General features: G+C 44.7%; 1 non-coding gene across 3 annotated transcripts; it reads right to left on the bottom strand.

Moving 5' to 3' along the window:
• Positions 1-58,695: 58,695 nt before the first annotated feature.
• On the bottom strand, positions 58,696-122,537 carry LOC111092628. 3 transcript variants are annotated; one of them, XR_005379082.1, is made up of 5 exons: positions 122,300-122,537; positions 104,347-104,490; positions 62,192-62,292; positions 61,053-61,137; positions 58,696-60,315 (listed from the first exon to the last, which is right to left on the bottom strand). It is a non-coding gene; the product is annotated as a transmembrane protein 132B-like (transcript). The 3 variants fall into 3 exon arrangements; XR_005379081.1 differs by lacking the exon at positions 122,300-122,537 and adding an exon at positions 121,553-121,692; XR_005379083.1 differs by lacking the exons at positions 62,192-62,292; positions 122,300-122,537 and adding an exon at positions 121,553-121,691.
• Between the last annotated feature and the right edge of the window lie 21,642 nt (positions 122,538-144,179).

Here is a 144,179-nt window from a genome sequence, read left to right as displayed (position 1 = left end):
ATCCAACTGCACTAAATCATTTGTGACTGTAAGTGACATAAAGAATGGGCTTTTGCCTTTTTTTTTTTTATCATGTATCACATAATGTGACATTGTGCATGGCATATAGACGGTCCCCAGAAGTATTTGTTGTGTGAGTGGATGCATTTTGGTCTTAGAACTTTCAAAGACAGTAGGAAAAATACACTGCTGTGTATTTACACCGTTGAGCGTGCATGTTTAGAACACGTGTGTGGTCTCTTTAAAAAAGAACATGTGTGTGGTATGCTTATGCACGAATATTATGTAGACGGATAGGCGTATCTTCGATTCTAGATGTGCATATCCTGTGTGTGTGCACCTGCAGCAGTTACAATGCTTTTGGCCACTGTATTAGTGATACACTCAGTTTTGCTTTTCTTTGTCTGGGGGTTTACTCAGATTGAGCCAGGACTGTGGGAGGAAACCTGAGGACAAGGAAGTTCATAGCATTGAGAGCACTGATGATGGCAGGGTCCCTACTGGACAGTGAAATCCGTGCACAACTTTGAGGTGCAAAGTGGGGTGCTACACAACTGAGGGGGATGTGTGACCCCCAATGCCTGCAAAAGGGTGCATGTGAACTTCTGCTGTCCTAACAAAATCTACAAGCCAACTTATTACCAAGGGCACTTCGGACCATCAATAAAACCACAGCAGAAAAAAAATAGAATTAAATAAAATAGTGGAAAATTAGTTACTAACAAAAGCACTTCTCATCATTATTTGTAATTATCCCATGTGATCAACTCCTCCAATTTTGCATTAACTTCTTGGATTAGCTGCTACCTACCTTGCCTTTGTGCTATTGAGAGTTTCTAAATGTCATCTTTTTTTTTTTTTTTTTTTTTCAAGAACAGTAACTTTAGTCATAATGATGATTCTGGATCTGAATGTCAAAAATTTTATGTAGAATTATAATTTCCCCACTCAAAATTTCCAGAAGTGCTCTGCTTGAATTTACCTTTTTTTGTTAAAATGAAAATAAAATGCATACTCTTGGTTCATTAGGTCTCAAGTTGATAGTGGTTTTATTTCTTATTAGAACTTTTCCAGGTAGTACAAAAAAGACGATGGATACAGAACCATCAAACCATCTAAGTACTTATCCATCGGCAGCTTCATTAAAAGGCCATCATTAAGGAAGAGAAAGTGCAAGTAACAGAAAGGAGGTCATGGTTAAATTGATATAAGTTGCAGCCCCCTGCTTATCTTATTTCCAAGGGAAAGGATTTTGTATGTGCAATGAAGTACTTCCTCTGTGGGAAAGGAAATTTGCTGGGTGGTCTCAAGCATTTATTAAAATCCCAACTTGTCTGCTCAGCCCACATGACAGCTGATCAGCACACCAGCATCTGTGGCCACTTTGATAGAGGGAGGAATAGCGAGGCCACCTCAAATGACAACACATTCCCTGGGTTTAGAGGATCTGGAAAATCCATTGGGTAATCAATTATTGGCTTTTAAACAGACAGACATATTTCAAAAGTTGTGGACTGGCTTATAAGAATTACAGGATGGCTTGTAGAGTTGGGTTAGCTGTCAGTTACAGGGTTTAAATCTGGGTGTAGTTTCACTCAGGTAAGGAAGGAGGAGCAAGACATGTGCCAGACAGGCCATAAACATATAACCACTCTACAAATTGAGGCCTCGAACTCATCAGTGGTAAGTCAGAAAAATGTCAGCTGGTTTCATATTTCCCTATATTATATTTTACTTATATTGTACCTTTTTTCTAAGAGAGACATTATTTGTAAATGCTATTTGGAACCAAATTATTTAGAGATTGAGGGCTACCAGTGTTCCAAAAAAACATAGATGACCATTTACTTTTAGATTTACCACTACATGGGAAGATTATCTAATTATTCATAGATTTTTTTTCCTTTGAGGAGGTAGGATTTTTTAAAAATTTTAATATATTAATATATATTTAACATATATTTTAATATATTACTTTTAAGAATTTTTATTTTTAAGTATTCTCTACACCCAATGTGGGGTTCAAACTTACAACCCCAGAGATCAAGATCAAGAGTTGTATGCTCCACCAACTGAGCCAGCCAGGCACTCCCGGGGAGGTAGATTTTAATTATTAATTTTTTTCCTAGTCTTCATTGTCCGCGTTTTCCTATAATTTGTTATATAATTAAAATGCTTTTAAGTTTAAAATATTCAAAACTATGTTTTCTCAAGGTGAGAGAGGTGACTGGAATGGAGAAAGTATCAATCTGTCAAATAGCAATGAGATACTCACTAAGCGCCTTCATTTGTGTTGCATTTCGGTTGGATTTTGGATTGAAAATGACTGTTTTCACGGCTACAACTAGTTCCCAACAATTTATATTCACCTTTTGCTGGGGCTCAGACCTCACTCATCTTTTTACTTCCTTTCAGATAGCTAAAAAGATTTTGCTTTGACTATAATATGGAAAGCTGGAAAAAGCACTGCTCTCAACCTAGGGGTTAACATAGCTTATGTCTAACCAACCAGTGAGCTGAGATGACTGGACTGTTCCACATCCTGAAATCCATCCAGGGCCTAGGAGCCTCAATGGCACAGACACCTTGGTATGGAGAGCACCAGGGAAGGGATGATCACCCAAGTCTGGGTAAAACACATTTCCAGAAGCTGCTAACAGCTGGATGTGGGTAGTATGAGGCTGTAGAACCTCCAGCCATCCTGGATTTTAGGGGAAGTTGTGTGCACTGGCAGAGTCTTATCGGAGAACCCCCCACTTCTGCTCCTGAAAAAGATCGATGGCAGGAGGGACAACAGAGAAAGGCTGTCTTGGTGACACAGATGAGTGACAGCAGCTTTGGCAGGAAGAGCATGACACCCTATACCTGCTCACCTTTGCCATGCGGTCCATTCCTCCTATGAAGCAAAAGCCTGAGTCTCACTGCCTTGTCAGCACCATGTGTGGGTTTGCCCTGGGGTAAGACTTTGGGGCAGGGAGAGGGTTGTGTGTGGCAATCAACAGTGGAAGGCAAGCCAGGAAGGAGGCTGGGGTAGCTTCTCACTCCATAGCTTCCAGAATCCTTTGGTAGGATTCGCTAATGGTAACTCCGATCCCCGAGTTTGGGTTTGAGGTCTGAGAAGGGATCTGCATGGTTTGCCTCTCGTCTATATTCTGTATTACAACTATTTCCAAGAAGCAGTGTGCTCTGAACGCTCACACACTTTTGCCCCTAATAACGGTAATCACTTACATTTGACAGCACATGATGGCAAACCTTTACCTAACCAAGTGTGAAAGAGAAAATCATTATGTGTCTGCTCATTGTTGTCAGATACTATTTTATTTATCAACAAGACATTCTCCATGAATGATTTAATAGAGGGAGGCATAAAATATGCTTATGTTTGGAAATCCAATTATTCAGCTGAAAAGCTCTGTCTTATCATGGCTTCATTTTCTTGGCTGCTCTATGGTTTCCATTTGGATGTCCAGAAGGATGATTCTTGCACCTGACCAATAGGGAATGTGCTTTCTGAAGGTCATGCGTGTTGGTTGCTATGTCACTCTAAGCAAATGTGAGCTATTTGTTCAGGATCCAGTGGGAAATCTAGCCCAGGCTTATCATAAAATCAGGCTTAAATTGTGTTTAAAGATATGGTTAAAAGCTATTTAGAATACTTCAGCGATGCATTAAGTATTGAATTATGTTCCAGGCACCATGGGACTCAGTGATAAACACTCTGAACAAAGCCCAGCCTCCAATCAGCTTATGCCTGGGTGAGAAACACAGTGAAAAGACCACTGAATGGCAGGGTGATGAACATCCCAGTGGGAGGTACAAGAGATCCCAGGATGGTGTAGCAGGGGCGCAAATCAGATGCGAGGGCTTAGGAAAGGTTTCCTTAGAAATTTATGGCTGAAGAATGAGTGATGGAAGTAGCCCCAGGAAAGGAAGTCTTCAGTTAGACACAGTGGTGGGGTCCTGCCAACTACCAGCTACCCCTGTGGGCATGTCTGTGCTATATTCCTTCTTGCTAGCTGCCAAGAGTGACAAGGAGGCTACAGGGTGGAGGAAGTAATGGTCCCTCTCTACCAGAAGCCCAGAAGTCAATCATCATTTTTCCAACCCTTTTATCCTTGAATCTTGTGTGGCCTTGGGGCTTTTTGCAGTCTATGTGGCAGCGCGGCGACATGCTATTTCTGAGTCTAGCTTAGCATGCCTTGCCTGCTTCTGTTTTCCTTTTCGAATATTGCCTCCAGCATGAGAGTGAGCCTGAGCCAACCTGCTCAGGATGAGAGGTCATGTGGGGCTCAGCCAGTCTTCCCAGCTGAGTTCATCCAAAATTTGCCCACGGCCAACTGGAGGGAAAAAAAAAAAAACCCCAATCCCACAAAAACCCAGTAAGCTAAAACCAGTCAAAGTCAGCATAACTGCCTAGTGTTCACATAGTCCTCTTAACAATAATAAATAGTTATTGTTTGCAGTTGCTGAATTTGGGGTTACTTATTACACAGCATGGCAACAACTAACAGATACAAAACAGGTCATGATGTTAGGTGTTTGGAAAGTGAGTTCCTTATACGACGCACAGCCTTTGACCATCTTTCTGCTACCCACACTGTCACTCATGGCCATCTCCCTGGCCCTTCTGACTCCTAGCCAATAATCCTTTTATCCATTTATCCTTTAGCCAATAGGAAAAAAAAACATTTGGAGTTTCATATTTGACAACTGGTTTAAATACTAGATAACTGACAGTACCTTAAAGATATAAAAATACACTACAATTTAATTAATTCTGATTTCAGTTGGTCATCACAGAAGACTCTTCTGTATTCATTTAGTGAAATTCAACCTTTACTCAGTTGAAGAAAAAAACAGAAGTTCTGTTATCAATACTATAGAGAGTATGTTCTATAGACGTGGAAGAAGGCAGCATGAGTGTCTCACAAAATGTAGTATCTTAGCTCCCAAGATCCTTAGCTGTTAAAACCAAGTGTAGGTAGGCATCCTTCATTAGGAGAATGCTGTATATGGCCAAACTTCCTAAACTTCCTTCTCTACATGTGCTCAATATCCCAGACTTTCTTTGCTCCATTGGCTCAAATGAAGCCCTTTTGTCATTGAACTCTAGCCTTCAAATGCCTCCATTGTTCTTTCTGGTCACTCAGATGACAGCTCAGAGTAGGGATGCTTATCACCCATGGGGACACCTGGAGCAGCTGGAATTTGTGAGCAAGCGATGCTGACTCTACATTTGCACCTGTGCAGGGAAGATCTGAATCCAGACAGTGCAAAATCCCATTCCTTATTCCACTCCACTGCACCTTTTAAACTAGTAACATCAATCAAATTGAGGTCTCTGCCTGAACTGAGGTTTGGGTCTTATTTCCTCCTTTTGGTGTCTTTTCTAGGTGGAAGGAGAAACTCAGCCTCCCTTGGTTATAAACCATGGGTTCGCCAAAGTCACACCAAACACATGTATCCTTCCAATGGATCACACGTGACAAGTTTGCCCTATTTGATTTTCCCATCCACGTGATTCTGAAATATCTTCTCTGATGAAGAAAGAGGCTGGAGATGGCTTCAGCGTGGTCCCCTTGGAGAGGCCAGGAATAAGATAGGAACATGGTCTCAATGCTCACTGCTGCTCCTCACTGAGGGATGGAAAGGGCACCCTATGGAAGCCATTTTCTTTAATTTTGATTTCTCTCCTCTTTGATGATCTGCATACATTCCAGGGGAGGACAGACTAGTTGCCAACTCTATGAAAGAGCCAAAGAGAAATAATCATCCCCCTTCTCCTGTGATGACTCTGGCAGAAAATGAACCTATCAACTTAGATTATACATTATTCATCCCAGAATAAGAGTGTTTCATTTCAGGGGCACCTGGGTGGCTCAGTTGGTTAATTATCTCCCTTCAGGTTCCTGATCATGGGGTCCTGGGTTGGAGCCCTGCATCAGGCTTCCTGATCAATGGAGGGTCTGCTTGTTCCTCTCCCTTTGCCCCTTCCCATCCCTCCTGCTCTCTCTCTCTCTTTTTCAAATAAATAAAATCTTTAAACAATTATTTTTAAAAAGTGGTTCATTTCAAATCAGGTTTGCAGAATCCCTTTCAAGAGGATGAATCTGAGTTTGTCATTAAAGTCTATATTTTTTCCTTTCAACAAAATTTTATTTCTCTCTTACACACGAAGCTTTCCGCCGGACACTGGAGTGGGGGAGGGGGAGGAACGTGGTGCAGCGCCTGCTCTCAAAGATCTCCAAAGCTTGCAATATGTTCAATTTCTGATGTTAGCTTCCATTGGATTTTCTCACAATGCAGAAAAACCAAGTTTCTTTCAGAAAAAAGTAGACAATCTGTATGATTCTACATCCTTCATGCACATTTGGTACTTCTTGCACTGCTGCTGTGTATGGGAAGGTCAAATCCTTGCCTCCTGAACTCAGCTGTGACTTGTTTTGCCCAATGCAACGTGAGCATAAATGATAGCCATCACTTCCACAGAGAAGCTTTAGAAGTCAGCATGTGTTCTGACATGTTCTCTTTTCCCATTGGCACGATGACCAGCAACACTCCCGGGAGGTGATGCTCCATCAGCTGGGTCCCAGTAGGAAGAAGATGTGGGGAAAAGCCACAGTCCACTCCCAACGAATGTGCAGAAGGAGTAAGAATTAAACATCTTGACAGTTTATTCCTTGACAGGAATAGATGTTTTGACCATATCTGTTACTATGGCATAACCTAGTTTACCTCACTGATGTAAAAGATAAACAAAAAGAGGATGAGGGGCACCTGGGTGGCTCAGTGGTTGAGCGTCTGCCTTTGGCTCAGGTCGTGATCCAGGGGTCCTGGGATAGAGTCCCACATCGGGCTTCCTGCAAGGAGCCTGCTTCTCCCTCTGCCTATGTCTGTGCCTCTCTCTGTGTGTCTCTCATGAATAAATGAATAAAATCTTTTTAAAAAGAGGACGAGATCACCAAAACTCTACCCCCAGAAGACATCACAGTTTATGTTGTCTTTTATAGAGTTCTAAAGCTCTTCTTGCTCACTCAGCCCTTTGCATTTCTTTTCTCTGATATTACTTTGAAAACTACAGTTCTATGATTGTACACCTAGAGTCCTTTAAATGTAAATCTATGACAAATGGGTGTAGATTGAATGTAGCTCTGTGTGGGCCACAGGTGGGTCGGTAGAGAGATGAAAAGACGCACAGGAGTCAGGCAGGCTATGCTCACTCCTGTCCCTTGCGGTAGCACATGCGCATCTCACCCCATGGGCCACCAGTGAATTCTTACTGAATTTTCATAAGGAGAGCTACTTATGGATTCATGGGTGTGAGTTTGCTCCGGGGAAGGAAAACCTGTCATGTTCTTCCTTCCTGGCACCTGGCCTGCTGACCCTGGAAACTGGCTTGGGATAGATGAATATTTATGAAAACTGCCACTTTAATTAAAAGATAAATGCTCCAAGCAAAATTAATTGGGCTGAAGAAAAAAAAAAAAAGACTCACTTACGTTCCAGATAACAAATGAGGGCAGAGGCTGCCTTTGTTCGGAGCCACGGAAAAATAACTCCGACATTACAGATTGGGAAGGGACATACCCTGAAAGTGTTTCTCACCAATAGACTTTGAGAACACATTTGCCATCTTGATTCGCTGGCCTGAATCACCGGGGCCCAGGCTGGTGATGCCGCGTCTGCTAACGTAGGCCGCCGTGTCACCAAATGCCACGGAACCGCAGCCGCACGCACGCAGGGGGCTGCCTCTGCTTTCGTTCAGTGCCCAAAGCCTGGGGATGCACGCGGGCCTCCTGCTCTGCCCGCATATCACATCCCTGCAATCCCGCACGGAGCTCACGTGCAGGCCTTCCAGGCCCACGGTGACTCAGGAATCTCTTCCAACTCCCAGGGGTGGTGGGGAGACAGGCTGGTGAGCATCCAGGAGGAATCACCGACCAGGTCGTTTAAGAAAACTTGCTTTTCTTTGACCTATTGTCCCTGTTGTCTTTACTTGAAATGCGTTTTCATGTTGCACAGGACGAGTCCTGTAAGTGCATAACCTGGCGGGGACAGAAGCTGTCACATGTCACCGAGACACACGGGGTGTGATGCTCAGGCTGCCCGGTTCCTGCTTCACGGTACATAAAATCAGTTCCCGTTTAGGGCAAACCAGGGTGGGAAGCGGCCCCTGGGACAGAAGGCTCCCCACATGATGCACGCTGAGCCTCACGAGGCCCTCAGCCTTCTCCTTGCTCTGCTCTTCGTGGTTCCTGGACACGGGCTCTGGAGACTGTTCCCAAGTGCAGGGATGTCAGAGTCACAATAACTCTCCCAACTACCTGATGGTAAGCAACTAACTCGGTGTCTGTGTGAGAGACGCCACTTGGTTCTCAGTATGAGGCAAATAAAAAAAAAATACATAATCCTTAGGAAATGTCTTTAGGAGCTGCTGTAGAAGATACACAGGAATATCGTGCATGTACTTAACATTTGTTCTAAAATGCTGCTTCCGAAGATGCATGAATGTGTTAAGCCCCCAAGAGCTTTCTCCATACAGCATCACAAAGGCTATCTTGGTTGCTGTGAACCCTACATACCCACGCCCTGACTTGGGGAGAAGCCGATCTGCTGCTCCATGTTCTGGGAACCCCCCCCCATCCATACCTTGCTGGGTCCTATTTCCTAATCAGCCAGGTGGGGTCAGCTGATTGGAGAAGCAGCACTGCTGAGTCTGGAGTTAAAGTCTTCCGGGTTCCTTCTTGTCAACCAATCAGACTTAGGAAGATGGGAAACAGTCTGGAAATAACACCATAAAAATGATCACTGTACCTTCTCTTCCATGAAATTATTCAAAAGCAACAAAGAGAACAAGTAGCGAAAGTGTAATTTTAATTTTCTGTGCAAATTTCATAGCACATAAGGGGAGAAATGCCAGCCAAAACAATGCAGACTGAGCAGGTGAAATGCAGAAAGAAAAAAAAGAGAGAGAAAAGAACAATTGCAGGTCTATTAATCTAAGAAAGAGCCAGAGGAAGTAAAAGTTTTGAATTATCAAGTCACACCTGGCAAGGCAAACTACTCAAAGCTCTTTTTGTTAACCAACAGGAACAGGGTACATCAGGTGGTGATGGATTTCCCGGAAATGGTTTCATTCCAAAAGCAGAAGACACAGGACAGATGAAAAGTTTTTTCAAATAAGCCCCTATTGGCAAGTGGGGCTGCAGAGGGCACCAAAGGTCATAGAGAAGGTTGTCTACTACATCCCCACAGGATAGAAGACTCCTTTAGCAGAAGAAACGGTAGCATTAAATTATTTTCTTATTTTTTTAAAAAGATTTTATTTATTTACTTATTAGAGAGAGAGAGAGAGCTCAAGCAGAGGGAGCGTGGTGGGAGAAGAAGAAGCAGACTACCTGCTGAACAGGGAGCCCAATGCAGGACTAGATCCCAGGACCCCAGGATCATGACCTGAGCCAAAGGCAGATGCTTAACTGACCGAGCCACCCAGGTGCCCAAGGAAGGTATTTTCTTAGTGTAAAAGAAATATCAACAGTGGAAGAGCCAACGTGATGTCCAGCTGCTTGGCCTTGAGATAACGCACATGCTATCAGACTCACACAAGTCAGGATACGTGTGCTGTGTGAATCCGTTTCGGTATGACCCAGGAGTAAACTCCTCACCCATTTACTAGCTGTGTCCATACTAAACACCCCATGCCATTACTCCAAGTAAAGGAAAACACAGCAGAGCCAGAAAAACAAGGAGTGTGTTCTCGATTTATGAGTTTTGCAATTCATGGCTCTCCTGGGGACCAGAAGGTGCTCAAATATGACGATACAGAAGGTTTTATGACATATGGATGACATAAAGGCCATGATACCACTCACACATACACACACACACTTACAATCCACCCCAAAGGTAAAAGATGCTCTGTTAGGGTAGGTAGGATGGAAAAAAGGTATACATTAAAGATGTGCACCCCTAAAAAATGAGATCTTTCTTTGTATCATCCTTCTGTAGTTGCCCAACAGGAAAAACTGGCAATGCCAGATACATTTGGGGTATTTTAAAAGCACACAGTCAGAGCCCTTCTTTGCCTATTTGAGCCCAGGAAATAATACAACTCCAATTTAGAGTACAACTCACAATCTTGCTGGCAGCCAGGGGTGGGAGAGCCACACAGAGCCCTGCCCTGTCTGCAGCCCCGGGGAGAGGGATTGGAGGTGACGAGGGAGCAGGACTTGGAACCTTGCATCCAGGAGCAGGTAGGAGCTCTGCAGGGGTCCTGCATGCACTGTTGCAGTGCACCAGATGGCATGCTGGACCTGACATCTCTCCCAGGTCCTGCCCCAGCACCCAGGGAGTGACTAGCCCCTGCCCCAGAATTTAGAGAAGTGAACCAACCCCCAAGCATCTGAGATATCTAGCAAGGGGGCTTAGAAACAAAAACTGAGTTCATCTGTGGGAAATTACATGAGTGACCCTTTTGGGGCATTTTGAATTTATGACCTAAAAAATTGTACACATTTTCTATGCAGATCCATAAGGTTTGACCCATGCTTCCATCTCTACCTGTCCAAGTCTTTCCAAGCTCACACATGCACATGTGGGCAAATCTGTAAACCTGCAGGTGTAAATAAATAAGAGGGAAGGAGCAGGGACAAGAAGGCATCAGAGCTGGAAGTTTAACACCTGCTCCCTCTCCCACACCACTCTGGATTATAATCTCGAAAACCAAGAGCAGCCCACCGTCCGTGCAGGGTCAGCTTGGATGCACCTGGCCCCAGGATGCTGGAAACGATGAGGGAACGAACTCAGCAGGTGAGTCACCATGTCTGTCACCTGGAGCCCTGTCACTCTGTGTGTGTGTGACAGCACGAGACTTTCCCATCACTCTCCATATTAAACTTAATCATCAAGGAAAACAGGCAACACCTCCTTTCCCCCAGCTGGCAGGGGACAACAGTCGGCTGCTGTCTTCACGGGAGACCTCAGCCCACCACCCAACATTCCTGTAGACCTGGTGGCAGGTGAGTGTTTCCCACAGGTCAGTTTCCCAGGGAAGTGAAGCCTCGAGGGCAGCACTGTTCCTGATGGTCATCGCACAATGGGACTGATCACTTGGGGATCCCTCTCCTGGAAATTAAAGAACATGGAAGGGAACCTGTCTGAGTTGAGGAGAGGCAAAGAGAGCGATGGGGAAGACACACATTTGTATTGCCTTTTAGAGATGGGTCAGTCCAAGTCCCCGGGAGACGACACATGGGGAGATTCCACAGGGAGAAACCTAAGACATGGGGTAGGCTTTCCGGGGACCCACACCCGAAGTCAGGTCACATCTACAGTGTTGAGGTCACAAATAAACTCGGTGAAACCACAGGTTGCATGTTAATGATCACAGGCTGATGGCAGAAACAGCCTCCTGTCACAACACAGAGTCCATCATGAGCGCAAAGGGCATCTTGCCATCTAAGTTTCCTTGTTAAATGGCCAGTGAGTCCTTCTAGTCTCTACCTCCAGCTATAATTTCTAGCCAAGCTGGAGACCACAGTTGTTGATGCGCTGAGGACAAGGGCAGGAGAGGAGAGGGAGGTTGGAGGGAGGACGGAAAAGAGGTCGCTGGATTTTAAACATAGTGCCCTCTTTGAAATACAAATGGAAATGTTACTATTTCTTGTCACTGTCTGGTAAATATCAAATCAATCCAGTAGAAAAGAATGTTATAGAAAATTTCAGCTGGGTTCTCATTCCTGAGATACTCATTGCCTTTGTTAAATAGGGAGTTTAGAAAGTATTATAATAGGCCTTCACCAAATAAACCATCTGCTTCATGCATCCAGGGAGACTAAAGGGGGGGCTGTAATAGAGCATCTTTTCTTGCCATGTGGTTTAATGGAGAATCCACTTGCATTGCAGCAGAGGCCCACACCCTCCGCCAGGCACACCGGTGAGGTCTTACAGCTTCATTCATCACGTAGGGGAAGTGATTTATCTTAGATTTATGGAAGATGGGAACACATGGCATTAAATCTCCAAGCTTATGATCTTCTTGCTGTGCTTCATCATCTTTAAAAACACCAAGACATCTAGGAATTCTAGAAATCTTGGTATCCAGAATACTAACCCCGTGTGGAGCGTGCCCTGAAGCACATGCTAGGTGCTCAAGTAGTCAGTACATGTTAGTTTACAAAGCAGCTATCATACCTGCCATTCATTGTGGAATTTAAAACTGTATAGCCAATTAAAAAGCAACAGTAATGACTGAACCTAATTCTAAGGCAGAGCAAGAGCCCACAGTTCTATTCAAACTCAATAGAAATTCATCGGTTGCTGAGAGCAGTTCTCGTGTGCATCGATTCCTGGTTCTTGTTCACCAGGAAGATCCTGGCCCTCAGTTGGACTCATTCTCTCTGTAATAAAGCAGCACATGTTCTATTTTCTGAGTATGTTTATTGTGCCATCACACTGGCAGAGGAGAGTAGTACCTTGAGTTAAAGAAACACTGCAGAGCCTCCTCTCTGCTTATGGAAAAATCGATTGATCTGTAAGTCAAACTCCACTTTTGTTCTGCTGTATTGCAAAACACATTTCCGAGAGTTGATTTAGTGTTATGAGCCAGCACATGCAATATTAAAACCTGGCCAGACGGCGATCTTCAAGCCCAGAGCCCAGCCGGCCATTGGCATGTGTGATTCTTATTGGCTTCTCTTCACCCCACGGCAGCAAGGGAGCCCGCCTCCACTTAGGAGCCAGGTGGGAGAAAGAGTCATAGTGACATTTCCATTTGCATCAGTCTTAAATTCTTCCTGGAGCTGAGACATTAGTGGAGGTTGGAAAGACATCCATGGTCTTGTATGAGCAACGTCCTTTACGTTTGCAGATGTTGTGAGCACCGTGCCTCATGGTTGGTAGTGCCTGCCCATTCTTCCAGGCCGCTAGGTTTAGACATGAAGTCCTCTTCGTAAATATCACAGACAGGTCTTGTGGCCTCACAGGAGGTGGATTTCTGCACCTGCTCAGAAGCAAAGCCCCTGCTTCCCTTTGTGCAAAAAGAAAAAAGGTAATTCACCTGGAATAATTCAGTACAGATCAATTCCTAAGCCATACTCCAAATCTAGAGATTTAAACTGATAGCTACAGGTTGTATTTGCCCCTCAAATATGTTCCTCAATCCCTTTGCTTCTTGTAGCGTTGGTCTGCTCAATGTAAAAAAAAAAGTGTTGACTTAAGTTAATTGTCAATACTTAAAATGGGAGTTGGGGTGGGTATCAAATTCTAGGTTTCTGCTTTCTCTTGGGAAACAAAAAGAGAATATTTGTCCACAGTGGCACTACATCTCTGCATGGAAACTAATAAGAAAAGTATCTTGTACCTTTAGACAGGACTTAGGCTCCTCATAATCCCAGTGTTCACTGCTTCTAGAAATCTGGCCAATTTGATTGTCTTACCTGGCCCTGGCAGGAATGTAAGTTTTTTATACCCAATCTTAATAAAAATAAAATAAAATACCCAAATATATGTTTTTAATACATCCTCTGCATGGTTAAGTGTGATACTCAGGCTGCCTGAGTTTGAGCTCTGACCTTGACTGTCATCAGATGCATGACCTTGGCCAAGGCACAGACTTTGTGAGCCTCAGTGTCTTCAACTGTACCACAGAGATAATGATGAGACCTACAGCTACCCTATGACCCAGCAATTGCTCTACTGGGCATGTGTCCCATTTTATTACTGGGAGGTAAATGAGATACATAGGAGGTAAATGGGAAACACATCTCTAAGCTTGGCACAGAGAAGCTTCTCTGTCAGTCTATCTGCAGCAGCTAGCGTTGCTACCACCACTATCACCCCATTATCAGTAATTCTCTTATGAAACTATGGTTTCAGAATGAAGACTGTAATCCAACATTGTCCACGAGTAGCCTTCCCTTCTGCCTTCATTAAGCCAGAGATGAAGACAGTCTGAACTAACCACTCCTCATATTTGCCACCCTGATGTTCTCTCCTGTCACCTGGTCTGTTAACTGTATGGGCCCACACACCTGGTGAGAACAGTGGGTGATGAATTCTCCCCCAGGAAGCCAGGGCAGGCCTGGTGGGAGGAAAGAGTGACTCAGCAGCATAAAATGAAGCATTTAAAAAAAAGTTAAAAAAAAAAAAAAAAGCTTCCCAAGAATTAAAGCAGAAAAAAGGATAAGAGAGTCTTTATACACTATGGCCTCCTTTGGTACAATTTTCTTCTTTTGCATCTGCTAATAACTACTTTGCCCCGTGTCTACTGATTACTGCCATAATAGCACGAATGGAATAATTTATTTGCTCATTCATGCATGCATTTTTTTGATAACCTGCTTTGTTCCAGCATAATTTTAAAGATTTTATTTATTTATTTATCTGTTTATTTAGTTATTTATTTATTTGAGGGAGAGAGCAAGAGAGAGGGAGCATGAGCTGGGGGAGTGGCAGAGGGAGAGGGAAAGAGAGAATCTCAAGCATACTTCTCACTGGGCGTGGAGCCCAAAATGGGGCTCACTCTCACAACCTTCAGATCATGACCTGAGCTGAACATTTGAGTCTGACATATAACCAACTGAGCCACCGAGGCACCCCCAACCAGCACAGTTTTAGACACTGAGTTCATTGAGACAAATGAGGTAAATGTAGTGTCTACCCTCAAAAAAGTTGATTCTAGTGGTTTGGAGACTGCAAAAGGCAACTGATAATATCATCTCACATACTGAAAACTATTATTACAAATATAAAAATATAAATATGAATGTGGGACAGTAGTTGCAGCCATGGTTTCAGCCATGGGAAGACCTGGAAAAACATCTCTAGGCAGATGGTACAACAGGCACAAGGGCCATGAGGTTCTAACTGGGTATGTTCAGAGGTCAAACAGGTCTACACAGAGGGTGGTGAGCATGCACTACTCCACATAATTATTCTAGCAACTTGGTGAGATAGGAGTTATTTTTATCTCCATTATATGAATGGAGCAGCTGAAGCATGAATACACATTCTTCTTAGCCACCTGTGGACAATTCACCCAGATAAGCCACATTCTGGGCCATGAAATACATATGGACAAATTGGAAAGAATGGCAATTGTTACAATGTCTGCCCTGAGATCACAATGCAATTAAAGTAGAAATCAATGACAAAGATAATTGGCAAATCCCCAAATTAAAGAGATTAAACAACGTGCTTCCAAATAATACCTGGGTCAAAGAAGAAATCTCAGGAGAAATTAAAAACTATTTTGAACTTAATGAAAATAAAACCATCAACATGTGTGGGATAGAGCAAAAGCAGGAGCAGAGGGAATTTTATAGCATTGAATGTGTATATTAGGAAAGAGAAAAGATCTAAGAACAGTAATCTAAGTTCCCACCTTAGGAAATTAGGAAGAGAAGAGCAAATTAAATCCAAAGTGAGGAAAAGAAAAAGAAATAATGAGAATTAGAACAGAAATCAATGAGATAGAAACCAGGAAATCAATAGAGAAAATCATTAAAACCAAAAGTTGGTTCTTTGAAACAATCGATAAAATTGACCAGCCTCTAGCTGGACTATGAAAAAAAAAGAGAAAAGACACAAATTACCAATATCAGAGAATGAGATAACATCACTACAGACCCCATGGAAATGAAAAGGATGAGAAAGGAATGCTGTGAACAACTGTCTGCTAAGGAGTTTGTAACAGAGATGAAATGAACCAACTCCTAGAAAGACACAATTTGCCAAAACTCAAACAAGATGAAATAAACCATCTGAATAGTTGTATATCTATTAAAGAAATTGAATAAAAATTCATAGCCTTCCACTCTGATGACTGCCCATTCATCAGAGGGGAGAAAAACCATGAGAGACTCTTGGCTATAGGAAACAAACTGAGGGTTGCTGGAGGGAAGGTGGGTGGAGGGATGGGGCAACTGGGGGATGAGAATTAAGGAGGGCACATGGTGGAATGAGCTATGTGCAACTGATAAATTATTGAACACTACATCTGAAACTAATGATTAGTTTAATTAAAATATGTTGGCTAATTGAATTTTTAAAAAGATGTTAGTTGAAAAAAAATTCATAGCCTTCCAAAACAGAAAGCTCCATGCCCAGAAGCAACATGAATAAATAAGCTGTGGTCCACCCAGACAATGGAATATTATTCAGTGCAAAAAGTAAATGAGCTATCAAGCCAGGAAAAGATACAGAAAAATGGAAATTTACTGTGAAAAATGGAATATTACTAAGTGAAAGAAGACAATTTGGAAAGGCTTTAGAGGTGTGGTTCGAACCACATGGCATCCAGGAAAAGACAAAACTATGTAGACAGAAAAAGGCCAGGAGTTCCCAGGGTTCGAGGGAGAGAGGGTGAATGGGCAGAGAATTTTTAGAGCAGTGAAAATCCTCCGTATGATACCAAATAATGGATGCATGTCATTATACATTTGTCCAGACTCATAAAATGTGCAAACAAAGAGTGATCTCTAAAGCAAACCATGGATTTGAGGGGATGACAACATGTAGGTTTGTCAATTCTCACAGATGTCCCATCTGGTGGGGAATGTTGATACCAGACAAGGCTCTGCATGTGTGGGGGCAGAGCATATATGGGGCATCTCTGTACCTTCCCCTCAACTTTGCTATGAACCTAAAGTCCTGAAAAACTAAAGTTCTAAAAAATAAAGTCTTCATGAACAAAGAAGGAAACTGAGCCATGGAGAAGTTAATAACTCCCCCTATGGGGGGGGGAGTAGGAATTCTGTTTAGATTCTGGGTCTTCTTCCAGAACCTGGGAGCTCAATGACTTAGCTGTGCAGGTCACTCTCCATGTGGCCACACACTAATTTGCTTCTAGGCAAGTGTCCCTAGACAACTGACACATGGTCAGGGCAGCCCCTCCCTTGTCCACCTGAGAACGTCTTGCTCAATATCTGGCCACCCCGCGAAATTCACCAGTTATAAGCTCTATTAAAATAAGCTCAGACAGCCAAGCAGAATGGAGAATTGATTGATGGTAGGCACCAGAATTCAAAAGATGTGTCTCACATTTACTCAAGAAAATTCCAAGATGGTAAGCGGAGGCTAGGTCTGCTTTTCCGAGCCATATTTTATTATGTACCTGCCCAACTTTCATGCATGAAGACTGCAGAGAGCTTTGAACGTGACTAATGCACTGTATCGATACCTACTTCTTTCTCCCCTAAATGACAGGAAGGCTTAAGTGTAAAAAGATCTGTTAAATCTTTTATGATTCCCATGACTTTGAAAAGGAGTTCACACAATCCACTCTGGTTGTGTATAAATCATCCCTGCCTCTGCGTGCTTGTACTGTCTGGAGAAGAGAAAATTGGGTGCTCCCCACTAATCGCCCATTTACAAGCTCATATTAGTTGTGATACAAAGAACTCTTCGTAGATTAATGAAAAGTATCACTGAGTGAGCTGAAGGATCTCAGCTAATGACTTTGGAAAGGCACTCTGAACAATTAATGGTGATTAATGAAGCTAAATAGTGTAATAGATACTCTGCTGACATTTTGATAGGAAAAGTCATGAGCTGGAGCAGCCCCTGTCTTAGCATGTGGAGGCGGCACAGGGGGAGGGCCAGTGGCCGGGGCGGTACAGCAGCCTCATCCCTGGTACTTCTGCCTCCCCCCTCCCCCGACCCCAAGGATGCAGTCTCCGGGGTCCCCGTGTGAAGCGTGGGCTGTAGGCCAGCACACCGGGTGGGTTGGTCTCTAAATTCTAATCCTTGCCGCCAGTCCCACAAGGTTGAAAACAAGCCATGTTTTGCAGGATCGTCTTCCGGAGAAGAGGCCCCAGCAGCTGTGCTTCCCTTCCCTCCGGGAGCCTGGCCGGGCGTTCAGTACTGATGCCTTAGTTCTGTAGTTTTGCCTGCGTCTTTCAGTTATTCCTTTGTTGACGTTGTCCACCTGTTTCTAGCTGTCTTCAGTGAGAGCATGGGCTTTCCCAGAATCACAAGCACAGAGTCCCCGTTGGGTCTTTCACACAGCATCTCTTGATTTCTTATAAAGTTAGTAATTATCGGTATGCTTAGCAGCCTTAAGAGATAAACGCCTTTCCGATAAGTATATTTTTGAAAGTGCTATCAAGTGGGAGCTAATCAGTCCAGAGGTAGTTCCAACTCCTTCTGTACTTATTATTACCAAGAGGCAGTGCAAATACAAACACTTTATTTTGGCCATGACAGCGAGTAACGGTTGTGAAATACAAATTGGAGCTTGTTTTGGAAATTAAATGAATCATAAGACAATCAGCCAGCTTTTTGTTATAAACACTTCGCTCCTGGGTCCCCAGAGCTGCTGTCCATTTCCAAGGTGGACGGGCCAGCTCCTAGCAGAGTGGGAACTCCTCAGCAGCTGTGGAGCTCTGCCATAGGGAAGGTAATTAAAATCCACAGATCAAACACAGAGGAATAGAATGTTCTTCCAGCCTTATGTCAAATATTCTTCAAAGCATCATCAGAGAGTTTGTTTTCTTCAGAAAGCCACCTTCCCTTTATTTTTCCTACCCTTATGTCATGAAATATCACGAAGCAATAAAGACATTCAGACATTTTAGCACTGATGAAACTAGAATCGAATCCCATAGGCCCCATAATAAGGAGTGCTTTGAACAGATTTCTCTTTACCTATCTGACCCATTTTTTGTTTGCTTGCTTTTTTTTATTTTCCGCCTGTAAACAAGACATAACAGTATCAGTCTTGCTGCCGGGGGAGGTTGTTCTAAGTATCACAGGCACATTTTGCTAAAGAGATTTTGGCCAATGGTGGATACTCAAAATGTTAATATAATTCAATTTCTGTTGCTTAGTATATTTAATAAAGATCATTATGTTATGTGAATTTTGTTGTGGTTTCATAATTAATGGATTAGAGATATTTCCAAAAATATTACTTTTTCACGGCTGCTAGAACATTCAGTGCCCTCCCCACGTCTACATCTCTGTATGTGCTATTCCTTATCTCCAGGACACCCTTCCCTATCTTTAATTTTCAGAGCCTTTTGCATTTTTTCCCCAACATCACGGCACTCTTGTTGAAGATTCTAGACTAGTATTTCCATCCTTTGTGCTGTGGGATAATTCTGTATAGTCTTTTTTTAATAGTGACTCCTTTATCTTGATTATAATCATCTGCTTCCTCTCTCCCTAGATAGTAAACTCTTGAAAAATATAGGCATGGCTTTGTACCATTATTTACTAAGATGTGACATAATGAATTCCTGGCACATAATTTAAATATATGAGCAATTGAAATTAAGCAACAGATATGTATTTTAATGTGTATGAACACATGGGATGCACAATTTTATAGATCACATTGCTTATCAGGTGGCTAACTAGGTAGCAGATGGCAAAGCTCCTTACACTGTCTGATGGGTTAGAGGTATGGGATGCCATATGAATATTTCATACCTTAAAATATGCTTCCACTTTAGGAAATTACCAACTATGATTTAAAATGGATATTTGCTTGTCAGACCATACATGTGCATTCTGGTACTAATGTCCTGAGAGCAGAACTTGTTCTTTCTGGAGCTTCTATCTATCTATAAAATGGGCATATGTCACAACTCCAAGTGATATTTATAAATCACTATGTACTGTTTGCACGTATCTCTCAGTTTAATGCATCTTTCTGCTTCATTCATTCATTCATTCATTCATTTATGTCACTTCACTGAATGTAACCCCTAGAAAATCCCACAAATAATTTTTCATTTGTACTCGTGATCCATGCTACAAAATGGGGGTTGGGGGAGGGGGACACCAGGCCTTTGGAATAGCATGCTCTATAGCAGATGGATCTTTCTGGTGTCTTAGTTCCCACCCCTAATAATTCCTCCAAGGCAGGTTAGAGACATAAACAATGGACAGGACAGGCAGATGAGACATATCTTCCCACCATGCTTTACAGACTGAAGTAATTTCAAGCTCCATTAAATAATGATTCATCTTTGCTTGGTGATGTACATATTATTCTGGCTAAATACATTTGTTACTGTGGGGGGGTATGCTTCAAAAATCATGTGCACCAGGGCTAGTCAGAACCTTCCAGTTATTGTGAGGGTTTTAAAGTTGTTGAAAAATGTGTTGATGGCTAAGAGTGATGTAAATCCTGGTATTTTAAATCTAGGCAGGGTGCTGAGCCATTATCATATCTAATTATCTAGCTATTGTAAGGCACATGTTCCCAGATCTGACAGATTAGTTGACTTGACATTCAAACATTTATGCTGTATTTTTATAGAGTGACACCCTTTGGAGGAAGCCGGGACTCATGACATTCATCCTGCCCCCTGCCTGCCCTGAGTACCTCTATTAATGCACCTGGTACAGATATAAAGGGGACCTAGTTAAATGTTTCAGGAAGAGAAGATGCCTGCAGCTTTCAGAAGTATCTCAAGGTCAGGGGAAGAGATGCTTGACCCTTTAAAGAAATTAATTCCATTTTGAATGAATCAAATCATGGAAATATAGAATTATTTTATTGTTAGTATATTTCCTTAAGGTTGTCACTGTTTTTCAGCCAACATACACTCCTCAAGAGATATTCTCTAGGAGAATAAAGATGCAAGAACAATGGGACGCCTGGGTGGCTCAGCAGTTGAGCGCCTGCCTTCAGCCCAGGGTGTGATCCAGGAGTTCCGGGATCAAGTCCCACGTCGGGCTCCCTGCATGGAGCCTGCTTCTCCCTCTGCCTGTGTCTCTGTCTGTGTGTGTGTCTCATGAATAAATAAATAAAATCTTAAAAAAAAGAAAGATGCAAGAACAAGAGTCGTAACATGTAGCTTCATAAAGCCATATGCTCTCTTGGAGTTCATGGATAAATATCTCTTTTTTATACGCATAGTTACCACTGATTTGGCATCTTCTGTGGGCTAGGCACGATAGCAGGTACTTCCAGGTATTGTCCTACTTACTTCTCAACAGCTAACTGTTAGAGCTAACGCAGACAGAGGATGTGCCATGTGCCAGGCACGGCCCTATGAAATATACATGAGCCCTTTATTTAATTCTTACAACAATCCACGAGGCGGGTGGCACTCCTTTGAGTTTCCTATTGTTGCTGAAACAAATTACCACAAACAAGAAGCTTAAGACGACACAAATTTATTATCTCACAGTTTTGTACACAGATGTCACCTGACTATAATCAAGGTGTTGGCAGGGCTGAGTTCCTTGAAGCTCTGAGGATAAATCAGCTTTGAAGCTCACTTAGGCTGTTGGCAGAACCAAGTGTCTTGTGGCCATGAGGTCCCATGTCCTCAACTGCTGACTTTGGGGTGGGGGTCTTTCTGTGCTTCTAGAGGCTACCTGTATTCCTGGTATTGGATGGTGAGGGGGAAGATTTCCTTTCTCTCTTCTGGGGTCTATGACTGGTTTAATAATTAAATTGGCATGAGATAGATTAACAGGAGAAAAACATTTAATTTCATACATATGAGAGCTCCAAAGATATGAGGCTTAACAAAGTGCCCGAAGCAGGTAGCTTTTATGACTACTTTTTTTTTTTTTTTTTTTTTTTGCAAAAGCAACCATAAACTCGTGAAGAGTTAAGAGTTGATAAGGTTAAGAAGTTTGAGCTTAGGATAGTAAATTAGTGAATTCACAATGTTCATTTTTTCAGACTTCCAGGCCCTAAGTTCCCTGTTTCTGGTGATAAGAATGCCTTTACCTTCCTGGTAGAGGGCAGGTGCCTGGGAGATTTATTTCCTGCTCTCAGGAGGACAGAACATGGGGCATAGTGTCCTGTTTGCACCAGCTGTTTCTTATGTAACTTTAATTCAAAGTAATCAATATGCCAAGGTTGGCATATTTGGGGGGCATATTTTGTGCTCCTTTACTCGGTTTAGGGCATGGCCTTCTGCATTCCCAAGGGCAGCTCCAGACCTTCTCACACTCAGAATCTCTCTCCTTCCCTTACTGTTGCATCTCACCTCTGCATCTTGCTCCGCCACTATCGCATGGCTTCTACTCAGAGAAGGATCCCTGCTTTTAAGGGCTCACTGATTTATTGGTCATACCCAGATAATCCAAGATAGTGTCCCCATGTCAAGATCCAAAACCTTTGTCACATCTGCAAAAGCCCGTTTGCCATGTAACATAATGTATTCACAGGTTCTGGGAGTGAGCATGTGGATCTCTTAGGTGACTGATTCTGCCCACTGCACCACTGGCATCTCAGTGCAAAGATGATGAGCCCAAGCTCCGAGACGTTCATTTGTCCGAGAAGGAAGAGCTGAGTGATGGTAGCACCAGGACCAATGCAAACCCCTCTTCACCCCCACACCTATACACCTGAAAACTGCAACCACATGGTTTCATTCGTACCACACTTCTGCAAATTTATGTCCTATCCCAACCATATATGCCATTTCTAAAAAACTGTCAGTCATCCAGCACAAAGATCTCCTCTGTTCATCAGGAGAAGGCATTCAGGTATTTTGTAACATCAGCACAATATTATTTTCTGACCACTGTTTCTATCACTTTAATCCATCCATAGAACTTCTTTTCTAATTAGTGTTGGGCACATCTGTCCATTGAAAATGCTTAATCCAGCTCACAAGAGCAGGTGCTAAATGAGGGCGGCACAAACATTAACCTCACCAGATGTATTTGCTTAACTCATGTGTGAAAATATACCTCCAATTTCCATGGTTTTAATCTTCACACAGTGGAATTACTTTTCTGATAAAGTAAAACACTTCACTACCTGAAGCCATGGTGAGGATGGGTTGTACAAATCATAGACTACAAGAATAGGAACCACAGCCAGACTGCCTGGGTTCAAGTCCAGGTTCCATCACTTATGGGATAGGGCTTTGAGACGATGACCTTATCTCCCTTTACTTGAGTTTATCTATCCACATAATGGGCATGCTAAATAAAGCCATTTAGAGAATTAATCTAATTTCCACAGATAGCATTTGTGGCGATGCCTGCCACATGTTAAGTCCCACATAGGGGGGCCTTCAGATGGAGTGGGATTATGTTTATAATATTACTTCCCCCCCAACTCTAATCACACACCCTATTGATTATTACTTAACTTTCTAATCGTGACTTGATATAATCATGATAAACATGCCTTTTGATACTGTGAAGAAACATGGAGGCAAAAGTAGGGTTTATTGAGGTCAGTAGATACCTATTCTAATGATTAGAGGTGAAAACTGATGCTTTTTTTAGTTCTTATTTCTTCTGTGTGTGTTTGTAGATATTTGTTTTATTTTATAATCTCTATTAGCTATCATATCACTTATCTGTTCCTTAATCCAATTTCCTAATTTTCTTTCTTATCTGCATGGGTTTAGATATCAAATCACTAACCTCAAGGTATTAAATGCAAAGTAATTTCTGTGAGGCTCTGAGGGGCCCTTCCAGAGGAATAGAAATGGACTTTCCACACTTCAGTGGGTGTTTCTACTGCACGGAGTTCTATTTTTGTTTGTTCTCTGCTTTGGGGAGGTGTTCTCACACTCTGAAATTAAAGGGAGAGAGGAGATCTGGGAGGGTTTCCATCTAAATCTGCATATATGGGTCTTTCTACACTTAAGATGTGGTTACCTTCTGAAAATACTGAAAGTTGAAAATGCATTTACCACACTTAACCTAGCGAACACCATAATTTAGCCTGGACCACCCTAAATGGGCTCAGAGCACCGCTGTGAGCCTCTTGTTGGGCAAAATCATCTACCACACAGCCTATTTATAAGGAAGAGTTGATTATCCCATCTAATTTACTGAGGACTGCACAGACAGTGACAAACAGAAAGGCCGTGTTGGTGCAGGTGGAGGTCAGTGACCCTGGTGATCGCATGGCTGACATTGCGTGTGGCCACTGCCCAGCATCCTGGGAGAGGACAGAACCACAGATTGCGAGCCCAGGACAAGATGCAGATTCAAAATTTCAAGTATACTTTCCACTGATTGTGTGTCATTTTCACACCATCGTAAAGTAAAAAAAACTGCAAGTTGAGCCGTGGTGAGTCTGGACCATCTGTGCTGGAAGCAGTAACACCATCAACTGCTCTTGATGTGTTAACGCTCCCTTTGCAGCGTGCAATCATGATGTTGCCACACAGACACGCCAGCTCCTCAAGTCCATCTCCTCTGATCCCAACCCCCTGCCATAATTTGGAGAGTGTTAGGCAGCATTTACCAAGTTATAGCATATTCAGAGATCTCATTAACTTCATTGATTGCATTACAGGATGTCTGATTTATTGACATTTGTGTGAATTAACTAATTAGTCCATAGCCAGAGGCCAGGATCCAAACAGAAGAGAAGCTATTTCCAGATAACAGTCAGCATGGACTAAAATCTGTCTCAGAGACTCCCAAACAGAAGAATGTTAAATATCCAGGGGTTTGATAGTCTGGGTTTATCAACCTTACCATACTTGAATCCTTTGGAAGGACTCTGAATCAAGATGATAAATAAATTTTAAAAATTATGGAGAACTTTTTTCAGTGATTATGTCCTCCGTTCTAAAATTTCCATTTTAGGGATCCCTGGTGGTGCAGCGGTTTAGCGCCTGCCTTTGGCCCAGGGCGCGGTCCTGGAGACCCGGGATCGAATCCCACGTTGGGCTCCCGGTGCATGGAGCCTGCTTCTCCCTCTGCCTGTGTCTCTGCCTCTCTCTCTCTCTGTGTGTGTGACTATCATAAATAAATAAAAATTTAAAAAAATTTTAAATTTCCATCTTATTTTTTCTCTAAGATTCCATTTCCAGTACCATTTATCAAATATATTAATCACAATTCATGGGACGCTTGGGTAGCTTAGTTGGTTAAGCATCTGACTCTTGATCTCAGTTCAGGTCTTGATCTCAGGGTCATGTGGTGATTTCAAGTCCTGTGTTGGGTCCCATGCTGGGCATGAAGCCTGCTTTATATATATAACAATTCTTAAATCTATATCTAAAAACTAAAATGTTGCCATAACTCATGAGTCTGCTTCTCTTGATTTTTTTTTCCCTCTTGATCTAGTACATCAGAATTCTCAGGGGATTTTTAAATTTATCTTGTTAAGTGATAACCATTTATGTAAACCAGGTGAAGTTCTGGGTAATATCATATTCTCACACAGGGTTTTTTTTTTTAAGATTTTATTTATTTATTCATGAGACACACACACACACAGAGAGACAGAGAGACAGAGAGAGGCAGAGACACAGGCAGAGGGAGAAGCAGGCTGTAGGTAGCAAGGGAATTTAATTTTTCCTTTGATTTTGTTTCCCACATCAATAGCCATGTAGAACTACCAATGGAAAACGTGTGTTTTGTATAAAGGTCCAACTTCTTTGTAGGCTCCAGTGCTACCTTCTGATGATTTCCTGCCACATCAGAGCTCAGCTCCTCACCTCTTCCAGATAGCTTTCTTCTGTTCTTAGCATTCTCATGTGAGCAGTCTGAATGGCTGGCAAACACTACAGGCAAACAGAGCCTCCATTTTGGCTTATATCCTATCTTTTCTTCTGTATGGGATTACATTTATTTCAAGGGTTGGTTGTCTTGATAGCTCTGACCTCCAATTTTTGCCACCCATGCTTGTAAATCATCCAGAAGCTCTCCTTAGCTGCCACTTTGGGGTCAGTTTTCTGCTTGGCTCCTCAGAGTGCTGAAATCATGACCCGAGCCAAAGGCAGACACTTAACCAACTGAGCCACCCAGACATCCTGATCTAAAAATAATTTTACATCTTTGGTGAGGTTTATTCCTAGGTATCTTATGCTTTTGGGTGCAATTGTAAATGGGATTGACTCCTTAATTTATCTTTCTTCAGTCTCATTGTTAGTGTATAGAAATGCCACTGACTTCTGGGCATTGATTTTGTATCCTGCCACGCTACCGAATTGCTGTATGAGTTCTAGCAATCTTGGGGTGGAGACTTTTGGGTTTTCTATGTAGAGTATCATGTCATCGGCGAAGAGGGAGAGTTTGACTTCTTCTTTGCCAATTTGAATGCCTTTAATGTCTTTTTGTTGTCTGATTGCTGAGGCTAGGACTTCCAGTACTATGTTGAACAGCAGTGGTGAGAGTGGACATCCCTGTCTTGTTCCTGATCTTAGGGGAAAGGCTCCTAGTGCTTCCCCATTGAGAATGATATTTGCTGTGGGCTTTTCATAGATGGCTTTTAAGATGTCGAGGAATGTTCCCTCTATCCCTACACTCTGAAGAGTTTTGATCAGGAATGGATGCTGTATTTTGTCAAATGCTTTCTCTGCATCCAATGAGAGGATCATATGGTTCTTGGTTTTTCTCTTGCTGATATGATGAATCACATTGATTGTTTTAAGGGTGTTGAACCAGCCTTGTGTCCCAGGGATAAATCCTACTTGGTCATGGTGAATAATTTTCTTAATGTACTGTTGGATCCTATTGGCCAGTATCTTGTTGAGAATTTTTGCATCCATGTTCATCAGGGATATTGGTCTGTAATTCTCCTTTTTGGTGGGGTCTTTGTCTGGTTTTGGAATTAAGGTGATGCTGGCTTCATAGAACGAATTTGGAAGTACTCCATCTCTTTCTATCTTTCCAAACAGCTTTAGGAGAATAGGTATGGTTTCTTCTTTAAACGTTTGATAAAATTCCCCTGGGAAGCCATCTGGCCCTGGACTCTTGTGTCTTGGGAGGTTTTTGATGACTGCTTCAATTTCCTCCCTGGTAAAGATGAATTTAAACATAAAATAAATAATTAATATCAATTTGAGCTCCTGACACTTGAAGACCTTGTATTATATAAATTAACTTGGAAGTGGGTTAGTTTAGGTTGAAATTCTCACTAAAATTATACTTGTGCATTAGCTCTTTTCTGGAGTAGATATAACACTTGGACACTACCTCCTCACAGAGATGGCAGTTCCACTGGCCCATTCTAGCACTTTGACACCTTATTAACTACCCCAGAAAATGACCATGTTCCTCCATTTCACTGGTAGAAAGATCAATACCAATTTTCAAAAACATCTTATTAAAGCAATGTGATAAATTTAAATAGAGGATGATAGTAGAAATGGACAGAAAAATAAACACAGATTGGTTCGATGGCAAATTTACCAAAATGATGTGTGATTCAAAATTCTTGTTATCAGAATGCCTGAACTCTTCAGTTCTGTATGGATTTTCAGGGAAACACAGTTCCAGCCAGCTAGAGCTACCTATGCCTCGTAACGTCCCAGCTTATGAAGACTTCGGTTGTGCAGTGTTAACTCTGGAGAAAGTTCTATCATTTACTGTGTCCTCTTTGAACTTGACTGCAAAAGAGAAAGTGTGGGTTCTCCCCCTGGGTGGATTCTCAGCCTACACTTTGCAGCTGATAACTCAGGATTTCTGATGCTCAAGTGAGGCTTTATTGGGTACCTCCACCCAAGTGATGGATGAAATACACCGAGGCCCCAGCTCCCAACTGCCCCCACAGCTGTCCATTCACTTTCTATCTTATTTCTCTTATCTCGCACCCTGGAACTTCTGCATGGCTACTGAATGTGCATGTTTTTTCCATGGCAACAGCATCAGGAAATCAGGGTGGGGGACAAGGGATTCAGGGTCCATTGGTTTATGATGACTTTACACACATCATGGAAATGTGGAAATGCAAGTGTCTGAGTTTGCAACAACAACAAAAAATTCAATAGCTTTTCTTTCCATTAACAGGGGAACTAGACTGGCAAGCATCTGTTCAGTCTCAAGGCTCATTGAGTTAAATCTGAGGTAGAATATATGAAATGCCCAAATAAATTAAGTAATTTAAAGTTTTTAATATACTAGTATATTGTATTTATATACATGTATATAAATGTTGATGTAATTGTTGGAAAAGGCTCAACTAGCAATTACATGCACAGTGAAGAAAATCCTGTCCTCCCAAGGTAGCTACCCCTGGCCTTCCAGATGCACATTAACAGTTCACAAGAGGAGCAGGTGACTAACAGGCGTGGTGTGGGGTCATCCTGAATACAGCAGAGACATCTGTGGTCGGCCTTCCCCCTGCCCAGAAAATACTCTCCTGCTGCTTCCTTTCATTCAAGTCTCTGTTGAAATGTTGCTTCCATGAAAAAGACTTTCCTGCCCACCCTAACCAGCACCTAACCTTTCCTAGCCACCCCTCCAGCCACCTCTCATCTCTACCTTTCCTTGCTCTGTGTCCCTTCAGAGCAGGATCACTCCACCTGCACCGAGATCTGGAGACTACTCAACGGATCCTGAGCTGCTTTAGAAGGTGGGTGTGCTAGTAATGGTGCAGCAGTGCCTGTGACCCAGAGCCCAAATCCTCTCAATAGCACAGTGTGGGAACTTTCTTCATAGAATGAAAACCAAGGTCTGGAGCAGTGAAAGCTGAAACATAGACTGAGAGAAAAAAACAACAACAAAACCCAACAGAAACGTTGGCGGTTATGTTGTCTCCTAGGACACACAGGATGGGAGGGCTGAGTACTCGTAACAATGCAAATGCGTTGCGTGAGCACCTTAAATCGCTAGTTTATTGCTATGAAAATCATATCAAAAGGGTGCCTGGGTGGCTCAGTGGTTGAGCTTCTGCCTTTGACTCAGGTCATTATCCTGGGGTCCTGGGATCGAGTCCCACACTGGGCTCCCTGCATGGAGCCTGCTTCTCTTTCTGCCTGGGTCTCTGCCTCTCTCTCTGTGTCTCTCATGAATAAATAATTAAAATCTTTTAAAAAAATCGTATCAAAGATTTCAGGAAATCCATGTCCCCAATTTCCTCTCCTTGTCTGTCTCTGTGCCTCACTCTTCTCACTCCTGCCCCATTTCTCTCTCTCTGTTTCTGTCTGTCGCTTTTTGTCTCTGTCTCTGTCTCTGTCTCTGTCTCTCTCTCTCTCTCTCTCTCACACACACACACACACGCACAACACGCCCCCACCTCCACCTCCCTGTGCATTTTCATGTTGTCTAGTGTGGTGCAGTCATTGGCTTGAAGAGAGCGGTTCTGGAAACCATCTCGGCTTCCAGAGACACCACCCATCCATTATTGGAGAGGTTTATGAGCACCTGCAACCCCTTTCTCTGCCATATGCAAGGCACTTCTGAAAGGGCTGGGAAGGCACATAATAAATCACTGATCTTACAAAAATCCATTTGTTGACTCTTCCTAGTAACAGTAAAGTGGTCCTTGGGTTAGAACATTTGGTGAAGTCTTGCTGGTAAGGGAGAGTCTCTTTCCCTAGAGACCTTGCCAGACAGCTCAGAGGGGGCACGTTGGCTGAGAGTATCTAAGAAAATAAACAGGAACTGGGGAATCCTAAATCTCCAGGCTCAACCAAAATACCCTCATCAGTGAGCAAATGGGGCCTGACAAATCCTCGGTGGCTGAGAAAGCATGGGCTCTTCATCTGTCCACGGGGGAGACATCTGTGTGTCAGTAAAATGTGGAATAAACTTAGCCTGCTGACTCAGTTGCCTTTAGTTTACATTATTAACCGACATCTGAATAAGATCTTGTTCGGTTGTACTCCAGGGGCCTCTCGGTTTGCTAAACAGGAGAGCGGGGATGCCTGACTGTGTCTGTTTCTACAGAGCTCTGCCCAACTTCCCAGAACTGCCACTTAATCTCTGAGCTGCAGGACATGGGTTAGAACTAACAGGGAGGGGGAGTTTTAGCTCTCATTTGCCTTAAAATACTGTCTCTGATCCCCCAACACCTACTCTCCTGAATGTGCTTGGCAGTGGGAAGGAATGTGGCAGCTGGTGTGGCACTAGGGGCAGGGGTGTGGCACTGGGAACAGACTCAGGGAGACGTGGGTCCAGAAACTGGCACCCATTTCCAGCCCCACGACCACCCAGAGTTCTAACTGGCTCATGGATTGCGGATATTTTGGAAAGAGGGATGGTGGACAGAAAAGCGGCTGCAATTTTGCCGGCCACAGACTTGCAGGACACTAGCTGACACTCCATCCTCCTCCGAGCAAAAGCAACAGGCCTTTCCTTTTCAGACACGACCTTCACCCAGCTTGCCCACTGGTGACACAACCTTCGCCCAGCTTGCCCAGGACGATGGCTGTCTTCCCCTTTTCTATCTGCAAGAGGACACAGATGGGGGTGGTGGGCAGTTCAATCATTTATGTATTTTAAGAGTTCTTGCAACCAAAGCAAGCGTAGCACACACGAATCACACAGAAGATCACACGATGCTCCTTCTCTGCTTCTGTGTGGCTGGACTATAAGCGCACTCTGGGGCACCCCTTCCACCACGCACCCTGCCCTCCGCACAGCAAATGCCCGCTTCCCATCAGCCCACTCTCCTGAGCGAAGCACTGGCTCTAACGCAAAAAGGACTTCTATCAAAGAAACGGATGAGCTTCTTAACGATGGGGATGGAGATGGTGCCATAATGGGCTACTGTATCATAACTCAGTACAACTTACACGGTCAGCACGATTTACAATTTCACACGGCACCGGGCCCCATCACTATGTCCACGCAATTGCTTCATTCAGTGGACTTTTCAGTAAGGGGCTCTCACCATGGCCAGACCAATTCGGAAGATTCTGCTGTGCATGGAAGTTAGAGCCTGCCATAAACATTGGGGCACTGTGTGTTCTGAAACAAAATTGTGGCTCATAGCTTTAAACAATTTCTGGGGATGAGAAGCTCAGAGTTGAGAGAAGACACATAACGTTCTGGTCTGCCCATGTCATAACAGGATTGACATATTCCATTACACTCCCAGTAAACTTGTCAGGTCAGCATAAGCCTTCCCAGAGGAAGCACAGTCTTGCTGATAATCAGGAACTGTAAGCTCTATGAGCTTTGCAAATCCTTTGGACAGCTTTTTTAAAAAAAAATATTTTATTTATTTTTATTTATTCATGAAAGACACACACACACACAGAGAGGTAGAGACACAGGCAGAGGGAGAAGCAGGCTCCATACAGGGAGCCTGACGTGGGGCTCAATCCCGGGACTCCAGGATCACGTCCTGGGCTGAAGGCAGGCGCTAAACCGCTGAGCCACCCAGGGATCCCCTGGACAGCTTTTGATATAAGCATACAGTGCAGGTTCTATTAAGGACATTCAAAAGTATACTTCTGTATGGCATGGTCGCTACAGTTAAAAATAAGTACTGTGTTGCATATTTGAAAGTTGCTAAGAGAGAAGATCTTAAAAGTTCTCATCACAAGTAAAGAAAATGTGTAATTGTGCTGTTGATAGACTTACTTTGGTCATCATTTCCCAAGATAGATGTATACTGACTCATTATGTTGCTCACCTGAAGCTAATATAATGCTGTATGTCAATTATACCTCAATTTTAAAAGTAGACTTTCAAGGACTTTTACATATACATTAAGGAGATCTTAAAATTTAATATTTCTTAGTATTATCAAGTTTCTAGTAAACATCCAAAACTCCTCAAAATTTTTATTTGGGATAAATGAATAGTGCGTTTTTTCCTCCTAAAACAAACACATCAGGCTTTTATTCCAACTTGTTTCCATTAAACTCAACAAATCTTATCATTAGATTATTTTCCTTCAAACTGCCTATGGCCACTATTCTGATGGACGGAGCCTCGTTCTCTGTGGGAGGTAAGCTGGATAGAGACACAGACAAAGCAACACTTGGTTTTGTCTAAAAGCTTAGTTTGGTTACCAGCCCTCTGGAAAACCAAAGTTTTTAGTGAAGGAAGTAAAACCAGCTTTTGGCATCATTAAGAGTAAACGTTAAGCTTTCAGCTACTGTAACAAAGGTAAGAAAAGGAGGTTTTCACATGAGAGTCACCTGCCCAGGACATTCCAGGTCCAGAAGGCTCGGGTGACCTGGCCCTGGCCTGTCTGTGAAGGCCAGGATGAGGCGGTGGCCGCCTGGCCCCACCAGGGCCCCAGCCCATGCAGATGTGGGCATCCCTGCCGCAGAGGTTCCGGACCCTAGTCGGGGAGCAGAAGGGCCCCGAATCTGTGCCCCGAGAGACTTAGAGCCTCTTGGAATGTCCTGTCCCCGCTTTCTTTGCTGTGGAATCTGAGGCTGGGCGGGACTTACCAGGGGTCTCCCAGGAGCCATCCTTAATCAGAGACAGTCTGCAGCCCGACCAGAAGACAGGGACCCATCCCAATTGTTACACAATTGAAAACAAAAGGAGTCACTGGGAATCAGGCATCACTCACCCAAGGGAATCACTAGGAATTAGGTATTACAGCCAGAGACAGGGGTGTGTGTGCATGCGTGTGTGTGTGCCTGGGGTGGTATCTTTGAAGCGGGGGGCGGGGGGATAATGGAACTAGGAGGAATCTTCTAAAGGAATCATTAACAATCACCTTTACAGGAAGAACAGCCCACTAGCATCTGTGTACATCTTAAACACTCCATTCAGAGACTTGAAATTATTTTTAGGTCACCAATTTAGGTGTTTTATCCCTCTGGGTTGAGTGTCAGGCACTGCTCCAGGAGCAATTAGCATCCCCATTCTACAGACGAGCATACCGAGGTGCAGAGACACTGAGGTCCTGCCGGGGTCCCTGCAGCAGAGCTGGGATTCAGACCCGAGCAGTCTGGCTCTAGAGCCAGAACCTTCTGCTGCTCTGATCCAGAGTCCTCCTGCACTGTCCTGCACCCAGACGACCTGCAAAAGCCCCGTCTTTCCTCTGAACCTCAATTTGTTCTACTTATACTGCAGTAATATATTTAACTTCTGAGAGTCATGGAGATAGGAACTAGGCTTACAAGCTGTCGTACCTGGGCACTACGGGCTAATCACACTATCCTGTCCTGTGTGCCAGCCCCACCCGGACCACGGGGTCTCACCTGGGAGATCCTCCTGGCTCAGCCCTCTGCACCACGTACATCCTGTCCCTTCGTTCCTGCCACTTGTCCCTCTTGAAATGTTCCATCTGGGAATCCAGGGACAGTCTGCCCTTAACGAACACCATTAGTGTCATTGTATCTACAAGCCCCCTGGCTTCAAACTGCAATGGTGTAGACAGCCTACACTGTATAGTCTTGCCCTTGAGACCTGTGTACACTTTCTATATGCTTGTGTCTTGTCTTCCAACCAAGCTGCAAGCTCTCCAAGTGACAACCAGGAGACTTTTACAGTATCTAAGGCACCCAGCATGGAGTTGGGTTCTCAATAGGTAACAAATAATAGGCACGTAATTTTGATGTGACTGTGCCACTCACGAGCTTCCCAGCCACCTGGACTGCTGTTAGGAATGACTGTATTCCAAAGCCAATGTGGATAAAATATATGTTTTATTCTGTTACGAACTCACTATCCATGTAGCATTAGCTCCTCAGCCAGAGTGTTGTGGGAAACTTATTCTCCTGGCAGCAGGTAGAGTTTTGGGAGCCAGCCAAACAACTGTGTGGGTCCTGCATTTAGTAACTGATAAACATGTTTTTCTATGCACTAAATGCAAGCTTTCCTTGCAAAAATCTGTGACTCCTTGTTTGAAAGACTCTTACCTCATGTGAGATGAGAGCAGGCATCTGTGTCAGAAGGGAAATGGATGATGCATTGTGTGTCAAGTGCTCAGAGTGGTATAGTCTTTCCAAATTTCACTCTGCTCCTTCTCTCTCCAGATGTAAAATCTACCCTAGATTTGCTATTTTCCTACGCATTTAATTAATAATATAAAACAAACTTCAGTGAAGAATCACCTTGGAAAGATGTTTCACATGCCTGGTGCAATTGATTGAAGGCTTTCCCCCACAGCCTTAGGTCACTGAGAGACCTGATCATAGGTTCCAACTCCTTAGCTTATGAGAAATAAAGAGAAATAAAACGGTCCCTCACCCACAGCCAGTCATTTTGCAACTATGTCCACCAGGTGTGCCAAAGATGACAACAGACAACGAGAAAGCATTTCCACAACCAGAGAAAGAAAATCATAAATGATGAAGTCACCATGTCTACAGAGCAATGCTCAGTGTGGCCATTCAAAATTTAATTTTACTTTCCATTTCTGGAAAATCTCACATTCGTGCATCCATAACCCAGGGCCAGCAGAAAGTCCTCTTGAAAGTTTTTTCTTTTTCTTTTTAGTGTAACAGACCATGTTTCAATAACATTAGCAAAAAAAACAAAAAAACAAAACAAAACAAAAAAAGGATTTATGGATGAGCCAAGCGGGCCCTCCTGTACCTGAAAGGCTGGCCGAGATGGGAGATGACCCTCGATGCTGCAACAGGTTCTGGTTACATTTCTTTCCATTCTTGCACCACCTTGCTCAAGTTTTTGAGTTCCAGGGGAAGAAACCACAGTGATGGATTTTGGATAACATGCCTCTCCTTTGGTCTCTCCAGCCAAGATCATGTCCCACATGGGGAAAGTTTCATCTCTCAGAGGAGACCAGGTCCCTGCTAAGCAAAAGAAGAACAGACATCGGATACTCTAGGAGTCTATACATCACTAAGTGAGCAGAAGCCAGGAATAATGAAACAACAATCAGCATTTTTAGAGTTTCCTTTATGCCCACAATAAAAGTAGATAGTGACATTAATGATAATGGGTGAAGGTGGCCAAAGGGAAAACCTTCCCACCACAAGGTGAATAAGTCCTGGGCTGTAATCCAGGGCATGGGGACTATAGTGGACACCACTGTAGGTCTTGAGTATTTGAAAGTCACTAAGAGAGTGAATCTTAAATATTCTCCCCACAAGAAAAAACAATGGGTCACATATGCAAGCTGATAGATGGTAGCTAAACACTGTGGTGATCATTTTGCAACATTTTCACAGATCTATTCATTATGTTGTATCCCTCAAATTAATGCAACGCTATAGGTCAATTATACCTCAATTGTTTAAAAAATAATACATTTTTAAAAATAACGTAAAATGCTTGGAGTACATTGCACATACACACAAATAATAGTAACTAACAATTGTTAAGCATTTACTCCCTGTCATGTCTTTATAAGTGCTTTATTTATTTGTTTATGTTGAGAAAGAGAGAGAGAAAGCATGACTAGGCGTGGGAGGGGCAGAAAGAGAGGGAAAAGGAGAATCAAGCAGGCTCCACACTCCGTGTTGAGCCTGACGCAGGACTCTATCTCACAACCCCAATATTATGACCTGTGCCAAGATCGAGAGTTGGATGCTTAACCAACTGAGTCACCCAGGCCCCCCTGTTATAAGCTCTATAACATGTACAGACTCATTTCACTCCATAATCACACTATGTGGTAAATCTACTTTTAGCCCCATTTTAAAAATAAGGACAGGCAGAGGAGGCTCACAGGCTCAAGTAAGCATTGAAGCCAGAATAGAGTCCCAGGAATCTGGCTCAAAGTCCCTGTTCTCCACGATTCGTGACCTTGGGTGGCATTTTGAGACACAGAGGTTAGTCAAAGAGCTCCAACGTTGCACACATACACACGCACACACACAGCAACTTCAGAACTTTCTTAAAAGAAGATGTCCCTCAAAGATCACAGGCTGACTCCATCCTGGTAATGCTGAGAATTCCTTCCCTGGCTCCCCAGAAACCTATCTTTGACCAGGGGTGGGCTTGCCGCACCTGGTGGCAAAAGGAAGCTTTCTCTTTAATACAAGAGGTCCAACCCAGTGAAGCCCACCCTGCAGAATTCATGTTTGAGAAACCTGCGTGGCAGCACGAACGGGTCCTCCAAATTAACCCCAGACAGGTTGCGGGGGCACTGGTGCTGTGAGTCACCAGCAGGCAGTCAAGAGTCTCGGGATAGAATATTTACGTGAGCACGAGGGCTGCGTGATTTATTTAAACTAACAACGTTCTTAACCTGTTACTCCTCTGGCACTGTTGTGACATTTCCTGGGGAAAGAAATTATATTTTGCTTTCATGTTTCACTGATTTAGAGCCCTGAAAATGGGGGAAACATGAAAATAATGGAGAGCCCGACCACTCTTGCTTCATGTTTTCAATTGGAACAGAGGCTGAGCAAGAACTGGCTGCTTCATCACCTTAGATCATCCCACTCAGGGGACTTGAACTTGGCAGGCATAGAGTGAGTTTGTGCTCTGGGAAAATACAGGTGATGGCATTCAGAACAATGACAGCAACAAAGACACTGGAAGGCTTTTTTTTTTTTTTTTTTTTCCAGAAAACCCACTGGAGTAAAATTCATTCCCCCAAATTCTGCTTTTCTTTTTTTTTTTAAATAAATTTATTTTTTATTGGTGTTCAATTTACCAACATACAGAATAACACCCAGTGCTCATCCCATCAAGTGCCCCCCCCAGTGCCTGTCACCCAGTCACCCCCACCCCCCGCCCTCCTCCCCTTCCACCACCCCTAGTTCGTTTCCCAGAGTTAGGAGTCTTTATGTTTTGTCTCCCTTTCTGATATTTCCCACACATTTCTTCTCCCTTCCCTTCTATTCCCTTTCACTATTATTTATATTCCCCAATGAATGAGAACATACACTGTTTGTCCTTCTCCAATTGACTTACTTCACTCAGCATAATACCCTCCAGGTCCATCCACGTTGAAGCAAATGGTGGGTATTTGTCGTTTCTAATGGCTGAGGAACATTCCATTGTATACATAGACCACAGCTTCTTTATCCATTCATCTTTCAATGGACACCGAGGCTCCTTCCACAGTTTGGCTATTGTGGACATTGCTGCTAGAAACATCAGGGTGCAGGTGTCCCGCGTTTCACTGCATCTGAATCTTTGGGGTAAATCCCCAGGAGTACAACTGCTGGGTCGTAGGGCAGGTCTATTTTTAACTCTTTGAGGAACCTCCACACAGTTTCCCAGAGTGGCTGCACCAGTTCACATTCCCACCAACAGTGTAAGAGGGTTCCCTTTTCTCCGCATCCTCTCCAACATTTGTTGTTTCCTGCCTTGTTAATTTTCCCCATTCTCCCTGGTGTGAGGTGGGATCTCATTATGGTTTGGATTTGTATTTCCCTGATGGCAAGTGATGCGGAGCATTTCCTCATGTGCCTGTTGGCTATGTCTTCCTCTGTGAGATTTCTCTTCATGTCTTTTGCCCATTTCATGATTGGATTGTTTGTTTCTTTGGTGTTGAGTTTAAGAAGTTCTTTATAGATCTTGGAAACTAGCCCTTTATCTGATATGTCATTTGCAAATGTCTTCTCCCATTCTGTAGGTTGTCTTTGAGTTTTGTTGACTGTATCCTTTGCTGTGCAAAAGCTTCTTATCTTGATGAAGTCCCAATAGTTCATTTTTGCTTTTGTTTCTTTTGCCTTCGTGGATGTATCTTGCAAGAAGTTACTGTGGCCAAGTTCAAAAAGGGTGTTGTCTGTGTTCTCCTCTAGGATTTTGATGGAATCTTGTCTCACATTTAGATCTTTCATCCATTTTGAGTTTTTCTTTGTGTCTGGTGCAAGAGAGTGGTCTAGTTTCATTCATGTGGATGTCCAATTTTCGCAGCACCATTTATTGAAGAGACTGTCTTTCTTCCAGTGGATAGTCTTTCCTCCTTTATCCAATATTAGTTGACCATAAAGTTCAGGGTCCACCTCTGGGTTCTCTATTCTGTTCCACTGATCTATGTGTCTGTTTTTGTGCCAGTACCACACTGTCTTGATGACCACAGCTTTGTAGTACAACCTGAAATCTGGCATTGTGATGCCCCCAGATATGGTTTTCTTTTTTAAATTTCCCCTGGCTATTCAGGGTCTTTTCTGATTCCACACAAATCTTAAAATAATTTGTTCTAACTCTCTGAAGAAAGTCCATGGTATTTTGATAGAGATTGCATTAAACATGTAAATTGCCCAAATTCTGCTTTTCCCATAGTCTCCTGGCTGTTGCTTCCAGCTGACCTTTTACATTCCCTACTTAGAAATGTGGGGCTAAGGGGCTTTTGAGGGTTCAGGGGTTCGTGCTGTCACGGTCACTCTTCCACACTCCTGTTCTCTCCTGCATGTTGGCTCCTGGGACTCCGATGGCCTTGACCCACAGCAGCCGGAAGAAGCTCTGTCCAGCCCCGCACTCTGTCTTCGGCATCCCAGGCTCCGCCCTTGACCGCTAAGGAGTAGCCCATGCTGGGCTCGCCTTTACCTTGCTTCCCCTCCGTCCTGTGGACTCAGCTCCTCAATACCTGGTGGAGCAAGTGGCTCTACAGTGCTTTAAACAGACATCATTGATTTGGGTATTTTATCCACCTAATTTATTTGTTCTTAGTGGGAAGAACAAATAGTGGGAAGGGTGGTCTGCTCTAAGCTGGCCCATCATAGGCATTTTTATTTTTTTTTTTTTTTATTTTTTTTTTTTTATTTTTTATTTTTTATTTTTTATTGGTGTTCAATTTACTAACATACAGAATAACACCCAGTGCCCGTCACCCATTCACTCCCACCCCCCGCCCTCCTCCCCTTCTACCACCCCTAGTTCGTTTCCCAGAGTTAGCAGTCTTTATGTTCTGTCTCCCTTTCTGATATTTCCCACACATTTCTTCTCCCTTCCCTTATTTTCCCTTTCACTATTATTTATATTCCAAAATCTCCACAGGGCAGCCCCTGTGGCCCAGCGGTTTAGCGCCGCCTGCAGCCTGGGGTGTGATCCTGGAGACCCGGGATCGAGTCCCATGTCAGGCTCCCTGCGTGGGGCCTGCTTCTCCCTCTGCCTGTGTCTCTGCCTCTCTCTCTCTCTCTCTCTGTGTCTGCCATGAATAAATAAATAAAATCTTTAAAAAAAAAGAGTACACTTACCTTTAAAAAAATAATAAAATAAAATCTCCACAAATAGGGATGCCTGGGTGGCTCAGTGATTGAGCATCTGCCTTTGGCTCAGGTCATCATCCTGGGGTCCTGGGATCAAGTCCCACATTGGGCTCCCTGCAGAGAGTCTGTTTCTCCCTCTGCCTGTGTCTCTGCCTCTCTCTGTGTCTCTCATGAATAAATAAATAAAATATTAAAATTTTTTTAAAAACTCCACAAATAAAAATTAACCTCTTTGAAATCATCTGATCCCCTTCCCTCTCTCTCTCTCTCCCTCTCTCATCTTCTTTGTATTCAGTATTTGGGCTAGAAACAAGTACATTTAAAGAAAATTAATAAAAAAATAAAATAAAATAAGAAAATTAATTTAAACTTATTTGGGATTAGGCCAGAAAGCTGATCATCGAGAGGGAGAAAGGCCAGTATAAATGACAGTAAGAAGCATTCTTCATTCTCCCTTGGGAGGGAAAGCTCAGCCATATCATCCTTACTGTTCCGTGCCTCGTTCAAAAACTTATGCCCTGTCTTCCACGGGTGTAAGGATAAACAATCCATACAATGAGGTATTATTTAGGAAAAAGAAATGTACTATCAAGCCATGAAAAGACACAGAGGAAACTAAAATGCGTATTACTTAGTGAAAGAAGCCAATCGGAAAAGACCATATACTATATGATTCCCATAATAGAACATTCTGGAAAGGGCACAGATATGGACACTGGAAAAAGATCAATGGTTGCTGGGGCTCGGGGGTGGGAGGAAAGGATGAATACGTGGAGGACAGACTGTTTTTAGCGCAGTGACACTATCCTGTGCGACATATGGTGGATACCTGCATTATACATTTGTTGAAACCCATACAGTGGGCATCAGCAAGTGTGAGCCCCGATGTACGCTGTAGACTTCCGTGGGTACCACTTTCGTGGATGCCACTGTGTCGAACCTGGCTCATCAGTTGTTACAGAAGTGCCACACCGGTGCGAGATGCTAGCAACAGGGGACACTGTGTAGGAAAACTCTCTACTTCCTGCTCAATTTTTCTATAAACCCCAAACTGCTCTGAAAATAGTCTATTAATTAAAAAAGAAAAAAAAATGCTGAAAATAGTAAGTACTATATTCACAGTACTGCATTCTGGAATTAAATCTATACAATATAATTAAATCTTTTCAAGCATGGCATTTTAAAAAATCTTCTGGATTCATCTCTTAAGTTTGTATTATTCCATTCAAAGTATTTCTCTGATTTTCTACCACAGCATTAGCTAAGCCAATAGAATGAAGTGTCTCCTTGTATTTCAGGTAACAGAGCAGATTTGCATACATGAAGGACTCCTTGGGACTTTCACCAAATATCTCTGGAAATAACTTGGGTAGAAAGAGTGGAAGAAAATGTCTTTTCCTTACATTTTTAATTTTTTCAAGCTTTATTTGATCCTTGTTCTGATTGCTGGAATTACCTGGAGCGATTAATGGCTGTTGTTGACATAAATACCTTGCCTTCTTTGGCTCATTCTTGCTTTGAAACCCCCATCGTTTTTCACCGAGTGAGAAGCCAACTTGAAGTAATTGTTCTAAGATCTATTCCCAGTGAAGTATAATTTATCTGAAGCAGAGAGCTGACTTGAACTCTAGCAGGAAACCGTTTTGGAGAGTTGCAGGTCAGAAACAACCGAGTGCATCAATCAGGGAAAGTCATAGCCTCTGCTGGAAAGATGTAGTCCTTTCCTGCACAGAACAGTGTCCCTCACTCTGGCTCAGCCTCAAAATCATCTTGGAGAATTTCTTGAAATGTCAGTTTCTGGGGGCCTCTGCTTTGGTCCATGGAAATCAGCAAGGAGCTGACATCAACCAAATTTGGGAGCCACTGGACGGAGCCCCACAGCTCTCTGTCTGCCTTTATCACTTATTTGTTGGCATGCAATCAGAATTACACCAGCCAAAATACATGCTGAGGGATTCCCCCCGCCCAAATTGTATTTCCCAGGGCACCTGGGTGGCTCAGTGTTTGAGCGTCTGCCTTTGGCTCAGGTCATGATCCCTGGTTCCCTGCAGGGAGCCTGCTTCTCCCTCTGCCCCTGTATCTCTGCCTCTCTCTGTCTCTCATGAATAAATAAAACTGAATCTTAAAAAACAAAAAACAACAACAAAAAAAAAAAAACCACACACACACACCATATTTCCCCCAGGGAAGAGGAGGCATCTTATATCAGAGTTCTTAGTCTGAGTTCTCAGACGCTTGATTTTGAGTGACAACAACCTAAAATGATGTTTGAAGAAAATAGGTTCAACCTGAAATGATCGGCATCAGCGCTGGCCTTGGATGCTTACAGAGCATGGAGCAAGTGGCTGAACAGGAAGAGGAAGAGGAGAGGCAGGAGGATAACAGAAGTGGAGGGAGGGAGAGACACAGAGAGAGGTTGAGATTCTGTACATTTTGAGGCCATTTCTGGGCCATGATGTCACAGTTGCAAAATATTGCACGTGACTGCTCTCAGCAGCCTTTCTTGTTTTTCTTATATTTATTTACTTAAAAAAAAGATTTTATTTATTTATTCATGAGAGACACACAAAGAGAGATAGAGACACAGAGAGAAAAGCAGGTCCCATGGGGGGCCCGATGCGGGATTTGATCCCAGGACCCCAGGATCATGACCTGAGTTGCAGGCCACTCAACCACTGAGCCACCCAGGTATCTCTATTCACTTTTTTTTTTTTTTAACAGCCTTGAAAAAAGATCATCGAGAGAAAGAAATAATGTCACGATGCTTCCCAGGAGATAAAATGTGTGTTCTCATGTTATACAAATGTGTGTGCACAGCCTGGGACACTTCGTCCAGGGAAAACTCACACGCAGATTTCAAATGTTCTCCATTTCAAACATTGTAGTGAAATGTGCAAATGATCACCATCCCCAAAACCACCCTAGGCAAGTGTTTTGGACTGAGGGACCATGATGTCAAAGATATGGATGATTAATTTAAATAAAGAGCTACGGGAAAGATGGGTGGTGGAAAAGACAACATCCTTCAATGTGCTGATTTAAAACATGTACATACAATTCAGTCGCTACTTTAAACGTGGACTTTTTCATCTACATTTTTAAAGTTTATACCTTCACAGTTTTTTTTCTTATCTAAGAGGTGCTTTATATTGAGAATCTTCTTAGTTTGATTATATCATATGTAATAAATATATGCAGGTTTCTGGGAAGCCACAAGATGACTTTTTTTCTTTTTATTTAGGCTGAAATGTAGAATGCAAAGACCATTTCAGGGATGCAGAGCCCAGGTAGACATGCTCTGACATGCATTTCTATTTGCCCCTGCTCCCCCGGGACACAGCCTACTATTTCCTGGGAAATACAGGGGCAATTGCCTTCCCTATGACCCAGTGGATTTTTAAGACTGCCTTTGGCTGTCCAGAGCAAAGAGTTCATGCATTTTTAAACATATAGAATATTGATATGTTGATTATAGCTCCTTAAAGCCGTTAAAATAAATGAAAGAGAAAAAAACTGCTTTTCTTTATGCATCTGAATAGAAGAAGTAAATCTACCAGCAACATGTAGGAAGCTTATTTTTGTCGAGGACAACGAAATTGTCAAGACTAAACGGCCATACACACATTTCTAAGACCTTTCCATGGATTCGGCTCTGCTTAGTGATGTACGTTGTAACCAAACAGGGCAGAAGGCTCTCTGTGCACACACATGTAATATACTTACTTGCAGTGTGGAATGTTCTTGAGTCATCCCACAGAACTGCAAAATGGAGTATTTTGGGATTTTGCTGAGGCACACTTTTGTGTCGCCTGCTGGGGAGGCCAAGGGCAGGATTAAGTCCCGTGGCAGTGGTCCAGCCTGACCCTGCCCTCACCCACTGCCTTTCATGGCAGCTTCTCAGGACTCACAGGAAATGACTTTTGCCTTAAGCACACTAAAATAAACCACAATGTCTCTGTGCAAAATGCCATCAATTCAGGGGGAAAGACTCAGTTGCAAGTTAGAACGATCGTGACCTTAAGTGCCAGGATGTAGGCAGGAAGCATTCCGTTGAGAGGTCATTTGGAGTAGAGCCAAGAACCCGTGCATGTGTTTTCATATCTCCTGGAAAGGTCTTCTGGAATGTCAGCATGTGCTTATTAAGCACCTACTAGTGTCAGGACTCCTGCCAGATGGTGCAGATGCATGGAAGAATTAAGACGCTCTTTGCCATCTTGCTGCCCACTGCTAAACTGGGAGGGGGGCGATGTAAGAACAGTAAGATGAAGAATAGCTTCAAACAGAGGTGCCAGCAGAAGGAAGGAGGGTAAATTAATCTCGAAGGCCAGAAGACTCATTGGGGGACTGGGTGTGGAAATGTATTTTGGGAAATGAGCAATTTGAAAAATTCTACAGGCAGATGGAAGGGGAACAGGGAAGCCTGCTGAGTTAAGAACATAAGCAAAGGCAAAAGCAAAAGCCCATCCTATCCTGTTCCTAGGAAAACGGTCTAGTGTGTCCCAGAACACATTGCCTATCGGATTCCCTGATAAATTTGGGGTACACTGCCTGCTTCCGATAACCTACCGGTGCATCTCATTCCATCACTAGTAAATCAGGGATGAAAGTCAGTGGGGTCTGTGTCTCATTCCAACTTAGTTTTAATGACAAGATGATCTAAAGCTATTGTGCCATAAGCTCTAAAACACCCGCTAGGGGATTCTCCATTACTTGTCCTCCATTTCCCTCCCCATGCCCGCAAGGATTCACTTTGTTACTACTTTGAGCAAAGGGAAGTGGAAGATAGAAAAGTATCCGTTCAAATTAACCTCATAAGAGAAATTTCTATTTTGATGTAGAAAAAAAAAATTCTCCCTGGATGTATGAAGTCAAAATCATTTTGTATTTTATTTTTGCGAAATTCTTGAGAAAATCTAAAGGGACATTTCCAGCTTGTTCTGGACTCAGTTAAGGATGGAGGTAAGTATTCAAGTGGTTACTTGGCACATAAAATTCTCCCTAGCGGCCATCTCTGTACCCTCCACATTGTCCAGGCTCCCTGAACCAAAGGTGGAGACATGTGGCCCAGGGAAGACCCATCAGGTTCTATGCTCATGGAATCTCAAGATCAGAAGGAAGATGTCCAGGCATAAAAGGTGGGGGAAACCAAGTCACAATGACAGATGCATGATGGGGAAGGGGACCATGAGGTGCGGTCTCTGTTGATATTTAATGAAATTGACCACCTATGTTATAATATTCCATATTATTTTCATTGTTCATTGGATCTACTACTAAAATTTTCCAAATCCTTAAAACCAAGGCAGGTGACTTTGTTTCTTCTATGCATGCTCAGTTCATAAAAGAAGCACCTCTGCTGACTGTGCTAAGCCCTGGGCCTGGTCTGGACAAGGTGGTTTCTTTACAGACTTTCTCCAGGAGGGAATTTAACAGACAGATGCACAAATTATACCTCTTGACCCTGTTGAAGTTCCCAGTCTAAGTCCATGGGAGTCTCCTGGCTGCTTCATCCTAGACAGTAGGGATATGAGTCCCTCGGCCCCAAATGCTATCCAGATAGCCTTCAGATTGTCTTCTGTGAAAGAATTTGGTGATAGTGGTGAAGTGTAGAGGTGCTGTGTGAGGGTTGTGATCATTCAAAATAAATGTGCATGTTTCTCATGCATTACAATTAGCCGATGCTGCATTTGGTTGGGGTCGCTGGGGAGAGTGACTATATAAATATAGACCAAGCTGAGACAGCTTTCTTGTGCCTCCGAAGCTGGCACTTAACCTGAACTTTATGTGCATTCTCTTGCCTGAGCCTCACCTGGCTGGGGTTGGGGGATGCTATCAACCTCCTGTTTGTTTAGATGGTGGAAATGAGAACAGACAGTGATGGTGAGTCCATCCAGATAATGCTTGCGTGTCCAGTTTCCTTATATGGTACCTCATCAATATGAGAGCTTCCCCAATAATTAGCTGCTGATTTATAGAAAGCAGTGTGCCTGAGAAATCATTTTTCTTGGGGGTCAGGAGGAAGACAGTATCCCTTTTATGAAACCTGGCTCATGTTGAGATTTAACCCTTTTTTTTTTTTTTTTTTTTTTTTAGATTTTATTTATTTATTTGAGAAAGAGTGAGCACAAGCCAGGGAAGAGGCAGGGGGAGAGGGAGAAGCAGACTCCCCACTGAGCAGGGAGCTAGATATGGGGTTCAGTCCCAGTATGCTGAGATCATGACTGGGCCAACCAGGCACCCCGATTTAACCTATTTTTTTTTTTTAAGAAAAGCCATCTCAATTCTGTGTCAGGGGATATCTAGAGATTCTCATCCATCATTCCCTGGAAGACACTCTCCTGAGTCAACAAATGAGCATCCCAGGCAAAAGACATAGTGACACTTTGCTGATACCGTGTCCAGGATAAAGATTCTACATTGAACAAGAATAAATAACCACTTCCCCTGCCCAGGTGAAAAAATAGAGAAGTCCAGAAGTCTCTCACATCTCTCTGCCTTGAATTCCACCAGCGTGGCACAGCAGCCCGTCTCACACACGGCAGGAGGCTCGGGTGACGGAACATGATTCCTGCCTCTTCCCTCCAGGTTCACTTTGCTGTGGACAGGTGACCCTTTGTTTAAAAATCTCAAAGTAGCATGTTCATTTCTACCAACCTTCTGTAATAGAAAAAAAAAAAAAAGATATTGAAGCCCTGGGCAGAAAAACAGTTATTGTGTTCAATGTTCTTTATTTGCCATCTGATACCAGAAGGCAAGAATTGGGGGTGTGATGTGTCAATCCATTTTGCTCCATTCTTGCTATCAACGCTGCTCACCCACCAGCCTCCAGCTGAAGAGAATTCCATTCAGATGCCTTTTGCAGGGGTCTCAATTTTCAGAAAAAAAAGTGACCTCCAGGATCACGAATAGCAGAAAGAAAAGCTCAAAGCCATAGATGACAACTTGATTTTCCACTGGCCAGACAATGGGACTCAGTTTAATAGCTCGAGCTAGGATTTTATAAAGTCATAACTGGCTACAATAAATTCCCCAGGTTTCCTGAAGAGCAATATTGATAAATGTGATCCAGCCATTGTATTCATTAACCTCATTCCAGCAATGAAAAAAAAAAAAAAAGGTATTTTGATTTCAAATAACTTCCAACAGGAAGAACGCAAGATCACGAAAGTGAATCCTTGGTTCATGGATGTAATAAATTACAATGTGGGCATTTGGCTGCAGGACCAGAATTAAGACCTTTGCTTTCTGTATGACTCACTGGAACTGAATTGGTTTCTGGATGAGGCAATGAATCCTGGGGGTTTTTCTGAGTTTTGGAATACACCTTCATGAATTCTTTCAGACGTTCTCATCCAATACTCCAGTAGTTAATTACTTGCTTTGGCAACCGGAAAATAGGTTTATCTTATTTTTTAAATGACTTATCACGACCATGGTAGATCAATCTAACGGTTTAGTCAAATTGCGTCAAATTATTTATACACAGCCACAATACAATAGGGATATAAGTAATACAGCATCAGTATTATATCTTCTAAATAGACCAGATAGGGAAGAATGTTTGTGTAGAAGAAAAAAAAAAAAAAAGACATTTCGGGCTAAAAGTTTTGCTTTATTTTGTTTTGTTTTAAATAAATAACTACTACAGTTTAATTGTGGCCTCAGTTCAATGACACTCAAATACTTTCTTACAAAAATAAGAGCCTTCATAAGCTTTTTAAATGGATATAAAGATATATTCATTGTAGAAAATCTGGAAAAAAATAACTTGCAATAGCAATCATATACCCACCAAGAATAACTGTTTTTATTGTATATTCTTACATTTTTATAAATGTGTAAATTTTATTTTAATTTTTTAAAGATTTTATTTATTTATTCATGAGAGCACAGAGAGAGAGAGAGGCAGAAACACAGGCAGAAGGAGAAGCAGGCTCCACGCAGGGGGCCTGATGCAGGACTCCCAGAACCCTGGGATCATGTCCTGAGCCAAAGGCAGACACACTCAACTGCTGAGCCACCCAGGGGTCCCCATAAATTTTATTTTTCCTAATGAGTACATTTCTGTATCATGCTGTATGTGTAAAATTATAGTCTGCTCTTTCCACTTAACAGTATATCATGGATATGTTCAATGTATTAAGTATCTGTTTTAGTCCCTTCATCAAATTCCATCATAGATGGATTCTATTTTATGTATGTCATTTCCTAATATTGAAACTTTACACTGCTTCTTGTCTTCACTATTGGATGTTTCTTTGAGGATAACAATGTTCACAATATCTTTGAATGTGCGCCCAATTACACCATAGGATAATTTCTAGAAGTGGAATGATTGGGTTTTGCATGCATCATTCCTTCAAACATACTGTTAAGTGCATCTCTCCACACCCACTCATTTTACCCTGGAGAAGAGTCGCCCTCCAGAAATTGCCCCCAGGTTTATAGATTAACACCTACAAAAACACAGGCTCATGGCAAACAGAGAAACCTAAAGTCTCCATGCCGAGGAGCTCCCTGTCTTCCAGGATGGGCTCAAAGTTGTCTCTTCAGTTTGCAGGCAAGCAGATCCAGGGTTTCTGCTCTGCAGTGGAGACTCTCCAGGACACTCATGGACTAGGACATTGTTGGGAGGGAGAAAGCTCCCTGGGCTCTACCAAGCCAACAGGATCACACGTGTGCATGCAAAACATGGACTTCACAAATACACCAAGATGGCCCAAGGCAAACAAGCGAACAAACAAAAACAAAATTTAAGCAACAAATGCAATATTGAATTGAGGTCAAGTCAATTTACCTATAATCCTGTCGTGTTGAATGTGAAGGATACTCACAAGTGATCCCAGCTCCAGAAACAGCATTGGGACAGCTCCCTTCCTGCTGCCAAAGGAAGACACCCTTCCTGCCCCTCAAAGACACCCATTGTCTAGCAGCAGCAGGAACTGATGTGCCTATGCTTGCCCTTTATATAAATGGAATCATTGGGTATACCCCTTATTGTTTCTTTGACTTGTTAGCAATGGAGTGATGTCTAAAAGATTTACAGCTTATATTTTGTATGTGTGTATCTGGCCTATATTCTGTATATGTTGTGTGTGTGTATCTGGCTGCCTTTGCAAAGCACTGTGGGGCATGTAGTTACAGATAATTTATTCTAGGTGTTGTAGAGCACTCCTGAGTATGATTATACCACAGTTGGGTTATCCATTCTGTCCTTAGTGCTGTGGTCAGGCAGCTTTTTAGGTTCTCAGAATAGGATGCTGACCTGGACAGAATAAGCTTACATTTTATGGAGAAGACAGATATGAATGACCAATAACTCTGGGGAGAGATAGGTACTATGGGGATAGTAATGCAGGTGAGCATGAAGGATTTTGACGTGGTGGGTGGAAAATATGATATAGAGTGGGCCCTGTAGATAGCTCCAAAGAGGGGGTGTTTGTCCTGAGCTCCAGGTGGAGACCAAGTGTCAAGCAAAAGAAGGTGAAGGGGCAGATCCTTCCATAACAAGAGAATAATGAGCTCAGAGGCTCTGAGTTGGGAACAAAGCAGTCTGTTTAAGGCAGAAAGAGAAGCAGTGTGGCTAGAAGACAGGGGGTAAGGAGAAAAGGATGTGAGGTGGATTTAAGAGATTGGTGGGGCTAGACGATGCAGGCTCCCCAGAGCCATGAGAAAAGCAGGGGTTTGATTCTAAGGTTAGTGGGGGCCATCAGCTTGCTTTAGAGCAAAGGGGTGACATAATCCTTAGACACCATGGAATTCGAACTCGTTTTTTGGACTCTGCCATTGTAACCACTGGTTGCAAATAAATGACAGAATAAGTGGAAATGTAAAGAATACACAGATTTTATTGGGGAATGAGGATTGCAATTTCAGTAACACGAGCTCGTTTCAGGAATTCTCATTTCTAGCTAGCAGGGCGACTGAACACAAATTAAACTCACTCGGGGAAGTGGTAGGACAATGTACAAACCCCTGTCTCTCTCTGGAACATTCACTTCCCAAATGGGCCACTCCTTGTAGCTCACAGGAGGCTACATGAGTCCAACGTCAAACCTATTGTTACCGTATTTCTACTCTTGTTAAGCTATAAAATGCATTTCCATGAGATTAGAACAGACTTCTGAATTTCCTTTTGTTTTATAGGGATGGAGAAGATGAAGTGATTTGTTTAAAATAGAAACATCGCCATCAAACACTTTCTTTAAAGATGAGTTAAAGACACAGGTCTGCTAAGGAACAATTAGTTCCCTGCAGGCAGGGTAGACATATGTTTCCTTGTAGCAACATTCTGAGAATGCTGTTCCAGGTATTTTATCCTGTTTAACTGAGCATCCTCTCCTGTTAGCTGTGAATTTCTTCTATGATTGCATCTGGCCTTTGTTATTTTTCCCCAATTTTGTACTTTTCTGGCTTTATTGATATGCTATACTATAACCCATTATTTATTCTTTTTTTTAACATACTATAATTTATTTAGGACTAATTACTTTTTTCAGGATTCTGTTTTTTGAATCAATAGAGAGAATGTAGGAAAAGGAGGTATATTCCCCCCCAGATGAGTTGAAGACACTGCCTGAAGCTGGTTTATTAATGGCAGGTATCTCTGTTAATTCAGTTAATGTTTTCTAGGGATGCTTATGACTTATATGACTGGAGTCCACATGAATTTATTCATTTATTATCTATCCAAGCCAATATAATCAAGGCTTTTCATGGTCTCAACACTGACCCAGACAATAAGGTTATAGTGATAAATTAGAGAAACCCAATTCCTGCCCTTAGGAAACCTAGAAATGAAAGAAAACGAGATCACGCCGTTATTATAGGTATTACAAGCATTGCAGGAAGAAGCAGGGCTGCTGCAAGCCCACACAGTTACAGGGTTTGGTGTCCATGTAGAGCCCATGGTTCCCAGACAAGCCTCTTCGAAGGATGAAGAGGTAGACCAGAGGAAGAATGGTGGGCAGCCCAGCAAAGTTTATTGAGCAAGAGAATAAAGATCCTGGAGAGGGAGGGGGATCCAAGTGGGTTGTCTCTGGAGTTTCTTTTTTTTTTTTTTTTTTTTAATTTTTTTTTTTTTTTTTATTTAGTTATGATAGTCACAGAGAGAGAAAGAGAGGCAGAGACAGAGGCAGAGGGAGAAGCAGGCTCCATGCACTGGGAGCCCGATGTGGGATTCGATCCCGGGTCTCCAGGATCGCGCCCTGGGCCAAAGGCAGGCGCCAAACCGCTGCGCCACCCAGGGATCCCGTCTCTGGAGTTTCTAAGTTTAGGTGTTTTTAAGAGCTCTTTTGATGAACTCTCTTAGGCAATCAGGTTGTGTGGAGTCATGCCAATCAGGGTCACATCTCTACTCCTACTAGGTCAATGTCCACGTGTGGATGGTCCTCTTTTTTTTTTTTTTTTCTGATGTCTGGTGGCTTAGGTCCTAACTGGCCCTAGCCTGTGATACTGACAAATGCTTTTGTGATTAATTGTCTTATTTTAGGACATTTTGCAGAAGTCATTTCTGCAAAGGCTGCAAAGTAGAATGTCAGTGCAGTTTTGCCTAAGCTGAAAAATAGGATGTCAGTGCTGTTTGCTGTCCTGACTCCCTATGTCCTTGTTGGGCACCCTGGCCCTGACTGACCCAACTGTCCAACTAACTCCTAACACTACCAGTGTGTCCACCAGATGCCTTCCCTACAGTAGGAGACTCCCACTTGAAAAACCAAGTGTTCAGCAGCCCGGGTGGCTCAGCAGTTTAGTGCTGCCTTCAGCCCAGGGCCTGATCCTGAAGACCTGGGATCGAGTCCCACGTCGGGCTCCCTGCATGGAGCCTGCTTCTTTCTCCCTCTGCCTGTGTCTCTGCCTCTCTCTCTCTCTCATAAATAAATAAATAAAACTTAAAAAAAAAGAAAAGAAAAACCAAGTGTCTTTCTTCTAGAATGAATGTTTTAATGTGCCGTATTAAACATACTTTTAAATATTTTATTTTACACTAATTTTGCATAGCTAGTCCTCTTAATCCCAATGATTCAACATGTAGAAGGAATGTTAAATTTTCAAGGGGCGGATGCAATTTTCACCTTTCTAAAATGGTGCTGCCTAATATGCCAAGCGCGTTGCTTGTATGCTCGAAGTACGGAATGCATCTGGAAATAATAACCAGGAATCTTAGAAAAAAGTGTGTGCATGTGAGTGTGTATGAGTATGCATATGTGTATGCACATATGTGTGTATGTGTATGCACACGTGTGTGTGTGTGTGTTCTACAGTGTGTTTTTTATTTTTTTCTTTTACTTTTTACAAATAAAATGTATGTGGGAGCTTCCTCTGGAGGAAGTAATAAGGAATAGTTTGCATGAAAAAATAATTAAAATAATCGAACCCATACATGAAAACATTTAAAATACATGTTGGGGGCACCTGGGTGGCTCAGCTGGTTAAGCAACTCTTAATTTTGGCTCAGGTTGTGATCTCAGGATCATGAGATTGAACCCTGCCACGGGCTCTGTGCTCAGCAGGGAATCCGCTGGAGATTCTCTCCCTCCTTCTCCCTCTGCTGCTCCCCTATCATTCTCTAAAATAATAAAAAGTAAAATAAAACAGATTAGGTGTAGGCAACAAGGGTAGGGAAGGGTAATGTGGGACTTGATCCTAGGACCCCGGGATGATGACCTGAGCCAAAGGTAGACGCTCAACCACTGAGCCACCCAGGTGCCTCAGGATAGTCATTTCTGAGAGAAAGGGAATTAAAAGGGAAAGCCTTGAAATGGCCCCTGGACATTGCCCTTGGGAGCTCTAGGCGACAGGAGAGTGCTTGTGACAGCCTTGATTGAGGAAACAGAACTGAGTCCTGGGAATGAAGAACCAGGGCACACAGAGAGACCTCCGGAGAGGTGTGGGGAGGTCCCTGCAGGGGCTCAGCAGAAAATGGATTGGCACACACCTGTGGCAACAACAGATGGAGGCCAGGGAAAAACACACACGCACACACTCACACACTCGCACGCAAGGACTGGAGTGAACAGCACCATGAGAGCACACAGAAGCTTGAGATAATATCTGTCCCATCAGATAAACAGAAAAACTTAATTCAAAGAGAGATAGGGTCAAGCACTGAGGAAGGTTTTCACTCCCTCCTGTGGAGTAATTAAATGCTGCTCCAACTCTGCCTAGTAAAACCTAAAAGACTAACCCAAAAGGATTGAACTGTTCCCAAATGCTCTGTGTTCCACAGATGCTCTAAAGAATATCTATAGAATTTAAGAAAAAAAAAATCTAGCTCCTAGCAAGATAAATTTCATAATATCTTGCATCCAATCAAATATTAGCGGTCAGTGCAAAGAAGCAGGAAGACATGACACACAATGAGAAGAAATGTCAATTCATCAAAACTGACCTGAAACTGACAGAGGTATGAGGCTTTAGACAAGAAAGGCATTAAAAATTATTCAGTATGTTAAAAAAAATGTAGGAGAAAGGTTGAGAATGTTATATGACAATGAGAGAAATAGAAACAAGGATTATAGTTGAAATTGTATAGATGGGGGGCGGCACCTGGGTGGCTAGGTTGGTTGAGCATCTGACTCTTGGTTTCAGCTCAGGTCATGATCTCAGGATCATGAGAGGGAGCCTCACATCTGGCTCCATGCTCAGTACAGAGTCTGTTTAAGATTCTTTCTCTCCCTCTGTCCCCACCCCCTGTGCTCTCTCTAAGTAAATAAATAAATAAATACATACATACATACAACCTTTTTTAAAAAAAAAGATTTTATTTACTTATTCATGAGAGACACAGAGAGAAAGGCAGAGACACAGGCAGAGGGAGAAGCAGGCTTCCTGTGGGGAGCCCGATGTGGGACTTGATCCCAGGACTCCAAGATCATGCCCTGAGCTGAAGGCAGGTGCTCAACCACTGAGACATCCAGACACTTCAAATAAATACATTCTTAAGAAACATTGTAAAGATGGTATAGCTACAATGAGTGAGCTGAAACAAACATGCCCTGGCCCAGAATGACAGATTTGACAAGGCAGAGGAGACATTCAGCAAACTTGGTGACAAAGTATCCCCAGTATCCAAAGTAAACCACAGAGAAGGGGAAAAAACACAAATGCGCACTCGCACACTCACACACAAAAGCAAAACCAGAATACAGATTCATTATCTGTAGGAGATGTAGCCCAGTGAAGGTTTAAGGGGAGCTCCCGAAATAGGGGAGTAGGAACAAAAATGTTTGAATAAATTCTATGATGCAAGCATCAATCCACAAACCCAAGAAGCTCAATAAAATCCACTCACAGGAAGCGTGAAGCAAACCACACAAAAGAATATCATAGTTACATTACCCAAAACTAGCGACAAGGAAAAATATCTTAGAAAGAGTCAGAGTAAAAAAGAAATATTACATGGAAACAAGAATTCTAAGAATTACAACATAGTCTTTGTTAAAAAAATGCAAATGAGAAGACAGTGGGGTACCATTTTCAAACAACAGAAAGAAAAGATGTTAAATTACAATTTTATATACAGAAATGTGTGTTTTTTGGCTGAAGGAGAAATAAGGACATTTTCAGATTTACAGAAGCTTGAAAGGATTCATCACAAGACTTCACTGCAGGAAACGAGGAACTCCATCTGAGAGAAGATCTCATATTGGAAGAAGACAATGGATCTACATCAAGAAATAAAGAGGACTCAGAATGGGTACTATGTTGGTATATATTTGAGTTTTACTTTTATTATTTGGATCACTTCAAAAGAACATGTGCCAGCATTAATTCACACAACAAATACTTATTAACCACCACATAGGTCTTGGGCATGTCAAGTGGATCTTGGAAATACTGTAGTGCAGCTGCTGGGAAAAATGTAAATTCAGAGAGCAATGTATACAACTATGCTAGAATGTAAAACAATATGCAATTCATGGTCTTCACAATGGCTTGTTTTATTAGAAAGACAAATATCAACAGTCAAGGAAAACACAGTGAGTCAATAACAAGAACTAATTTATGACGGCTGTGCACTCCAAGAAACTCAATCCTCCACTTCCAAATCCTTGAAGAGATATGAATTAATGCCTATTGAGGGAATTAGCAAGGGCTTTTGATCAGTTATTGGTTTAATGAAATGTGGCATTTGGACTGATTTTTCCTTGCATATGCTAAGGATCCCCAGTCGCTGAAAATTGCAAAGTCATTTTTAGCTACTTGCAAAAATTCTATGCAGGTACTGGTTTAACTTTTGTATTGTTCAATAAATATTTTCTGGATCTATTATTCTTTCTCCAACCTGTCTATAAGGCAGGTTCCTTGTCTTAAAAGCCCCACATCCACCTGTCAAAGTGAATGCAAATGAATGGTCTGGATGGGAAGGTGCTCAACAAACAGGCAGCGTGTTCTGGGTATGAGGCATAGGCAGTGGGATCTGGGGAAACCATGTGTTATTTACTTCTCTGGCACTTTTCTTTTTAAAAGATTTTATATATTCATTTGAGAGAGTGAGAGAGAGTACGAGCAGGGGGGAATGGGCAGAGGGGGAGAGAGAAGCAGACTCCCCGCTGAGCAGGAAGCCCATTGCTGGACTCAATCCCAGGACCCTGAGATCACCACCTGAGCCAAGGCAGATGCTTAACCAACTAAGTCACTTACTAGTTTTATGACTGTATTAGTTCTCTTAGCTGCTGTAACAAAGTTTCAAATACCAGGAGACTTTAGACAACAGAAATGTATTCTCTCACAGATCTAGAAGCTGGAAGTCTGCAATCAGAACCAGGTTCCCTCCCACGACTCCAGGAGAAGGTGCTGCCTTTCCCCTTGGGTTTCTGGGAGCCTGGGGATTCCTTAGCTTGTGGCTGCATCACTGGCATCTCTGCCTTGGTCATCATGGGGTCATCTTCTCCCCCATCCCTCTGTGGGTCTCGACATCATCTTCCATCTGTGCATCTCTGATCAATGTTCAAATTCCCTCTTCTTATACGGACACCAGTCATAGTAGCGTAAGGTCCACCTTCATAACCTCACCCAAACTCAATTCTACCTTCAAAGACTGTTTTTAGGGAAGGCCACATTCACAAGTACTCAGGGTTAGGACTTGAATGGATCTTTTCAACCCACAGGAGTGACCATGAGCACAGTCTTGATTTCTCTAGGCCTCGGATTCTACATCCATGAAATGGAGACAGTATCAGCAACAATCCCTAGGTTATCCTAAGACCTAAACTAGATCGGGAGTTAACAGCATGGTTCTATAGTGGTGGCACTTTGGGAGGGGAGGAAATGAGGTGACATTAGGACAGCATCCTCCTTGTTCAGGGCTTCAAGGAGGAAGAAGGTGGTGGGGAAAGTGTTAGGGGCAGGAGGGGATGGGGGTGAGTTAGAAAATAGCCCATTTCACTTTTTAAGGCTCTACTGAAAATCTGTAATGAAACAGCAATTTAAAAATTGGTAAACTCTTTGGCCAACTAGGGCAACCGTAGCATATTAGGCCTTAGAAGAAATTGGAGAGCTGCTAAATTGGAGCAGAATATGAGAGAACATCATATGAAAATAGTCTGCATTATGCAGCATCAGTGAATGCTTTATGACTATGTGATCCCAGAAATTCTAAACAAAGTCTTACCTATTCATACAGTCACAACCCTAAGCAGATACAACTAAAATCTATGTTCATTTGCCAGAATGCACATATTTATTTTTCCTGAATCGGATTCCAAATTCTTACTTCATTTTCAGATGTATCTCCAGGTCCCTGATAACTTGGTTTTTGCTCAGGGAGAAATCACCTGGCTAAGGACCTCACTGTGGGAACACTTCCTTCTCCTTCAGAATCTGCTCCGAGTTCACCTTATGCAAGGCTTCCATGAAGTGAGATCGCCACGTGTCCTCAAGTCAGGCATCCAAACAGCCCCCAGCGGGTAATTCCACAGGATGGTTTAAGGAGACTGCTTAGCTATTAACTAATGCTTTGTTCTAACTACCCTTTTCCAAGTGCAAATTTGCCAGCAATCCATGGGTGTACCATGCACGAGTAAGTATAAATGTCTTTCGCGAACAATGCAAGACCCTGTTACTCTCATACAGTCAGTCCCAAGATGACCATTTGCGCACCTGTTAGAATTCCACATTCTTCCACTAGCAGCTTGAAAGCTCTTTAAGAAGTGCCCACCCACCCCACCTAGAGGAACATATGCAGGCAAGATCAACGGGAGGCAAGGTAAGGTGACAGAGATGCCAGCAACGTCGACGTAGCATAGCCTGATTATGATGTGTATACCTCCCTCATGGAAAGCCACAGTCCAAGGGGTTCACGTTTAAAGGGAAATAATCCTCTGGTTCTGACATGAGACAATCCCCCCAGATTGCAGGCCTGGGGCCAGGTGGTCCCAAAAGACTGTGCACTGTGGAAGTTTCAGGACATTTGGCAAAAGGTATGGATCTTTGAAACTCATTTGCACAACTAGCTTACTGAGGGATAGAGCTTTCTCTCTGAGTCTTTCCTCCACATCAAGATATCTCTGGGACTTAGAGTTTGTCACTGAGCCTTAGTGCCCCTGACCATTGCCGATCCTGTTTTGGGAACTCCTTGTAGCCCCACAGACACATCTGTGTGTGACAGATGATGCAGGAGCTGTGTAGTCAGGGCTACACCCACACACTTACATAAGTTACCTGACTCCTTTTTTCAGAGACACTCCCTTACTGGGACAGCAGAAAGGCAGCAAAAAAAAAACAAGCATTTCCCCCAAGCCATGTTAATATATCTTTCCTCATGAGGCTTTGTCGTGAGCCTGGTAACTGAGTACAGATCCACAGCTCCAGAAAGTAGCTCCCCGGTATTTCTTTCGTATCTGGGAGCATGCTTTGCCTGGCAGGCATGTTGCTGGCCTAGAGACTGGAGTGCATCCTGCATGCCCTCCCACCTGGGGCCCTGATTTTGTTCCTATGGTGCTGATCAGGGCATCTGTCTTCTTGGGACTTGAATCATTAAAATCCACATCTCGGGATCCCTGGGTGGCGCAGCGGTTTGGCTCCTGCCTTTGGCCCGGGGCGCGATCCTGGAGATCGAATCCCACGTCGGGCTCCCGGTGCATGGAGCCTGCTTCTCCCTCTGCCTGTGTCTCTGCCTCTCTCTCTCTCTCTCTCTGTGTGACTATCATAAATAAATAAAAATAATAACAATAAAAATAAAAATAATCCACATCTCTCACAGCTGTCCCCCACTGTCAGCAGCCTAAGAAGGGGTGCAGGAGGCAGAGATTAAAAAGAAACACACATCCTGACTTGAATTTAGGCCATATCGCTAACCTGTCTTCCAAATCTTTCAACACAGGCACCTGTTCACCAAGATCTAGCTTACAAGCCAGCCTCCACAGAACAGCCCAGTGATCTATTTGAAACATGCCAGGTATCGTCTCTCCCTGCTTCAAATCCTCCACAGATTTCCACTTTATGCTTATAGTAAAATTCATACACCTCTGTACAATCTACCAGGCCTCCTGGTGTGGCCTCCCTCTTGCTCCCCTATGCCATCACTCATCCTTCTTCATTCTTACACCCACTGGCTTCTCCACAGGCATCAACCACACCAAACCACTCCAGACCAGTTAGTTACCAAGATAAAACTCTCTAAGATGTCAACTATGCTCTCTCTTAGCGTGAAAGCTCTTTTGAGTAGGGACACATTTTATTGATCTCTTTTCTTCCACCATGTTTCATACACTTGCATAATCATGGGTCATGTCTTAAACAGGTGTATGGTTTCTCTAAGTTCAGAACACAAGTGGAAAACTCTCTGTAGAAAATGGATATTGAAAATCTCTTTAAATGCCTCTCAAGTATGCAGTTCACAGGTTTTGTTGTTTGTTTGTTTTTATTGCTGTATACCTAAGTGTTCTCCAACATAATTATGCCCATAAAGAATGATAGTCCCCAAGACACACAAAGGAAGAAACAAAAGACTATGAGCAGATGTGGGAACATCCAAACCACTCTTTTTCAAAGAGGACTATCAAATCCTTAGTTGTTGCAATGCCTCGGTGATTCAGTGGTTGAGTGTCTGCCTTTGGCTCAGGGCGTGATCCCAGGATCTGGGATCAAGTTCCATATTGGGCTCCTTGGAGGGACCCTGCCTCTCCCTCTGCCTATGTTTCTGTGTCTCTCATGAATAAATAAAAAGTATTTTTTAAAAAATCCTTAGTTGTCAATGAGACATGGTGTCACACCTGCCAGCATTCCAAGCCGCTTTAAGATTTCTTCCCTTTCTGTCTAAGGCTCAGCCTCTACAAACTTAGCATGTGTTCATAGATTTCTTTTGGAGAGGATTTCATGAGGACACAGGGTAAGATCTCACCCAAGGATTAAGTATTAATCCCAGCAAGTAGGTGCCCTTGTGATGCTGCACTTTTGTCTGTAGAAGATGCTCAACACGTGTCAAACAGGAAGCATGGACCAAAAGCCAGGATTTCCAAAATAGGGTAATAGACCAAAGTGCAGATTTTCAAAGAAATACCTGAAAAGGCATTCAATAATTCTTGAAGACTCTCAACTACTTCAAAAACACAAGAGGCAGAAGGGAGAATCTAGGGAGAGTGAGGACTTTGAAGGATTTCTGGGCTGATCAAGGAAAAATGGTGGCAAGATGGCAGTGGCACAGCCAAGTTTTATTTGGATGACACTGTAACAGCTTGCATTCTGCAAAGTCCCTCAGCACGAGACAGTCCAGAGGCAACTTCTGTCCTTCGGAGCTCCCTGGCCTGGAGACTCCCACCTCACCTGACTCATGAGCTTCTTCTCCTGGGGTAGCCTTGTTCTTCTCTTCTTCTGCAGGGTATGTGTGTTGGGGGGTAAATGGAGACTGTTTACCTCCATAGACGCTCGACAAGACATTCACACAACTCAGCACATACTCTTTTTTTTTTTTTAAGATTTTATTTATTTATTCATGAGAGACACACACACACACACACACAGAGAGAGAGGGATGCAGAGACACAGGCAGAGGGAGAAGCAGGCTCCATGCAGGAAGCCCGACGTGGGACTCGATCCGGGGTCTCCAGGATCACGCCCTGGGCTGAAGGCGGCACTAAACCGCTGAGCCACCGGGGCTGCCCTTAACACATACTCTTAATATAAAATGTGGGGAAAGTTAAAAAGGTGGATCCAGCTCTCCATATTAAAGCCAATAATTTGCAGAATAAGAGAATCCTAGAGAGATGCCCACTGAGATCGTGAACAAGGCAAGAATGTCCACCATTTCCTTTGTATTTAACAGTGTTCCTGAGACACTGGTCAAGGCAATTAGAGTAACGGAAACAATTAAAGGCATAAAAACAGGGAAGAAAAAATAAAACTCCATTTGCCGAGGACCTAATCATATACCTAGTGAGCCAATGATAAATCAACTCAAATTCTAGAAGGATCCAGCAACATAGCAACAAGAGATTAACATACAGAGATCAATAACAGTTATATAAAGATGTAATAACTAGGTAGAAGAGAAATGAATCCATAAACCTCATTCATAATAGTAACAAGGTAGATACATATTTAAGGATAAACATAAGCAGAAATGTTCAAAGCCAATACGCAAAAAACTGTAAAACACCCCTAAAGACAAAGCCTGCTTGAACAGATAGATGTGTTCTCTCTCGTTCTGGGTATGATATCAGGACACCATCAGTGTTTTAATTTTCTTCTCTAATGTGATCTCAATAAAAAATGTTTATGAATTTTTCTTGCAGTGACAAACTGACATTGGATTTTATATAGAAAATCAACACACAGAATAGTCAGGGAAATCCTGAAGAATTAAGACTGAAGAGGAGATTAGACCTAGCAGGTGGTTTTGTTTGTTTGTTTGTTTGTTTGTTTGTTTGTTTGTTTGCTTTAAAAGGAGCCCTGAGGGCTGGCACGTGAATAGTCAGATCAACGGATGGACTAGAAGTCCAGAATACCCCTAGCACAGATCATTTCCTAGTACCCGGCTAACGTATTTCAAAACATGCAGCAAAAATACCTCTTCATAAAAAAATGGTGTTGTAGGAAGTGAATAGTTCTTTGAAGAAAGAGATATAATTAGTTCCATTCTTCACACCATACCCAGGAAAAACTTCCAGTTGGATCAGAACTAAACGCGGAATAAACAGCATGAAGGAAAAAAATGGAACTAGAAGTCGATTGCTACGTAATCTGAGTCTCGGGAAAACCCTTCCAACTATGATTGAGGTTGCTGGTGGGACCCCCAGAGAGAGCAGCCCTCAGGGCAAGACCAGAGCCCTGCCCCCGACTCTCCAGATGAACTTGCTTACACCCAAGACCCCAGGAGCTCCCCAGAGAGTTGGCACAGAAGCTGGCTTTCAAGGATGGGAATTAGTCTGAGATGCCAGGGGAGGCACACAACCTTCACATGCTTATCTGCAGGTCAGCAAGACCTAGCATCGCCAGCACCCCAGCCAGACCAAGAGGAAATGTCATTCGACAGTAATCACTACATATATTTTCTTCTTTTTAAAAATTATTAGTTGATTTTCTTTTCTTTACCCTGAGACCTTCTGATCAGACCAAACTCGCTAAATTTCTTATAACCAAGAAAACAGGCAGGTTTTTTTTTTTTTTTTTCTCTCTCTCCACGAGCACCCTGTGTTACTTAGCATGGTTGTCTCTGTTAAATAAAAGACAGAAAAAGAGAGAGACACCTCTTACAAATTACCTTCTGTACCCATTTTGTCTCCAGGCACATGTATTCTGTATTCATATTTCAGTGGGTTCGCCCTGTCCTTTCATGAAATGTTAATGCTACCTTTGAAGACAATATTATTAAATCACCCTTCCATTAAGATAGAGAAATGGCCCTGGAGTCTTTATTTCTCTCAACTCATTTCCTGTTAAAACTGCCCTGAAAGTCCGGGCTGCATTTTAGAGGCCACGGTGACTATGATGCTCGTCGGTACGTTTCACAAATCTTCATGGGCGGATGGAGTCATCATCATCTCAGGGGGTTCAGAAGTTCCAGGTGCTGCTGGTCTTTTTCTGCAACACGCGGCACTAACGTGGCCCGCAGAGTCGTTCTCATCTTAGTGATGTCAGGGGAGTGTCGAGTTGTTTTAAAAGGAACAAAAGCGGCATTGGCACCAACTGTCAGGGAGTGTAAGATTTCAGTGGTGTCCCCAAGTGGTTGGGGTGGGGAAGCGGGTAGTTTTGTTGGATTATTTTCCAATTCCCCCATCTGTTTGATTTTTTTTTTTTTTTTTTCAGATTTTCATCCCTCCATGCTTCCTGTAACCAGAAATTCCCTTGTGGTCAGAAGCTCTTCTGTGCCCCTCTGCTTTGCTAAGTGCTCCTATTTGGGGTCCCCACGGTCACCCAGGCAGCCCCCACCATGGCCCCCTTCCACCATACCTGAATGAGACTTTGTGTCGTTCAGATTGCAGGCCTATTCGTGTTGTGCACGGTCCGTGTCACATAGCAGCCACTAACTCTATGTCTGAAATGAGAGAAGCAGAAAATTGGAGAAAATCTCTGCTATTTTATTGTACTTATGGGTAAAAGGCCATTATTTCTCATTTAAGATGTGTGAAATGTCAGGCTCTGGCTGCAGCTGTATTTACGGTTCAGCTACCATTGGTAGAAGTTTATAATGATTTATTAAATCTGCCTCTCCCACATGGACATGATTCATCACGCTTCACCCAGGAGCTCCCTGTGCCCCTCGGAACTGGGAGAAAAGCTGTCCTGGAAATGGGCCATGTCTTTCAGAGACTGGAGGGCTTTCCTTCTCTCACCTGGACACGGTGGCTGGATCAGAAATCCCATCTTCAGCACCCACTGTCTGCACGATGCTCATGTCTATGTTGGCTAGAATGAGTGCTCTGGTCTGCAGAGTGTTGGTGTCTGCCTCCTAAATCCATGTTGAAATCCTAACCATTATTGAGATGATTTTAGGAGCTGGGGCCTTTGGGAAGCAATTAGATCATGGACAGTCAGTGGGGAAGAGGGGTGTATCAAGAAAGCCCCCTTGCCACGTAAGAGACAGTGAGAAGACAACCATCAGTGAGGAAGGGGCCCCCACCAGGTGCCACATCTGCCAGGACCTTTATCTTGGACCTTCTAACCTCCAGAACTGTAAGCAGTGAATTTCTCTTGTTTATTAGCCACCTACTTTATGGCATTTTGTTATAGCAGCCCAAACAGACTAAGGCAATGGGCTTGTGAAAAGTCGTGGGGAAGAAGCCTTCTTTACTAGAGTAATAAATGTCACTTGCTGCAACTCATAAATTCTGGAGTCTTCTTGGCCTAAAACAGTAAGGTGTTGGTTCTCCTGGGAGTCCAGTGTGACAGGGCAGCTCTCTTCCACATCACAGCCAGGTCACTGTGGCCCTGGAGTGGGAATGAGAGAACCCCTGGCCCTTGGCCACCACCACCCCTGCCCAGGCATCCCTGGGGACTCACTGGAGGTCAAACCAAGCAGCAGGATATGTCGACCCTCGTTCAGCAGAAGGGGACCAAAGTCAATATTTATCCCTATGCAGTGTCCTTACCAAGAGGCCACGTCCTCCAGTTCCCACAGGTCTGGATCTGGCATCACCTGGCATCACCTGTGCTGCCCACCTGGCACCAGGGGCATTTGAATTCAGGATGCCTGGAATGTTAATGAAAAGTGTATGTTTTTCTGTCTTTATATATGTATTTGTGTGTGCTGATGTCCGATTCTTAGAATAACTTTTTTCCAGTCTGAAGATTGAATGTGAATATCTTGGAGAAAGAAGAGATAGAAGCAGAGGCACTGCTCACTGTGGTCCTTGCAGCACTGCTGGGAAGGCTAAAGCTCTGATGGTCCAGAGACACTGTGCTTTGGGCACGACTCTGCAGTCCAGCCAATTCTGAGTCCAAGGCTGACTTCTGGGGGGAAAGGTGATACTCTGGACTTTGACATTCTAGAACTGAAGCCCACCTTTCATCAAGGGTGGAAGTGGCCACAGGACATTAGGAAGGCCACAGCTATGGATCATTTGACACCAGGAAGGTGAATCTACTCTAAATACTGGTGTACATGATACAGGATTCTGACAGTGGCCATTTCGCTGGGGGCAGCACAAAGGATGAGCCATTTCAGAGGGAGGATGAGAGCTGGTGCAAAACCATGCCATTGACAGCCATCTCCTTGCAACCATATAGTATTTACAAATTCGTCTCAGTATGCAGTCAGATCATAAATGAAGGTTCCCAAGAACCGGCCTCAATGAGGGAAATTAGATTAGATTTAATTCTTTTGATAAATCCTTACTCTGCCCCTGGTTCTGGGAAGCAGAGGACTTGGGAAGGCCTGAGATAAAACTGGTAAGAGCTGGCATATTTAATTTAGTAATTATTATTAATATAAATGATTACTAATAAATGAGATTTTGGTAACTTTGTAATGATGTGGGAAACTTTTTTTTTTCTGTAGTGTGGACAATTAACCATGAAGAGAATAATTCTAGACCTCATAAATAAAAATCAAATTGAATAATCTTATATGCTTAGGGGAAGATGAAATGTTCTACTCATTAGTTTTCATAATTAAGAACAAGAAACAAAAGTGTTCAATAATATAATGGTAAATAATTTAATCTTTATTTTGAGTCTACATTATGGTAAATTAGAAAGAAAATGAGGTTAAAGGAGATATTTGCAGCATCAGGAAGGGTTTCCCGGCATAGCTGGGAGTCTGGAGACCTGAAGTCTAAGGACTCTGTGGTCTACTGAAAGAGATCGTTGTGGGTTGCTCCTGCTGCAAAGCCACAGTCTAAAGCTCTGGTCTGTTTGGTGTCATCTAGAGCTATCTGTGAATTGGAGTCAGAAGGAAAAGAAAGAAAGAGAGACAGAGACGGAGAGAGAAGGAGAAATACAGAGGAAGAGAGACAGTGAGGCTCCAGTAACTCTCTTCCGATAATGGGTACACAGAGAAAACATGTTCTTTTCAAGTACTCACAGAGCATTTACCAATATAGGCCATACTCTGGGTCATCGGGAAAGCTTCAAGTGATTTAAAAAGATTGAAATAATATGAATTCTATTCTCTGACCAAAACGGTGCTGAACTAGAAATCAAAAGATCTCTGAAAGATCTCTGATACGTTCCCAACTATTTGGAAATTAAATAACACAATTCTAAAGAATCACCCAGACCAGACATTAGAAAGAATTTTAAGCTGAATCAAATTGAAAAGCAAGATGTTGAAATCGGTTTGACATTGGGAAGATTATTATTTCAGGGCAAGTTGGTTGTGACAATGCCTATATTAGCAAAAAAGAAAGTTCTTGAATTAATGAGCTCAGTTTTCTCCTTGAGAAATGGAGACAAAAATTGAGGAAGAAAAATAAAATGAAATCCATAGCAAGCAGAATAAATGATAAAGATCAGAATATGAACCAATAAAATTGTGAAGGAAAAGCAGAGGAAAAAGATCAATGAAACAAAAGCTGGCTCTTTGAGAAGATAAACAAAATGGCAAGTCTTTAGTTAGATGGATGAGGAAGAAAGAGGGAAGACACGTGTTGCCAGTGTGAGCAAGTAGAGGGATGAGCTGACTGCAGGTTCCACAGATCGTGAGGGAATCTGCAGGAAGTGCTAACCTCAAGCCTGTACATTCAACAAAATGTAGTTGGAATAAGTTCCTTGAAAGACAGAGTATCAAAGCACAGTCAAAAAGAAACAGAGACACTAAATATCCCTGTGTTTACTGAAGAACTGGAATATGTGTTTAAAACCATCCCATGAAGTAAATTCCAGGTGCAGATAGCTTCATTGGTGAATTCTATAAATATTTAAGAAAGAAATAATAGCAATTCTATTCACCGTCTTCTAGAAGATCGAAGAGAATACTTCCTTTCCAACTCATGATATGAGGGCAGCATCATCCTTATACCAAACCTGCCACCCATTTCATAAAAACAAAGAACGTATACTAAGAGTTCATGAAAATAGAGGGAAAGGTTTAAACATATATAGCAAATCTAAGCCAACAATATGCATACACGGTAATTCGTCATCACCCCCTCAGGTTTATTCCAGGAATGCAAAATTGTCTTAGTTTTTCAACATTGATTAATGTTATCACCTTATTAATAGACTGAAAAATTAAAACCAACACCAGGGGGTATGTTTTCCATGTTGTGCTTGGGGGAAGGGTCAGAAAACTATTTAGAATGGTTTAAAATACAAAGTCACTGGGGCATCTGGGGGGCTCAGTCAGTTAAGTGTCTATCTTCAGCTCTGGTCATGATCCTGGAGTCCTGGGATTGAGCCCCACATCTAGCTCTCTGCTCAGTGGGGCATCTGCTTCTCCCCCTCCCTCTATCTCTGTGATCTCTCTCTCTCCCTCTCCCTCTCTTTCAAATAAATAAATAAAATTTAAAAAAATACAAAACCGTTTGTCACTGATATAATGAAATGTCCAGCAGTGGCTATCACAGGCTGGTTTAGTGGTCTCCAAAAGATGTTATCAGGAATGTAGGCTCCTCCCATTCTTTCTTCCTAATGTAGTCAACTTGCTATCGCCCCTCTCATGTTTGATGCCTCGTGGTCCCAAAACTGTTGCCTGAGAGCCAGACATCACATTTGCACAGCCCTCACACAAAGCAGTACCGGATATTAGATGGATGAAAAAGATCTCCTTGTGTATCTTTTTTTTTTTTTTCTTAAATCAGGCAGAGAATTCTTGCTCCAAGCTCACCACCAGTTCTGACTTCTTATTTCTCATCCTGAAACGAGTCATATGTGACCCGAGGCCAAAAACCAGGAGGACAACAGCATTACTGTAACTGGATTAGACCAGTCACCATTGATCCCTGGGGTCGGGAATGTGCTTAGCCCAACATCGTCAGGTCTGGTAAGGTGGGAGAAGACCAGAATGGCTGCTGGCTGTTGGCAGGAGACAGTCATTTTGAGTAATTTTAAAAACAGATTTCCAATCGGGGATGAGCTGAAGGAAGAAAGTTCGTGTGGGAGAGCTGACTATCCGAAGGGCTTATTAAGGAGCACCAATTAAAGTGACTAATTATTCATAGTCACTCTGCCCTCAGAGAAACAGCACAGGGGGAGGCTGGTTGCTTTCTTAATCGAAGGTTGCATTTCATAGATGCTCCCCTTCTGGTCATGTCTCACCCCCAAAATTGAGCTCCTTGTCCACATTAAACATGATCACCATAAAACCACATCTATCGCTTAGCGTCTGTCTTAGTGTGTTTGGGCTACTGCAATGGAATGGCATAGAGTGGCTCGCAAGCAGCAGACACTCATTTCTCATGGTGCTGGAGGCTGCAAGTCCAAAATTGGGTGCCCACAAATTCCGTGTTTGTTGAAGCTGCTTCCTGGCTCATGCATGCCTTCCTCTCCCTGTGTCCTCACGAGGCAGGAGTGAGGGAGCTCTCTAGGGTCTCCTTTACAAGGGCACTAATCCCACTCATGAGGCTCCACCCTCATGACCTCATCATCTCCCAAAGACCCCACCTCCTCACAACATCACCTCAGGCAATAGCACTTGCACTTGGGAACTTGGGGGTCACCAACAAGGTCATAGCAGCAGCCAAAGAGACATTTGGGGGAGTGAGGGGATAAGAATTCTTTAAATGAAGTTGGTTTGGAGTTGTGGACAGATAGAATTATTTCAAGATTCCCTGAGTGGAACACCTGGGTGGCTTAGTGGTTGAGCATCTGCTTTTGGCTCAGGTCTTGATTCCGGGGTCCTGGGATCGAGTTCCACATCGGGCTCCCTACAGAGAGCCTGCTTCTCCTTCTGCCTAGGTCTCTGCCTCTCTTGGTGTGTGTCTCATGAATAAATAAATAATAAAAATCTTTAAAAAAATTCCTTGATCAAATAAAAAACCTACAAAGCCCTTTTAGGCTCAAAGAGGGTTTTTTTTTTTTTATACTAGAGACAAATAAACAACCAAGCAGGCATGATTTAGAACTTTGTTATCACTCTTCTTGAATTTTCCAGATTAAACCCGATCATTTTGGGACAAATCACCTCCCTCCCAGTCATTGAAAGAGCTTGGGGTGGTTCACCATGAGCTGCAAACATGGCCATGATAATAAGTTTGATAACTCTGTCAAATACATCCTTAGCATGATATGGAAAATGCATGCATTGTGCTGCTACCAGTTTGGCAAAAATGCCATCTGCTTATCATGGAGGGCTCAGACATGGTGTGGGACTCACCCACGTGGAATTGAGCCTCCGTGAGCTTATTTTGGTCACGGTGACAGCTGACCCTCTGCAGAGACCTCAGGAAATAATAGTCACACTCATTCAGATGCTTCTGCTGTAGTTATGATTCCTCAACAACCATTCATGCGTCTGCTACTGGTAAGAGAACAAAACAAAGTGTGAGGTCAAGTGAGGCACGAGCTGGTGGGAGGGCTGTAGACGTTGACAGGAACGAGCCACTATCGTGGACGCGTGGACAACACTGTGTCCCACCAGCCTCCAATCCAGCAAGCGAGAAGCTGAAGATGTGAACACACCAGAGTGTCCAGACAGGCTCCAGTCTCCTCCTTGCAAACTGGCAACCCCTGTCCTTCTTCGAAAACCATTTTTACTTATTTTATTTTTAAATATAGCAAATACATCAGGTGCCTGGATGACTCACTTGGTTGGGCAGTTGCCTTCAGCTCAAGTCATGATCTCAAGGTCCTGGGATCGAGCCCCACATTGGGCTCCCTGCTCAGCGGAGAGTCTGGTTCTCCCTCTGCTCCTTCTCCCACTCGTGCTCTCTCTCTCCCCCTTGCTCATTCTCCCTCTCTCTCAAATAAATAAATAAAATCTTTAAAAAATAGTTAATACATCAATATGGATTTGCCTAGAAACAAAACTAGAAAGTACAGATTAAGGAAGAAAAGGAAAATCATGAAAGTCCTACCAGCCAGGGAGGAGGATGATTTATGTCAGTGATCTTTCCAGCACACTGTCCTCAGTTGCTCAACTCAGGGTATGTACACATGGCATTGTGAGCATAATGTCACAAATACGGAAAAACTAGAGGTACTTCCTCTGTTCCCCCACCGATGATGTGATAGCAGCAGTTTTACAGACTGACTCTGGGCTGGCGGCAGGACACCTGTCACACGTAAGCTTACTCACACCCTTGGAAGCCACCTTCGAGGGTAGGACTCCAGCAGCTTGGCCCCACTCGGCTCAGCTTTACAAGACACACTGTAATTAGTCACAGCAGCTCCTTACAAGTAGGTCCCCTGGACTGAAATCAATAATCCGTTCGCACAGTGGATTTTCCAGGCTCTCTACGTCTGGGTGATGTGTCATTGTTTAGATGGTGTCAGTTGGACACCTGTACACCCTGAAATCTGACCACTGCCAGGTGGCCCCTTGCTGCAGACACAGCGATGCAGGCTGGGCTAGTTTAGAGGTTCGGGACATTGGTTACAGCTCAAACAGCCCATGTGTCAATGACTTTTTTTTTCCCAAAGAAGCAGACTCCCCCAAATCCCCTCCTTTATAAACCGGTAAGCAGGTGGCTGCAATTTCTATCACCCTGATGTTTTAACTTTTTCTTCCTTTCTGGCAGCTTTTTAACAAAACTGCTAATGCACAAATATTTATGCCATTCGCTTTCCCGCACCCATTTTCTTCATTGTCTCCATCAGAGAAAGTTGTCATCAGAAATGTGAGCACTAGCTACCAGAAACCCAATAAGCAAAATAAGGAATGCGTTTTTTTTTTTAAGAAAAAAAATGTATATCTAAATAGATCACTTGTGGAAAATTATGAGCAAGGACAGATTATGATTTCACATTGTGGAATTGTGCAATTTTCTCCTGCCAGGCCCTGAGCTATCATTATAATCAGAATTCTTCTTCTTGAGGAACCGAGATGAAATTTCAAAGTTTCTAAATGGTGTAAGATGGAGGCAGATAAGCAGCTAATGAAACAAGTTAATGGGAACTCGGTGAGTGGAGAACAGTGAGTAATTACAAAAGGAGATGAGATCTTCCGTCACCCAGTAACTTTTCCACTTGCAGATACAGAGGGACCTGAGTTGGGGTTGGCAGAAATTGTTTCAAGAGGTAAATAGCATGAACTGCTCCATCTACACTCCTGTGCACACCAGGAATGAGCACCTCTCCAGCCCCCATGACATAGGATACACAGAGTCCTGCCCATGGCCACCCCACTCTGCACCCCTGTCTCAGCAGATCCCAGCAGTGGCCTGGCTGAGTCGTCCTGGCTACACCAACCAGATTCTCCTAGGCCACCCAGGGCTGGTGCTTCCCCCTCTCAACTGTGGGGCATGATTCTCCTCTTTAGCTGAGAGATCCCCACCCCCAGCAAGACTTCCCTGCCCTGGCCCCCTGATTCCAATACCTCCAAGGGACGACACAACCTTGAGTCACCTTCTCATGGCCACAGGTCAGATGACCAAGGGCATTCACATAGAATTTTCTCCTATTCTGTAGACTGCGATGGCATTGACACAGCTCATAGCATTTATATTATAGCTGATATTCCCAAATATGCATATTTTGAGAGGTTAATGAAGGATTTATTCTCTTAGGCTCATTGATAACCCTCACAGTAATATTCTCAATGTAATTGCATTTTTGTTCATATATGAAAGTCCTGCTCCTGGATAACTAATTGTAAAGCTAAACTTGTCAATCCAGCCCTAAGCTGAAAATTATTTGGGGGTGCCCAGGGGGTCACAGAGTGTTGGACTCCTGGTTTCTGTTCAAGTCGTGATCTCAGGGTTGTGAGATGGAGCCCCACATCAGGCTCCAAGCTCAGTGGGGAGTCTGCTGGAGAGTCTCTCCCTCTGCTCTCTCTAAAATAAGTAAATGTATCCTCTAAAAAACCCAGAAAATTATTTGATTGTTTTCTTTTAAGAAACAAACAGTTCATCAAAATTATTAATCTGATAAACTACAAAGTTACTTAGATTAAGCAAAGTGGTTACTTTTTAAAAATTTTAAACATGGTTACATATTTTTGTCTGGGAAGTAATTCCAATAAAGTGATTTGTTTTCATACTCATAAGATGCTACATAATCTTTTTAAATACCCTTTTCATCTCATGGATATTACTTAAATTTATAAAAATAAACTTCCATTTGTTACACAAATTAAAATTGTGCATTTATACTCAAAGGAGAAAAGGGCTATTGCATAGGAATGCACAACATTGACAGAAATGAATTTTTTTAAAGTAGGGTCCATGCCCAGTGTGGAGCCCAATGGGGAACTGAACCCACAACCCTAAGATCAAGACTCTAGCTGAAATTAAGCGTTGGACACTTAACCGACTGAGTGACTCAGACATCCCAGAAGTGGATTTTGGGGGTGTCTTTTTAGGATAGGAAAATTGATACAAGAGTCTGATATCTAAATATAAGTTCAGGAAGCACACATCTGGCCCATTTGTTCTCTCATACATCATCTTCCCTGTTTAGTTTTATGCATTCTTGCAATTTCCCAGCTTGAAAAAAAACACTCCTAATCACAAGGTTCAGTAGTACTCAGCTGGCTCCCTAGAGTCTATTACTTCTTGGATGGCAGAGTGCTGCTGTTGCAAGTGTAGGGAAATAACGGGGAATGCGGTCGTTCTGAAATGTTGTATCATAGTCACTCAGACTGAAGCTTCCTGACTTCCATCAGCCCTGATCTGGAAAACTCTAATCTCTGCCAACCACTGGATAGGTCTGAAAGAAATATTCTAGAAAATAGTAGTTTTCTCAGTATACATAAATTGACTTCCTCTGCAGTGAAATTCACTTTTGCAGAAATATAGCAGATGTCAGGAATCTTCATAGGTGATGTGAAGAGAGGTTTCTATTTGTTTAAGATCAGAGAATATCTGCCAGTATCAGGTAATACTGACCTTAACAAAATAATATTCATAATGGTTTATTTCATTCACTGTATACTTACCCCACCCTCAGCTATATCTGGGCTCCAGTGTGTAGTTGTGATGAGCTGCTAGCTGCCACCACGTACGTGCATTCTTAATCCTCTCTTTTTCACTAATAAAGCCCCCAATTTTAGCCGGCTGTGCAGAATAAACACTGAATTTCCCACCTCCCTTGCAACAATATGTGGTCTTGTGATTAAATTCTGGGCCGCAGGATATGGAAAACATGCATGCATCTTTGGGATCAAAATGTAAAAGGAGCAGACGTATCAGCCCCCCCCCCCCCCCCCGCCGCAGGCTGGAATAGGATGCAGAGATACATCATCCTGAACCATTTAAATAATGACGGTATCCAAGGGATGGGTGAGCAGGAAAACAGAAAGTGCCCTCACATGCCCATTTATTAAGGAATGCCTAATGTTTCCAGAAACCCAGATAAGTGGGTAATAACCATCAGTCTACAAGGCTGCGGAGTCTGGCAATCAGACAGATACACTGAGTTAGCTCTGGAAGTTAGATTTTCCAGCTAGGCCTCTCGATAGAGTGGTGACAGCGAGAGATAAGAATTTTAAAAGCTACAAAAGCAAATTTTCTGTGAAAGCCAGTATTTCATTTTAACCGGCAAAGGATTTAATGCAGGAGGTGGCGAGATGATCCATCAGGGCCGAAAAAAAGCTTTAAATTCCTGAGTAGCAAGTATAGATCTCCCACCCAAACAGTATTACTGGTCATAAAACACTTTCCCTCCTCACATTCCTCCTCAGAAGGCCTCTTGCGTGGCAGGCGGACTTACAGCTAATCCCTTGCAATTAGGGGTTTGATATCTAGATGTTGGAAGCATTTGGCCAAAGGCCCTAGGTGACAAAACGGAAGTAGAGAGAACCCAAAGCACTTATTTTCTGCTTTGTCCAAGGACACAAGGATGGCTTCAAGGCTCCCTACCGTGAAGTCCTTGCTTGTTCATGGCCAAGGACTAAGCTTTGATCCGCACACACCTGGCTCCAATCCAGCTGGAGTGCCGTCCACTACTCCAATGGAGGGGGGGAAATGGGTTTCCTTCCTGCAAGCATGAAGCTGAGAAAAACACCCACTGTCACGTTGTACTAATATGCACCCTGCATCATCCTGGCAGCTCAGACTCTTCATTAGACTTTATGTCTGCTATTGGTTGAATTATTACTTCTTTTTTTTTTTTGAAGTGAGCAAGAGAAAGATCTCTGGAGTGGTTAAGATCGGCAGATGCCCAGGCAGTTGGTCTCCTGTGTACACACAGAGAGTCTAATAGAAGAAAATCCCCTGTGCAGCCAGCAAACAAATCTCTAAACTTTATGGGCAGCTGTTCATACAGTTAAACTGTGGCATCCTGTGAAGTAGAGGAGGCACTGATGTAGGTGAGAATTCTGATAAGATTTGATTATTCATGATACCTGAGGCTCAGTGGTTGAGCATCTGCTTTGGGCTCAGGTTGTGATCCCAGGTCCTGGGATCGAGTCCTGAATTGGGCTCCCCTCACGGAGCCTGCTTCTCCCTCTGCCTGTGTCTCTGCCTCTCTCTGTGTCTCTCATGAATAAATAAATAAAACCTTAAAAAAAGATTTGATTATTCACCATGAGAGTTTTGTCTCCTGAAACTTTTTATTTGGAAAGATGCTTCTGCTGGCTTTTTATAAAATGAAATTGGCAAACATCTGTAACCCATGTCCAGCTCTAAGGGCCAAGAATATGGCTTAATTAAATACCAAGAGGAAATACCCAGAATAGCACAAATTTTCCTAAAAAGAGGTCTGCACTTTACATTTGAGCCCTAATACCCAACTCTAAAGTACAAGAGTATTTCTTTAACCAACTATTGTTAACATAATTATAGAATATAAAAGATAATCTCATATTATGTATTTTTACTATTAAGTGTGTATATGTATATGTCCATTTTGACCATACAAATCCAAATTGGAGATATGGTTAATGATACTCTTTTTTGAGTACAGTTTCAAAATAGTTGTACTCAATTCCTACCTTCAGTACTTTGTATGTAATTCATTCTCAAATCAACAGCTTCATTAAGACAGAGACCAAGATTCTGGGAATTCAGATATTCTTTAATTAGGATATGAAAGAGCTAAATTAAAATTTTATTCTAAGAGAACCACGCCATTTGGGATTTGAGTAGACATTTCTCTAATGAACATATACAAATAGCCCATAAGTACATGAAAAGATGCTTAATATTGTTGGTCACCAGGGAAATGCAAATCAAATCCACAATGAGATGCCGTCTTCCACCCAGCAGGATGGTTATGGACAGAAGGAGGCAATAACAAATGGCAGTGAGGATGTGGGATAATTGGCAGTAGGAAGAGAAAATGGTACAGGCATTTTGGGGGAAAAAAATTGCCAGTTTCTCAAAAAGTTAAATATGCAGTATCATATTATCCAGAAATCTCTCTCCTAGGTGTTTATTTGTCCAAGATAATTAGAAATACATGTCCACAAAAAGGATGGAGCAAATGTTTACGGCGCATCACTCATAATTGCCAAGAAGTAGGAACGACCAGTGTTCATTGACTGATGAATGGATAAGCAAAAGGCTGTCTATCCCTACGATGGAATCTTATTCAGTCATAAAAATGAATTAGTGATTCATAGAACATGGATGAACCTTGAAAATACTACGTTAAGTGAAAGTTGTCAGTCACAAAAAGCCACATGCTACATGGTTCCATGTCTATTTGTTTGTTTTTAAGATTTTATTTATTTATTCGTGAGATACACTAGAGAGAGGGAGAGAGAGAGAGAAGCAGAGACACAGGCAGAGGGAGAAGCAGGCTCCCGTGGGAGCCCAATGTGGGCCTCCATCCCTGGACCCGGGATCACGCCCTGAGCCAAAGGAAGGCGCTCAACTTTGAGTCACCCAGGTACCCCAGCATGGTTCCAGGTTCAGGAAATGAGCAGAACAGACAAATCCAGGGGTGCTTGAGTGGCTCAGTGGTTGAGCGTCTGCCTTCAGCTCAGGGTGTGATCCCAGATCCTGGGATCAAGTCCTGTATCCGGCTCCCTGCAGGGAGCCTGCTTCTCCCTCTGCCTTTGTCTCTGCCTCTCTCTCTCTCTTTCTCTCTGTATCTCACGAATAAATAAATAAAATCTTAAAAAACAAAAAAACAAAAAAACAAAAACAAACAAACAAAAAAAAAAACCACAGGCAAATCCAGAGAGACAGGAAGCCGGTCAGTAGTTTCCAGAAGTGCTGGGGAGGAGCAAGGAGGCTGCTAATGTGTACACAGTTTCTTTTTTGGGGTTGATAAAATTACCTGGCAGTGATGGCCGCACAGCCTTATGAATATACTAAAGACATTGAATTGTACACTTTAAAAGAGTGAATTTCCTAATATGCCGATTTTATTTCCATTAAAAGAAAATGATCAGCGTATCCTTTATTGGCTGCTTCCCTTCCCCTGCCCCATGCCCCTGTCTGTTCCAGTTTCCTGGAGGCATTTCCTACCTAAACTACTTGTATTTCACTAATTGTCTCAGGATTTGGTTTGGAAGGAATGCAGATTAAGACAAAATCCACTTCCAGCTTAAGGCAAAAGAGGGGAGCAGAGATCATGATGCCTCAACTCTCTCCAAAGAAACCCACTCTAGCATTCAGCCTCTGGGACACTTCATCTGTGCGTCCTCAAGATCTACAGACACCATCTTTGCAATGGTGCCGAACCCCACTTTGAGAAGCCAGAGTTCTAACCTCCCCACTGCTTTGCTGAACCCTGAAGCATCCCTTTACATTTCATTAGCCGTGTATCCAATTTGTAGGGTCGAAATATATACACTTAATAATATAAATACATAATATAAAATTACAGCTACATTATTTTTACATTTTTACGAATAATATTATTTACAGATACAAATTTTACAAATTTCCATAGTGACTTTAGGAACACAGTATTATAATACATGAGTCACTTATAAATACATGCGAGTCACATGTCTTGCACCCATTTTGAAATCTCCACATTCACAAAATCGGTGGTAGTCATTTTTAGTAGCCCTGTGGCATGAAAGCTTAAATACATCCTTCACAATTTAGTATAAAAGTATCCGTAAAGGAGAGATTTCAAATTTAGGCTTACAATGACCAGATCTCATGCATTTTTATTCTTTATAAAGAAACAATTTATTTCTTTATAATTTAATTCATTTGACCTAACAAATACTTATTCACAGGCTGTGCTGACAAATTCAGAAGGACTTCATAAATCATTCATCAAAAGGCAGTTTGTCACAGATTCACTCCAGCTTTAGAAACAAGCCTAAGAGCTAATTTCGTATTGCTTCTTGAAACGATCCATAATTCATAATTACTGTTTTCTTCAAATGTGACAGGTATTTGATTCTGTAAATGCAGAGTTTGCTGACCACACACCCATACACACATGCATATTTCCCTAAGAAAAGAGACCAGGGGCTCTCCAAAAGAAGGACATTGCTAGCAACTTACTTAAAAATAGTCTAGGGGAAATAAAGCAATTTTTAGAGAAAAACAAAACAAACAAAACATAGGAACCTGCAAGCAGAATTCCCACTGCTGATTTCAGCAAAAGGATGTTAGTTTAAGTTTTATGATTGCTGGCGGTATATGACCTAGAATAACTTTTTGTGTGTTGAAAACAGAAATTTATTTCAGATGTTCGGATAGGTAAATTGAAAGCCCTGGGAATTTCAGCATCATAAATTTCTGATGTGGCTTTGGAATAAATGGAGTATATTGACTTCATCCTTCCTTTTGGACTTAAAAAGTTATTTATTGAGCACTGTTGTGGTAAGTAGCAATATCGGGATGTGTTCAATGCTGAGAGAGGCCGTATATGTTATCCTACTTGGAACACTTAGCCTCCTTGCAAGTATGTGAAAAATAGCTTTAAAAACATTTTTCTGCCTTGTGAACTCAAAGGAAACAACTTCTTTAAGCCTCAGAGACCATAACAATTTTTTTCCTGTTAAAAATGTGACACTAAAACCAATATCCCTCTCTAGAGGGTGGGATGTGACCCCTAGGATGTTTCCTCCCCAGGAACCCCCCTTACACAGTAATTGAGAACAACACAGAAACAGACCGGAAAGGGCTCAGGGATGCAATGTCGGAATCCAGCAGCCCCACACTTTCAAGATTCCTTTTCATACTCAGAGAAGATTAGATACACTCCCAATTAATTCTTCAGACCCTGGAAATAATATTCTTTAAAAACAAAACAGAAACCCAGCAGTGTCAGCAGCGCTCAGGCAACAACGTCCAGTCTGCTCGTCCTCCACCAGGTGAAATACTGACACTTACAGGCTGCTGTGGCCAATTTCTTTTCCTTTGAAGTGATCAACATTTCCAAGACAAGCTCCGGTTTCCTTCTGATGAAAACAGAGCTCACAGAACGTATTGATCTCTAAGTGAGAGGTATTATAGGGATCAATGAGTAAATATGGTAAGGGGGCCGGACAGGACAGTGGCCTCTGATGAGGGCTGCCTGTACCTATGGTTTGTTAAAAAAAAAAAAGGGGGGGTCAACAGAATAAATTTGAAAATCTAATTGGCTTTATTAAGTGATTCACAGATCAGCAGCATCCTGAGAGGGGTTTTCATAGTAGGGGTGGGGAGTGGGAGTGTGGGGAGTGGGAGAGGTGGGAAGCAGTTGTTAGCAAAAGAAAAGAAAGGATCATTTCAGGCAAAGTCACCTTCCCTCATGGGGAGTAGGAGTTCCATTCAGTGGACTGCGTCACCTTCCTTTGGAGGTTGGAGAAGGCCATGTGACAGATGGCCTCACTGGTGCTGATCAGAAGATTCTTGATGACAGATTAAGACTACATTTCTGGGGAAGCTGGAACTGCGGTTAGTTTAGGCATTAGCCCTGGCTTGGTGACTTGGCCTAGCGATTCCGTTTTGGGCCTTTGGTTTTCCTCTTTAACACACACAGAGCTGCATGGCTTCACGGCACCTCAGGATCAGGATGTCCTCAGGACACGGCTGACCGCGAGGAATAGAATCCCACCCCACCTGCTCATGGAACAGCCACCTTGTGGCACAAGATTCCTCCCCTCGTCTGGGGACCGCCTCCTTGTGTGCTGTCCTGCCATCTGCACACATAGATGCTATCACCGTTGAGGGCTTTTTCCCAGATCAGGGTCTAGAGAGGTCCAGATGATCCCACTTTGCTTTGTTTTGTTTTTTAAAGATTTTATTTATTTATTTGAGAGAGAGAGAGAGAGTAAGCGAGAAAGAGAGCACAAGTGGGGAGGAGGGGCAGAGAGAAAAGGAGAAGCAGACTTCCCACTGAGCAGTGAGCCTGACTCGGGACTTGATCCCAGGACCCTGAAATCATGCTCTGAACTGAAGGCAGACGCTTCACACACTGAGCCACCTAAGCTCCCTTGATATATTTTAAATATATATATAATTAATTATTTTAACACATAAATATATTTATCTTGTAAATATACTACTTCCAAGATAGCTATGGCACCTGAAAATATGAATTCAGAACACAGAGTAGATATTTTAGCTTGGTAATGGCACCTGATTGTAAGATAGTTGTATATCATCACTGGCCAGCACTCTCCAGCCTTCCTCACTGTGCTTCTGCTTGTGTAAACATCAACCACGTGCACATAATGAATGGCTCAGTTTGTGGCTTTCTTGCAGAGTGTCCCTGCAAATGGTCCTTCTGTGCTTGCTACTAACCCCAACCCCATGGAAGGACTTATGGAAAACTTTCTCCATCAATGGTTGAAAGAACAGGTCTGGAGAAAAAGGGAAGTTTCCCAGAGCTATATCCTTTTATTACAAAACCCAAGCCCTATGGGATGAAATATTGTCCATTTTTCCAGCTCAGACTTTCAGCTAAATGTGTCACCATAATGCTGGCTGGATCTAATGCTCATTTTTCAAGCCTGCAACTCCCCCTGGTCTCCAGGGCCCTGTTTTTAGCAGAAAATATTTGTGCTGGGAATGGACATTCTGAAAGAGAACATAATGAAGTCTTCACTCAGTTTCAAATTTTTCAGAATGTTGCTCATAAGAAAACAAGAGGTTATGTTTATTTGGAGAAATTTGAATTGGTGCAACTGGCTGCCAGTACAACAGAATAAAACTTGAAAATAAATTGTAATTAGGGGAATCACTACTGAAGAAAAGTTCTGTAAATTAAAAAAAAAAAGCATCATGCTCTGGTGACTCTATGTCTATACAGGTTTCTGTCTTGTCTTCCTACAAAACAACATGGGAAAATATAAAACCTGTCTGGGGACCCCCGGATATTGACACTGAAGACCCAGATAGAATTGCAGAGATGGAGAGGGGAAAATAATTTCCCAGGAGAAAGAAGAATGCAGCAAAGTCACAGTGCCCGTGACAAACCATATTGCACTCCCAAGAAAAAAGCCAAAAACGAGGAAGTGATTTTTAAAGCTTCTTATTTTTTTAAAGATTTTATTTATTTATTCATGAAAGACAGAGAGAGAGAGAGAGAGAGAGAGGCAGAGACACAGGCAGTGGAAGAAGCAGGCTCCCTGCAGGCTCAGGGCATGATCCTGGAGATTGGATCCCAGGTCTCCAGAATCATGCCCTGAGCCAAAGGCAGATGCTCAACTGCTAAGCCACCCAGGTGCCCCTTTTAAAGCTTCTTCTCTTTTTTTTTTTTTTTTTATTTATTTATGATAGTCACAGAGAGAGAGAGAGAGGCAGAGACACAGGCAGAGGGAGAAGCAGGCTCCATCCACCGGGAGCCCGACGTGGGATTCGATCCCGGGTCTCCAGGATCGCGCCCTGGGCCAAAGGCAGGCGCCAAACCGCTGCGCCACCCAGGGATCCCGCTTCTTCTCTTTTTTTTAAAGATTTATTTATTCATGAGAGACACACACACAGAGAGAGACAGAGACACAGGCAGAGGGAGAAGTGGGCTCCCGACGTGGGACTCGATCCCGGGTCTCCAGGATCACGCCCTGAGCTGAAGGCGGCGCTAAACCACTAAACCACCAGGCTGCCCCCTTTAAAAGCTTCTTAAAACCTGTGTATGCTCACTGAGCATATGCCTTAAACACTCGAACTTAGAACAAAGGAAATTCCTTTGGATTCGTGGGACTGATGCACACTTACTGTACACACAGCTGCAGTACATTTGACTATTCATTTAAAACACATTTACGGATTCGTTAAAAGTGCCCAGTGCTGTACTAAGGAGGTGCTGGTGAGTGAGATGCAGAGGGACCGTCTCCTCTCATCCCCTCTGGAGCTTGCGATCTAGAGGTTGGGTGTCTCCTGGGCACAGATGGTTTCCAAGACACAAATTAGAAGGTAAAATGCCTGACCCAGGGAAAATCCAAGAGCCGAGGAAGTGACAGCAGACAGTGGGTAGCAAGAACACCATAAAAATCGAAGGGGAGTCTTCCATGAACTTGTTCCCTGGGCCATCTGGAAAGAGGACAAGCAGGCTTACGCCACAGACCCAGTGACAGTCACTGCACTCCACATGGGTCACAGCAATAGCCAATGTACACAGGGCGCCTGTCCCTTGCCGGACACGTAGGATTTTTCATCTTCTGATGACACTTTGGCTCTTTTTATCAGCCCAGCATCCCATGTGGATGGCTATTTTACCTGGACCACTTTATTTTAATTTTTTAAAAGACTTTATTCTTTCATTTACACACAGAGAGAGGGAGGACAAGCAGGGGGAGCAGCAGAGGGAGAGGGAGAAGCAGGCTCCCTGCTGAGCAGAGAGCCACGTGGGTTAAGATCAACAGGACCCCGGATCGTGACCCGAGCCAAAGGCAGATGCTTCGCTGACTGAGCCCCCCAGGTGCCCCTCCCGGACCACTTTTAATTCCCTGGTCCAACTCGGCCAGTGGTCCTGGTACATCATCACATCCAACTGACTCAGCAACCAAAGTTGGCAAGGTTGAGCAGGCTGGACAACACGCCGGCAGCCCTGCCTGCCGAGCCAGAGTGGGCCGGCCCTGCTGACACCGGGAAGAGAGCATGAGACGGTAGCCCCACAGCCAGCCCCACGTTGCAGATGTTGGTGAGATACAACGGCATTTCAGAGCAGCTTTGTAAAGGCAAGACAAAGTCTAGAAACCAAGCCCTTATTTCCACAAATAGGTTATAACTGAAGGTGGGTTGAAATTTAAGCAGGTGGTGACAGGCATATTCCAAATTGGAATTAAAACCACTGAAATTACTTCTGTAAGAGCAGACTATCTCTGAATTACGACTTTGGGGCAGACCTGCAGCCTGAGGTAAGCTATACGCCAATGCTGCTATCCAGGGAAGACTTCGAAATCTTAAGCTACGCAGAGCTACGGGGGGACAGGGGCCTGCCATCGCAATCTGTAAAACACTGTTCAATTTTCTGAAGCATTGACTGCCACTGCCCTAAAAACAAGAAATGTGAGCAGAGCTATAATCCATTTCTGTGATACTTTAGACATCCATGTGAAATGCACCGATTTCAGTCCAATATAAGAATGATTGGTCTACCTATGGCCAGCCCCAAGGTAAGGATGTTTAAAAGCCCAGAGACACTGCCAACTGCATTCTGTAGGGTGTCTCGCCTCGAATATACCCAAGTCCTCCAGAGCGCTAACCATTAGTTTTCTCTGGGTGAGATGTCATTAGCTTCTCCAGGATCTAGCATTGCCCTTAAGTCACAATCTTTAGGGAAGTAGACAGCGATCATTGCAGACATAAGTGAAAGTTCTGAGTTCCCATTCACAGAGGAGATATGACACTTGGGTGGCTCAGTGGTTGAGCATCTGCCTTTGGCTCAGGGTGTGATCCCGGGGTCCTGGGATCGAGTCCCACGTCAGGCTCCCTGCAAGGGCCTGCTTCTCCCTCTGCCTGTGTCTCTGCCTCTCTCTGTGTCTTTCATGAATAAATAAATAAAATCTTTTAAAAAAATGAATTGTCAATATAAAATGAACAGTTGATTCCCCCGGACAACTTACATGTTCAAGTGTGATCTCACTTCCCTGTGACAAAGAATCTCTCACAGGCAAGGCAAATATTTGCTCTTGCACACAAGGTCATTCATCATTCTGTGCTGTTAGCAAGTTAAGACCTAGGGATTGATTATTATTTGGCACCGAAATGCATCCAGCACCCTTAGCTTGAGGTGGAAAATGCATAGTATGTACTTGCAGTGACCCCTTGCCGCCACTCTGGAGCCTCCGGGAGTGAAATCACTGGGTCTCTCGATGGAGATGAAGGAGCAGGTCCATCCAGCAGGTTTCAGGGTATGGGGGACACACCCTCCACAGGCCCAGGCTGAAAATTAAGAGCCACATGCAGGCTTATTTCCTTATTTGCCCTGTTCTGCCTTCTATTCCTTAGCATTGACTTGAATTTTCCTTTATTCCTTTCTTCTCATCTTTAAAATTAAGGAAAAAAAAAAACAAAGATTATTAAGCAGGGCAGCTGAGTGGCTCAGTGGTTGAGTGTCTGCCTTTGGCTCACTCAGGTCGTGATCCTGGAGTCCTGGGATCAAGTCCCATGTCGGGCTCCTTGCATGGAGCCTGCTTCTCCCTCTGCCTGTGTCTCTGCCTCTCTGTCTCTGTGACTCTCATGAATAAACAAATAAAATCTTTTTAAGAAATGATTCCTAAGCACTAAAATCTAGAGAATTTCACGTAATAAAAGGAGAGGTCAGAACTAGCCGTGAGCTGAATTGTCATGTTTCCTTGACATAGTAATGCCGTCTACGCAAGTGACATCATTCAAAGAAAAACGTGAAGAATTTAAGGAATCAGAATTTTCACTCTCTCCCAAAATGAAAAGAAAAATTAAGAGAAAAGACGCATGAATTTTATTTCCCTTTTAGATCCAAGCAAATAAAGACAGAGGGAACAAAGGGGGTATAAGAAGGACGCACATTTTTTTGGAAGCTAAACCAAATGCCAAAGGTAAGGCAATTCAAGAAGAAATCCCATTTATCGCACAAAGCTTCTAAGAGTTTGGGAATCATTGAGCAAACAGACAAACTGGGTGCCCGCAGCTCTGGGGCTGAGCAAGCCTCTATGGGTGTAGCTTGCCAACTCCGTCCATGGAGGGGGAGATGGCTGTGTGTCCCCTGGGCCAGATAAGTCCAGTCCTCTGCTACTGCTTCTAACCTCACTCCCTCCACTCTGTCCCAGGAAGAACAGTGGGCGCACTGCCCCTGAGGCCAGGATCTCCTTTGAAACATCCCCAGGCCAGTGTTCCCGCCATGGTGGGGGCTGTATTATGGCCGCAGCATTCACACAACTTGTGGCCACCAGAGGGGCCCATTCTCTCTTCTGCTCTCCCAGATACAGCCCACATGCATCGGGCACCTGCCCGCTGCACCTGCCTCACTGCAGGGGACACGCATCCAGCTCCACAAGTGTCCTGGTGAAGCTGCCACCACCAGACCAGGGCTGAAGGCTAAGGCTCCTACTCTCTGCTTGTGGTGGGATGGGAATTAGTCCAGCTTTGCCCCACTGAACCCTCCTCTGCACCCCTTCAGCCCCCCCGCCCCCCCTCCACACACACACAGGCCCATCCTCACGTCTTATTGGTCATCAGTAAGTGATTCTGGAATGTTTACAAGGTGGTCTTTCTTGAAGTTCACTGAGAAATCTGTTATCTTTCCCTCCTTGCTTCCTTATCCAGAGCTTGCAGTGGACCATTCTGTTGCCATAATTAATAGAAAATTCCTATTTCCTACTCCACTTCTCCCAACAGACTGGGAATCTTTGAAATCAGAGACAAAGTTGTATTCATGACCATGTTACTAAAGCCTAGCCCAGGAACTGTTGCAAAGCAAGTTCTTAGTAACCATTTGTGAATTAGATATCTGAGGGCCTTATAATTAAAGAAATAACAAGATCATGATGAGGAATGGACTGAAATGGAAGCCTTGGAAAGGCTGCCACATACAGTTGTACAGGTTGTGCACTGCTCAAATAAGGCACTATTCACATACGTGGTCATATAAAAGATGTTCCCTAGTGTTGATGGGATATAATGTGAAGCAGATCCCATGGAAGCCTTGTATGGGTGAGGGGATTGCAAGTAAAGTTATCTGTCTCTCTTAATCTCTTTCCCTTTTTAAGCTAATCCTGGCCGATTCTCAGGTGAAATCTCCAGGTAATCTCAGCAAATGAAGGTCTATCAGATCACAGTTGCCTCCAAAGTGAGAAAGTGAATCATAAAACTGAATCCTAAAGCCAACTGGTGTGCTTTCATACATAGCTCAGACTCTATTCAACAAGATCATTTTCAAAACTATCTCAGGTAATAAAATATTACTGTTTCACATCAAGATATAGAATTAATTGCACAAAAACTGTAATATTAAGGCTGGGACTCAAAAGGGTGGGTAATACAAACACAAAGGATATTAGGAATAAGGACATTGTTCCAGATTCAGTAAAGACATCTCTTTACTAAGAACGATGAGGTATTCAGGTAGGCAAAGGAGTGGAATTACTTTTTATCGCAAAGCTGGAAAGTGAAGAGAAGCCATTACAAGGACTATCTCTACACAGTTTGTTTTGATGTTTTCCACAGTGGATTTAAACTCATAAATTGAACTGCATGTTTCAAAGGAAGAGTCTATACAGAGGTTTTTATATCTTTTTGACAGTGTGAAGTTCACGGTCAGTGGTGGGTTGCTGACGTCTTTCTGGATGACAAGTGCGGGGCTGGGTGGAGCTCCAGCTCAGGCACAGCTGGGCTGATGGTGAAGCAGAACGCACATGGATGAATAAAATACTGAGAACGTCTCCCGGAATACAAAGCAAAGCACTGAACAAATGGAAGACACACACACACACACACACACACACACACACACACACACACACAAATCTTTAGTGAGAACGACATGGGTCTTACCAGAGGAGTGCTAATTCATAAATCACACTCACGGGTAGATTAACCAATAGACATAGCAAAGCAAAATCACTGCCATTTGAAGATAGAAATAGAATCTCCCAAGTGGAGGGGAAGAAAACAAAAACCCCGAATAAACACATGATTCCAAAGGAAGCATGAATGGAGGGAAATAAACAAAGGGAAAACAGAGAGAGAAGGGTCCCTTTCTCACAGACCATCTTCATGCCTCTCTATGGGGTCACTCGGGAGTGATCTGGGTTCCCTGTCGCCGCCTCCCCACTCGGGAGGCTTCTCTGACCCTGGCAGTGTGACTTGATCTCTCTCTCTGTGAACCTGAAGACATGCATGCCTGGTGGCACCATCCATAATAATACAATAACCATAGCATCTTACTGTTGTCCACGGCCAGCATCCGCCGCCCTTCCTTGGCCTTGGGACCGCGCTTCCTGAGCGGGTGTAGGGGAAACAGCCCTCCCTGGTTCGTGCTTCACATCCAGTACCACACTCAAGAATAGCCAGTGATGCAGCGAGCCCCCTTGAGGCATCTTAGCAGCCACTGCTACTGGTTCAGGGACAAACGTGGGTCTGTAGAAAGCCCCCAGAGGAAGCGCTGCTGACTTCAGAGGGACTAAGGAGCCCTCTGAAAATCTGAAAGCATTGACAATTGAGTGCAGTGAACACAACGGCACATTTTTCAAGAGGTAGCAGGTTGGAGCTATTTGATGAGTGGCTTCTGGACTCTTTACCTCCACGCAGAACTGGAATAATGGCATTCTGACTGCCCACGGTGGGCTCCTGCTGGCTCTTGGAAAGTCCTGAGTGGAGGCTCACCACTCTTCTTGTGTCCCCAACCAGCTCACCCCAAGACACTGACCTAATTCCTAATGGAGCTGCGTGAGCTGACCCCTGGCCGGCCAGCTTCTTAGAACCTAACACCCAGGCTCCGCTTCTGTTTCTTGCCTCCCTTCCTGTACCGCCTCGCTGAAGGGCCCACGTAGGAGAGGGACCCAGACCCTGATATCACATCTTACTGGCGGATTTGCGACCAGTGCCAATCCCCAGCCTACGGACAGACGCCACCACGTCAAGACCAAAGAAGCCTGGCCCGTACTGCCGACAGAGGGTAAGCCATTATCTGGGGGGTGCCGCTAGAAAGGATGGAGGGAAGCTTCCTTTCCCACTGGATATGAAGCTGGAGACCATTGACCCTGGACCTGCAGACCGCCTGTCGGAGGTACAGCGAGAGGAGCTATGTCTGATGACCCCCAGGGGACAGGTGTGCCTCCATCCCAATGGATGTTCCTGCACAGGAGCTAAAAGTGTTCTCCTTTGGGGAAGCTAGATTCATGAGTGTGTGTGTGTGTGACTTGCAAAAGAAACAGAGCCACTTGACTTATGTCATAAAGTCAGGACCACATAGTTATCTTCGTCTCTCTGGATTTTCAAATGTGAGAAAATATTGACACAAAGTGTCTAAAGAAAGAGGAGAAGGAAGAATGGGAGAGAGGAGGAGGAGAAAAAGAGGAAAGAGGGAGCCAGAGGGATATTCAGGCTTTAATTGAACAGGCAACATAAGAAGCAGAAAGGCTAATAAATTGGAGGCCTGATAATTACCATAAATGCTTGTTCTACCCCAAGGACTGCCACCCATTAAATAAAATGCACTGCTCAGGCAGGGTGGACTTGGTATCACAGTCCCATGGGTGCTTGGCAAAACTAAACCTCTTCCTTTAAAACCTCATTTCAGAAAGTAATTTTGGCTGGATTGTAAATTATTTGGGTCAGCGGGTTTTGATAAACAAGCTTGTTCTAAACTGATCCACCAGAAAAATCATTTCTAAAGACAATTAAAAATGAATTGTTTTTCATGCATCAAGAGCAGCGTTGGTGGAGGTCTATCAGGGGATCCAGGTGAGCGATATATATAACCGGTAGCACGGATGACCCCCTCCTAAGACTCCAATCATGAAATTTTGGTCCTTTGTGGCCACACAGAGCAAAATGAAATGAAGGATTCTGGGTCTGTATCAAAACAAATCTTTTTTTTTCTTCAGAAAATTAACAACGTTTGGGCTTCCTTTGCTTTTGAAAGAGGCAATACAGATGAAAACAGGAGAATGAAGACTAGTTCCATAAATTGGAGAACTATTTTGTTCCCCTTTTATAAGCTGGGAAAAAGTGGAGTCCAAGATTATTGTTATGATGGCTGGTTTGGGAACCTGGAATGAATGACTTCATGCTGGGGGAGGGGGAGGGAGCAGGCTGGGAAGGGGGGGGTACATGCTGGCAGGTTGCGGGCGGGGGGGGGGCTTGCCACTGACTCAGAAGAGCTGGCAGGTGGCACAGGTGAGCAGGATGGAGGTGGAGGGGGTGGGGAGTGGCCACCTGGAGGGCTCACCTGCCCTAAGTCAGACACTACTGCTCCTGTGTTTTCCAGGAGCACCAAAATTTTTCACTGAGCTGTTAATTTTCTATGGGTACATCACAAGTCTCCATGAACTTGGTGGGTTAAAGTCCCCGCTTTGTTATTTCCTGCTTCCCTGGGTCAGAAGTCGAGGCAGGCTCCACTGGGTTCTCTGCGGTGGGTCTCCCGAGGCAGAAGTCAAGGTGGTGACAGAGGGACCTTCCTTCTTGGGCTCAGCTTCCCACCTCATCCAGAATGTTGGTAGAATTAACCTTCTTATGTTTTCTAAGTGAGCCCTGCACCTTCACGTCAGCAACCGCACATCAAATCTTTCATGTTTCCTATCTCCCTGACTTCCTCTTCCTTGCTGAACCAGGAGAAAGCCCTGCTTTTAAGGGTTCAGTGATTAGTTGGGCACCCCCTCCTGAAGAACTCAGGATAATCTCCCTATTTCAAGAACAACTAACTCGAAGCCTGAATCACACCTGCAAAGACTCTCTTGCTATATAAGGTAACCTATTTACACGAGAGACCTCAGGAGTAAAGGATCTAGGGACTTAAATTCTGCCTGTCGTAATGAGACGATACACAGCTACATTTTATCTAAGATTTCTGAATTTTTAATTATTAGCAACTATTCAACATTTGTTTTCACATTGTTTTTTGTCCACCAAAGACTCTTCTTCTTGGGTAGAGAAGCAGCCACATGCTTCTCAAATACAACCTTTGCTTCAAATTATCATGGACACCAGGAGAATACTAAATAAGAATACCAATTTGGCCACTGAAATCATATGTCTGCACTCAGTTCTAGGGGGCTGTGTTGCCTCCAGGGATGTAAGACAAAACAGCTCTGTTTGTCTTGATGTTGCTGTCCAGGGCAGGGCAGGGCCGGGAAGTGGGGTTTACTGCTCCATAGAGTCATTCAGGGATCCAGGCACTTTTCAGCTTGGGGATCTGCTGTGTTCTTAGGAGTCATCTTTTTTTATAAGCAGTCAATGGATGAGATAGAGACAGTGTGGAGAAGTCAGACCCGCTCTCAGGTGCTTCAGCCCAAAGGATTCAGACGTTACCACTGCTCACACCCATTGGTGAGAACTGGTTCTCTGACCTCTGTGAGTGCAGGTGATCTGGGGAAATGTGATCTACAATGTACTCAAGAAGAGGGAAAAGCAGATATTTGTGGCCTTGAAAGAATCTGCCACAAAGACAAACAAGGCAATTGGAAATGTGCTTTCACTACTGTAAAAAAAAAAAAAAAAAAAAAAGTATAGCATCAGCACAATTAAAAATCCCCATGGAAATAATGCACTATGGGAAATACATCTGTGGATTTCAAAATCCAGTTTGAGAGACACTTTGGATTAAAAGATATATGGCCAAATATTTTTAATCACAAAAGCTTTCTGTGTGTCTGTAAAATATAATTTATTAACACAATGATTGATTAAAACACAACTCCTCAGAAGCCTGGAAGCACTGCAGAAAAGGTGGCTTCTGTCATAAACAGAACATTGCAGGGAAAGAGCAGAGGAAGAAGGTGCTGCCATAGCTTGCTGGCTCTCCTCACCATTTCCCTTCTCCTTTTCCACGTCTGTAACTGCAATTAAAGGTATTTGGTGAGACAAGAAATGTGCTCAGCTAATACACTTCACTCCCCCGCCTCTGGTGTAGCCAGGTTTGGTCGTGGGGCTGAGAGCTGGTCAAGGGAATATGGGTGGACTTATTTGGTGGGATTTTGAGGAAGGTTTCTGAGACGGAGTGACTCAGCCAGGGGACACAGTAGGGACAGCCAAGCCACAGGGCAGAGAGCAAGATTAAAAAACAATTTGACTGCCCATGCTGTTGTTTGTGGTCGTGGTATCTATTCTGTCTATCCATACATCTCCTCATCTATCTATCTATCTATCTATCTATCTATCTATCTATCTATCTATCTCTATCCATTTCTTCTATGCAGCCAGCCATCTACATCTAGACTGTTTACCTATCTATTATCTAATATTTAACTAAACCCCCATTTTGAGACATTTATATTGCCTCAGAAATGCTGCTGTTGTGGCTGTAAAAAGAAAGCACTACAAATAACCTTTCTTTCCATGTTTCTACACACACCCCTATTTTCTTAGCCTAATTCCAAGAAGCAAAATTACTTGATTGAGAGGCATACTCAGTTGTAAGCATGCAGATTGTCCCAATCCTTTCCTGAAGTTTTCGCTTCCACCAGGGAGGTCTGAAATGTACTTTTCCATTTTGTGAAGTTATTGACAATCTTGTTAGCATAAAGAGATATCTAATCGTAGCTTTAATTTATAATTTATTAATTGCTATTGAATTTGAACCTTAAATAATGCATCCTTTGGCCATTTGCAGCTCATGCTTCATAGATTTCCTATTCATTGTAGCCTGTGATTTATATTTCATTTTTTCAAAGTGTGGGATGTATTTTAAATTGCGGAGTTCATCTTCTGGTTGTATCTGGATCCCCATCTACAGTGCTGTGAGCCGGGTATGATAATCACAATCTACTGCTCTAAGAGAGGAAACTAGTGCTCAGGGGAGTTAACTGCCTCCTCCAAGGTTGTCCACAGAGGGTGAAGATGAAGATGTGAACCTAAAATCCTAAATCCCATAGTCTTCACCAGAAGAATAGATCATGTTCCCCAGCCGCTTTTTCCTCTGCAACATCCATCACAGAAAGATGTGTGGTCAGCTTGTAAGAGGAAGGAGGAAACAAGAAATACAACAATCCTTGGCCATGTCCTTGCAACATCGGGTTGGGAATCTGCAAGAAGATGGCACAGTGTGGAGGATGAGCTGCTGACTGGGAGACAGGAAGCAGCTTCCACCCCTACTGGACTCTGGCCTAAGCAAGTCACCCAGTGAGCCCAGCTTCCTGCATCTGAAACAGAAGAGGCGTAGTTTAAACCTCTCCTGCTGATTTCACCACGGTCACAACCAGGTCATAACATCAGAAGGCCAGTGTGAATAACACTCCGTGAGAGCACGTCTTCTAATAAGGAGTCAACATGAGAAATTAAATATCCTTAATGTTCTAGCAAATAATATGATGCATATAAAATGGCTTTGAAGATATGAGCTGTTCAATCTAAATGTATGGCATCGTGATTGAATTTTTACCTCTCCTAAGTGTCAGACTGAAAGACCCCAACAAATGTGCAAATCTTAAATTTTTTACATCTTGATAGGTTCATCTTGAGAGGCAAAATTTCTCCAAAGATTGAGTCTCTGCGTGAATTCAAAATACTTAGGAAGTGAGATTTCTTGTTTGTGTCAGAGTCCTCTCTCACCCCAGGATAAGGCCTTTTTGATGGGTAGAATGAGGTTCCAGAGTTTCACAGGGACCTCGGCATGACCTGGGATCCCAATGATAAAGACATTTGAATCCCAGAGACTTCCCAAAGGACAAAGCACACCCACTGTCATAGAGTACTTCTGCTTGAATCCATAATGTAGTTTTAGAAACAATCACCCACCAGAAAGAACTGATTTAGGCTGCTTGGTCTTCCCCATAGCATAGTGTTCCAAGGTCAAGTGTTCTAAATGAGAAGAAGTAGGAGGAGCCAGTCTCCTAACACCTGATCCTGGAAACTAGCATAGTTTCACCGTTAGTAAATTCTCTTTGCCTGGCAAGGCCACAACATGCCAACATTCAAGGGAAGGAGACATAGACAGTACTTTCAGGGAAAGGAATTCATGGTCGCCTTTAATTTTCCACCCAGAGAGAGGGCTAAATATTATTCTTCGGTTTACTCCCTCAATTGCGTGCACTTACTCAGTGAACAACTTGAACAGTTGTGCAAGGGGTCTTGACCAGGAGAGTTCCCCAAATGTGCATTCTTTGCAAATTATTTCTCCCAGACAGATTAAGATTAGGAACTTCTTTCAAAGCACAGTTTGCCGATTCCCCAGCTGACACATTTTAGAGATATTTAGTGTCACTGAAATGGTTGCCCAAATGTGTGACGGTACATTTCATGCACAGTAGATGCCCATATGGACATCCAGGAAATTACTTCAGGTAATGTCATGATGACATAATTAAGTTCTAGGTACGAGCTACTCGCCTCACTAACCTCATGAATAATGACGGTGCAAAGTTCAGTGATGAAATGTCTTTGATGTTATTGTGCAACAGGAACTTTCCAGGACTTAGCCAGACAGTGCAGCCTTATCCCAGCAGCGGGCCTCAGGCACAGAGCACGCGGAGCCTCCTAATCAGAAAGGACCCACCCTGGGTCCCGGCTCGCTCATTCCAAATTCCTGGAGAAGACAATTCATCAGATCATCCTATACAACTTGATTTTCTCTCTTCACCGAAAATGAAAGCGAACGGCCTCGCCACAGGCGAAACTGCGCTAAAATAGTCAGAACCACTAAGCTGAGAGCATTCTAAAATTACAATGAATTAGGACCTTTGTAGGGTGAGGATGAGGGTGGAATTCATTGGCTTGATTTGATATATACTCTGTTCATCTAATTTCTGAATGCAAGAATGAAATGTGGCGGCAGATTATTGCCAAATTGTATAAGGAGCTCTAAGGGGAACTCGATCCCAGTTACTCTGGGAAGACTGGTCCCTTCCAAGTTTCCTGCCGCCTGAGCATCCCCCGGCCCAATCCCGAGGCATCCCCCACCTCCTTCACACCTGGGCCATCCTCCCAGCACCGGGAACCACACGGCTTAGGAGGACTGAGCCTGTCCCGATCCCTGATCACCGCTGGCACTGCCCTGGCCTGCAGGGCAACTCGGGGCATAGAGATGAGCTGAGGGGCCTTCACAGGCCGAACCGGATCTGTTGGAGAAGCCCCTGGAGGTTTCCTGGGGTGTGGGAGGGGAAAGCTTCCACGGTGCACAGTGAGGAGTATGGAGGCTCGGGCTCTTGGCAGGACTGCGCCCTGGAGCGTGGGGGCCGCGCAGTGGCCGGGGCTCCGGAGAGCTCCCTGAGGGTGCTGCAGAGATCCAGTGGGGCCGCCCTCAGGCCTTGTCCCAGGGCCGATCCCCGCGGTTCTTGGCACCCTCGAGAACTATTATATTCTCCTTTTAAAAAGGATTGAGAAGGAGGTTTTCTACTCAACGCCCCACGCCTCCTAAGTGGACCAGCTCCGCGCGGTAATAGTTGTGTGCTCTCCGATGTGGTTACGAGCCTTCCTCTTTAACTGATGATCAATATTCGGTCCCCACAGAATGCTGTGCTCCGGCCTTTGGGTATTTCTTTCAGATAGGAGACAACATCAAAGAAAAGAGAAGTTAGAAGAGGACAAGAGCTTTGCTGGAAGAAAAGAGTGTACACCGGTTACAAGTGGGGTTTCAGTGGGGCTGGTTCTTGGAGGGAGATTAGCACCCAGGATGTTTCTGCAGGGGTCCTGGCAGGACCGGCATCTACGGGAAGCAAGGAAGGGCCACAGCATCTGGAAGAGGCAGGAGACGCGCTGCAAGGTGGCTTCATCCACGCAGGCCTCAGTACCCCACGGGAGCTTTGACATAGGCCGCCCCCGGAGGCCAAGTGGCCTTGGGAGGGCAGCTCTCTCCAGCTAGGCACCATTTCTGCTAGCTGCGCACTGTCATGGAGAAGCTTCCAGGAGACGGATCCCTTCCATCATTGAGAGGGGTCCGGGTGGTACCTCTCAGTAGCCCTACAGAAAGGAGGGAGGCAGCGCCCCACCTGTGGCCTGCTTCCCAATGTGTGTCCCCGCCGCCCGCCCCCTGACAGCTGCTGCTTCATGACTGCCCAGAGACGCCCTTCCCAGCTCACTCCCTGCCCGGGTCCTCTTTGCTGGGGGGCTTGAGGGCACGTTGAGACCAGGGGGATGACTGCCAAGCTGATCGAGAGGGAACAGCCTCTCTGCTCCCCCCAGAATCCCACTGGACGCCATGGGCCGCTCGGTTCTTACTCCTTAAAATCCAAGGATCTGAAACTTTTCTTATAATTCTTTGATTCACTCATTACTTCAAATACCTCCTGTTTCATTTGTTTAAAGTTTAAATGGATTCACCGTCTTCAGCAAAAGCATCCTTGCCTTCATGGCTATGGGTACACAGAATGGGATGTTGTGCTGTCAGGCACAGGGCAGGAACCACACTGTAAATTGCATTTGCACACTTTCTTGCAACCTGGTACATGAAGTTGCAAAGGCAATCTCTATGAGCAAATGCCAGAACTTGTCTCTCTGTGGGTCCTTCTTACCAGACACTCAATCCTAGAACAAGCTCACCCTCCCCAGAGGGAACTAGAATCTTTCTGTGTGTGTGTGTGTGTGTGTGTGTGTGTGTGTGTGTGTGTGTGTGTGAACCTACATTTTTGTGGGCTTTTCCCTCTGGAAACTACTCTGTGATTGGAGGAGGGCCCTGTGGTCTTGGATAGCTAACCCAGGCCTTTCTGGGCTCATTCGGTGCACCTGCAGCCTCTTTGTGGGAGTGAGGGAGGGTGCACAGAGTGATGAGATGAAGGTGAAGCTGATTGCTTGGAGGGGAAGAGTGCTTGCTCATCTTTGCTCAGTAATTTAACCGCCCTCTTCAGAGAGAAACCCCTCCTCCATCGCCATACCCTAGGGTAAGACTCAGGGAAGGAACACACACTCCTGAGGACAGTTTCTCAGAGAAAGGCTGAGCTGGAAAGGTAACGAACCAAGAGAAATAATTAGTTTCTAATGAGAATGCTGATTCCATCCCTAACATCACGCCTCCAGCCTGGAGGAGAGCCACAGATGGACTCACTCGCTGTATGATACAAAAACAAGGCAAACATATATACACAGCAATCATGTGCATGTTCTGCAGGCCCATGTATGTATGAAAACACCCGGATGAAGGTCTGAAATAATCCACGCTGACTTACCGACGACACGTTATGTATGAGTTGGATGCTAGGATAAGGTTGGGACATATACATTTTAATCATTTATATTAGATTGCAGTTTAATTTCAATATATTACATATTTTTAGAATTTTTATATTGAAATCTCTTCAATTAAATTTTCCATTTCAATTTTTACATTTGCGTATGCATTACTTATGTAACAAAAATTAAGTTTAAAAGGTTTTTTAAAGATTTTATTTATTTATTTGAGTCAGACATCTAGAAAGAAACCATGAGCAGGGGGAGATGAAGAGGGAGAGGGAGAAGCAGTCTCCCCACTGAGCAGGGAGCCTGCCATGGGTCTTGATCCTGGGGCCCTGGGATCATGACCTGAACCCAAGGCAGACACTTCACTGACAGAGCCATCCAAATGCCCCAATTTTAACAGATTTTAAGGGATGCCTGGGTGGCTCAGCGGTTGAGTGTCTGCCTTCGGCTTAGGGCATGTTCCCAGGATCTGGGATCGAGTCCCACATCGGGCTCCCTGCAGGGAACCTGCTTTTCCCTTTGCCTGTGTTTCTGCCTCTCTCTGCGTCTCTCATGAATAAATAAATAAAATCTTTTAAAAATAAAAAATAAACAGGTTTTAAAATGAAAACAACCCTCTTTCCTATGCAGAAACAGTGAACTGATCTTACAGTGTTTACCAGGCAGGTTACAAGGTCTGCAAATCCCCCCAGATGCCCAAACCTCACATCACCCATCGTCATTCATTGATAAGAACAACAGGAGGAAAAATGGTCCCAAATCCAATTGTTAGATGAACACATTTCCTCTTCAACAAATGCTGATCACATATCAGCTGCTAGACACTCTTCCTCTCCTGACATGTGGCAGGAAATTCCCACAATCGCTAACAGACAGAAAATCATCATTATCACCAGCATGGTCATCATGGATTTCCAGTCCTCATTGCTCCTTGAGGTTCCTCTGGGAATCTGGGTTGCAGTCTCCGGGTCAAGCTGCCCGATAAGCCTTCTCTCTCCCCACCACCTATCCCCACGAGCACCCATCGCAGTGTCACACAGTCTCCAAGATAATACAGTGTGCACAGCATCTGGGTGATAAATATCAGATGTGTGTGTGTATATATGTGAGTGTGTGTGTATGTATGTATGTGTGTATATATATTCCTGTACATATATCCCTATACATATTCCTGTGTATACACAAATATATATGTGGGCATGTGTGTGTATAAAATATATATGTTTCCAGCAAATCAAATAGGATTGCTGCTCTGACAGCAACAAGGACAGTTCGCTTCTCCGACAGCACCAGTGTTTCTCTTTCATGCTAGTTAACATTTTCATTAATAACTAACGAAACATGGATAATTGTTTTATGCATGAGGACAGAACCCTTCCCGTGATGGGACTACCAGGCTGGGCATCTGGCATCTCATCGTCTCTAGGGCTAGCAACCCACAACTCAGCGAACACGATGCATGAGCTGGGAGTAACCCCCCACCCCAAATGTGTGGTGCTACAGCAGAATGTGCAGATCTGGGGACCCAGTTAATCCCTGGGTCAGAGTCAGGGTACCACGGGTTGAATGTCCCAGAGCTCTTACTCTACCACGGTCCATGGGAGCTCCATGTCTAACTGAGGGCAATGACATAAGCGTGGCTTTCCGTAACGCACTATCTAGGGGGTGCTCTACTTCTGTACATGGCCCCCTGCTCTGCACTCTTCCAGAAATGAGCTGCAAAGTTTGCTCACCCTGGGGGCTTGATAGAAGTGGCTTCAGAAGCTGGAGGGGCGAGAGCAGAGGGTAGAAGAAGAGGAAGAGTGGGGGAAAGACTTGGAAAGTGTAAGAACGTGGAGGACAGCCCAGGAGTCAGGGGCTGGATCGGAGTCACAGCTGGATGGGCAGGATGCAGAGGCTGGCATCACCCGGGTGGGGGTGTCCTGTCCTTGGCCTTGACAAATAGGAAGGAAATGTCCTTGGCCACTTCTATGGAGCGGGCTGTCCCTCCCGATGTCGTCCTGAGAGTGCACCGAGACACTGCACGTCATCCGGCAGCACAGAGCTCAGGACACGGATGTACCCTCTCTGTGGGGCTCAGGATCCAACATTTGGTGGATCTGCGCAGAGTACAGATCTCCACAGCACCCTGGGACCTGTCCTTCCCTGGATTCTGAATGGATCATTGGTTCTCCTGATTTCCGTCAGAACAGAAAGGGAAAAGCGTGAGAGGGGACAAGTGGCCAACAGGAAGGCAGGCTAGGTTCCCACAAGTGACCAGGGCCACAGCTGGCGCCTGTCCCCAACTCCCACCACAGTTCTCTCTGCTTCTACATCCATTTGAACATTTAATTTATGGATGCAATTAATAGAAACCAATCAGGCAAGGCTTTGCACACAGTGCCATGTTCAACAACAGATGTTTCCAATAGTGATTATGTTAGAATAATAACAATGTGGGAAAAATGCCTGGTCATCAGTACTGGGTTGTGCAGGCTAATGAGAGTGATGGTCTCACCAGATCACGGCCGGTGAAGGAGCTTAGTGGCCAGAAATCAATGCAGTCCTGCAGGTGGCCCACTCGTGTGCCTGGCACGCGGTACATCCTCAACAATCATCTGTTTACTTTATCAACACTACCATTACCACATACAAGTGCTGCTATGTGATTACTAATACTCCATCACTGCGTTTGTATGTTGGGCTGTAGTTTGGCCAATCTATGCTCGGCTGAAAAGAAGAGCTTCTTTGGTTCGGACAAGTGGTTCTTAAACTTTCTAATCTCAGGAACCCTTTGCATTCGTTAGAGTTTATCCAGAGGCCTAAAGTACTTCTGTTGGGGTGGAGTTTCCTCTCATGCCAATGAATGCAATCCCGCTTAAATCTATCTGACATAAATACTTCTGTGAGCAGAGCATTCAGATAAAGACAGGACTGCCAGCTTGAAAGATTCCTGCTGGCTTCCTACAGGAAAGAAAAAGAAAAGCCAAACTTCTCAGCAGATACCCTCCAAGAGCCATGGGCCCGGAGGCAGCAGGCTTGAGCTTAGATTCTTGTTCTGTCCCGAACTCCTGAGGGACCTCAGTGGGAGCCACGTCCCCAACTATGTGCTCAGCTGTACAATCAGGACGTCAGCCCAGAAGAAGCTATGCATTCCTCCGGCTGTGAGGACTTGGTGCCTGGTTCTTCCTTATCTGTTGGAAAGTCTGGTATTAACACAGATGCATGGGTCTCAAGGAAGGAGAACCTACCCATGTGCCAGCCTAAAGGCACCTCCAAGGTGGGGGGAATATGGATTCACAAAGCCCTGAGTGTGACATTTGGTTCAACCAGTCATTACCTGCTGCATGACCTGGGGCAAGTCACTCCTTAGCCTCACGCCTCTTCCCAAGGGCTCAGTAGTGTCTTGATATCAGAATGGGATGCCATTACTCCACTTGTAGCTGGAGCCCCAACCTGAAGCCCCACAGAGAGAGAGAGAGAGAGAGAGAGAGAGAGAGGTGGCCAGAGGCGTCTGACAGGTGGAATTCAAGGTTGGCATCTTTCCTGCTCACCAGCGACCAGGCCATGATGGGAAGACTCCTAGTGCTGTGTGATCTCAGGTTCCCATCAGCAGAAGAATGCTCCTTCTTTCATGGAGGAAGGCCACAGACCTCCCCCCACCCCCACCCCCCACCAGGAGGGCTCTGGATAACCAGAGATGAGGCTCATGCCCTAGCTCTACCATTCCCTCGTTCAACAGCAAAATGAGGATGTTACTTCTCCAAAAGAATGCCAGAACATCATTCACCATGCATCCCCCACGTCCGCTCGCTGTACAAGGCTGAGTGCCTCGGTCCTCATTTGGCCTTTTGTTCTGTGTAATCAAGAGAGCCCTTACAGTCTGCTCACAACCAAAGCCACATGGCAAGAGTTTAAATTGTGAATCGAGTGCCACAACATCAGTGAGGGGCCCTTTCCCTCCTACTGAACACAAAATAAGTATGTCTCCAGGAGCCCTGGGCCCTGTCTGATATCCGAGACACATTCACAGACCCGACTCTAGCACAGCCTCGACCTTGGACCTGAGGAGGATGGGAGGCACCTGGAGAGGAGGGCAGGGAGCATTCCATGTGGACTGAGGGAGCGAGGCTGGGAGGCTCACAGGCCTCCTCTGGCTCATTCCAAGATTTCCCTGCATGACGCAGAGACAATTCCAGAATGTCAGCTCTTAATTGGAGATGCCAAAGACAGACATGAACAAAAGAGCTAATTAATATTGAAATCACAGTGGTGCTGATGGGAAGAAAGCCTCGGGAAGGCAGCAGTACCCATCCTCAGGCCAACAGGAAATACATGCCCGTCCCCAATTAGGAAGGTACAATAAAAGTCCAAATCGCCCACACAAAGCAAGACAAAATCAGGCAATAACAGCCAAGCTGCCTGACAACTTATTCTTAGCCGCCTGGCTCCTGGTGATGGGCAAAGGGAAGGAAATTCATGCCCAGAAATAGAATAACAGTGTTCTCTGTAGGAATTTTTGCCAAGCACTGCTAAGAGAGAAAGAATCGCCTTAAGCCTCCTTTGGATTTCTCTCTGTCTCCCTCTAAATAAAATTAGGATCAGTCTGAGAGCTCCTTGGAAGCTTGTCGTAGCCCAGCACCGACATGGACCCTTTTGGAGAAGTCGGTGAGGAGACCATTGTGAGCCCCCTGCCTCCTCTTCATCGATGCCCGTGGGGTTCTGACAACGTCCCCTTTCCCACCCCCACTCTGCCTGTGACAGGGGGTCATCTTCTATCTCATGTCCTGCTGTCCCAGGGCGGGAAGGTCAGACCGGCACCCCAGGCCACATGTGCTCGCAGAGCTCTTTCAACCCGATGACTTGCCAACGTTGAAAAGTCAAAACTCTTACACAAAAATCTGGGTTTCCGGAAATATCTGTCTTTATAAAGTCTGTCTATAAATGGGCAAAGAAATAGGAAGAACTGTTTGTCTACTTTTTGGCGCGATGAATTTGGATATACAGTGGATTACCGTTTACCCAAAACCCACTGAGCACAGTTACTGGTTTCTTGAGCCATAAAACTCAGTGATGCTCACACCCGCCTTGTGGGGTCGCATGGATGGAACACTGGGCCAAATCTGACACAAGCAGAAGGAGTCTGGCGTGATGTTGCTGTGTGTGTTAGTTGTGTGCTGCTGTAACCATTCACTCCGATAGACCCAGAGGACAGGACCCTCAGTGGGACATGGACTCTGCCCTCGAGGGGCAGACATGCCATGTGCCGAGTCCCTCTGACATGTATCGACCTGGGGACATACAGAGGTGAGGGCCTGTGGGGGCGCACAATGGTAAGACTGAGGTGACTGCATGGGTGGGGGGCCAGAGCAAAGACCAGAGGACATTGAGATGTCCACAGGTGCAGAGGATGGGAGAGCAGTGCTAGGCACAGGAAATAGCAGGAACATGGGCAGGAAATGTACAGAAGCTCTGCCCATCTGGGGACCTATGTAGGGTCCAGTCTTCTTGGTGTGCAAAGTGATGGAAAGCTCCCTGTGAAACAGCCCTCCCTTATTGCCCCACTCCTATACCATGTGTTTCAGGTTAAATTCATCCCACCTGAAGCCCTAATGGTAGGCATATGACCCGGACGAGACCAACACTCTCATTCCATTCCTTGGTCACAATACCATTGCATCGAGAATAAACACTAGACCCAAATCCATTCAAGCCTGGGATTCTTCTTGACAGTGTTAGAGACAGTTCTGATCTTTCTGGCTTGACTATCAAGTGACAGAAATCTATGAGCAGCTGGGGGATGCTACATAGAAGAATACTACATATTCTTGTATATAATAAGCACAAGACACAGGATATCAGACCAAAGGGACAGAGAGAAACCAGATCCTGATGATCTTCTGATCCAATCTGGCTTGAAGGCATCTTGGACACTTTCAGCTACTTGAGCCAATACATTCTTTAGGGCCTCAAACAGGGATATTTGGGTTTCTATGGCTTGTCAACAAGCAAATAAAAGGCTGCAAAAATAACTAATGAGGGAATTCGAATTAGACCTACCAGATCCGATTAGCTGCCACACCTGTCCAAACCACATCTGCCTGAATGATGGTATCCTTAGCTCAATGACTGTAGTTCAAGTGTGTCTCTCTAGAGCATTGATTCCAAGAAATATATTCCCTTTTATTATCCTTTGGAAGAGTCAAACTTAAGGAAAACATAGTCATAGCCTTTTTGTAGCTGCTGAACATTAACCCTGGAAATGTAGCCAATCTCTCAAAGCTGATGATTTTCTCCAGGAGTGACATGGGCCTCTACGTTGTGGCCACATATCACCACAAGTGCATCACATCCCTTAGAAGATACTCTGCCTTCAACACTGGCAGACCTAATTTGAAAACACGATGCCTCCCTGGGGATGGGATTAGCATGTTAATGTTCTTTCATCAGCCCTTTGGCTTCCCATTATTGCAAGCCTGGCTGATTCTGGAGGCTGAGAAATTGAATTATTACAGGGATAAGGTAGTGGGCACCACCCCTGAGGTCAACATGGTTCTATCTTTAGAGTTCTCTCCCCTGTGGAAGACCCCTGCATGGCTTCTGGGGTTCTGGAGACCTCAATTGATTTACTAACAACACAACTGTTAATCAAATTAAGACCATGAGTCCACAGCATGAGCTGAGTAGCAAGATAGACACTCAAAGAGGACAATATATAGTCATCACTCTAATATCCTATTTCCAATCCTGTGAAGACTTTCAAAGACTCTTGGCAGAAACAGTACAATGTGTCTTCCTAGAGGTATGGTATTGAAAAAATTTGGAAAAGTACAGTACTAGCTGATTTCTCTGATGCGTAAAGTGTAGGAATGGCCTTTTGTTACTAGCTTGTAAGAATCCCCCTTAACTGGAGTGCCTAAGTGGCTCACTTGGTTGAGTGTCTGGCTCTTGGTTTCAGCTCAGGTCATGATCTCCAGGTCTTGAGACTGACCCCTGTATCAGGCTCTGTGCTCAGTTGGGAGTCTACTTGAGATTCCCTCTCTCCCTCTGCCCCTCCATACTGTGTTCTCTGTCTCTCTCTCTCTCACTCAAATAAATAAGTAAATCTTAAAAAAGAAAAAAAAAAAAAGAATCCCCCTTAACTACATCCTGGGCTGCTACCCAGGATGGAAATTCAGTAACATCCAATAGTTAAGCCTATAGGCCCTGATACCAGCCGGTCACACTGCAAGCTTGGTTGCTGCACTTACCAGCTGGGTGACCTCAGGTAGATATTTAACCCTTCGGTGTATCCATTCTATTACTTATAGAGCATGAATGGTAGTATTACGTACCTTGAGGGCTTTTGAGGATTAGATGGGTAAACAGTTGGGATGTGATGATTGTAAGAGTACCTGCCACACGTTAAGCACCCAGTCAATGTTACCTATGAATATGCATTAACTCCTGTGTAAGCTCCTACTCAGGGAAGCTACTTCCGCTCCATCTTGGCATGTTCCACAGCTCCGTACATTTCCCTCCACACTGTATACCCACAGTAAATGCTTCTAGCATAATAATATTCCATATGAAGGAAAGAAGACTTCCATCAGAGGATCTAAGGACTCAGGCCCAAGGCTCTACCTAATGTCAATTCCTTTGACCTGGGCCCTTCATCTCTCTTTGAGGATTGTCACTAGAGATAGTCCAACAAACTGTATAGTGCCCTTGAAGTGGCTTATTTCATCTCCAAATCACTGTGGCATTTATTCACTCACATGCTCAACAAATATTCCTTGAGGACCATAAGTGTACTGGACACTGTGCTGCACATGGGACACATCGTTGGGTCAGGGATGGAATTTGACTCTGTGGGTCCTTCAGTGTATTAGAGGTTTAACTGTACAGCGGTAAAGATAGAGATGTGAGTACAATATAGCTAGAGACGTAACATTCACTGACAAAATGGAGGTCAAGCACTGCGTAACCCCTTTATAGACATTATCTTATTTTACTTCCCCCTGAGATTCCTCTTTGGGATTGTTGCATACACCATTCTAACCGTGTAATGATAATCCAAGTATTTATGCTCAGAATAAGTGCAGATTTCCATCTGACAACACAGCCATCAGAAGCTACAAAGGAGACAAGAATTAAATAGGGGGAAATTTAACTCATTTCCAGCTTCTCCTTAATCTTCCTTATCTGTGATTTGCTCAACACCACTTAAAAATCTAGACCTGGCTGCATATTGCCATGGGAAATTTACCCATGACCCAAATGCAAGAAATTAACGAGAAAAGATAAATAAACAAACCAACTAGGCCTTTTTTTTTTTTTTTTAGACTTCTAAAAGCCAAGGTGTTCTTTAAAGGATTTGCAAGGATGACTGATGATTGGTAGTTTTGCCTTCTAGTCTGGTGCTAGAACAAACCTCTGCAGAAGGTACCTTTCCACTGTGCTATTATCATCCCATTTAACAGATAAGGACCCTGAGCTCAGAGAGGTTAAGTGATTTGTCCAAGGTCAAATAGAGAGGGAGGTGGACTCAAGATGTGAGCAGAGGTCCTCCCTCTGAAATCCTAATCAAAGGGTTCACTACTCTGCATTTTCTTTCTCTATAGTGAGCTAGAGAGGCTCTCTTTTAATTTCTACTCTGGTGATTAAATAGCATGAATCTACTCCATCTCCAGAATGATGGCCCCAAAAAGGCTTAGAGAGCTGTCCTGTCTCTCTCTTCACCTCGCCCCTGGGCCTTTTCTACTCATCACCAGGCTACACACTCAGGCATCCTCTAAGCATCTCTCTGTGACAGACATCGAGGGCCCTCTACGCCCCTGACACCCATGAGAAGAAGATACTCCAATTTCCAGGGTTGCTCTCATGCCTAGAAAGACCTTGTGAGAGCTAGTGTTTGTTGCTGATTTTTATCAGAAGCCAGGGTACGAGACATGCCTCACTTTTCTCTGAAACCTACTACTAGACAACCACGAGCAGGAGTGCAGCAAGAAGTGGCAAAAGCCCTGCAAGCCTCTGTGGGAGAGTGAGAGGGAGTGGTGGGGAGTATAGAGCCTGCCTCTATACACAGCTTTGACCCATCAGCCCCAGATGAGGCTGACGGGCAGGAGTATGAACCCAGCGTGACCTAAAACACATAGTTTTTCAAAAGGAGCTAGAAATCCAGGTTTCAAGGCAAAATTGATGATTTTTACATGGTGGCCAGCGAGTCAATTTAAAAAATGCAGAATATGCACACATCCCTTCTGAGTTAGACGTGGCCTGCAGTCTGCACGTGTGTGACCTCTGTTCTGGGATCAGGCACTGATTAATGCCAGTGAAGATCATGTCAGCCTCATGGCAACCTTTTCAAACAGTCAACTCATTGGATTTCACGACTCACAAAAATGTCAAGGCTTTTTCACACACACATTGCCATTAAGCCGTGTCTCCCAAAATCTCTGCTAGGGAAGACTTTTTTTTTTTTTTTAAGACACTAAAGTAAGACCTTTCCTCATCTTGTTAGCTTAGGTCAAGTTTCCAGTCGCTGTAAATCATTGTGTTCTTCTAGATTCTGGACCCATAGGAATTCCCCACAATGCCCCTCCACCCCCAACTTGCTCCCAGCCCTGAGATCAAAAGTCAATTTTGTTTTCATGTTATCACAATTTACCTTTTCCCAAATTCACACTTTCTCACTTTGCAAACCTCAATGCACAGAATTTCCCCCATCTGCACTCTTCCCGTGCAGAATTTCTGGTGCTGATGAGTGTCTACTGCTGGATAGGTCCCTGGACTATCCCGCGTTGGCAGAGGAAACGCACAACTCTGTGGCTACTGCCAGTCCTCTAGCAGTGGCGGGGAGATGGAGCCGTAGGGCTCGCATCATAGCTATGAAAAATTCAATACAGCTAATTAACTAAGTCCTCTGGGTTTACACCGGCCCAAAGATTTGGAACAGAACCTGGCATGGCCCAGAAAAGTGATTAAGCAACTGGGCTTGGTAACCAGCAGGCTCAGTGTGTTCCTCTGAAGGTCAGGCTCTACTTTCTGGAAAGAAAGCCCCATCTTCATGCAACCACAAGAGTGACCATGGAGCACTCAGCTACTGTTTTCCAAAGTGGTTTGTCTATCGAGCTGGGGCAGAGGATATGTTCACTATGATTCTATGAGTGAATCAGAGTCCAGCCCTCCATGGGCCTAGCCTTGCCTCTGGAGAGGAGAGTCCTTCAGGGCAGGAGAGTGGGGACCCCAGCCTGGGGGCTCTCGGGAAGAAGCACGGGCTTGGGGAGCTGCACAGGTGAGCCAGTTGTTGGGGCCACGGCGGCCTACGTACACGGATACAGCCTCTCTCAAAACACTGCTGATTCTTATCACTCTTCAGTGACAATGACGTGGGAGCAAGAAATAATGTGCATTGTCAAAGGCAACAGAGGGAAATGAATCATCAGCCTTTTTGTTGCTGTTTTTGCCGGTCAACAAAAACGTGGTGCAGATTTTTCTAAATTTGGATTATTCTAGGCCTCAGGCTTGTTGAATCACACATGCCCCGAGGAGCAGGACTGCCGGAAGCCCCAGGGTTTTAAGCAACATCACCTTCTGTCTTGAGGGAGAATTAATGTTCCAAGACCAGGAACGGGCTGTGCCAAATTTGAGTTTCCTTAGGATCCTTCTTATTTTTTAAATATGCCTCTTAGCAGTCTCATTGCTCTTTACCAAGAGCATCTCTGGCTTATGGCACTGCCTCCTCCGAAGCCTCCAACAAAGGCTAGCATACAACATCTGCAAACCAGCCCCTCCCACACCTTTGCTACGACAGAATGTCCTGCAGGCTTCTATACCAGGTGAAGATCTTAAGCCTGAGACCAAGTCTCCTTCAATGTCTACACCAGAGGCCGTGGAATGTCAGGGCAGACAGAGCTCCCAGCATTGTTTTTTCCTAAAATGAATCAATGGATGGGCCCTTGGGGCTCCCTTAGCAACCCAAGGGAGAAGCTTCAAGTCCTTTCTCCAGGAGGTGTCCACTGCAAAAGGAAATGGACAACCAGTGTGCCAACCAAACATCGGCAGAAACTCAAAGTTTGCTGGTTCACACAGACCCCTGCAAAGAACACGGAAAGAAATGGTGTGCTGGTTCCTGGCTGAATGTGACATCATACCTCCAGCTCATCAGAATGATAAAACCAGCAGAAATGCCCCACAGCCGGTCTTCCTAAACTGGGAGATGGATCCCACTGGTAAGACTCACAGCAGGTGGCACATTGATGAACATGTTGTCATTAGTCATTGAATGGAATGCGAATTTCAAAAAAAAAAAGTACATCAAGCTCATGATTTTCTTGTCATATAGTGAGGCTAAAATTGATTTACAAGTTTAAAAAAGGGAATCATTTAAGGAAAATGTGGTAGGAAATAATACATGACATGGGGAATTGGCAGAAGTAGGGAAGATAGTACTTGGAGAGGGAGAGACAGAGAATTATTTCTGTTCAAGAGACTGGGGGTCCCCTCTGTGGAGAGGGTATAGATAGGCCCCCTCTAGAGGGGTCAGCCCGCCACTCCTTGGTGTGGTCACCCTCGCTCCAGCCCGATGAGACCCTGGGACAGAGGGAAGGGCCCCCAGAGGACCGGACCCCTGGCAGGCCCGACGGTCAGGACCCTTGTACCTTCACAACATCTTCGTCCGCAGACCTGCACTCCACAGCCTCTGACACGTCCACCACGGAGCCGTCCTCCTGAATGCCCACGACCTTGACAGGAACCGACACGGCCTTCCCGGTGAGGACAGCTGTGTTCAGCACCTCCGTGTCCTGCACAGGAGAGCAGAGGGTGTAGGTCACACACGGGGAAGCCCACGAGCAGGCTGGGGCCGCCAGCCAGACCATTTCCACCTTAGCTCATGCCCTGCCACTAAAACCACGTCTGCGTGGACCAACTCCCCAGGTCGTGCGACACGGCAATTCCGGAGTCGGGAGCATTTCATCCCAGCCTGAGCTCAGGAAGCCTGACGGCTAGACCTCCTTCTCCACCCCCAGGGGCAGGGGCATCATCCTATCCCCCCACAACCCCTCCTGCCACCCCACCCCACCCCACATCCCAGCCTAAAACCAGGCTCACACGCTGCACAGGGTGCCTTCCAACATTCGCCAAATCTCCACTCAAGGGTCACTTGGTAAGTGATAGCTTGTGCTTATTAAAACAATGAACATGGCGCTCAGGGCAGTTTCAATTTAAGAAGACAAATAATAGGGCACCTGGATGGCTCAGTCAGTTAAGTGGCCAACTCTGGATTCATCTCAGGTCATGATCTCAGGGTAGTGGGATTGAGCCCTGCATGGTCTCTGAGCTCAGCCCAGAGTCTGCTCGTCCTTCTCTCTCTGCTCCCCAACCCCCATATCTCTCTCTCTCTCTCTCTCAAATAAATAAATAAAATATTTTAAAAAGAAGACAAATAACAGCACAAGTAACAGAAGAGAACTAACTAGTCCCAGAATGTCAACCTCTGCACCCCTGACCTGACCCAGGATCCTTCTTCCCCACCAAGCCTCCATGTGCCCCCAGTCCCCTCTAGCTCAGGGATCTGTGAATGTTAGAAATGTTAGTTTCTCTCTTCCTCTGCCGATCCCTGGGGTCCTGTAGGATCTACCTTTATGACTTCTGTCTCACCTGTTACATTCTTGCCATCTCCATGGCCACCCCCCCACAGAGAGACTGTCCTCACTGGGACAGCCACAACGGCCTCCAACCCATGTCCTGTGTTCACTCTCCCCATGACAGTTGAAGAGATTCTTTTTCATCTCAATAGAATTCAGATCATTTCTCTCCTAGATTCAAACTCTTTGAAAGCATCCTACTGTTTATTCTTAAGATAAAGCCCATGCTCCCTGCCAGTGGTGATCTGACCCTGGCCCACCCTCCGGCTCTCTCACCCTTCCTCCTGTTCCTCCTCACAGACTTCTCTTACTTCTCTCCACGGTAGCACACACTCAGCATGCCTCCCGCTCTTACCCATGCAGAGCCCTCCACCATACCTGCCTCTGCTCCGGCCATCTCAGCCTCCATGCCCACTTCTTCAGAGGAATAGGGCTTTTCTGCCCTCCACAGTGTGAATGAACGCTGCCCTAGCCTGTCCTGCACAGTAATGACCACCACAGCTCACCTTATGTTTATCTTGTGTTTGTGTTTCCATCTCTAATGACTCAGTAGACTGTAAACTCCCCAAGTGTCTCAGCCCCCTTTGTTCTGACTTGTGTTGCATCTACAGAACCGGGGATGGTATCTGGTGTGCAGAAGAGAGGTCACATGTGTGGGCTTTGGAACTGGACTGTCTGGGTTTGAAGCTAGCCCAGCCTCTGTTCCAATGGATCTCCAGTCATGGAAAACCTGACTCAAGTGAAGTGATCCAACACGGGTCTAATTATGCCTCTTACATAACCAGAGTCTGGAGGACCGTGGCTGCTGCCTCTGGTCCAGTGACTCCCCGAGGTCAGGGCTACTTCTCTGCCGTTCTCTTGACCACTCCCTCATGTAGCAAGATGGCATCCGTCACACCAGCCATCTGCCCACTGTCTACACAGGGAGAAGGCAGGATGGAGAGTACACCTGCTGTGCCTGCTCCTTTTCATCAGAAGTCCAAAGCTTGTCACACGGCCAGCCCACCTGCAGAGGAGGCTGGGAAAGTGGGCATCTGGAGTAGAGTTGGCAGTGGAGTAGGAGTGTGTAAATGGCTTTTTATAGTCCACTACCAGGTCTGCCACGAGTTATTTACTTCTCCCTGTGCCAGAGTTCCCTGGAATACAGAGATAATAAAAATACGTACCATCAAGATTTAATGAAAATGTGCAAAGCTTAGAACATTATATGCTCATTGGCATATAATGAGCAGCAAGAGCTCAATAACTGTAGGTCTTGCAGTAGATGCTATGAGAGATTGCTTCTATGAATGAATGAATGAAAGAACCACCAGGCAGGTTCACAAAGGGACTCTAGTGAAGATGCTCTTCCACGCTTGTCCAAGAGAAAGAGTCAACAGGAGAAGCCGATGGGAAACTGGGCCACAGCAGCAAGATCCTCGGAATACTCAACAGTAGGCTCCACCAGAATCAACCCAACGGATGATCATTTCAAGTGCTCCCTTCACTCTTGGAGCCCCTAGTCTCAGCTCAGGCACTAAGTGGGTCCACAGTCATCTTCTTCAATCAGGCCTAATTGTCCCCAGACACAGAATGGGTAAAAGAATGTCCAACAAAATGGCAGGAGCGGCAGATGCTTACAGAGCACTGACACCCCACTAGCTGCTGGCCAAGCACCTCATATTCAATTTCTCTGCTGGACTTCCCCACGATACTACAGGCGATGATTATAGTTATTACTCCCATCTTACAGGCGATTTGTTCTTTGTTGGTAATAAACTTGCAAATAAAAGCAACTTGTAAAAAAAAAAAGTAACTTGTTAACAAAATACAGTTTTGGAATAAATATTTGAAAGCCATTATCAATTAAATCTGCAAAGGATAAATAATTATCTTTTTAGAAATATGGATTCTCTCCTCTGGATTCGTTCATGCATTCATTCATTTGTTTATTTGCTTATTCATTCCTGCATGGTGACCTTGTTAAAGGACATTTTCAACTTCCCATGTGTGCAGGCCTGCCCTTGGGCCCCTGGGGAGCTTCACATTAACATTTACCACAGTCAAGATTATTCCCCAAAACCTCAAGCAGAGGCTCTGTTTTAACCCCAAACACACATAGGTCTGCTTCCCTTAAAAAAAAAAAAAAAAAAAAAAGAGGGGCCTCTGGATGTCTCAATGGTTGAGCATCTGCCTTTGGCTCAGGTCGTGATCCTGGGGTCCTGGGATCAAGTATTGAGTTCCACATCGGGCTTCCCTGCATGGAGCCTGCTACTCCCTCTGCCTGTGTCTCTGCCTCTCTCTTTGTGTCTCATGAATAAATAAATAAAATCTTTTTTTTTTAAAAAAAAAAGAAGCATTCCGAATATAAAGAAAAAACAAAAACAAATCTCTCTAGGTCCCATAAGATTAAAGTCGCATCATCTTGGGATGCCTGGGTGGCTCTGGGTTGAGCGTCTGCCTTCCATTCAGGGTGTGATCCAGAGTCTTGGGGATCGAGTCCCACATCGGGCTCCTTGCATGGAGCCTGCTTCTCCCTCTGCCTGTGTCTCTGCCTCTCTCTCTGTGTCTCTCATAAATCAATCAATCAATCAATCAATCCTAAAAAATAAGTGGCATCACCTTGCACCTACTTAAAACATAAGATAAATAAAGTTTGTAATTTCTGGAATGTCCTTCATTGTGATGATTTGTAACTCTAAGTGAAAAAACGTCTATTACCCTGCACCTAATGTTCCTTCTCCAGACCACTCTCTTTTTTGGGAAAATCGTATATTCTGGCCAGCTGTCCTAATTTGGGCTTGACTAAAACTCTTTTCCTTTTCTTTACAATTTTAAAAAAGATTTGTTCATTTTGCATCAAAAACCTGAATGCACTTTTGGAGAAAATCACAATGGTATATAAGATGCAGCCCAAATGACAGAGATTTCCATTCTTCCCAGGGAAAGGAAATATATATACAGCTGCATTGAAGGTGGACGGCATGAAGAGAAGTCATGGTGGGAATCGATATCTGAACTCACCAAATGCAGGATAACCATATGGATATAGGAATGTTCACATTGTCTACAGAGAACAAGATGTCACCTTGTTTCAGCAATAAAGAGCCAAATTCAACTTGTTGCCTGCAGACTGAGGAGCCTCCCAGGGGAAATCTGAAATTGCCCCCTGCCCTCAGGAGGAAGGAGGCAGTACCCTCCTGATGCCAGGCGACACGTGTGACAAGCAAGAGAATTTCATTCCAGGCTGGTCTTGGGTGAGAGACTCTCTTGCCAGTACCTTGGGGCTCATGGAGGGGCCTCCGTGGGTATTCCTGCACTGTCCACACAGTCCAGTGCCACATGCCCCTCAAAGCCATGGCCTGGAAACCAGCTCCCACCATGGGAAATGGGGGTAGAGCCCCATCCCAAGGACTAGAGTGTGAGGGCCTCCTAAGGCCCGGACCAGGCACAGGTCAGCCAGGGTCATGCCCTCTCCATCATTCAATTGTGAGCATTGCTTGTATGTTTTCTGTGCACACTGGCAAACTATTAGGTTCCCTGCCCCCCCAGTATTGACCTCCCTGCAGTATTTTGCCCACCCTACATCTCTCCTCCTCCTCCTCCTAATAGCAACCTGAAGGGTGCTGATGCTTTCTGCGCAGGGTGGGTAGGGGCCCGTGACCCAACTTTGGCTAGGGCACTCTCTTGAGTGACTGTTTCAAGTGAAACTGAAGAACAACAGAACCTATTCCTGAAAATAATGACAGGGTTCCTGGTTCCAGCTTGTCATCCCAGAAGTTTTAGCCTTTTACTTAGTGTGATTGGCTCTTGATTTTGCATGTTTTGTTTTGTTCTGTTTTGATACTTACAGCTGAAAGCATTCTCACAAAGAATGAACCCAGGCTCCCCTCCAACACCAGGGAAACAGAGTAGACCTTCACTAGTCTCTGCCCACTAGACACTCACTTCCAAGAGGGCCTGCAGTGATTTCCCAGACACAGTTTCAAAGAGAAGTGACAAGTTTATAAGCAAAACAAAACCCACTATTGATCCAGGCTTATGCTTTTCTTACAAATTTCTTTGCAACTGTGTTCACCTATTTCCACTTTCTCATGACTCAGATGTTTACACCTATTTTTCCAAATGTCCACAAACAGCCTCTCAGGAATTCTTGCCTACCTTTGGCACAGTAATAATCCTCTTTTCCCGTTTAAATATTTCACTTAAATCATCCCGCAATGCCTGAGACTTCAAACAATTCACCATCTATCAAAAGACAAGTCTTTTACTCTGCTCCTATTTGTGCAAGCTTTGAGTTTTATGCCTTGAAAGCATATTTATGTCCCTTTATGGGGATCAATTTCCATTATGATTGCATGATATTCTGAGCGGAAAGACAATATATGTCTTGGCAGTTTATGCACTGAGAGGCGTGAATGCGGAGTCGTGGGAAGGCTCATCATACCTCCGTGTGAGTACTGAGTTCCACTGCACAAGTGGTGGGAAGTGGACAATAGAAGTTCTGTGCAAGAAGTGATCTGCCAGTACCAGAAACTCCAATGAGTGGATCTAGTACAGGACCCCTTCAACAACTTCTCTGACCAGCTGACATTTTTCCAGAGGGAGAAGTAACATTGGACACAAAGGTCACAGGAAGAACATATAGATGCTCAGAGCTTGGGGCTCCAGTAGCTCTAAGAGTATGACATCTCCCTTTGTGTTATTCAGACGGTCACATATTCTTAAATGACACTATTAACACCAATAGTGTCTCAATCCGAGGTGACAACTGAATCTAGAGGGATCTCAGAGCTAGAAAGAAGTGCTAGAAAGAATTTGTTATCCGTAGACACCTGTCTTCAAGAAGGGAAGGGAGCCATGACTCCTTTTTCTGTGTGTGGAAATCGATGGTCTGGTGGGCTCATTGAACTACCACAGCCAACATAAAAGTAAAGGAGATCGGGAGCATCCTGGGCTTCCGTGTCCTGGAGCCGCATACTAGCACCACACACTCAAGATGGGGGGAAAAAAGGAAGAAAACAAAACCCACGACTCTGATGTAAGTGAGTATCTGGTATGTGCCAGGAGTCATTACAATGATACGCCATCCTGTGTAATCTCTGTTAACAAATTTACGATGTTGGTTCTATTTACACCTTCATTTTATCCAGAACTCAGGATTGGTAGAAGCTCTAAATGGTAAGGAAAATGGATGGACTGCCCAGCATTTCAGCTTCTGGGAATTCACTTAGAGAAAAAAATGTCATACAGGAAGCCTTTTAGGGATGCTCACTGGAGCACTGGTTCTAACATGAATATGTCCATGAGTGAGGGAAGTGCCTAATGAACTGGTGTGTGTGTATGTGTGTGCTAGGACTTTTTAAAAAGATTTTTTAAAAATTTATTTATTTGAGAAAGAGAAAGCATGAGCAAGGGAGTGGCAGAGGCAGAGGGAGAAGCAGATTCCCTGCCAAGCAGGGAGCCTGATGTGGGGCTCCATCCCAGGACCCCAGGATCATAACCTGAGCTGAAAGCAGATGCTTCATGACTGAGCCCCCCAGGTGCCCCTGTGTTAGGACTCTAAGCAGCAGGTAAAAGGTTGGTGCTGTTGGAGCCACATATAGGTCAAGAGCAGGTTGGCATCAAGCTCTTGGCGTCTGAAACCAGGTCCTGCTGCTTCTAACTTCTACGACCATGGTAACGTCACTTCATCTCTCATACGATCTCAGCTGTACAACAGGATGTTTTTCAATGGATTTCTGGGGATCCATGAGGTCAACAAGGCAGGTGTGTCCACCTGCTCTTGGGAGCACACGGCTGGATGGCCTTCCTGTCCTCTCTGGATGTGGATGTTTGGCCAATGAACTGAGTGTGGTGATGAGCTCATTCCCAAGCAGAAACTCTAAAAGCACAAGAGCCTCCCATCTCTGCCATGGTGACAGTGATGGTGACGGTGGCTGCCTGAGTGGCCTGGGCCCAGGGTGAGGATGGCGCAGAGCGGAGCTCCGGCCAGCCTGTGCTGGCCATGGCAAGTGAGCAAGAACGAGCCTCTGCTGCTCCAACTGTTAAATTTTAGGGATTACAAGTAGCATTTGAACACATGACTCTGACTGTAATCTTGGCCGAAAGGCAAAGCAAAAACAAAGCCTGAAATAAATAATAAATCCTATTAGTAGCATTTTTCCATGGATAGGAATGAGCAATTCCCAAACTGTCTTCATGTCCCAGGGTCAGACGAGTTGGTGCACTGAGCGCCGGGGGGGAGCCGGGCATCTCCCTGATGGAGAAGTGGATATGGGGCAGTCGGGCAGCGGGGAGCACAGCTGCACCCCTGGGTCCGGGGCAGAGCTGGGTGGAGAAGAACAGGCGGAGGGGAGGTGGAGAGAACACACTCTTGTTTTTTTGCATAGTTTAAATGTTTTTAAATATAGTTTAATTTTTTAAATAGATTGAGGTATAATGTATTTATTGAGGTGTAATTGTTACACATGTGTTGGAACAAAGTTAGTGGGACAGCCGGACAACGACTCCTGTGGAGATGGGTAGAAAAATGGGGGAAATGACGGTCAGGGAGATGACAGAAAGAAAGAGGGAGAGTACATACGAGGGCAAGTCCTGGTCTGTGTCGCCTGCATGGTGAATTCTGCTTCCTCCGACGTAGTGGAGTCCACGTGCACTCGTGCCGCAGCTGACGGCAGGCGTGATCGTGGAGGGGTCCCCTCTGATTCCTCTCTCGCACCTCAGTGTTACAAAGCTCTGCTTAATTCCAAAGGTTACTCTGTTATGTGAAATAAATCTCCTTATACATCTTGGGCTAAATTAAAATTTAATCAATCTTCAGATTGCCACAGAACCAGCAAGCAAATGACAGCTGCTCAGTTAAAACTCAAACCTGATTAGATGCACCATTGAGAGGAATTCTCCAGAGGAAACTCGAGTGGGGTTATTGAGACTGCCGTCCACAATAATGACTGTGTTTAAATATGAATAAACCCTTCTGTGTATTTTCCCGGGGACAGGCTGGTGCCGTGGTGACTGCAGTGGGCAGGGGAGCCTTGGCTCTGGGCTCAGGCTGATCCCTGTCCATCCATCTGGCCCTCCCCATGGAGGGACAGAGAAAGTGGAAGACAGGCCAGGAAAACACAGGGAGGGAGAGATGGGGCCTGGGGGAGAAGAAAGATGTCCACATAAGGAGAGAAAGAGGACACGCAGGCTTAAATGAAGTCAGGAAGAGACACATTACAGGCTTCATGACAAACCAAGGAAAGGCATCAACTGCATCAGGAACAAGACACCAAGTGAGAAGCAAATCAAGCAAGGCCAGGAGCTCGTGAGTCAACGGCACGATGACAGCCAGACCCCGAGTGACAGACAGAAAGACCCACAGGTGGCAAGAAAGACAGAACAAAGAAACAGACAGGTCTTACACCTCCCAAGTCAGGGCCTCGCTGCTCTGAACAAAGCAGACAGCCTCTCTGGTAGCTCCATGGCAAGAATATGGTGTCGTCAGGGATCACGGACCACTGGGCTCCGTGACCATCCAGCTGACGCTGAGTGAGCTCTGGCCCGTCCATGGCTGCGACATAATGACAAGGCCAGGAGGCCGGCGAAAGCATCCCTCCAAGTGCACAGCACCGGTCAGGGTCTATCTAGAAAGTCACATCCACCATCCATCTGAGGGACAAGATGTGTGCTGCCGGGACAGAAGGCTCCGGGAAAGGCAACCCCAAGGAATAGGAGGCATGGCGGAGTGCTCACGATGTGCACTGCTCATGCCTTGCACAGTTTATGGAATGCCCACAGCAAATCAGGAGAAGCTCTTAGTTATCTCACATTACAAATGAAGACATGAAGACAGCTTGCCCAAGATCAATCATGAGATGCTGGACCTGGTTCTCAAAGCCAGGAGATCACACTCTCCAACACTACACCGTTTGGCTTACCAATAGAATAATACACTGGCAATGCCTGAAACCCATCTCACACTTCCTCTGTGCCGCTGCTGCACCAAGCACCTTACACATACTATCTCATTAATCCACAGAGAGGGAGCACCCCCACCCCCGACTCTTTGCTTCCCTCTTTACACACAACTTATGCTATTTTTTGTACACTTACAGCCATCTCTAAAGTATGTATTCAGTTACTTGTTTAAGATCCGTCTTACCCATTAAACTCAATCCTTAGCTTTCCACTTTCCCATGAAGATAACCCCAAGAGGGATTCACTGCTACCAGATTTTCCCTGTCCCCCATCAATATAAAACCAGATGAAATATATGACATAGCTGTAATCACATATAACACCGTGGGTAGCACAAGATCGTGGTCGTTGAAAGAAAGGGATGGCATCAGGTGAGCCCTCCAGTTATCACAGCTGAGCATCTGCAGGCAGCTTCCAGGCAGCAGCTTGAAGAGGAAGAGACCACGCAGGATGCAGGAGTCAGGCTGGGATCCGAGAGGCTGAGAGTAAAGGTGAAGGTAGTTAAAGTAACTGGGATGGAAGGAAGGTACCTGGACAGAGATCTAAACACCTGCAGAGAGGTCCCCTTTTCTCTCTCACTGTGTGGTGTCTCTGCATGTAGATGGGTTGAGGCTCCCAAGGACAAGAAGAGCACAACCAAAAGCCGTAAGTTGAACTGGTTCCCTGACTCAGATGAGACTGGTACTGTCCAGATGAAGGGACCGTATCATACAGTGTGTATTGGGTAGGGTCATCAGATGGGTTATACCTTTAAAATAGGATGAAATTAGCCCTAGAACTGAGGCTGCTCTGCACCTGCCCTAGTGAAGCTTAAAAATAAGTCTCCAAAGACTAAAATGATCTGTAAGTAATTTAATATTATGCTAGAAAAAAGTCCAATGCTGATGACAGAAATACATTGGAATCTATGTCTGTACAGTGTAGAATTCACAATGTCCAGGAGCCAATAAGAAAACACCATGCATGAAGAAAAAGCATAAAAATATGACCCATGGCCAGCAAAGAAAATCGATCAATAGAAACAGATCTGAGGATGATCAAGATCATCAAACTAGCAAACAAGGACCTTAAAATAGTTCCTATTAATATCAACTATATGCTGTAAGGAAAATAAAATGAAGGAAAGCATGGACATGACAAGGTGAGAAATAAAAGGTATAATAAAAGACTCAAATAGAAATTCAAGAGATGGAAAATACAGTATTTGAATTGAAAAATGCACCAGATGGGATTAACAGAAGATTATACACTTCGAGGGAAAATAATATGATGACATAGCAATGGAAAATATGCAAAATAAATATTCCCATCTGCTATTGAAACTCAAAAGCAGATTTTGTGTTAATACACAAACAAATACGCATGGATATATTCCAGTAAAACTTTATTTACAAAACCAAGCAGTGGGCCAGATTTAGCCCAATGTCCTAGTTTACTGACCCCTGCTCTGGATGATTGTCCTTCTGAGTTCATCAAAACCACTTCTCAAAGCTGTCCGATATTAATCAGTTGCAACTCCAGCCTTTCTGTTTTTCAAGATAAAAATCATAGTGTCAGCATTCTCTCGTACCCAATATGGAAGTCACGAACAAATCTTTTCAGATCTTCCTTCCAGATTATGACCACTCTCTACCAACTCCACCTCCAAAACTAGGTCCTTGGATGAGGCCACCATAAGCTCCCCGCTCTATGGCAGCAGCACTCTCCCAAGCAGTCCTGGCTTCTGCTCTAATTCCCCATCATTCTTTGCTCAGCATGGCAGTCACAGCGGGCCCACCAAAACGCCTATCAGACCTTGCTTTTCTCAAAGCTCATGTCATTTATCCACAATATATGATTCTGGATGAAGCCTTTATAAAAAGGGAAGAGCTTCTAGTATGACCCACGACATCTGATGCAATCTTCCCTGCTCTTTCACTCATTCCCTGCATCTCCCTGTTTTCCTTTATCTTCAGGAGCTTTCAGTGTCTTGTTGGATCATTCATGTTTTCCATTTACTCATTCAACACCTGTCTCCCAGGCACCGACTCTGTGTGGGCCTAGGCTTACTCAGATGATTGTAGCCTGAAAGTCCCTTCCCACACACTCCGCATCAAAGACCCCGATATGTCTTTCCAGGGGAGGTCAGTTTTGTTCCTTGACACCCACTGACCAACCCAAAATGCAGTGGTCAGGAAAAGATGGGAGGGCAGTAAACACAAAGCAGAGAGGAGAAGGGGAAAAAAGCAGAGGGAAAAAAAGGAGTGGATGAGGCTGGAAGCATGCTCCTCAGAAGACTGTGTCCATTTGGGAAGCCAAATGCCTGTACTTGGATAACCAAGTACCAAGTACTTGGATGCTCAAGTACCAAGATAACCTCTGTCCCTGTTTCTGGTGCTCCTTCTCCCATAACTATTTCCTGAATGCCCAGCATATGCCAAATGGTTTTCTAGGTAGTGAGGATGCAGAAGCATAGTGACAAGCATGAGCCGCTGTCTTGGACCTAACAAACATTCCTGCAAGGAGAGAGAAAGTTAGCTGACAAATAAGTATAATAAGATGGCTGTGGTGTGTGTCAGGTGCTATGAAGGGAACACCAAGGACAGATGTGACAAGGCAGGCAGGGGGATGAGCACAATGGGCATCACCTCATCCTGGCAAGAGATGATGTGGTTGGCTTGGGTGTTGGCAGTGTAGATGGAAGGCACCGGTTGGATTCTGGACACATTCTGGGCACTTTCTGGAGATCAGAGCCCCGGCGACTTCTGGATGGATGCAGTTGTTAGAAATGTAGAAGCATCGAGAATGACTCCTAGGTTAGTATTCCAAGAGCTGGGAGGACGGCGGCTCTGTCTGTAGACAGGGAAGATTCCGTCTGCCAGCACAAAGAATGGAGCTGAAAGAACTTCTTGAACCCTACAGTTACCAAAAGCTTAGCTTGGCAGACCCTTTACAAATTAGATTTCCAAAACCAAATGTTTCTGGAATTGGTGATTAACAGGAATTTCACTATATAAGAGGCTTGTTCTCCGACTTACAAATGATGCCCTTTGAACTGGAACTCACATTGGAATCACTGAGTAATCACCATGGACCGGGAATGCAACGCTTAATCAATTGGCAAAGGAAGAAAGAGGCTCTGGAGCAACATGAATGGCCTCTTTCCAAATGACTGTCTGATGGATAATTACTCGAGAGGCACTTGCTGGGCTGATTCCACCGTCCCCCTGGGACAGTGACATCAAGCAGCCGCACTACTAAAGTCAGTGGTGGCCCCCTAATGGAGGCCATGATCATCTTCAAAGGGGGTTCTTCCTAAGGATTCCTCATCACAAGAGAGAGCTGGGACTCGGGAGATGTGGGGTTCTGATCAGTGCAGCCCTACCTGGCCAGGTGTCATAAACGAATTCTCTCTGAGTCTGGAGAACAACAACAAAATGACCTGGAGAGAGCCACCCCTACTATGCCTGTTTCCCTGAGCGATTAAGTTTGATTGGATGATCTCCAGTATTGTCATCCAACTTAAATATCATTTGTCAACTCTCTGCTATTGAAATGCATGGTATTGAGACAGGGACACAAACCTCAGTGTCAACAAGAGGTAAGAAGGTAAGTGAGTGAAGGGGGGGAGGGGCAGGGGCAGGGGCAAGCAGAGCCAGGAACCAGGCATTTGGGGTAGGGGTGTGTGTGCATTCTGGAGCCAAGTGGCCTCTGGGGAGCATCATTATTCCCATTTGGTATATGGGAGACACCAAAGCTCAGGGATGTCCTGAGTCTTGCCCCAGCTCACAGAGTCACCCATCCCTGGAGCCAACACAAGGGCAGTTGTCACCCCAGGTGGATTGGAAGATCCTACGACAACAATAAACCACTTGAGGTCCTCGGGAAGGCTACCCGGAGCAGCAGGAATGGACAGAAGTGATGCCAGAGAGGCCTGGTTCAGGTCATCCTTTTGCCTCCTGGAGTCTTAGAAAGACTTAGAAAAGCCCTGTGCTTGGTGAGTTGGTTTGTTTTGCTTTTACAGAATAATTTTACTGTGTATCCTTATGGCTTTTTTTTTTAATTAAACACATCTTTTGAAAATGACAGAAAAGAAGGAAAATGAAAGAAAAAACCCTCAAAGAACACCAAAAAATATCATAATAATGGACTCTTTCTTAGGCTTTCTAAGGCCCTCCACATGTCCTTTATTATTGTGTATATCTGTACATCCACCCTGACATCTGTATCCGTACATTTCTGATTTCCACATGGAACGTTACGTTCATGTTCACCTCTCCAGCAACTTGGAGGCAGATGAGGGATCTTCCCTTTGTTAGCATTTCTTCAAGGCACTTAGGGCAACCCTTTTGGGATCTGGAGAGCTTGGCCGAGGGGTTAAAAATATAAACTGTTTAATTGTAGGGCCACTCTCCTATAGCTTTTGTTCTTAAAAAGATGTGTTCAGTCTCCACTTTTCCGTAGGGGATGGTGGGCAAGGTTGTAGAAGGAGAAGACATAGCATCAGAGAGACTCTGACTTGAGGTCACAGCCTTCCTTGGGATATTCTGGTAGAACTTAGCCGGCCTCACCTGTGCTAAACCACGGGAAGAGACGAAGATCCATCTCCAGCCAGAGAGCCACACTGGCAGGGCTCGAAGGCCTGCCCGTCATTCCCTTGACCTGTACCCACCCAGTCTGCCGTGTTCCCTTTGAGAATCTGTGCATCCCATGAGCGCATGAAGGAAGCAGAGGCTGAATGCAATGTGCGACGAGAGAAGCCTCCTGAGAGTGACGTCGTTGGGCACCTGGATCTGAAGACAAACTCTTACCTCACTTTCATCAGTTACATAAGCTGATTAATTCCTTTTACATCTTAAACCAGTTTATTTTGAAGCTGCTTTCTGTCATTTGAAACCTAACCATTCATAATCAAGAAGATGGCCATTTGAGAAATTTGAGAAATAGATTTATGATTTTGTCCATGGTATGACATGCTTAGTTTCAGACATTTCTGTTTTTTAGAAAAACCTGTCTTTGGATGGTGATGGTGATAATAAATACCCCACATAGAGCATGTTCACTGTGCATCAGGCAATGTCTCAAACACTTTGTACACATATTGATTTGTATAATCCTCACAGCCAACATGCCAGGTGGAGACTGTCTCTGTCCTCACTTTGGCGGCAAGAAAGCCAAGTACCAGAACTGAGGGGACAGCCCAGAGCCACACATTCACTAATCCTGCAAGAGCACTGCTAGCTACCCCAGGGGACACCCAGACACAGTCCTCGCTGATCCCTCTGCGGAGGATTACAGAATGGAAAAGCAGACAGTCCCGCCCTCAGTGATGCACCATCCACAATCAACCACCTGCCTGAAAATGTCAGTTGGTCACGCTGTGTTTTGCTCCCTTTTAAGCATTTGAGATAATTTAAAATTGGGGGAAAAAATTCATCTCAATATGTAGAGCCTGTCCTGAAAATGTGGGACATTGAGCAATCCTGGGCTGGGACTCTCCCATACCAGCAGTGGAGCGGAGCAATGTGGTGTCCCCTTTAGGTGGGCATGAGCCCCAGTCACCAGCCTCCAACACTCTCCTTTCTCCTACCTCTGTGGCCTTTGCTCATCCCGCTCCAAACCCGGTTCCTAGAGAATTTTGACTTGAAGCCCCTGGACCCGTGGTGCCCGCAGCGGCGTTGTAGGCACTGGTGGTGTTTTACAAACATGTGACGGGGGTGTGTCCCCAGGAGGCTTGCGATCTGAGAGGCTGAAGAGCACCCACACCGCCGGGAGCCTGCGGCCAGCCTGGCCCTGCCTGGGAAATGCGGCTGGACGGTGTCCTCCCTGGAGAGGAGGTCTGGGCACTGACCGCAGCTTCAGCTCTGCTGTGATCCCAACGCACCGTAATGGAAGCAGCGGCCTGTCCCGCCGGGTGGAGGATGCGGGCACAGTCAGCCCCGTCCTGAGGATGCTCCGAACACCTGCCCCCACCCCGGCAGCAATTCAGAAGGACAGCAAGGTCAGGGCTGGCCCACAGAGGTGGAGGGGACACAGGGTCCATCTACCACGCCTGGACACTACCCAACACCCTGCAGAAGTGCGCCAAGTTTCCCCTGCTGCCCTCGGAGGGCAACTTTGAGCAGCCCCCGGAGACCCCGCGGGTCCCCAGGGGAGTGTGAATCCCACCCTGGGAATTAGGGCATGTTCTTTCTGTCCCACCCTGTTCCCTGCTGCCCACAACTCCTAGTGCCGACTTGTTCCACCTCTGCAAGCTCCCCTCAGGGAGGATAGGACTGCATGACTGTCACTGGCCAAGGTGACATTTTCCAGGGTCAAAGGTGGTCCTGGGAACAGAAGGGGAGGTAGCAGATCCCCCAGAGGCCCAGAGTGCCCCTTCCCTGGGTCTTCTCTAAAAGCCCAGCTCTTTGTCTCAGGAAAGAGCCAACAGCTTCTCCAGCTGGGTCTCAATAAGGAAATGAAGGCACAACGACTCCACCCAGGGATGTCAGTGGCTTTGCTTGGTCTTTAATTGTGGGACAGAACACTTCCTCTTCCATCAAAGAAACATTCCCCAAAAAGCAGCATTCTGCTCCTGGGTGGAACGCCCCTGCTGCCGTCACTGATGCCAAGAACTGAGTCCCCCCTCATCCATCCCGCTCCCACCCTGGAGCCTGGCTCGAGGGCCCTCCGTCAGGCGTGTGGAAAGAGGGACCGGCCGCCTGTTCCTGAGATCTGAGTGCATTCCACAGTTCACCACACAGTTCCCACTTCCAGTCCCACACAGCGGCTGACCACTTGCTTCATCTCGTTTCTTCCCCTGGGGACCTCATTAGTCTCTCCCCTGAGACTAAAGAAATAAAAAATTGAAAAGCTCTCAACAACAAGGGGTCTTCCGTGATCAAAGATCAGACTAGGCCTTTCTGGAACCGTGGTGGGGACGGATGAGGTACGCGGGGTGCTTAATGAAGGATGTGGAGCATGGATTAGTATCAAAGTGAGGCACCAGATTCTGTAACGGAACACAAATGTGGTATAATTCAAAAGCATAAAAATATATGTAAAACTGATAAATATCCAAGCAGAGGAAAGTGGGGAGAAGTGCAAGGGTGCTATTCACTCATCTATCAATGAAGGGAGTCGATACCAGCATTGTCTTCAGTGATAGAACATTCTACATCTGTGCTAGTAAAGTCACCACTGGCCACACACGGCTACCGGGCCCTTGAAATGTGGCTAGTGCGACTGGAGAACTGAATTTTAATGGTATTCAATGTTAAATCAATTTACCTTAAATAACCACAAGTAACCAATGGCGCCATATGGGATAGCTCAGGGGCTCTGGCCCCTCAGAGCGGCGTCTGCACACTCGTGTTCCCAGCGGCGTTATTTACAGCAGCTGAGGTAGGGAAGCCGCCTAAATGGTCCACGGGTGAGTGGATAAATGAGATATGACATGTAAGAATATATATATGTGTGTATATAGTATACATCCTTGAGAAAGAAGGAAATCCTGCCACTGTGACCACACAGGTGAGTCCGGAGGACACGATGCTAAGTGACATAAGCCAGACACAGAAAGACAAATACCGCCCGAGCTCATTTCCGCGCGGAATCCAAGTTCGCCGACTGCGGAGAGGCAGGGAGTGCAGAGGTGGGTGCCAGGGGTTAGAGGCTGCGGGAGATGGGAGGTGGGGTCACGGCACAAGGTGTCAGTTCTGGGTGGGATGGGTAAGCTCCGGGATCCAAGGGACAGCGTGGGAGCACAGTGGGCAGTGCTGCGGCGTCTCCCCGAAGGCGGCTTGAGAGCAGGTCTGAAGGGTTATTACCTGCCTATGAAATGGCAACTACATGAGCGGACGTTACCTGCCTTGTACACAATTTCTATTCGTCAATTATACCCCGATAAACCTGAAGACAGTATTTAATGAGTGAATAAAGAAATAGAAGCTGCAAATGGCAAGACAACCAAACCACCGCGCTACACGGACGTTAAGCCTGGCTGTGGGAGAGCAAGGCAAGGAGGGGCTGGGGCGGGTGGGGGCTGCAGTCAGGATAATAGCAGAGACAGAGGGGCTCGGCTCGGTCAGCCCTTGCTTCCCCAGAAACCCTCACCCTGGTCACAGCAAGGGGTCTGGATGATCCGCAGCTCTTGCACTACCTGGTTTTTGAAGCTCAGAAATCTCACACTAGCCTGCCTTCCGTTGAACAGAAGTGAGAAGGAGAAGCCAGCGCGGAAGCCCCCGGGGCGGTGGCCGGAGGCTCCCTCGCCGCCCCTCTCCGCGCACCTTCGCGCACCTCCGGGGGAGCCACGGACCTGCACGACCTCACCCAGGGCCGCCGCGGGCCCGGATCTCTCATCTTCCCCGAGCTCGCGCAGAAGGTCTGTGATGAGCGGGCTCCTTTCACCTGAAGACGACCAGGCCTTTCCAGAAGGGAGCCGCCCACGGGCGCCCACCCGCGGCAGGGCCCACGGTGCTGCTGGCCGGGGGCTGGGGCAGGTGCCGCCGGGCGGGGGCGGGGCTGCCCGAGGACGCCGTCGTCCCTCACCCTGGGGGAACCGCGGCTTCTCCGGGAACCAAGGGCTCGCGCAGGCAGGACGTCGGGGGGCGGGGGGCGGGGGACAGGTGTGCAGAGACCTGGGGCGGGGGGGGGGGGGGACGGGGAGCGCGGGGCAGGTGCGGCCACAAGCTGGTCTGCGCGCGCCATCTAGTGGGCGCCCCGGGCACCGTCGTCCGTGGTGCCCTCTGCTCGGGAAGGAGCTGCTGGAGCCAGAAGAATCGCCTTCTCGCCTTCTCGCAGTTTGCAAAATCAAGGCCGCCTACGAAAAGGTGTGCTGGGCTCTGCACTAAGCTATGCAAAAAAGGGGGGGGGGCACATGACCTGCCAGTTCTCCCCTGCGGCGCGGGGGCACAGCTGGGTGCTCACCATTATTTACAGTCTGCGGCTAATCCAATTGGTCAGTGACCATGCGGCGCTCCTAGGAAGTATTCTCAATCTCAGCACTACTCTGAAGTGTCTCCCCTTGAAGCCCGCTGGCATGCCAACGAGATGGAGCTGTTACCTTTATCTGGCGCGTGCTATGGGCAGACACTGGGCATGTGCCGTTGCTTCACTGCTCGTCCTCCAGGGAACCAGGGTTGTTCCAGTTAGAACACATCTTTCTCTCTACAGAGAAAGAAACCGAGGTTTCTCAGGATCCAGGGGTGCACCTTAGATGATGGGGTTTCAGCAGGTGCAGGGGCGGTGTGTAAAGGAAGGATCATCACCAGTTTCCTCTAGTGCCAGGACTCGACTACCTGGGAGGCAAGGTGCAGGTTTGCTGCCTCTAAGCAGAATCTCAGAATTAAAGAAGATGGAGGTGGAGTTTCAGGGCATGTTGAGGTGGGTCTATGCTCATGAACACTTGAATATTTAGGGCTCTGCTTTGAGATAGATAATCTAGTTCACCTGGTAGGCAGAAGGGAGATTTTTCTTTTCAAAAAGAACATTATGTTCTCAGAGTACATGCTCCTGATTATTTTGCCACCTTTAAGGGTGTGTGTAAAACAGAAGCAAATAAAACCCTTCACATAATAACTCTCAATTTTGTCATTCAGGGCTCATCACCCAGCAAAACAATCCCCGAGCAGAAGTCATTGATGGATGTACCGTTCCTTGGATGTTTTTGTGAGATAGGTCATAAATATTAATGGTATTGACAGAGCCTTAAAAATGTGTCCTGTCACGTTCTGGCTGCAACAGCAACACTGAGAATTCTGCTGCCTTGTTTCTCTGACTGACGGCCACCAGTGTCTTCCATGGGTTTCTTTAGCTGGGTCTGTGCTTCGTTTTCATCTTCAGAAATTTTCCATCAATAAAGGTTTTCCTGAGTAGACTCAGGTCAACTGAACCAAACGTCTTAATGGGTTTTCCCTTCACCTTCTCCTCCCACCCAACTACAACCTGCATTCTGGCAGCAATCCATTTTATTCCTTGATTTTTTACTAGGTGCTAGGAAATGGTGCAGCCTCAAAACGCCAAGTGAACATTGTGGCACCGGGTTGGCTGAGCGTGTTCACTGGCGTCCATGTGCTGGTGCTGGGTATTATTAGCTGTGGGTGGTTGAATGGCCACAAAGATGGTCATTGCCAGTCAGTTGCACAGTGTGTTGACTGAGTGGCCTGGGACCAAGGAGGAAAGCAAGCGAGCAAGTGTAGTAAGGCAGCTGAAGACCTAAAATCAGTTTGTAGATGAAAAAAACACATGACAGGGGCATCTGGGTGGCTCAGTGGTTGAGCATCTGCCGTCGGCTCAGCTTGTGATCCTGGGGTCCAAGGATCCAGTCCCACATCGGGCTCCCCACAGGGAGCCTGCTTCTCCCTCTGCCCATGTCTCTGCCTCTCTCTTTGTGTCTCTCATGACTAGATAAATAAAATCTTTAAGAGAAAGTAAAAGAAAAACCACATGACAGTGAGCTGCAAAACTTATAGTGCTCCACCTATGGACTGCCCTCCGCACTCTGCTCAGGACTTCTCCTTGAGTGCTGTCTGGCGTTTCTTGATTCTTCTGGGGAGGCCTTTTTTGCATGTGTGCTGCACACCACATTTCTGTCCCATTTGGGGGCACTCTTGCAGGGGCCTGACCTGCAATATGCTTTTAACTCCCCACTGCTGGTGCTGGCAAGGCTGACTGTCGTCGAGTGGCAGCCTGTGCTACAGCGCCTCTCTTGTTCATGTGAGAATTAGCTCTGGAATGATGGCAATCAACTGGAACTGTGATAAAGTGAGATCAAAGTGGACAGTCTCTCTTTTTAATGTATTGCATGTTTAGTCAGCCCTTTGCTATCTTCAAATCCCCTAACCTGCTGAAAGGTGGACTTCCTGGGGCATTCTTCCTCCTGCTCTTACAGTTACATAGCTTATCTACACTTATTTTATTTTATTTACATTTATGCTTCTTATTTTGAAGTAATTTTAGGCTTGTGGGAAGTTGCAAATAAAAGGACAAAGGATCTCGTGTATGCTCCCCTCACTGGTGACATCTTACCTGGCTGAAGTACAACAACAAAGCCAGGAAACTAATAATGATACATTACTGGTAACTTGACTATAAACCTTATTTAATTTTCGACATTTTTTTAAACCTGAATCCATGTGTGTGTAGTTCTTTTTTTTTTTTAAGATTTTATTTATTTATTCATGAGAGACACAGAGAGAGAGGCAGAGACACAGGCAGAGGGAGAAAAAGGCCCCCTGCAGAGAGCCTGATGCGGGACTCGATCCCAGGACCCCGGGATCACGACCTGAGCAGAAGACAGACGCTCAGCCACTGAGCCACTCAGGCGTCCCCATGTGTGTGTAGTTCTATACAATTTAACCCCATACATTGGCGCGTTTAGCCACTAGTAAACTAGATGCAGAATTTCACCATTGGTACAAAAGATCTCTCTGGCACACCTCCTCTGCCCCTTTCCAGCCGACTACTAATCTGTGCTCCATCTCTGTTGTCCTGTCATTTCAAAATTGGAATCTAAATGAAAGCTTAGAGGAGGTCACCTTTCAGGTCAGTATTTATTTTTCAGTAAGCACTTTGTCCTTCCTGCCCATCCAGGCGGTTCTGTGCATCTAGCCATCCCTTTGCATCACTGTGTGGTATTCTGTGGTATGGTTGTACCAGCGTCCACTCAACCATCCACCTGCTGAAGGATGTGCAGGTTGTTTCCAGTAGTTTGCCAGTAGGAAGAGAGCTCTTATAAGTGTCGATATTCAAGCCTTTGTGGCAATGTTGCTTTCCCTTTCTCTGGGATAAATGTCAAAGAGTGTGATGAGTGCTGGGTTGTATGGCAAATGAAGGGTTAGTTTTATAAGAGACTTTCCAAAGTGTTTTCCAGAATAACAATACCATTTACATTCCCTTTAGCAATATAAGGGAGATCCAATTTCTCTGCATCCTCACCAGCATTTGGCAGCATCTCTATTTTTAATTTTAGCCATTCTAATAGGTGTACAGTTGTATCTCACTGTGGTTTTGGTTCGAATTTCCCTGATGGCTAATGATGCTGGACATCTTTTCATGTGCTTGTCATCTGTATATCCTGCTTGGTGAACTATCTGCATTCACCTATTTTCTTGTAGGATTTACTGCTGTTGTTTTCTGCTGAGTTTTGTGAGTTCTTTATCTATAAGGTTCCTTGACCCAGAATGCTCTGCTTGGCTGATTTAAAAATTTTTTTTGGTCTCTTTTCCCTTAAAGACCGACTTTTGGAGAGGCCTGTCTGGGTCACCCTGCCTCAATTAGTTCCCTCCTTTCTATTCTCACTCACTTTTTTAGGTTTTGTTTTGTGTTTAGTTTCTTCCTTTCAGGATCCCTGCAGTATTTATTTGAAATGCAATTCGGTTCATTTGTTCATTTTATGCTTAAATTTATGATCTTTAGTCCTTTCTCATCCTTATTGACATTGTTCCTACATCCACAAATGAAGACTATTTGAAAAGATGTAGAAGTGTCACTCTTTATCCCACATTCCCCACCTTCAGCCCCACCTGCTCCAGGTAAACAGCATCAGTGTCAGCTGCCTCATATTCTTAGGTATCATTTTTATATAAAGATAAGCAAGCACATGTATGTTTTTATATTTTCCCTTCTCTCTGACACAAAAGGTGGAATGTTTACTTAGCAATATCTTCTGAAAACCAGAGTTTCTAGAAATCCTCCTCATTGCTGTTTCTAGCAGGAAGTGGTCCCACTGTGTGATGCCTGGCAGGCAGTTTGTACAAAGTCTCCTGAGCTTGGACAGCATGGTCCTCAGCTCTCAGCATGTTCTGTTGGCCCTCACCTCTTGCTGTTGTGCCCTGTGGCATCCCTTCCCATGCTGTACGAGGGTCAGTCTGTGTGATCAATAGCAGAAAGCAAAAATCAGGTGATAAAAAACATGGCTTCCTTCTTGGGTCTGCTCTTCCTTGCCTGCTGTCTCTGTCACTTGCTCTTGGGGAAGGCTGTGAACCCATGTGGTAGAGAACTGAGTTCATGGCAAAGAGACAGAAATGACCAATGAGTGAATTTGAAGTGGGCCCTCCATCCCTGGTCAAGCTTGAGATGACTGCACCCCATCTGACATCCTAACCACATCAGGAGAGACCCTGAAATACAGCCATCCAGCTAAGCCATCGTGGGAACATGCTTGACCCACAGGAGCTGTGAGACAATTTCTATGCGTTGTTTTAAGTGACTAAGGCATGGTATTTCTTGTTACACAGTAATAGGTGTTTAAGGCAGACATTATAGGTTTCCAATAATTTGCAAGTGTGTTGGATGGCACTGTGCATTTTTATTATTCATGTTGTTTCAAACATTTTACCCATGATCTAGATCCAAAGAGGACATACAGAATGCAAGACATCAAGTACACATATGCACATGTTAAAAAAATTCAAATAATTTGGGATCTTGGTTCTTGTTGGTGTCCAGGACACAAAATCCAATGTTGATTTCATAATGGAGAGAAGCTATAAATCTCAATGTAGACCAGGAGAAATAAAACCACATAAATTTTACAACATAAGCAGGAGCATACACTAGGATGCACTGGCCTTCAAGGAAAATAATATAAAGTACAGTATTCAAACAGTAAAGAAAGTTATTATGTTTCGTAACAAGAAGAATGGAGATCATGGAACTCAAACAGGGTGTAGATAGATGAAACGAAGAGGCGAAATGGAAGAACAAAATATTAATCGTGGTTCTTCATAGTTTATGCTTTCCAATTTTTCAGCAATGACCTTATATTGCTTTTTTATATTATTATTTTTTTAGTTTTGAGGTGATAGCAGATTCACATGCAGCTGTAGGAAATATGGCAGAGCGATCTCAAGTTCATTCTGCTATGACTATTCATATGCAGGTTTTTGTGTGCACGTTTTCATTTCCCTGGAATAAGTGGCCAAGAGTGTCATGTTGGGTCGTATAGTGCCTTGCAATACTTTTTAAGTTGCACAACTAAAATTAAAGAAAAAAATTCTAAAGGCCAAGCAGGCAGTAAAAGTGACATATTACTCCAATTGGGATCAATTGATCTAGTTAACCTAGGTCCCAATATTTTAGATGCAAATGATGGTAACTACCTAATTTTGTCTTTATAGGAAATGGTCCAGAGGGTTCATACTGAAGGAATGATATTTCCCCCAAACCAGCAAACACCATAAATGAAGGAAACTTTTCTCAACTCATGAAAAGACGATTCAACGAATTTCCACAGGGGGAGAATGCTTTTCATGAACCCTGCGCTTCCCCATTCAGCTCAGTTTCACAGCGCTCAATTGTCTTCCCTCCTGTCATGAAGACTCCCAGGAAAACAAATGGAATAACGCGACCATTATTAACAGGTGACAGGTCCTGCCCTCGCAGTTTCAGTGTATATTTAGCTTCAGTGGTATCTGTTCAGGATGGAAGATGGCCACCTTAGCGATAAATGTGCTTTAATTGTGCATGTTTAATTATAAGTTGTCTCCATTTCAATTTAAGATAACTTCACTTTCTATCTTAAGAACTGTTACCGAGAACACAGGGGAAAATATCCGCAGCAATGATCCTTACTCAGCTCGCTGAGACTCTCTTGAAGCAGAGAATCCAGGCGGTTCTTCCCGGCAGGGGTCCCAGAACTGCCACTTACCGGTCTTTCCGGGGATGCTGTGGGGTCACGGAGCAGCTCACCCCAGGGCCCGGCTCCATCCTCAGGGAGCTCCCTGGCTCCACTGGAGGCCGCGGAGGGAGAGGGCGCCTGCACCCCTCCCCGCACCGCGCCGCAGGAAGTCTGCAGCCAGGGAGGCCTGGCGGGGGACCGGCACGACCGGCCCCTCCTCCCCACCGGCTGGACACGGCGGGCATCTCCCGGAGCTCCGGCTCCACCGTCCGCCGCACACCTGGGCCTCTGCTCCGGCCAGGTTTCCCTGGAAAGCCAGCAGAGGCCCACGCTCTACCTTGAAGAAGGAACATAGTAGCAGGAGCTCGGGGAGCATCACCCAAGGCAGACACAGCTCCCTGGAATGCTGCTCAGGCTCGGGTTCCCTTCGGGACTTCTCAGCCAGAACGGTCCCCTGCCGCGTGAGGTGCTGATCGGCATCATAAGTCACAATCTGGGGGCACCTGGGGGGCTCAGTTGGTTACGTGTCTGCCTTTGGCTCAGGTCATGATCTCGGGGTCCTGGGATCCAGCTGCGCATCAACCGGCTCTCTGCAGGAGAGAGCCTGCTTCTCTCTCTCCCTCTGCTGCTCCCCCAGCTCATACTCTCTCTCACTCTTTTATACTCTCTCAAATAAATAAATGAAATCTTAAAAAAAAAAGAGCATTTCTCTTTCCCTTCACTTTGATACAAATGTGAATAATGAAAACATTTTGTCAATAATTACCAGTCATTTTCTCAGACACCACTGCAAGCACTTCACAGGGATAAAACAACTTCAACCCCACAAATGCCCCCACTGGGTGATGTCATAGTGGCTGACAATGGCTCCCAAAGCCATGTCCACACCTAATTCTAATAACCTGCGAATGTGACTTTCTTTGAAATTGGGGTCTTTACAAATGTAATCAAATTAAGGACCTTGAGATGAGATCACCCTAGACTGTTGGGGTGGGTCCAATAGTGGGTTGAATGGTGACTTTTCCAAGAAATACGTCCATTTGGAACCCATACATCTGACTGTGGAAAGACTCTTTGCAGATGTAACGGAGTGAATGATCTTGAGATGCGCTCATCCTGGATTAGCCAGAAGGGCCCTAAATCCCATAGCAAGTGTCCTTGTAAAAAGAGACAAAAAACACAGAGAAGAGGCCAAGTCCATGTGGAGATGCAGGCAGAGACTAGAGTCATCCACAGCCAAGGAACTCCAGCAGCCACGAGAAACTGGAAAAGTCAGAGATTCCTGTCAACCAGACTGGTTTCTTCAGAGGCCTGTGTCTTCCCATGATCTTCCCTCTTCTTTTAAAGACATCAGTCATATTGGATTAGGACCCATCCACATGACTTCATTTTACCTTAATTACTCTTTTTAAGCCCTTGTGTCCAAAGATAGACACACTCTCAGGTCCTGGGGGTTAGGACTTCAACATAGGAATTTAAGAGGAGGCAAGTCAGCCCATAACGGTGTTAACTTTGCAACTATTAAACCATTTGGGAGACGCGTATGCTCTTGAAAGTAATGACTTTCCTCTAAGCTTTACACTTTTTATTCCTCCTGTTAACTGGAAAATAACAGTGTGCTGTAATGAGACACTCAAAGTACACCAAATCCCTCACCACTGTTTTTGTTTTTTTGCAAATGATTAAATATTACTTTCTTTCAGTTTATAGCATAATCTAAGTGACAGCCGATCCATCAGCGTATCTGCTGATGTTTAACTACAGCATTTTGCATTCATTATTCCATACTTATATCATTCTTTTAAAAAGAGGAATAACTTAATTCTGCCTCTTGACAGCAGGGAAATTAAATGGTGAACTGTTAAGATGAGTGTTTCTCTGGAAAACAAAGCACCAACTGCAGATCTATAAAGCCAAGCCAGAAGTATGTCACCTCAAAATGAGATAAAGACAAGCTTCTGGAAAATCCTCTCATATCAGAGAGTAAAGAAACTTTCAAACCTCAAACACAACTTGCCAATTGGTACAATCATTTTGGGGAGCAATTTGGCAACCTAAAAAGTAAGATATGTATACCCAGGAACATAGGAATTCTACTGCTACATATAGACGCTAAATGCTTGGCATCACATTTTTTATTGCAACCCACACCATTAAATAGATTTTGCACGGCAACTCATAATACACACACTTGTACGTGGACAGGCACGTGTAGACCTGCACACACACAAATCTTTGCATGCTTGGATAATGCTGGAGAGGAAGCAAGGTTCTTCTGGATGGGCTAAGAATGAAACGGACATGAGGCAGATTTGACAGGAGAAAATCAAATTTAGTTTCATTTGTAATGGGAAACCAGAGACTTGAAACTCCAAAGAGGCAGCAAGAGGCTTCTAAGAGCTGAGAGGTGTAGGGCCTGAGGATACAAAGGGAAGGAAGGCCATTAGCAGGAAGGCTAGAGGAGATATTTGGGAAACAAAGGTTGCAAGTAAATTCCTGGTAAAGAGGCATCTCTATTAATAGCTCTCTTCCTGGGGCAGGCAGGCATTTGAGGAGGTAAATGACCTTTTTTTCAATCTGCTTAGTTTTCATTGCTTTTAACTCAAAATAGTCTTTACACCAAAGTGGTCCATCTTGGGGATGACAGCTCTTATATCCCCTACAGCAATGCTAATTCACAGGGTGGTCTCAGAACTGGACCAACTCCTTCTCAAGGTGGAAGTGTAACCCAGGAGACAGGCCTGCAGGGACTGTCCCCCTGGGGAGACCTCGCTGATGCAGCACTTCAGGGACACCACGCTGGTTGGACAGAACATGTAAAAGAGGCCTGGTCCCTGGAGGTCTTGGAAAGACACAGGTGCTCCAGAGGACGGGAAGATCCGGGCGCCTGCTCTGCAGTGGCACAGGCGTACAGGACAGTATCTCAGAAGTGATCGGCAAAAGCTCAAAGGGGCCATTTCTATCTCAGTCAGTGGATGTGGGGGTCGAATTTTCCAGGGTTTCGACGCAGTGCGTGAAGTAGGAGCTGCCACACTGAATCTCTGTCCAAGGACCAGATCCCTGAAGCGATGCTTCACCCTGCGAATGAGGAGCTCAGGGAGCTCAACTCTCCACCTGGTGGCGCGGCGGGTCCTGGGCCACAGGACCTGTCCTTGGCAACCCTAAGGGGCCAGCTGGGGAGGGGGGTTCTGGAAGTGAGGAGCGGGTGTTTTCCAGCGGAGGTCCCCGCGAGGAGGGGGGAGGGGCGGGGCTTAAGGGGGACCTGGGGCGGGGCGGGGAGCTCAGGTGGGCGGGGCGGGGGCGGAGCTAGGGCGGGCGAGGGCGGAGCCCCGGTGGGCGGGGTGGGGCGGGGGCGGGGCCGGAGCAGGGCCGGAGCTCAGGTGCGCAGGGCCGGAGCGGGGGCGGAGCCCGGGTGGACGGGGTGGGGCGGGGCCGGGGGCCGGAGCCCGGGTGGGCGGGGCCGGAGCTCAGGTGCGCGGGGCGGGGGCGGGGGCGGGGCCCGAGCCCGGGTGGGCGGGGCCGGAGCGGAGCCGTAGCTCAGGTGCGCGGGGCCAGGCGCGGACACCGGGGGCCCCGGGGGCGCTCCTAGGCCGTGGCCGGGCCGTAGTAAGGCAGCAGCAGGCGGCTGGCGCCCGGGAAGCGGGCCCGGATCGCCGGGGTCTCCAGGAGTCGGGAGCCCCCCCCGGAGATCGGCGAGGGGCGGGTTGGGGTGGCGGCCCCCGGAACGCGGTGCGGGGCTGGGCCAGTCCGGGTGCGCGGATCCGCCGGGAGCCCCGCAGCTCTCTGGGCCACCTTGGCTGTTCCCGGGGCTCCCGGTGCACCCCCGGAGTGCGGCGGGGCGAGGCCAAGGGAAAGCTCCCCCGGGCGCCCTGCACCTGCCCTCCCCGCCCCCCCCGGGTCAAACCGCGGCCCTTCCCTCTGCCCCCAGCTCGGCCCTGGTCCTCGTCCTCGTCCTCGTCCTCGTCCTCGTCCTCGTCCTCGTCCTCGTGAGGGCAGCCGTGGGGGGAACCGTCCGCTGCTGGGCTCCCCGCCCCTCGCCTGGAACTGTGGCAGGACGAGGAAACCCAGGGTCTTGCGCCCCCTTCTCCCCAGTCAACCTGCCCATCGTGGCCCATCGTGGCCCACGGAGCGAGTCAGCCCCACAGCGCTTGCCTCTTGCCAGAAATCTAGCATCTCCCCGCGGGCACCGAGATTGACTTCAAAGCAATTCGGGGTTACTGGTGGAGACTGGGGAGGTGGGTGCGAGTCTGCTGGATAGAATGGGCTTCCCCATCCCACAGCAGAAATACAGACTCTTGGAGGCAATGTAATGGGCCCGGAACACAGCGCCTAGAACGTTCCAGAGGAGGTCAACTAGTACGTTCTTGCTATTTTTATTTTGCACGCGTGGCGTCGGGGTAGCCACGGCAGGGATTTGGCAACGGCAGGGCTGGTAGAGAGGAGGTCAGCCTCTGGCTCCGGAGGGGTCCCAGGGTCCTATCGAGTGCAAGGAGAAGGCTGCCCACTGAGTTGACGGAGCTGCAGGTGGCAGCGCTAAGCGCTGGGGCCCTGGTGGCCAACCCTACTCTGCAGGTGCACAGGGTCTGCTCCTCCTGCCCGCTGGCTGGGGGCTGCAGGTATGCCTGTCCTGGGATGGGCGGGCTTCTGAAAGCCAAGAGCACATCATAAAATCATTTCCTGCAGCATCTGGGTAGCTTAGTGAAGCCACCAAGTCTAGATTTCGGCTCAGGGCATGATCTCAGCGATGTGGGATGGAGCCGTGTGTCAGGCCCCCATTCTGCCACAGTCTGCTGGTCTCCCTCTCCCTCTGCCCCTTCCTCCACTCATGTCTGTTCTCTCTCTCTCAATAAATAAATAAATCTTTTAAAAAAATCACTTCCTCTCTTCCAGGAACCTTTCTTCCTAAAGCTGGCCTATGAACACAATGGAAAAGGTGTTGCAAAATGACGTGTAAAAGTTGATTTTTCCAGACACCTGGGTGGCTCAGCAATTGAGCATCTGCATTCAGCTCCGGGCATGATCCCAGGTCCAGGGATCCAGTCCTGCATCTGGCTTCCTGCGGGGAGCCTGCTTCTCCCTCTGCCTATGTCTCTGTGTCTCTCATGAATAAATAAAGAAAATCTTTAAAAGAAATAATAAAAAAATAAAAGTTGATTTTTCTTTCCCAAAGTCACTACCCATAGCTGGAAATTCCCTGGAAATCTCCCTTCTTTGAAGATGCAGGTTCTCAGACAGCACAAATATACCCTGTTTTCCCTGCAAATATTCTCTCTACTGTTTACAATTCCCCTTTCTCCCTCAAACTCCAATTACACAGAAGTGGGATGGTGGTGTGGGTGAAGGCATTTTTCTTTTCTGTTAACTTGAAAAGGTGAAATAGATCTCCAGGGACAGTGCACACCAGGGTCAATGCAGAAGGAAGCTAGGTGTGTGGACAGTGAGGGACCTTGGGCTCTTTTAGGTGCGGAGGTCCTGAAGGTCCTTAGGAAGGCTGACTTTGGAATAGGGATGGGAATGAGCAGACGGAGAGCATGGGTACTTGGAGGACCTGTCTAGCCAGAGAATAGCTGGTAAAATGGAATAAATCTGCTGCCTGGAGGAATCCCAAGAGGGGCAGGTGGCTGGAGAAGAAGAAGAGTCAGGGGAAGTGGGATCTGGAGCTGGACTTGGAGAACCTCACAGTCCCTGATGGACACCGGAAGCTGCTGTCCTTCCCTAAAATCCATTCTCCCTTACCTTCCTCACTATAGACGTCACTATAGCTCAGCGCAGTAATGACTACATTTTCAGACTTCTCTGTGTAGGGTAGGTTTGACCCTATGTGACCCTAACTCACATATCAGAGGCTGCGGTGACTGAAATTTCCTTGATATGTTTTTAATGGAAGGAAGTGCACCTTCCTGTTTTCTGGTGGCTGGAATGTGGAGGTAATGGCTGGAGCCCCATCTTGGACCATGAGGTAACCTCAAGAATGGAAGCTTCACTCAGTGGAGCAGCAAGAGAGCAGTATCTGGGTCTCACCCTGGGGTGATAGCCTCTAGATTTCACTGTTGTGAAAGAGAAATACATTTCTTTCTGATTTAAGGCTCTGCATTGTGAGATCCTTCTGTGATATACAGCTGAACCTAATCTATTGGTTATACCCCCCCCTCTAAAAGAAAAAAAAAAGTCAAATTTTATCCTAACCTAGGGAATATGTTTGTAGGGCTTTAAGCCAGGGAATGGCATGACATATTTCATTCTTTCAAAAGCTCTCTGACTACTAGTAGAGATTAAGTTTCACTAATTTTCCAAGGTAAGAAGTAGGGCAGTGGGTTGAGGGTTCTGGCTATCCAGCAGAAAACAGTAATTGGGTTAGATGATGCAAAAGTGCTGTAGGTGATGATGGACGGTCATACTTGGGATGGATTTATGTGCTGTGTACTTTGGCTTATCAAATTTTTGGATTTTTTTAAATTTTGCTTTTCATGGGACACCTGGGTGGCTCAGCGTTTGAGCTCTGCCTTTGGCTCAGGGCATGATCGTGGGGTCCTGGGATCGAGTCCCACATCAGGCTTCCTGCATGGGGCCTGCTTCTCCCTCTCCCTGTGTCTCTGCTTCTCTCTCTGTGTCTCTCATGAATAAATGAAACTTAAAAAATTTGCTTTTCAGAGGAGTACGTTATATGGAGTAAAGCACACCCATATTCAATGTATAGTTTGAGTCATTTAGACAAATACACATACCCATGGAACTAGCATCACAAGATATAGAATATTCAAAAAGAAGGATCTAGACTATTCCATCACCCCCAAAAGTTCCCTCTTTTTCCTTCATGGTCAGTACAAGCAAGAACTCTATGCCCAGGCAAACACCAATTTTCTTTTTGCCACTACAAACTAGATGTGTCCCTTCTAGAATATCATATCAGTATTTTCATGCAGCATGATGTCTGCAGACTCTTTCAGCCTGCAAATGCTTATGAGATTCATGCACATCGCTATGTGACTCTGTAGTTTACTCCTTTTTATGGCCACCCGGTGTTTTATTGCCGGTGATATACCTCCACTTGTTTATCCTCTCACGTGCTGATCAACACTGGGGTTATTTCCAGGCTTTGATTATTGTGGAAAAAAGCTGCTATAAACTTTCACATGGAAGTCTCTTTGCTAAGAGTAGAATTGCTGGATCATGTGGTAAGTGTAGGTTTAAGCTTTGAAGGAGCTACCAAGCTTTTTTTCCAAGTGGTCGTACAGCTTCTTACACTCCTGCTAATGAACTTTGAGAGGTCAGCTTCTCCTCATCTTCACTAACCCTTTGTATTACCAGTCTCTTAAACTTTATCCCTTGCCTATGGACCACTAATTGTGTTCCCTCTGCTGATGTGCCTAGCTAAAAAACCACATTGGCCAGGAGATAAGACGGCCCCATGACAGGGTCTGAAATGCAAGGAGGGATTCTTGGGCAAGACTTCTGGTGAAATCTTTAAACTGGGCATGGAGGGGCACCTGGATGGCTCAATGGTTGAGCATCTGCCTTTGGCTCAGGTTGTGATCCTGGGGTCCTGGGATCGAGTCCCACATCAGGCTCCCTGCAGGGAGTCTGCTTCTCTGCTTCTCCCTCTGCCTATGTCTCTGCCTCTCTTTTTGTGTCACTCATGAATAAAATCTTAAAATAAATAAATAAATAAATAAATAAACAAACAAACAAACTGGGCATGGTCTTCTCACTCCAAGATGGCAGCACAGGAGAACGTTTCCCCTGGGAGAGGTATCCCCACCACTACACAGCACGTGAACAGCCCCTGCCTGTGGGATGGGCTTCCCCTCACCCTGTAACTTTGGGCCATCTATAGATGTGTCAGGTGGCTCCTGTGTCTTGGTTTCCTTGGCTTTGTGGTTCGTGTTCAGAGCACATTTTCAATTTTTTGAAGCTCCCCTTGAAAGTCTGGGAATGAGTTCCTTTAGGGGGCAGATCTTTGCCAAGGCTTTTTTGTAGTTGAGTGTCTCATAGCCCAAGGCTGAGAGGCCCAAGAGCGGGGCAGAGATTCACGTTCCTGATTTCTTCAACCACAGGGAAGAAGACATGAGAACATAAAGGTTTTGTGTGAGTCTTGAGTCATGGTTACTGAGAAAAAGCAAAGTCTGAGTGGGAGAGGAGGAAATAAAAGTCCATCTAAATACACCACAAATTATCATCAAGCAAATAACACCTTAAACTCATTTGTGACTTGCCAACTTTCCACAGAGATAATTATATATGGATCTTATATACAGTAATTTGTTGGCAGTTCCCAGAAGGAATGTGACATATCAAACCAAATGAAGTTCAGAATTTATATGGCTCATTTGAAAACTGCTTGTTGACCTAACTCGGTTTCCTAGAGTTCCATGAATGATTTTGTTTTTCTCTCTTTCTTCCTTTCTGATTTTTTTTTTTTTTAAGTAGGCTTCCCACCCAATGTGGGCCTTGAACTCATGGCCCGGAGTTCAAGAGTTGCATGCCCCACCAACTGAGCCAGCCAGGGGCCCTTCTTCCTTTCTGCTTTAGTGATAGAGAGTCAAAGGGTCACCATCCACAGACACTTTCCTCACCACAACCATATCTTCCTGGTAGCCTTCATGTAAGACATACAGAAACCTCCTTTTCCTTAGATCAGAAGTCAGAAAACTACAGCTATGAGCCAAATCCGGTCCATTTTCTGTTTTGTAAATGATGTTTTTACTGAAACACAGTCACCCATTTTCATTTAGTATCTTCTATGGCTGCTTTCCTGCAATGTTAACTGTGACTGTGCCTTCAGGTTCTCTTATTCTTCTTCCAACCTTAAAAGGTTGTGTTCTACGGTGTGAAGCACAGAGTAGGTGCTGGCAGGTACCTGTTTAATGAGAGAGGTAGTGAGTATGAAAGCAGGAGAAATTGGCGGGAACTTCACCAATGGAATTGTGCTGTGAGGACTCTATTCTTGCTGAACCCAACAAATCTCTTCTGGGACTGTGTTCTGTCTGCCTTAGAAGATCTCTTCCAGTGAGTAAGAAATGACTCAGGTTGCACGGACAGAACTTTCTAAATAGATAGACATTGGTCAAGATATTCAAGAACCTAGGTGATTCCAAACTCAATATTCTCATTCTCAGACTCAACATTCCATCAAAACCACTGAGAAAGGCTTTCATTATGCAACCCTGTTGGATCATGGGGCTTGGGAAACCCTGCACACACCTGACAAACATCCCCTAAGCCTCAGGTGAAAAACATGGAGAAGACATGAAATTTTTGTACTATTTAGGATGGTGTCAGCTGAAGTTAGTAAAATGCTACCCCAATATGGCTGAGATGATAGGAGTTAATTCTATTTCATAACAAGAATTTCAGATGTGGTTGGTTCCTTGGTTTGTTAATCCAGTGGCACAGCACTATCATCCGAATGTTTGTGTTTTTCCTCTTCACGACACCCAGGACACTGGCTGTCACTCACCCACTTGTTTCCTCATGATCACAAGATAGCTGCAGCTCTTGCAGATACCACAGACTCACCTAGTTCATCCAAAGGCAGGAAGAGAGGTTTCTTCACGTCTGTCTCTTTACCGGGGAGAAACACCTTTCCACAAACTCTGTACTGGTCTTCCCCTCAGATCCCACTGGTCCACAGTGAGTCCTGGATTCAGAGGAGTTTGATAAGGTGCATATTTGACATTTTTAGGATTCATAGTTGGGAGCGTTGGGAGCAGGCCCTATTTGCCAAGGATGAGGTGTGAGAGAATGACAGCTGGATATGTAGCCAATAGGTTTCCTCTCTCTCCAAAGGTCATATTTGTTTGGTTCTTTACCTTGCCCAGACTCCTCTGGGTTGCTGAGGTGTTGGTCAGGTGGGCTTTGTCCAGTGGCTGTTGTTCGGTGCTGCACTGATGAAGCCCAAGCAAAAAGGAGTCTTGGGTTCCTCATGCAGATGGAGCTGCTACCAGGGACGTCTGGATCCAGGTGCCCAAGTGCCATCCTTAGTGCTCTGGCCCCTGTCTTTCTGGGTTGGCAGCATCTCCAGCAGGATCTTCCCTCCTGGTGGCAGGTCGGCCACCAGCAGCTCTCTAGTGTCTATCCTGCTGTTGTGGTCACTTCAGGGAGGAAGCCGCTCTTCCCTGTCAGGTCTACTGGCTCTATTTGGTCTAGCTTGGATCATGGAGCTACCAGAACCAATCACTGTGGCCACCTACCTACCTGAATGACATGGACTTAGACGATGGGAGGTGTTCTGGGGGATGGATGCTAGCGGGGGCAGGGAGCCAGAAATGAGGTTTTCCAATCCAGATATTGGATTAGAGGGGCCAAGTTGTCACTATAGTCTTTCCAATCTAGATATTGTGCTGGAGGAGACTACATGGGATTTTCCATCACTTTGCCTTCAGGAAATACTGTCTGGATACATGATAGTAATATTTGTGGATTTTGCATAGGGCATATATTTTCTTAAACTATTTGATCAAGTAGTGATGTTTTCAAACCCAAAGAACAACACAGATGGTGTTTGTCACATTTGTGAGAATAAATTTCGCATTCTTTTTCAGAAGAGATTGGAAAGATTGCATGAGAAGAAGGCATTATGCAACCAGAGTTACATCATTAGAAGTTCTCACCCATCCTGCCTCTTTCTCCTTTCTTGGCTCTTCCTCTTTGTCTTGCTGGAGGTAATAGAAATGCAGAAATGTTTGCTTTGGGATGACAGTGTGTGCCTATCTAATACCCCTGTAAAATCTATTCCACAATATTAATAAATATTGCTTCTTTTATCCCTTTTGTCAAATTATGCTATCAAATGAGATGTTAAATGCAGGCTCATGGGATGTGTTTGATGGCTGACAAAGTGAATATATGAATATATTCCTAAAAAAACATCCTACAGAAGCTGTAATCTCTGAATTGTGACAACCTTGGGTAGAATCGTTTTAATAGAATGTAACACACAAACGGTCTGAAATGCTGTGATAAGAATTTTTAAAAGCTGTTAAATGCAAAGACCCAATGCGCTAGGTTAGAAAGGCAGAAAAAGTCTTAATTTAAAATATTTTAATGAACACTCATTTTGAGGAAGTGTGAGTAAATGAAGATGAAAACCACGTGATTATAAAGGACAGAAGACATTAGAGAAATAAGCAAATCTGAAAGTGTTCTAACAACTAATGCCAAGTCAAGGGAAATGGAAGTCCACTGACAGATTCCTTGCATGGGAGCTAGATACATCCAGATAGATTGGCAGTAAGGTATTTGGGGATATCTAGGGATATCTAGGGACTGGGTCTAAGTGTGGGTGCATTTCCAACTGACCCCCAGATCCACAGGCCTGCAATCTCAAGAGCCACTCTAGCCAATGTGCAGAGCAGCAGGCATTATAAGAGATGCTTATTATTTATGCCACCTGCTGGGGTGATTTTGTTATTCAGCAACAGCTAACTGACACATCTGCCTCGAGCTCTACTTTCTCTTCAGTTGATTGACATTTCACTATATATACAAAACATTTTAGAAACAATTCACAAATTACCTCATCATAATCTTTAGCTTCACTGGTGCATGATTTAAGTCCCCGTCACTAATGACTTGGAAAATATAAAAAAAATTGGAAGCTTCTAAGAATGAAAGCTATAATGACCAGGATGAACAATACACTGGATGGCTCTAATGGCAAAATGGGTACTAGTAAATTTGAACACATGGCGATAGTAAGTATTGAAAATAAAATTGAAAGTGTGTAGATGTATAAAATGTTTATATATATTTTTATATTTTATATACATATTTTATATCCATACACTTTCTGTTTTATTTTGAATATATATATGTAAATGTTCTATATATAAACAAAGTTACACAACTCTGGAAGATTTCCTGAATATGATTATCGCCAGTACAGTCGTGCTTTCTTTCTCTGCATGAAAGGCGTGAATAAAGAGCTCGCCATCAACAGCTTGTATCATTCAAACTGGACATCCTGTGATGGCGGTGATTTTTTGTGGAGCTGTCTGCATCTTCTTGTCCAAGACTCAATGCTCCTTGATTCTTTAATTAACCAGTCTAGGTTAGGAATATAATTTATGTTTCAGATCTTAGTTTTTCCTCTATAAAACTAATTGCCCTCATGGTGATTGAAATTTTCAACCTCAATCGCAGAAGAGTTGTGCTCCTCCTGCCTTAAAGATAGTACGATAAGAATTTAGCTCTTATATGTTGAGTATGGCAAAAAAGTAATTAAATAAAGTATCCATTTGATAGCTCTTCTAAACCTATACTGACCCAGAATAGTCAGCTCCCATCTTACTTGGGTGGCAAGTGGGTTTTCACCAGTGAAAGAATACTTTCTAAATGTATATTCATAATCTGCCAATATTCGTGACATCTGTAGTCTGAGTTGCTACGTTTGCTCATCAATATTACCATCGTAGGAATAGATGGGAATGAGATGTGTTTCTAAGATGATAAGCATCTCAGAACTCTATCTCCTCTCACTTTTTAAAAGACAAGGATTCTCCTGATTGTTTATCAATAGTCCTTTCTTCCATGCATATATATTTCACATTTCTGATAATCAATCTTCTCCATACGTAATTGTGATTATTTAGTCTTGGGGAGCCCATAACTGTGCATTCATAGGATAAAACAGGAGAAGCACCCAGTTGAAATCTCAATTATTCCTTTTTGGAAAGAAAAATTTAGTTACAACCTACCTAAAACTTCTGGAGGGATGTAATTAGAAGGGATAATGAATGAATGCAAGATTGTTGGTCTCTTTCCCCTTTGGTCACATATAAAGACTCAATACCCATTGATTGAAAAGTCCCAATGTTAATGGTAAATCATATTAACAAGAAGGAAAGTAAGCTCCTTCTGCCCCTGGAGATCATCTCTGCTGGGACATAAGGCATCAGAAAGCCTTGGACAGAGAGAGACCAGAGCTGATGGTATTAAGTTTGCTCCTGAGTTTTTCTTTGACTAGTCCACCAGGTCAACTGTCTTCTAGATCTTGGCCAGGTCATTTTCATATTTTTTTAAATAAAAAGTTGTATATATTTAAGGTGAAGAACATGATCATATATAATAATATACATTATATGTATTGTATATGTTGTGAAATGATTACAGCCAAGGCAATTGACACATCTCCTGATCTAGTTATCAGTTTTGTGTGTGCACTGAGATCATCCGCAATCTTCTGTCATAGAAAACTTCCAGTTTTCAGTGCAGTATTACTGCCTACGGTCATCATGCTACACATTAGATCTCTAGGCTTATTCATCTTTGAGGTACTGATTGAGGTTGAAATCGATGGTGAGGAGCTAGATATGACTTCCCTTGTGCGTGCCACATCTGCTTTAAATATTGGAGTCAAATTATCTTTTAGGTTTAGATACCATATTTTGTGATAGTAATGCATATTTGAGATTTTGGCTCATTTTTATAGATTTTATTTATTTATTTGAGAGAGAGAGCACAAGCAGAGGGAGAGGGAGAAGCAGACTCCCCACTGAGCAGGGAGTCCGAAGCAGGACTTGATCCCAGGACTCTGAGATCATTGACCTAAGCCAAAGGAAGACGCTTCACCAACTAAGCCACCCAGGCGCCCTGAGATTTTGGCTCTTTATAATACCCTTATGCAGTGAGCTCTGCAATGAGGACCCATGGCATCGGTACAGCCTGTGTTCCTCACCAGCTGGTATGTCGGTGTTAATTCAGTCACTGTCTCCTGAATTAAAAAGCACTGTGCCTTTCATAATCAGGGAGTATACATCAGTGGTCAGTTTGCTGTGTGCCCTACAGTTCATCGGCAGTGTTGCTGGGACACTACTGTGTTCTTGTAGGAGGCAGTCAATTGCCCTGAGCAGGTCATGGACATCAGATTAGCAAATTCAGTTCCAGGCAAGACCGCAAGAGTGTTAGCTCAATGCACCCAATTAGCAACACGTCTCAAGGGCATAGCGTAATTACTTATTTTCCTAAATAACACAGACACGCTCGGACTTAATTACAATAGTTTCACTGGGAAATAGAATCGTGGTAATTTCCAAGTTAGTATATCTCATTAATGAGATTTGCTAAATCTTATTGGCATTTCTGTGAAATGCCTTTATGTTTCAAATCATTTTCTAAATTGCTAATGTCATCTGTGGAAGAAAAACATTTCCAAATTTTCTTCTGGAGGTTGAAGTCTGTGTGTGATGGGGAAGTCTCAATGCTGAACCATCCAGGTGACAACGCTTGCCTGAGCAAACAAAAGAAACCAAGAAATAAGTATGATCTTTCCCATGTGTGTCCATAAAACATCAGCATTCAGTTTGTAATCCACTATTTAAACATCCATATAGTAGGACTTTCTTCACCAGGAGCCTGGAAAGCAGAACCCATCAATAGCCAAGAGTCTTAAATTTGAGACCTAGTTCTGCCCTTGGGAATCTCCATGACCTTACCTCAGACAAGTTATTTCACATTGTATTTCTTCAGCTTGTTCACTGGCAAAAATAAATGGGTCATTCATTTATTGAGTGACTACTATATTATGAGCACTGTGCTAATTAGTAGGAAAATAGCAGCTCATGTGAGTAGGTGAGACTTCTACTTTCCAGGCCTTTATATTCTAGCAGAAAAGGCAATAGACAGACAGAGGAATAAATAAGTGGGTAATAAAGCTACCCATAGCTTGATGATGCCCAACAATCAGATCATGGAATCCAAGTAGCCTGGAGGAAGCAGGGGATGTCTTTGGAAGGAAGATCAGAGAAAACTTCTCTGAGGATGGTAACATTTGAGTAACAATTTGAATAACAAGGAGTCAGCTGTAGAAATTTTGGAGTAAAAACGTAGCAGGCAGACAGAATGCCAAAATTCCCTGATGTGGAAACTTAAGTGATTTCTTAAAATATATTCAGCCATAAATTTCAATGGTTTCTGCTCTTTCCACTTCCATACAGTGGCCCACGTGTGGCCTTGAGGTACTTTATCATCATTGGCTGGATTTATTCGTCCATATTTAATTGAGCTTTACCTTTCATTCAAGGTATCTTGTCATTCACTCAATGTGTCTGACTAATTAAATGTGTCTCTGGCCCTCCTTGGATTCTTGGAATTTATCTCCATTATTCTCAGTCTGGTGTATCCCCGCTTCCTGGCTAGCTTCCCGCTGGGACCAGCCAGTTGATAGGAAAGCATAGAGAGACAAGGAAGTCTTGCTGCTCAAACCTCATGGATCCCTGTGTGTGGATAGACTCTGGGTTACCAGCAAGTGTCTCAAAACCATCCAATTTAAATTTTGTCATTCATCTAGTATTTGCAGCAGGATATGCCCATGAAATGCCCTCGCACTTCTAGATAGTGTTGATAAGATTGACACTGATGGAGATGATTAGGACAGCACAAATAATGCCTATCTCATGCATTGATCAGGTGAAGCATCGCCTCCGATGGAATGCAGGAAGCGATGGTGGGAATACCTAGGATTTTGGAAATACATCTGTCAGTGACTGTGCCCTTTTCAACTCCATGCACTGCTAAACAGTCAATGACAAAGAGCCATAGCGTCTGGTTGCCATCACTCCATGCCTGGTGCCAGTAGATGTGTTCCTTCCTTTTGGTCCATGACTCAAGAGAAATGCTTCGGTGGTAACACAACAGCCAAGTACTAGTGGGGTGACCTTAAAAAAGATAATTCAACTTTGTGTTCCCCTTGAAATAGGAGTCAGGAACAGAATCTGTTCTGTAGGGTTGTAAGACACATGCATGCCAAGTGGTGAACACAGTCAAAATAGAGGACACCTATGGTCATCACCAATGTCATTGTCTTCATCTTGTCATCATCATTCTCAATTGTCACCTCAACTGGTGCCTTTTGGGTAAAGCATTCTGTGACCACCCTATTTAAAATAACAACACTTGTCTTCACTCTTTATCCCCTTCTCCTTCTTTTTGTGGCTTCTAAGCATTTATTGCCATATGACCTGTTGTGTATTTGATTAGCTGTCTGTTTCTCTCTCTCAATAATAATAATAACAACAACAATAATAATAAGCTCCATAATCTTAGGGGCCTCAGTTTCCTCTCTGATTTCATCAGTACCTGAATAAGTGCTTGGCATATTGTTGGCACTCAATAAATACTTACTGATTAAACAAAGCTATATTATCCCAGTCTGTTATGCCATCCTATGGTCCAGCTATGGTTGAGCTTTACTGACAGGCCGTGGGTTGGGTCAATAATGCAGAGAATTTTTAGGTCTTCTCAGCATGTCCCCAGTTGCAGGATGAGCTGAAAAGGAATTGGATCACTATTTTAGACTGCTATCTCATGGAGAAGCCAGCTTCAGCTT

The sequence above is a fragment of the Canis lupus genome, chromosome 26 (genome assembly GCF_011100685.1).
Source record: "Canis lupus familiaris isolate Mischka breed German Shepherd chromosome 26, alternate assembly UU_Cfam_GSD_1.0, whole genome shotgun sequence".
In the NCBI taxonomy this organism is placed as follows: Eukaryota; Metazoa; Chordata; class Mammalia; order Carnivora; family Canidae; genus Canis; species Canis lupus.
The sequence above is the reverse complement of the archived record's forward strand: the minus strand, read 5'-3'. Positions and strand labels throughout refer to the sequence as shown.